This window comes from Saccopteryx bilineata, chromosome 6, assembly GCF_036850765.1.
Source record: "Saccopteryx bilineata isolate mSacBil1 chromosome 6, mSacBil1_pri_phased_curated, whole genome shotgun sequence".
NCBI lineage: Eukaryota > Metazoa > Chordata > Mammalia > Chiroptera > Emballonuridae > Saccopteryx > Saccopteryx bilineata.
In genome coordinates, this window is record NC_089495.1 from 163,064,517 (window position 1) to 163,208,695 (window position 144,179).

The window sequence follows — 144,179 nt, forward strand, 5'->3', positions numbered from 1 at the left end:
TTTCCTTCTGGACCCATTGATCCCGCCTCTGTCTCTGTTCAGTTCCTCAGTTCACACTGTTCATTGGATTCCTCAAATGAGTGAGGTCATATGATATTTTTCTTTCTCTGCCTGGCTTATTTCACTTAACATAATAGTTTCCAGGTCCATCCATGTTGTCGCAAAAAGTAAGATTTCCTTCTTTTTCATGGCCCCATAGTATTCCATTGTGTATATGTACCAGTGCTTTTTAATCCACTTGTCCACTGACAGGCACTTGGGCTGTTTCCAGATCTTCGCTATTGTGAACAATGCTGCCATAAACATGGGGGTGCAGTTCTTCTTTTGAATCATTGATGTGGTGTTCTTGGGATATATTCCTAAAAGCGGGATGGCTGGGTCAAAAGGCAGTTCGATTTTTAATTTTTTGAGGAATCTCCATACTGTTTTCCACAGTGGCTGCACCAGTCTGCATTCCCAGCAGCAATGCAGGAGATTCCCTTTTCTCCACATCCTCGCCAGCACTAATTATGTGTTGTTTTGTTAATGAGCGCCATTCTGACTGGTGTGAGGTGATATCTCATTGTGGTTTTAATTTGCATTTCTCTAATGACTAGTGATGTTGAGCATTTTTTTTATCTGCCTGTTGGCCATCTGTGTGTCTTCTTTGGAGAAGTGTCTATTCATTTCTTTTGCCTAATTTTTTATTAGACAGTTGATATTTGACAAAGGAGATAATAGCATACAATGGAGTGAAGACAGTCTCTTTAACTAATGGTGTTGGGAAAATTGGACAGTGAGGAGCCACTGAGCCATTTCACCCGCAGGTGTTGTAAAGTACCAAAGGCTACAGAATTAATATTAATATTTTAGGAGGCTTGGAGAACATTTTATTAATTTGGGTTAAGAGAAATTGTGAGAATAATCTCTGTGCTGTGTGATTAGCATAACTAGGATGGCTCTTGCCATTATATTGTAAATGAAAAGGGAAGGAAGCATAGATTCCCTGACATTCCACCATACCTGTGGGGAAAGGAGTGAATGGCTAGCCAGGTGCAGGAAGGGAAAAGCCAAAATGAACCTTTTCTTATAGCAATGAGCCATTTGCGGGCATTTGTCCCCACAGAAACTACCTCTCTTATGTAAATGCATGTGGTTAATACATCTGACTCTGGACAGAGAGATGGCGGGTGAACACTAGAAAATATAGGAAGGCCTTTTAATATGTAAAGAGATATCTTTCTACCATTGTGTTGACTTGTAAATTTTGTTTTCTCCAAAATGATGTATGGCTTGCAAACTGAACGTGGTCCTATCATGTTAAAGGACATATGACTATAACCAATAGCGGTAAGGGGCTCCTAATTGCAATTTTTGCTTCTGTACTTCCCACTTACAAAACTATAAAAACCAAGTAGAACAAAGGGCCGGTGCGCTTGGCCAAGCTAGACAATAAAGCTTTAATGTGTAAATGACGGACCTTGCTTCTGTCTTCCATAATTCGGGTCCCTCCGAATTTGGATTAACAGACAGCTACCTGCAAAAAAATGAAACTAGACCACTAACTTAAACCATTCACAAAAATAAACTCAAAATGGATAAAAGACTTAAATGTAAGTTGTGAAACCATAAGCATCTTAGAAGAAAACATAGGCAGTAAGCTCTCCAATATCTCTCGCAGCAATATATTTGCTGATTTATCTTCACAGGCAAGTGAAATAAAAGACAGGATAAACAAATGGGACTATATCAAACTAAAAAGCTTTTGAACAGCAAAAGACAACATGAAAAGAATAAAAAGACAACCCACACAATGGGAGAACATATCTGACAATACATCTGATAAGAGGTTAATAACCAAAATTTATAAAGAACTTGTAAAACTCAACACCAGGAAGAGACCTGCTTTCGATAAACTGCTGTGTGTAGGCCTGATGTGATGAGGAAAGACACTTTTAACTTGGGAGGTAACACGGCACATTGTTTGGGGTTTGAAAGCCACCAGACTTGGGTCTGAGTGAGGCTTCATCTCCTCACTCACTGATGGTTCCTTCAGGCTCAGCTTCTTGGCTGCACAATGGTGATGACTAGGACCTTTCGTTACACAAAAAAGCAGTCAGTTCCATGCCTGACACACATAAGTATGCCACAAACTCAAGCTATTGTCTTATTTCAACTTAAATTGAGGGATATAACATGTTAAGAATGCTTACTGGGCCAGGACTTTTAAGGTAATTATGTAGGCAAATCCAAGGATGTTGAGTATGAAGAGGCCCTGGAAGTGACTGATTCTGACCTCTCACCCTGATGGGGCAGGGATACACCCCACTGAAGAGCCCATTTTCTTTCAGGACTCTTTCCTTGTTAGATAGAAACCTATAAATAGGTTCCCTATCTCTTTTATCTGTATCTGCTGACCTGCCTGCTGGAGCAACAGAGATAGAGCCAGGGTCTGTGTTAAGTTGGCCGGAGACATGGGTTTGTAAAAGAATTTACAGAGGTGAAAGGTTGAAATAGAAAGTTTATTTCCTTTCCAAGAGACGAAAGGGCCAGGCACCAGGAGAATGGTACCGGCCCTGAGTGAGGAAGGGAATTGGTTTCCATTAAGCTTTTTCAAGGGCAATGTGGTTTTGTTGTTAGATAGCTGGACACAGGAGGATGCTTTGTGTTTTTAGTTGTCCAGCTGCAGTAGGTCATAAAAATTACCTCAAGCCTGACCTGTGGTGGTGCAATGGATTAAGCATCCACCTGGAATGCTGAGGTCACAAGTTTGAAACCCCAGGCTTACTCAGTCAAGGCACAAACGAGAAGTAACTACTTTGAGTTGATGTTTCCCAGTGCTCCCCCTACTTTTCTCTCTTCTTTCTCTAAAATCAATAAATAAAATCTTTAAAAAGAAATGATCTCGGATGATGTCAGTATAATGTTGGGATGCGAGATACTCCTGACTTCTCCCCTTGAAATTTCAGCAAAATTATCAACTATAACACAGCAAAGGAACCCCAGCTGGGCTCACAGGCACATCTGAAAGATCCATGCAAAGATCCACAGAATCGACTAATGGTGGGACAGGTTGAAAAGGGGTTCAGAAGATAAACCATTCGTGGTGGGTTCTGGAGAGGAGACAAACTCGGAGTGACTTTTTTTTTTTTTTTCTCTGCCAGACTACAGGGAAGAGGTTAGCTCAGGCTGTCTGGGTTTTGTCTAAGGAGTATAGAGAAGAAAACCCAGAGTGACTGGGTCTCCTTCCGCCAGGATGAGTGGTGAGATAAGAGGGGCAGAGGGGGAGATAAACCAAAGAGATGGCAGAATGAGGAATCACAGCCAGTGTTTCCATGGTCTGCCTGCAGCCCAAACTCAGCAGAAAGAGAAAACTAAAGTGTGGCCCCCAGCCTTCCAGATCCCACCTCTCTCACCTCATGGAACAAAGAGTGGCAGAGACAAACCCCACAACTAGCTCTCCAGAGCCCCTCTCTCCCAAAGAACAGAGGTGCTCCGTGTCTGGTCCCCGGGTCTGTAGAGAAGTTGGGAGGAGCACCAGGAGGCCTGAGATCTGAGATTGCCATTGCTAGAGCTGGAAAGCTGGAAAACCGAACCCATAGAGCCCTCACAACACACCCCACCCACCAACGCAACTGCAGCCCCGCCTGCCTCATTACAACAACATCTCAGCAGAGGAAAGCCCAGGAATCTCACAGAGCTAAAGCTTGTAATACAGTGACACCTACTGAAAGAAAACAGTAACCTCTTAAACCAAAATTAGGTTGTTTTTTTTTCTTATTTTCCTTTATCCTCTTTTTTCTTCTTACTTTTTCTCTTTTGTTCATTTTCTTTAATTTTTATATTTTTTATTCTTATTTTTTCTGGATTTTTGGTTTATTTTTGTTTTTTGATCTTTGTTTTCTATAGTTTTTCTTTTTTACTTATTATTTTTAAATTTTTAATATTTTTATTATATTTTTTATTTTAATTTTTCTAGTTTTTTTTTTTGTTAGGGTTCTTAACAATACCACTCAAATGCCATCAAGGAAGAAATATCGAATACCATGACTACATGACCCAGAGACATAGTTCAGAAAGACAATGAAAAATTTCCAGAAAATAAAATCTCAGTCACATGGAAACCTTGGAGTTAAATAAAAGAGAATTCATCATTGAAGCTCAGAAAATACTCAGCAAGATGCAAGAAAACACCAATAGGACATGACCACCCACCATGAACTGCTTTTAGTTAGAAAGTGTTAACTTCAGATTATCCTATGTGATTACTTTAGGTCTCTGAGTTTTTGCAAGGCCCCCCCTGAGGCTTGTTAGGTTTAGTATGTGCCCCCCCCCATCAAGTTCTGTGAACCTGTCTAGCAAATTATTAAATCTGAGGAAACCTCTGACTTATAGTTGGTTGCTCAGAAGCACAGCTGACAACCTGAACTTGGAATTAGCATCTTAAGTGGGGGCAGTCTTGTGGGACTAAACCTGTGGATATGATGCTTTCTCTGGGTAGAAAGTGCTGGAATTGAGTTAATTGTAGACTACCCAGCTGGTGGCAGAAAATCATGTGGTGTTGGAAACCTCCACACATCTGTTGTCAGAGTGAAGTATTAAAAATAGAGTGCTGAGTAGTGAGTGATAGACAAAATGGCTACTCAGCCACCATCTTTCTTAAGAACAATGCAGAACTGAAGGAGAAAGGACTTGCTTACTCAGTAATCTGGCTCAGACCTCCCGTGCAGTTGGATGCTAGTAAGGGACAACTGGATCAGGGTGCAAACAATTCTGAGGAACTGTCGCGCCACTCCCAATCACAAACAGAAGCAGCGATCTTGCAGCCGCCTTTGCCCGTGGCTCTTTGACCCATAACCCCTGCCCCATCCCTCCCCCGGGGCTTTCACCCTTTGCTGGTCTCAGCCCACCTGCACCCAGGCGCTTTTAAAATAAATGTTCCTTTTGGAACACACTAGCCTTTTGTTTTTGGTTCATTCTGTGGTTTCTGCCGTTCAGTGAGCGGGGGAGTAACAGTGATGGGGGAACTCAACAGTTTAAAGTTTAGCTTGATTAATGGTGGCTTTGGTTATGGTCAGTAGGCATAATGGTTAATGCAAATAAAAGCAGTGTTCCAGGAACTGGGATATCCGAGGCCTACATGATTTAAGGAGATCTGAGAGTGATCCATCTTTGTGCCCCAGGAGACTGCAAGCAAAGTGTTGGGCAGATAAAATGTATTATGCTCACTTTGTTAAAGATGGCGCCACTGCCCACGTGGAGGCCGTTGCCCAGGTGATATTAATGTGTGTCTCTGTGGATTGTTGCAGCCTGGGGCTTGGTTTTGGGATTAAGCCTGTCCCACCCTTTTTGGTGTGAGGTGGTACAATCCTATCATGCCTCAGAGAAGTGACTTTGTATTAGAGACTTCCCTGTTATGTATATTGGATTAAGGGTTTGGATTTCTACACTATAAAATGGGGACGGAACGGGAGTTTGCGCTCTTGGTTCCTGAGATTATCATTAGAAGAGAGAGCAGACTAGAGCAGAGAAAGGCCACGTGGAGGAGGCCAGGAGAAGCAGCCAAGATGGTGGAGTGCTGAGTGAGATGCCAGTTTGTGTAGAGTTTGTATTTGGGATAAGGAAGGAGACGGGGAACAGAGGTGAATAAGTCTGGTGAGCTAGAAACCTTTGATTCTAGGAAACTCGGATAAGTCAGTGGCTTTGTGAGCACTGAATGTGACTGGGTTTTGGAGCCCAGTGTGAATTTTTACTTGCCCGCCGGGTGCAAGCTAAATTAAAGACTATGGCCCACCAGTTTTTGGCTCCGCTGTTTCTTTACCGACTGTCCGAATCCAATGCGAACCTGCATAGGCCAGAAGGCTTCTGTGATAGTTGCCCTGGCCGTAGCTCCTGGCTTTACACAAAGTCTTTGTACTCCAAAGTCAGAACATTTGCTCACTATGATCCAATTAACTTTGAATATGATCTAAAATCCTTTTCTTACCTACCCTCTTCTTTCCCTTATAAAAATGTTGGCTGGGGGTAGGGGGTGGAGATAATTTAAGAATGTAACATCCATCTCCCCAAATTGTTGGCCATAAAGAGTCAATAAAGCACCCATAAAGATTCAATCTCGATTCCAAGATGGAGACAGAGTAGGTGGACGTTCCAACTTTCTCCTCCCAGGCCCAAACTGGATTACAACCTAAGAACAATCACCTTGAAAAACCAACTCTGGACTAAATGAAGAGAAGTCTATAATCAAAGATCACAGAAGAAGCCACAGTGAGACTGTTAGGAAGGGCAGAGAGGCAGAAAGGGCTGCCCCACTCCCAGGAGCGAGTGGGAAGGGAGGGTCTGAAGGGAATCTCACTGCAGGGAAGTTTGCCCTGAGAGGGGACAGTCCTCAGCCCCAGGCCAGGTTCCCCAGCCTAAAGCCTCAGAGCCTAGAAGAGGCACCCACACATTTGGCAGTGAAAAGAGCTGAGGTTTCTGTCTGAGAAACAGGAGCTATCGGAGACGCATGCTCCATCTTAAAGGGCAAGCACAGAAAATCTCATTCACAGCCACTTACCTGGGGCTCTGGCAGAGGGCGGGCTGAGTAAACTGGAGTTGCATGACGAGTGTGAAGTTGGTGGCCCAGGAAAGACACTGTGAAGGACAGCCACTGAAACCCCTGTGCTGAGTCATTCTCCAACACCTCAGTCACCATCTATCTTTCTATTTTTCTTTCTTTTTTTGTGTGTGTGTGTATGACAGGAAGGGGGAGAGATAAGAAGCATCAATTCTTCGTTGTGGCACCTTAGTTGTTTGCTGATTGCTTTCTCATATGTGCCTTGACTGGGGGGTGGGGGGGCTACAGCACACTCAGTGACTTTTTGCTCAAGCCAGCGACCTTGGACTCAAGCTGGTGAGCCTTGCTCAAACCAGATGAGCCTGTGCTCAAGTTGGCAATTCACTCAAACCAGATGAGCCCACGCTCAAGCTGGTGACTTTGGGATTTTGAACCTGAGTCCTCCCTGTCCCAGTTCAACGCTCTATCCACTGTACCACCGCCTGGTCAGGCAGTTGCCATCTTTCTTGAGTGGAGCAGTCCCCTCTGAGAGGCATCAGCCTGGGGAAAAGCAACTGCCCCAACCTCAGGAGTCTCTCCTGTCCCACCCATGGAGACCAGGCCATTCTGAGAAGTCAGCCAGGAAGCAGGGGGTGCCTCAGGGACTCAGTTTTCTGGCATTGAGGCCAGAGCTTTCTCCACACACTCCCAAGTCTGTGACTGGTGCTTCTACCTCTCGGGAGACTCAGAAGCTGTACTAACTGCAGGAAGAACACACCCTGCTGAGGTCTGTGAAAAAAGCCTGGACAGACTTGACACCTGGGGCTTAGCCACACCCACCACCCTTCCTAATCTCTGAATTGCCTCAGGTTCTAGACTCTTCCATAGGTTTTATTCAGTGGCAGAGCCCAACAAGCAGCCAGCAGACAGAGGCAGTAGGAGGCAAGACTCAGGGAACCTTGGCCTTTTAAGCAGATCTTCCCCCAGGTCCATGGTGGGTAAAAGCCAGCCTAGGTGTGGAGCTTGGTATTTCCATGTGCACTTGGGCCCAGCAGAGGCAGCCACAAACTCTGGATTGCTTGTAGCTCCAAGAAGTTGCCAAGGGCCAGTCATGGGCAGTGTCTCCCAATGGTTTGCACTGGGTTCCTACCAGGGCTAGCACAACCAATGGCCAGCTGTGGAGAGTATCAGTTCAAGACCTAAGAACCCTTGGTAGTGGGGTATCCTAAGGAAGGGTTCCTCACACCTGGCCCAGCTGAGGCGAATTCCATTTTCTGTGATCAGCACCAGCACAGCAGCTTATATGCATTGAACAAGGTGAAACTTCACAGCCAGCCGGCCAGGGAGCTGAATATCCTGACCTGTTGGGATAGATTCCACAGGGGGAAAGGAGAGAGTCTTGGAACATGGACATTTAGAGTGTGGGTCACTGCAACCTTATTGTTGGGTCAGGTCGAGGAGCTTAGCCACTTTCTGGGTGGGGTACAGTAAGCCTCGGGAGAAGACTCTGTCTTCCTTTGACACCAGGGTATTACCAACTGTAAGAACTTCTGCAGAGGGGACTGTCATCACCACTTGATCTGAACCTGCTGCTCACCTTGCTGGGAGAAATAAAACTTGAGTATCCAGCAGTGGCAGAGGGATTAAGCTCTGGAGTAGGGGCCACTTTCCCCATAATAAGCCCTTGATGAAGAGACCCCTGAAGAAGGGGACCCCACTAATGTTGTATTCCCAACCTCAGCTGCCTTAATCCACCAAGCTTGCTACCTATAGAGGGGTTGGTGGGGTGAGGCCAGTCTGAGCCCACACATATATAATCTTTCTACAGAAGGCTCTGTGGGAAGACCAGGCAGCTGCAGGGGAGGTGGAGCAGCTGAAAAGTGGAGGCAAATCTTACGAAGCTTGGGGCTTTTACTGGGCTGCTGTCATCTCTACGCAGGAGGAAGCTGATCCTTATACAAAAGTTGGCCCCTCTCACATTACCCAGGCACAGGAAACACAGAACCAAACAGCAAACAGAGCAGTAGCTGCAGACAGAGAGCCCATAGCAGGTTACAAAGAAGGCTGATGCCAAAACAAGAAGACCTAGAAACAACACAACCAGCAGTGGGTGGCAGACAGTACCAACTCTAGACTCAGCTAACTTCACAAGCAGCATGCACAAAGGAGGAGTCCAGCAGGCACCAGACACTGTGGAGACTAAATATGCACAACAGGACAGACAATGCATAGTGTCTAATACACATGATTAAGGTTGACCCTTAAAGCCAGCCAGCCTGAAGGGACCACCGCACCCAAAAAAGGACCAACTGCATTCAATACTCACATATAACAGGAGAGAAAATACTACCCTCAAGGAGCATTCCTAGAGCAAAAAACCCCAGGTGGCCTGGAAATCAGTACTACCAAGCCCATGTTCCTCATAAAGACACCATAACAAATTTCAAAGTCAGACAGCACTACCTAATACACAGACAAAATGGGCAAAGAAATATGACCCAAATGAATCAACAAGAAAAATCCCCAGAAAAAGAACTAGATGAGCCTGACCAGGTGGTGGTGCAGTAGATGGAGCATTGACCTAGGATGCAGAGGACCCAGGTTCAAAACACCAAGGTTGCCGGCTTCAGTGCAGGCTCACCAGCTTGAATGAGGGGTCACTGGATTGAGCATGAGAACATAAATATGACCCCATGGTCATTGGCTTGACACCAAAGATCACTGGCTTGAAGCGTAAGGTCACTGACTTGGGTAAGGGGTCATTCGCTCTACTATAGCCTCTGGATCAAGCCACATGTAAGAAAGCAGTCAATGAACAACTAAGATGCTGCACCAAAGAATTGATGATTCTCATCTCTCTCCCTTTCTGTCTGTCCCCCCCTCTCTCTCTGTCACACACACAAAAAGAAAAAAACTAATTAAAATGGAAGTACTAAACTATCAGCTGGAGATTTTAAAATAATGATTTTTAGGATGTTCAAGGATCTTAGAGCAACAATATATGGTCATAATGAGTACCAAAATACATAGCAAGCATGAAAAAAAACAATGAAATCATAAAATAGAACCAGTCAGAAATGACAAATATAATATCAGACATAAAGACTGCACTGGAAGAAAACAACAGCAGGCTGGATGAAGCAGAGGACCGAATCAGCAATTTAGGGAACAAGATAAACAAAAGGACAGAAGAGCAGCAAAATAAAAAGAGGCTCAAAAAGACTGAGGAAACTCTAAGAGACCTCTGTGATAACATGAAAAGAAATATCATCTGCATCATAGGGTTTCCTGAAGGATAAGAGAACAAACAAGGGTTAGAGAACCTGTTTGAAGAAATCATAGCAGAAAATTTCCCTAAACTGATGAAGGAAAAGGTCACACAAGTTCAAGAAGCACAGAGAGTCCTGTCAAAGAGAAACCCAAGGAAGCCTACACCAAAACACATCATAATTAAAATGCCAAAGTTAAGAGACAAAGAAAGAATACTGAAAGATGCAAGAGAAAGCAGTTAATTACATACAGAGAAGTCCCATTATGGATGACATCTGACTTCTCAACAGGAACAGTTGAGGCCAGTAGGAATTGGCAAGAAATATTCAAAGTGATGCAAAAGAAGAACCTACAACCAAGACAACTTTATCCAGCAAAGCTATCATTTAAAACTGAAGTAGAAATAAAAGGCTTCCCACACAAAAAAAGACTCAAGGAATTCATTACAACAAGACATAGGGTAGCTGCATGGATAAGAAATCATGGCCCATACATATGCTGTCTACAAAGACCCACCTCAGAAAAAAACACACACATAGACTGAAAGTGAATGAAAAAATAGTATTTCATGCAATTGGAAATAAAAGGAAGCTGGGGTAGCAATACTTATATCTGACAAAATAGCCTTTAAAACAAAGGTTATAGTAAGGGATAAAGAAGGTCATTACATAATAATAAAGGAAGCAATCCAACAGAATATAACCACTGTAAATATTTATGCTCCTAATATAGGAGCACCTAAATATATAAAGCAGATTTTGATGGACATAATGGAAGAGATCAATAGCAATACTATAATAGTAGGGGATTTTAATACCCTACTAATATCAATGGATAGATCTTCCAAACAGAAAATTAACAAAGAAACAGCAGCCTTAAAAGACACACTAGATCAAATGAATTTAACAGACATCTTCTGAACCTTTCACCCCAAAGTAGCAGAAGAGACATTCTTTTCAAGTGCTCATGGTACATTCTCTAGGATAGACCACATGTTAGGGCATAAAACAAGTCTCAATAACTTTAAGAAGACTGAAATCATATCAAGTATCTTCTCTGATCACAATGGCATGAAACTAGACATTAACTACAATAGAAAAATGGAAAAACATTCAAACACTTGGAGGCTAAATAGCATGTTATTAAATAATAAATGGGTTAACAATGAGACCAAGGAAGAAATAAAAAATTTCCTTGAAACAAATGAAAATGAACATACACCAACTCTAAAGCTATGGGAGACAGCAAAAGCAGTCCAGAGTGGGAAGTTCATAGCACTACAGGCATACCTTAAGAAGAAAAAGCTCAAATAAAAAAACTTAACCCTACACCTAAAAAAACTAGGAAAAGAACAACAAATAAAGCCCAGAGGAAGTAGGAGGGAGGAAATAATTAAAATCAGAGCGGAAATAAATGACATAGAGACTAAAACACAATACAAAAGATCAATGAAACCAAGAGCTGGTTCTTTGAAAAGGTAAAGAAGATCGATGAACCTTCAACCAGATTAATCAAGAAAAAAAGAGAGAGGACCCAAATTAATAAAATTAGAAATGAAAGTGGAGAACTAACAACTGACACCACAGAAATACAAAAGATTATAAGGAAATACTATGAAGATCTATATGCCAAAAATTGAACAACCTAGGCAAAATGAATAAATTCCTAGAAACATACAATCTTCCAAAACTGAATCAGGAAGAATTAGAAAACCTAAACAGACTGATTACAACAAATGAAATTGAAGCAGTTATCAAAAACCTCCCAGGAAACCAAAGTCCTGGACTGGATGGCTTCACAGGTGAATTTTACCAAACATTCAAAGAAGAACTAACACCTATCCTTCTCAAACTATTTAAAAAAATTCAAGAGGAGGGAAGACTTTGAAGCTCCTTTTATGAGGTAAGCATTGTCTCATTCCAAAACCAGGTAAAGACACTACAAAGAAAGAAAACTATAGGCCAATATCCCTGATGAACATAGATGCTAAAATTCTCAACAAAATGTTAGCAAACCAGATCCAGCAAGCTCCTTTTATGAGGTAAGCATTGTCTCATTCCAAAACCAGGTAAAGACACTACAAAGAAAGAAAACTATAGGCCAATATCCCTGATGAACATAGATGCTAAAATTCTCAACAAAATGTTAGCAAACCAGATCCAGCAATACATCATAAAGATCATACATCATGATCAAGTGGGATTTATTTTGAGGAGGCAAGGCTGGTACAATATTTGCATATTAATAAATGTGATTCATCACATAAACGAAAGGAAGGACAAAAACCACATGATTATATAAATAGATGCAGAAAAAGCATTTGATAAAATCCAGCACCCACTTATAATCAGAACTCTCAGCAAAGTGGGAATACAGGAAACATATCTCTACATAATAAAGGCCATCTATGACAAACCCACAGCCAACATCATACTCAATGGGCAATAATTAAAAGCAATTCTCTTAAGATCAGGAACAAGGCAGGGATGCCCCTTTTTACCACTCTTACTCAACATAGTTCGGGCAGTCCTAGCCACAGCAATCAGACAAGAAGAAGAAATAAAAGGCACCCAAGTTAGAATAGAAGAAGTAAAACTATCATTATTTGCTTGATGACATGATAGTGTACCAAGAAAACCCTAAAGTAGTGGTTCTCAAACTGTGGGTCGCGACCCCAGCGGGGTCGCCTAAAGCCATCGGAAAATACATAATGCATATCAGGTATTTACATTCTGAATCATAACTGTAGCAAAATTACAGTTATGAAGTAGCCACCAAAAATTATTTTTTGGTTTGGGGTCACTGCAACATGAGGAACTGTATTGCAGGGTCACGGCATTAAAAAGGTTGAGAACTACTGCCCTAAAGTCTCAGTGAAAAAACTACTAGACCTGATAAATGAATTTGGCAATATAGCAGGATATAAAGTTAATATTCAGAAATCGGTGATGTTTTTATATACCAACAATAAACTGTCAGAAAGAGAAATTAAGGAAACAATTCCCTTTACTACTGCAACAAAAAAAATCAGGTACCTAAAAATAATTTAAAAAGGAGCTAAAAGACTTGTACTCAGAAAATTTTAACACATTTAAAAAAGAAATCAAGGATGATACAAACAATTGGAAGCATATAGCATGTCTGTCTATGGATAGGAAGAATAAACATTAAAATGTCTATATTACCCAAAGCAATCTATAAATTCAGTGCAATTCCTATTAAAATATTAATGTCATACTTCAAAGATATAGAACAAATATTTCAAAAATTTATATAGAACCAAAAAAGAACCTGTATGGCCTCAGCAATCTTGAAAATGAAGAATAAAGTGGGAGGTATCACACTTTCTGATATCAAGCTATACTGCAAGGCCATTGTAATCAAAACAGCTTGGTACTGGCATAAGAACAGGCATACAGATCAATGAAACAGAACAGAGAACCCAGAAATAAACCCACACTTTTATGGTCAATTGATATTTGACAAAGGAGGTAAGAGCATACAATGGAGTAAAGACAGTCTCTTTAATAAATGGTGTTTGAAAAATTGGACAGGTACACACACAAAAAATGAAACTAGACCACCAACTTACATCATTCACAAAAATAAAACTCAAAATGGATAAAAGACTTATATGTAAGTCACAAAACCATAAACATCTTGGAAGAAAACATAGGCAGTAAACTCTCTGATCTCTTTTAGCAACATTTTTGCCGATATGTTTCCATGGGTAAGTGAAATAAAAGATAAAATAACCAAATGGGACTATATCAAACTAGAAAACTTTTGCACAAAAAAAAGACACCATGAACAAAATAAAAAGACAACTCACACAATGGGGAGAACATACTCACCAACACATCTGATAAGGGGTTAATAACCAAAATTTATAAAGAACTTGTAAAACTCAACACCAGGAAGGGAAATAACCCAATTAATATGGGCAAAGGAACTGAATAGACACTTCTCTAAAGAGGACATGCAGATGGCCAATAGGCATATAAAAAAATGTTTAATGTCACTATTCATCAGAGAAATGCAAATTAAAACCACAATGAGATACCACCTTACACCTATCAGGCGCTCATTAACAAATCAACACACAAGTGCTGGTCAGTGTGTGGAGAAAAGGGAACCTTCCTGCACTGCTGGTAGAAATGCAGACTTGTGCAGCCACTATGGTGTTTCCTCAAAAAATTAAAAATGGGCCCTGGCCAGTTGGCTCAGTAGTAGAGCGTCAGCCTGGTGTGCGGAAGTCCTGGGTACGATTCCCGGCCAGGGCACACAGGAGAAGCGCCATCTGCTTCTCCACCCTTCCCTCTCTCCTTCCTCTCTGCCTCTCTCTTCCCCGCCCGCAGCCAAGGCTCAACTGGAGCAAAGATGGCCTGGGCGCTGGGGATGGCTCTATGGCCCCTGCCTCAGGCGCTAGAACGGCTCTGATTATGGCAGAGCAACGTCCCAGATGGGCAGAGCATCGCCCCCTGGTGGGCATGTCGGGTGGATCCCGGTAGGGTGCATGTGGGAGTCTGTCTGACTGCCTCCCCATTTCCGCTTCAGAAAAATACAAAAAAATAAAATAAAATAAAATAAAAAATGGAACTGCCTTTTGACCCAGCTATCCCACTTTTAGTATATCCTAAAAATACTGATTAAAACATTGATTAAAAAGAAGATATGCACCCCCATGTTTATGGCAGTGTTGTTTACAGTAGCCAAGATCTGGAAACAGCCCAAGTGTCTGTCAGTGGACGAGTGGATTAAAAAGCCATGGTAGGCCCTGGCCAGTTGGCTCAGCGGTAGAGCATCGGCCTGGCGTGCGGGGGACCCGGGTTCGATTCCCGGCTGGGGCACATAGGAGAAGCACCCATTTGCTTCTCCACCCCCCCTTCCTCTCTGTCTCTCTCTTCCCCTCCCGCAGCCAAGGCTCCATTGGAGCAAAGATGGCCCGGGTGCTGGGGATGGCTCCTTGGCCTCTGCCCCGGGCGCTAGAGTGGCTCTGGTCACAACAGAGCGACGCCCCAGAGGGGCAGAGCATACCCCCTGATGGGCAGAGCGTTGCCCCTGGTGGGCGTGCCGGGTGAATCCCAGTCGGGCGCATGCGGGAGTCTATCTGACTGTCTCTCCCTGTTTCTAGCTTCAGAAAAATACAAAAAAAAAAAAGCATGGTACACACACACAATGGGATACTACACGGCTGGGAAAAAGGAAATCTTACTTTTTGTGATGGCATGGATAAACCTGGAGATCATTATGCTAAGTGAAATAAGCCAGGCAGAGAAAGACAAATATCATATGATCTCACTTATATGTGGAATCTAATGAACAAAGTGAACTGAGGAACAGAATAGAGGCAGAGGTGGGGTCACAGGGAGCAGGACAGCTGTCTGAGGGAAGGGGGATGAGGGGATGGAATCAGAGAAGGTGAAGGGATTTGTGAAATTATATATACATAACAGATACAGAAAACAGGACAGAAGGAAGGGGGGAGTGAGCTAATGGGAGGGGGGCAAAGAGTGTGTAATGGGGGGCACATGGCTGGGTGAGGGTGTTATATTGAGTGAGACACTTGAATCCATGTTAACATAACAAAGTAAAGTTAATTTAAAAAAAAGATTTAATGTCTGTCTCTGAATTGGTGACAGGCAGCACAAACTCTGACATGGTTTCTGGTCTCAAAACAGTTTTTCCTCCAAGGATGAACAGCCTCTAATGCAAGAGGTCCAGACCCAAAAAATCGGTCTGGTGTTGTGGGATCCTGAAGAAAGCACAGGAGGACCAAATGGAGCAAACATGGCCTTTAGTTCTTACACACAGGGCAGCACCGAGCTAGACCAGTGAAGGCTTCGTACCCTGTTGAGGCACAGCCACAGTTTTTATAGGTAAGCCCTGTCCAATTGCTCAAGCAAAACTCTTTGTCTATGGGCAAGCAAGCAGGTGAACAGGGCAGCAAGAGGTAGAGGCAAGCTTACGCCATTCTGTGCTGTTTCTCCTTGATAACATCAGGTGCCTCAGTTCCATTGTTCTTAGTAAAAATTTATTTACAGTTTTACTAGCCTCTATCTCCTAGGCCACGGTCAGGATCCACGACTATGGTACTAGGGACTGGGTGTGTGTGTGTGTGTGTGTGTGTGGCCATGTCTAGCATGTCAACCCTACACAGACCGAGTTGCTTCAAAGATTCCTCATGGTCTCCAAAAAGTCATTTTAAAAGAAGGTTAGCACAAATTGCCCAAGAGTGTTTTCCCCAAAGTTTTTACCTTGGGAGACTCTAAAATTAAATTATTGACACTGCTGTAATTGTGCACACTGCAGGAAGTATCTTTGGAATTGTCTCAGTACTTCATGGCCCTCCTTGATTTTATCCAAAAATGGTATTATCTCAGTCTGAATATCACATTTGCCTTCTCATGATTCTGAAATGGTTCTAAAAATCAAATCCATCCTGAAACAATAATTTGTTGTGCTTAAGAGCATTTTAAAGCATATGCTGTGAGTACATAAAATAAAAACTAAAAAAACTATCTTTAACAAAACCATTTGTTAGGTTTTAAAACTGTCTCAATAGAGAAGCCTTTCAAATTATGACACAAAACTGGAAGTCATCAAATAAGATAACTGTATAAGAGTGTCATAAATTAAATTTAAATACATAGATATAGTAACATTACACATTGAGAAAAACATCATAAAGTCAAACATAATAATAAGGTGGGGGACATACTGGAAATACATCCTCTCATTCCCTTAATATATACAAATATTCTGAAATCAAATGACACAATCACAGAAAAACTGGCAAGGGACACAAACAGAAGTTTCACAAGAAAATACTGTCAGACATACATACAAGGTGCATTAGAGAAGTACACAGAGAGTGAAACTGCCAGTTATGACCGTTCCCTGCAGGATGGCGAGCTAACTGGGAGACTGATGTGTTGGTGAGGGTTCGGGGAAGCAGGCACTGAAGCTGCCAGTGGACTTGTAGAGAAATCTGGCCATATGGTCACAATTTGAAATATTCCTGCCATGCATAACAGAGGAAATTAAAAAAAAAGTGAAAAGGCAACATGCCAAATGGAAGACAATATTTGCAAACCATCATTTAATAAATATATAAAGAGCTCATAGAACTCAATAGCAAACAAACAAAACCCAATCAACCAAACCAAACCAAAAAAGAAAACAAACCCAACCCAATTAAAAAATGTGCAGAGGATCTGAACAGACATTTTTTCACAGAAGACTTAAAAATGGCCGAGATATCACTTCACACCGGTTAGAATGACTATTATCAAAGACAAGAAATAGCCCTGGCTGGATAGCGCGGTAGCATCGTCCTGAAGCAAAAGGTTGAGACTTTGATCCCCATTTAGGACACACACAGAATAAATGGATGTTCCTGTCCCTCGCGCTCTTTCCTTTCCTATCTCTTAAATCAAAAACATTCAAAAAATAAATAAATAAAAATTTAAAAAGAAGTAAGTGCTGACAAGGATATTAGGGAACACTCATACACTGCTGAAGGGAACACTCATACACTGCTGGTGAGAACGCAAATGGTGCAGCCACTATAGAAAACAGTATGGAGTTTCCTCAAAAAGTTAAATATAGAACTGCTACGTGACGCAGCTATTCCATTTCTCAGTATGTATCCAAAGAAATGAAAAGACTAACTCAAAAAGATATTGCACCCTATGTTCACTGCAGCGCTTTTTGTAATAGCCAAGATATGGAAACAACCTAAGTGTCCTCTGATGGATGACTGGATAAAGAAAATGTGGTATGCCTGACCTGTGCTGGCACAGTAGATAAAGCATCGACCTGGAGTGCTGAGGTCACTGGTTCAAAACCCTGGGCTTGCCCAGACAAGGCACATAGGAGAAGCAACTACTATGAGTTGATACTTCCTGCTTCTCTCTACACACCCGTTCCTCTCTCTTTCTAAAAATGAATAAAAAATATTTTTTAAAAATGTGGTATATAAACACAATAGAATACTATTCAACCATAAAAAAGAATGAAAATTTGCCATTTGTGATACCATAGGTGGACCTTAAGGGCATTATGCTAAGTCAGACAGAGAAGGACAAATACTGTATGATCTTACTTACATGTGGAATCTAGAAAAAACAAAAACCAAACAAAATGAAGATCAAGAGATACAGAGAATAGACTGCTGGTTGCAAGAACTGGGGGTGGGCAAGGTGTGAAATAGGTAAAAGTGGTCAAAAAGTATAAACTCGCAGTTATAAAATAATTTAAGTCATGGGAATGTGACATACAGACAGCATGACTACTGTAGTTACTATTGTACTGCATATTTGAAAATTGCTGAGATCTTGTGATAGTTTTGCAATATATACACATAGCAAATCATTATGTTGTACATCTGAAATTAATATGTCAGTTATACCTCAAAAAAGTCATTGAGACTTGATGTGATTATATACTGCTCACAAAAATTAGGGAATATTTTATACTCCATATTAATTTTGAAATATCCCCTATTTTTTGTGAGCAGTATATTTTGGCTAGGTAAAGTCATTTCTGTCCTTTGTGATCAGGGTAAGAACTGCAGGTTAAACTTGGGACTGTTTCAAGCAAGTCCTTTCCTTAATCCGTCTAGCAGTCTCACAACTTTGTTTCCTGAAAAAAGTATAGCCTTTAAAGGACTCTACTCCCCAAAGAGCCTCTATCTTCACAGGTTTTTCATTACCTCCACCTGCTAGAACAGCAGTGGGTCTTTGGATAGGCAACACTGCCATTTTGACTTAATTTCATTCTTAAGACTCCCATCCTGCTCTTCATTAGGGCAGAAAAAATATAACCCCTCAACTCCACACAGCTCCTCAGAATCTGACTGCAGGAATCAAGACAGGTCTCCCAGTAGGGTGCCTCAGTGACTCCGCTGAAGACTAAGAGTTCGATGGCACTTTTCTACTTTCTGAAGACACTTAATAATACAACCCTATGAAGATACAGAGGAAGCAAGCTGAACTATTCTGAATATCAGGGGGTACATTTCATGTTAAGGAGTAAGAGTCATTTTAATTACATTATTTTCTAATTTATATCAATCCATTCCTCTCTATCACAGTTCAATTTAATCAGCAGTTTAACATAGATTTTAAATTCCTTATTAAAATATTGTTCTCTTTAATCCCAAGTCAGGGCACACAAGAGAAGTGACCATCTGCTTCTCTTCCTCTCCCTCTTCTTTCTCTCTCTCTTCTTTCACAGCCAGTGGTTTGAGCATCAGCCCCAGGCACTGGGGATAGCTCGGCTGATTCGAGTATTGGCCCAAGACGGGGTTGCTGGGTCCAAGTCAGGGTGCAAGCAAGAGTCTGCCTCACCATCTCCCCTCCTCTCACTTAAAAAACATGCTTCTAAGAAGCACCTAAAATGAAACACACAAAATATGTGCCACCCTTTGACCCGACATTGTCAGGATGACTCATGCACAGAATGTAGTACTGGAAACATGATACTATAAGGTCCCGTCATCCAGATGTGGGGATGCCACCAGCCACTGCAGGACAGAGGCAGTTCACTGTGCACCAACAGGGGTGGCTGCTCTAAGTAGGAATAGAAAGGTTTGAGGCACGTGGACAGAAGGCAGTGTGTGGGGTGTGCAGTGAAGATTAGAGCACACAGAACACATGTCCTCTGCAAGGTGGGACATGGGGGCACCAAAATTCTTACTGTACCCACAATCTGTATTCTTTACAATGTGTTAAGACAGGCACATAGGCAGTTATTCTTTTTTTTAAAAAGTACTTATAAACACAAAAGGCACTCAAAGTGACTTTACCTGTATATTTTGCTGGGCAAAATACTCCATGCTTTATTTGGGAAAGTTCCAGTTGTTTATACTTTTTCAGATGTGAGATTAACCTATAAATGGACCAAATTGCCTGACCTGTGGTGGCGCAGTGGATAAAGTGTTGACCTGGAAACACTGAGGTTGCCAGTTTGAAACCCTGGGCTTGCCTGGTCAAGGCACATAAGGGAGTTGATGCTTCCTGCTCCTCCCCCCTTCTCTTTCTCCTCTCTAAAATGAATAAATAAAAATATCAAATAAATGGACCAAATCAATTTTCACTTTACCTTAATACATCTTTAGTTCCTAGCCCCAGAGCTCTTTCATTTAAATTGTTAGAAGTTGTGGAAGGAAGGGGCTGGGAGACTCTACCAAGGTAGGGGTGGCGAGGTGCTAGGGAGAAGTCATTCCAGTGTTCTTGTCAAGCAGAGGCCTCCAGGCTGTAGTCCCCGTGCGGCTTTTCACTTGGTGGAAGCATCTCTTCTGCCTTGTCTTTACTTGCTGCGTCAGGCATAAACTACAAACCTTTGCCATAGAGGTTCCATTCTGGGGGAACCACTGGGCAGAGGAGAGCAGGCTCACTGTCAGTGGTTTGTGTCCTGGTGGTCTCCCTCCAGGCTTCTGGAGTCAAGGTTGTAATGACCACCCCACTCAGGCCAGATGAGGACGCGGGGAAGAGTGTGAAAGGCTTCCTATGTGAGTGCCCTGCAGGCACAGTGCTTCTCAAATGGCCACGACTTCTGTCTGGATCCCTTGCCCGTCCCTGCCCGCTGGGAAGTTAGGGCTCTGGCAGGTAAGGAGCAAAACGTCCTTACCCTTTTCCTGCAGAGGCCTTTGCTCCCCACAGGCCTCGCCCATGGGCGAGTACTCAGCTGTGCCTGCTTCCGTCTGCTGCGGCCTTGGGAAGTCCAGAGGCTCCTTCTGTGAGCTCCCAAGAGGAGTGGGGGCCATGAGCACCTAGTGATCAGGGCACCCAGTGAGCTTGCCCTGTCTTTGTCTGACATTTGACCCCTTCCTGAGTGACCCACGTTAAAGCCAGGTCCTCACTGAACCAGGACTACCATGCTGCTGGAGGTGATGAGTGTGACACCCTCCCTGGCATGTGCTGTGGGTGACAGTCCTAGGGAGGAGGGCGAGCTCCGCTCTGATAGACCCTGAGAAGAGAGGGCTCTCACAAACAGGAGGCTAGAGGGCCCAGTGGGGCCTCCGTGTGTCCTTCTGCCCTGGCCTTCTCACTAGATATACTGACAGCACTTAGTTGTGCCACCACCTCTTACCCCATTGGGCAGTTTTTGTGTCAACTTTAGTTACCAGGGACTTCGTTCAGGTCCTTCCTGCCAGTGTTGGGTGGATGGCTGTCGCTGGCACTCAATGAGAGGAATCAGAGGAGCAGTACCCTTGGTAACAGGTAAACCTTTATTTTGAGTAGAACACACAAGGTTCAGCTTATCCTGTGTAGTGTACATTCACCAGAGAACAACTGTGAGCCTGGGACCACACTGGTGCACAGCACCTCGATGGACCTTGCAACGCAGACCCCGGAGCTCAAGGAGGAAGGGACTCAAGAGGGAGAATTCGAGGACAGCTCTGGCGACTGTAGCGCCAGCTGAGCCACGGGGCTGTGTCTCCTGACACTGCTGAACTGCACACACAGCGACAATACATTCACTGGGGCTCAGAATGCAGTGGCCACACAACCACTCAGCACTGCACGATGGAGATGTCACTCGTAGCACAGCCATGAACATTTTACAGCAGTTCTTGCTCACTTAGTCTTTCTTGAGGGGCCATGGCACATGATTCCTATTCCTAGTGTCAACTCCATCAGTTAACCCTGAGCCATCCGAGAACTGGAAACAGCCTCTGTATGACATCTCGTGTCCATACTCAAGGAGGAACAAACAAGTGCAAGTCCCGACTCACTTTCCAGAGGGCACAACGGTTCCCACCCAGCTCGCTGAGAGCAGCCAGGACAGCCTGCACACCCTTCCCACGGACTCCGAGGAGAGTCAGGGGTGAGGACACAAAACAAAACCAGTCACAGGGATGAGTGTCACAGCTGTGACACACGGAGCAGAGGCAGACTGAAGGAGATGCTGGGCTGGGCTGAGTTCCTGTCCTCTGCCTGTTCAGGGGCAGGTCTGCAAGGCTGCAGGGAGAAGGAGTCTTGGCCCAAGCTATGGCCATCTGCCAACATGTAATAGATTCCAAATGTTCTTGCAGAGATGGAGCCACTGCTGTGAAGACAGCAGGCAGCCTGGCCACTATGAAGCCCTGCTCTTCTGTCCATTCAGGGAATCGATGTAATGAAAAATGGCCCCCAGAGCCCAGCTGGTTTCCACACTGTTGATTTTCCTAGTTAGCTAGAAAAGACAAAGGGAGGGGCAGAGGGTCCATGCCCAGAGGGAAAGGACGGGCTGGTTGGGAGGGGCAGAGGGTCCATGCACAGAGGGAAAGGACGGGCTGGTTGGGAGGGGCAGAGGGTCCATGCCCAGAGGGAAAGGACAGGCTGGTTGGGAGGGGCAGAGGGTCCATGCCCAGAGGGAAAGGACAGCCTGGTTGGGAGGGGCAGAGGGTCCATGCACAGAGGGAAAGGACGGGCTGGTTGGGAGGGGCAGAGGGTCCATGCACAGAGGGAAAGGACAGCCTGGTTGGGAGGGGCAGAGGGTCCATGCCCAGAGGAAAAGGACAGCCTGGTTGGGAGGGGCAGAGGGTCCATGCACAGAGGGAAAGGACGGGCTGGTTGGGAGGGGCAGAGGGTCCATGCACAGAGGGAAAGAACGGGCTGGTTGGGAGGGGCAGAGGGTCCATGCACAGAGGGAAAGGACGGGCTGGTTGGGAGGGGCAGAGGGTCCATGCACAGAGGGAAAGGACAACCTGGTTGGGAGGGGCAGAGAATCCATGCACAGAGGGAAAGGACGGCTGGTTGGGAGGGGCAGAGGGTCCATGCCCAGAGGGAAAGGACGGGCTGGTTGGGAGGGGCAGAGGGTCCATGCACAGAGGGAAAGGACAACCTGGTTGGGACGGGCAGAGAATCCATGCACAGAGGGAAAGGACAGCCTGGTTGGGAGGGGCAGAGGGTCCATGCCCAGAGGAAAAGGACAGCCTGGTTGGGAGGGGCAGAGGGTCCATGCACAGAGGGAAAGGACAACCTGGTTGGGAGGGGCAGAGGGTCCATGCACAGAGGGAAAGGACAGGCTGGTTGGGAGGGGCAGAGGGTCCATGCCCAGAGGGAAAGGACGGGCTGGTTGGGAGGGGCAGAGGGTCCATGCACAGAGGGAAAGGACAGGCTGGTTGGGAGGGGCAGAGGGTCCATGCACAGAGGGAAAGGACAGGCTGGTTGGGAGGGGCAGAGGGTCCATGCCCAGAGGGAAAGGACGGGCTGGTTGGGAGGGGCAGAGGGTCCATGCACAGAGGGAAAGGACAGGCTGGTTGGGAGGGGCAGAGGGTCCATGCACAGAGGGAAAGGACAGGCTGGTTGGGAGGGGCAGAGGGTCCATGCCCAGAGGGAAAGGACGGGCTGGTTGGGAGGGGCAGAGGGTCCATGCACAGAGGGAAAGGACGGGCTGGTTGGGAGGGGCAGAGGGTCCATACCCAGAGGGAAAGGACGGGCTGGTTGGGAGGGGCAGAGGGTCCATGCCCAGAGGGAAAGGACAGGCTGGTTGGGACGGGCAGAGGGTCCATGCACAGAGGGAAAGGACGGGCTGGTTGGGACGGGCAGAGGGTCTATGCACAGAGGGAAAGTATGGCCAGGTTGGGAGGCAGGAGGCGGCATTCTGGCTCCCTATGCCATACAGGACACAGGAGCACCCAAGAGAGGAGTCCTTACCTTTAGCACTTTGTTTCCTGGGAAACCAAACTCTTGGAGCAGCAAGCTGATGTAGGTGAGATCCATGCACATGAAAGGATTGCTCGGTGGTTTGGTCTCCGCTATCCGGCACACTAGGGATGAGAAGCCACTTCCCGGTCAGGTTCCCAGAGGTTCACTCCCTGGGAAGGGGGGTGGAGGGTGGGGTGCAGGCAGACCCAACTGCACTCACTTCAAGCAGGCTCTGTGCTGGCCCCAAGCCCTCATTGCTGATTTAAATAAGACTGCAGCTGAGAGAAGGACAGTGACCCGCCAAGAGCACAAGAGACAGGGCTTCGTCAGCCCAGTCTCTTTGGTGCTGAACCGTCCATCAGTGTGTCATGGGTGGTAGGCCACATCTCTGCACCGTGACCCTGGATACCTCTCCCAGGTGCCAACCTGGGCTTTCTGAGGAATGAAACCACCACTGAGGCTGGCTTGTGGTGGCGCAGTTGATAAAGGATCAGCCTAGAACACTGAGGTCATTGGTTTGAAACCCTGGGCTTGCTTGGTCAAGGCACATATGTGAAGCAACTACTACAAGTTGATGCTTCCTGCTCCTCTCCCCACCCTTTTTCTCTCTATCCTCTCTCTAAAATCGATAAATAAAATCTTAAAAGGAAAAATGTTTAAAAAAAATCCTTAAAATAAAAAGAAAACACAGACACACAACTGAGCCTGGCCTGTGGTGGCGCAGTGGATAAAGCATCGACTTGGAACACTGAGGTCGCCATTTTGAAACCCTGGGCTTGCCTTGTCAAACAACTAAAGTGAGGCAACTATGAGGTATACTTCTCATTCCTCCTCCCTTCCTCTCCTCTCTAAAATCAATAAAATCTTAAAAGAGGAAAAGAAAAAAACACATGAAAGCTCACTCAGAACAATCTACTTAGTCTCAAGGGGGATGGATAAACCCACTAACAGTCTTCCCAGAATTCTGCTTGGTCCTTTTCCTATTGACGAGTCATGGACACCAGTATACCCGAGACAAACCCAGAAGTGACAAGAAAGCTTAGGAGCCAGTTTTGGGAGTGAGGGAGGAGGACTGACTATGGAGAAACATACAAAGGTTAACTCTTTCGACCTGCAATTGGGAATGGTAAGCAAAGAACAGAAAATTTACTACAAGCCTTCACTTCACACCTAGTTCAGCTGGGGTAAGTGTGAGATGATGAGGAAAGAGGGACAGCTCAGGGCTGAAGGGCCACCACCTGTGACACCCCAGGGGAAGGCTCTTGATCCTTCATATGCCAGGATCTGCTGTGCGGGGTCCCTGGCTTCTCCAGGTTCTCATGACAGTACTGAATTTACCAGAACACTTTCAGAGGAAATCACTCTTAGGGTCAAACTGAGTCACAGTGAAAAGGCATAAGGAAAACTGAAATCAAGGGAGTCCATTTCTCATAATGCAAAGGCTTTCTGCGGCTAGCAGTGGTCGGCAAACAGCGGCTCGTGAGCCACATGCGGCCCCTTGGCCCCTTGAGTGTGGCTCTTCCACAAAGTACCACGTGCGGGCGCTACCCCGATAAGGAATGTACCTACCTATATAGTTTAAGTTTAAAAAATTTGGCTCTCAAAAGAAATTTCGATCGTTGTACTGTTGATATTTGGCTCTGCTGACTAATGAGTTTGCCGACCACTGGTAGGGACATAGATGGCCCCCTTTCCCAACACCTGTGGCCACATATGATGTGGTGAAATTCTGGCCTGGGTCCAGGATGGTGACCCCAAGTACGGTATACTCTCAACTCCATACTCTCACACCTCAGAATGCTCGTCTGGTTGACAGAATCAAGTACCAAATCCAGGACTCGGGGGCCACTGCCCACGTCACAAGCACTGCAGCACATAAATCCTAGCTGGGGGAGTGTCCCTGCCTGAGCTCTGGCCCCGTCCACCCTGGAAGTGCTGTAACCACTCACCGTACTTGGCTGCCATCTCAAAGTCCTCCACAGCTAGGCTGCCCCCCTTCTCTGCATCTGTGGGACAAGACCAGATGTCCAGTCTGTACCGGCAGCCCAGGAGCAAAGCCACTGAGGCCCCGAGGCTGGCACCTGGGAGCCTGAAGAGGCAGGTGCAGGGCTGTGATTAAGGCTGGCTGCAAGCCTGGCTGTGAGCAGGGCGGAGGCCCTACGCACACTGACCATGGTTCTGAGGTGTCTGACGTGGCTTGGGGAGGGCAGGTGTTCCGCCAGGACCACACTGCATATCAGGAATCTTACAGGGGCTGCCAGAGGAAGTTCACCAAGATCTCTGGACCCCAATTTTTTTATTTTTATTTTTTTTTACAGAGACAAAGAGTCAGAGAGAGGGATAAATAGGGACAGACAGGAACGGAGAGAGATGAGAAGCATCAATCATCAGTTTTTTGTTGCGGCACCTTAGTTGTTCATTGATTGCTTTCTCATATGTGCCTTGACTGGGGGGCTACAGCAGACCGAGTAACCCCTTGCTCAAGCCAGCAACCTTGGGTCCAAGCTGGTGAGCTTTGCTCAAACCAGATGAGCCCGCGCTCAAACTGGTGACCTTGGGGTCTCGAACCTGGGTCCTCAGCATCCCAGTCCGACGCTCTATCCACTGCGCCACTGCCTGGTCAGGCCCCAATTTTTAACTTTATGAAAAGTAAACTGAGCCCTGGCCAGTTGGCTCAGTGGTAGAGCATCGGCCTGGTGTGCAGGAGTCCCAGGTTCGATTCCCGGCCAGGGCACACAGGAGAAGCGCCCATCTGCTTCTCCACCCCTCCCTCTCTCCTTCCTCTCTGTCTCTCTCTTCCCCTCCCACAGCCAAGGCTCCATTAGAGCAAAGTTTGCCAGGACGCTGAGGATGGCACTGTGGCCTCTGCCTCAGGTGCTAGAATGGCTCTGATTGCGGTAGAGCGAAGCCCCAAGATGGGCAGAGCATCGCCCCCTGGTGGGTATGCCGGGTGGCTCCCGGTCGGGCGCATGCGGGAGTCTGTCTGACTGCCTCCCCATTTCCAACTTCAGAAAAACACACACAAAAAAAGAAAAAAAAAGTAAACTGGAAATGTTTTCCATAGTTATGGCCCTGAGCTTAGCAATGGTATTCTGGTATCAGTTTCCTGAGTGTGAAAATACAATTTAGAAAAAAAAGAGGGAGGGTGAGGAGTGGTTGGTTAGGTCTTAGAACAAATGGGCAGAGTCTTTATGGGGTTCTCCAGGAGGACAGCAACTGGTTTCTTCAATGCCCTCTGAAACCTCCCATGTTCAATAGAAGGCCTCTAGGAGTCACACACACTTATGTCTGTTAGGAGGCAGCTAGCCAACGTGGTGAAAGAAATCTGACTTCTTGACTTAGGCTTTTGCTAAAGTCAGCAAATGCCATTATCAAGGGTAGACACCATTTCTGAATGCCGACCCAGGGGGTTCTTTCAGAGCCACGTGAGACCACAAGAGGAGTTAGCAGAGCTTTTCTGAATACCCAGCATCTCCTGAGGTCACCTGGGAAGATGTGGGAACCCTAGGGTAAGGACAGCCTGCAGTCAGAGTGAGGGGTCCCAGGCTGTAGGGAGATGCTGGGTGGGCCCCTCCCTAGGCACTGCAATGCCCACAGCTGCAGCACAGTTAGGAAGTGCGTGTTAGTGTGCCCTTGCTGCAGTTTACATGGAGCCTGCAGGGTCCCCTAAAGCTCAGCAGCCATACGGTTGGCTGCAGGGGATAGCCGGGGACCTTGCTTTATGCCAGAGAGGAACCTGGGTCAAAGACAGTGGTGAGAGAGAGGATGGCACCTCCCCCAGCCCCCACCCAGCTGCTGGCTGCCTTCCACACTGGGTCCTGACCGTGGGTGGCTTAGTGAGAGTGGAGACTTGCCTGGAGGCCTCAGGTCCCCGGGAGCCAGAACCTGACATCATCAGTTTATTCTAGGCAGCTTTTTATTTACACTCATGCTCTTATCTTTACACGGGCAATGCAATCTGAATTTCTCAATTATTTCATTAACAAAAGTGAATGAACTTTTAACCCAGTGCACTGACTTCAAACCTTCAAGAGTTTCCACCCTCATTCTAAACACCAGCAGCCTTGGCAAACTCCAAATGTCACCTCCTGCCCAGACTTCACTCTGAGATGTGCAGGAGTCAGTGAGGCCCTAAAAGCACCTAAGTGACCAGAGGAGTCGGCTGACTCCTCCTCACCCCAGCCTGGCTGCCAGCTGGGGACAGGTGGCTGCTTGGCTACATCACAAATGGCTCCATCAGCCAGGGACTCAAGGACCAGAACAGGAGGGGGAGGGTCTGAGTTACACAGGTGAGTTTAGTCCTGTCTCAGGGCAGGAGACTAAATGAACAGTAACTGACTGCTCCTGCAACGACAACATAACTTTACTAAGTGGCTTAAGGAACTGATATTTATTAAAAAGAAGGCTTACTGGCCGGATCAGTGGATAAAATGTCCTGGTGCACTGAGGTCATGGGTTTGAACCCTGATCAGGGCATGTATGAAAAGCAATCAATGAGTGCACAACTAAATGGAACAACAAAGTGGAATAGCAAGTTGATGCTTCTCTCTCTCTTTCTCTCTTCCTTCCCCCTCAAATCAATGGACAAAAAAAAAAAAAAAGTAGGCAGCTTATGAGCTCCTATTTGATGACAAGACACCTATCCTCCTGAGTCAGTCCACTTCTCCTGCCCTGAGGTGACGGATAGCACAGCTGCTCCTTGACACAGGCTCTCTGCCCACGGGTCCACACCTGAGTCCCTGACCCAGCCCACTCTTACCTATGAGGCCAACATTTGCTGCAAGGTCGTAATAGTAGGAAAAAGCATAAAAATCCACATCCTTCACTTCTTGCGTTCTGTGCACCTTCCTTTGGAGGACTTCCGACACTCTGCTGGCACACAGCTGGTACAGGTTCACTGCTGGGCAAAGCAAAAGCAGGGCCAGCAGGCAGTGGGCTCCAAGCATGTTCCTGGTGACTTGAGACCCTGACCTGGAGGGTGAGGTGGGACCAGAAGCCTACACAGACCCCTCCCCAAGTCAGAGCTCACTAGCATCATACATGTCAACAGCACCTCTCAGGAGCACTGGTCAAGGGAAAGAATCCCTAAGAACACAGGTGGCTGAACATGGCCCCGACTCTGAGGGACAACTGCCTCTGGCTGAGGCCCATGCAGCCATCCTCACACAGCCCCAAGGCTCAGGTGTGCACTGTTTACCCTACAGTGGCCCTCTGCTAGCTCAGTGCTGAGCTCTGAACATGCAGCATCTTACTCCATCCTTATCAGCCACCCAGGAGGTAAGGCATGCACTCTCCTTATGTCACAGATGAGGAAACTCAGGACTAGTAGGCATCTTGCCAAGCTCACAGGGCTGGCCATGAACTCCTTGTTTGGAAGGAGAACACAGGTCCCAGAGTTAAGGGATTAGATGTCCTACAGTATTCCATCTTCTTTCCCCCAAACCTGTTCCACCATCTAAGGGAAGCTCCATCCAGTTCTCTCCAAGGCCCACAGAGCCACTCCTTGCCCATCAGACCTCATTTCCATCCACTCTCCTTTGTCTGACCAGTCACACTACCTCCTCATTCCTTAAACATAGCAGCTGCCTCAGGACCTTTGCACATGCTGCTCCCTCAGCTTTAGATCTGTGTGGCTCATTCTGAATCTCTTCATATCTGATCTTAAATACTCCCTGGTTATCTTATCTAAAACTACAATCTTTTCCTTGGCACCACCTTTCCGATTTTATTTTTATTCAAAATAAAATTTCTCTTGTGTTTTACTGTCTGACTCCTCCCACTCCACCTAGGCAGAGATCTTGCCTGCACAGTGCCCTGCTGCTGTGTGCCCAGTGGCTGCAGCAGGGCCTGACAAATAGCATGTGCACCAGTGGCTGAGTTAGAGTGACCTGCATGGTCACTGGATAATGAGAAACACATTTGGTCTTTGTACCTGGTTTCTGATACAGAACTCCTAAATCCCTTGAAAGATCCTGAGTGATAGGAGTGAGAGGGGCATCTTCTGCTATTCATGACATGATAAACCCCTATAAAGCACACCTGAGTTTATGCTGATGAAGCGACTCTTTATGGCTCCCTAGATGGCTTACAGGGTGAGGGATGGTTGTCAGAGGAACCCAACTACATGATATGAGGGTTGGAACTTCCCAGCCCCACCCAACATCTGGGGAGCGGTGAGGGACTAGGGATTGATTTAATCACTAATGGCCAATGATATAATCAACTGCTCGGAGAACTGGTTGGCATAGAAAACCCACACATTTGGTGTCAGAATAACAGAAGACAAACCACATGTCCAGTCCAGGTACTATTTCAACCAGGGGTCGTCAAACTTTTTATAAAAACCGCCCACTTTTGCAGTGCTGGTAGCCCTGGTCCCTACCGCCCACTAGTGGGCGCCAGCTTTCATGATGGGCCAATCGCGGCACTGTTTGGTTGCACGGTAGGGACCAGGTTGACCAGCACTGCAAAAGTGGGCGGTTTTTATAAAAAGTTGGACGACCCCTGTACAGTGCACAGAGCAACAAAGACCACATGGGGTGAGAGGCGCCAGGCTGGAGAAACCCGTCACAGGGCTTACAGGGCTCTGAAGCCTGAAGCAGCCTCTCCCGTCCTGGAGGAAAGGAGAAAGAAAAGCCATCTCTCTCTCTGTGTAGAATGGGCTTGCTGACTCACAGCCTTGCGACGTTTAGGCCGTCCTTACTGCGGGCTTGTTGGGGAATCAGCCCTTTGGAAGAAAGTATTTGGCAACAACAAGGAAGCCTTATGTAGAGACCTCACAGGAGCTGGAGGACTCCAGTGGCTGGCAAGGGCCTCCCAGGATCCTGGTGAGGATCAGAGGATCCCATTTCATGGACAAGTACAAGGAGGTTTGGTGACAGTTTCCTGCTTCTCAAAGGTCCTTGGAAGGGGTTGGCTGCCATTGTTAACCCTATAAACCACTGATGAAGGATATATCCACAGTACCTGCCTTCTGCCCTGAGAGTCGGTATGTTACTTCAGCATGCTCCCACTCTCCTTTGAAACTGGAAGACAAACAAGGGCTGATCAACTCTTTTCCATCCTCCACTGAAATAAAAACATAAGAAAAGCACATTGTCACTGGATCATCGGGACACTGCATGAAGCTGAGACACGACTGCTCTGAGGGAGCCTATAGGACAGAGTGCTCCAGGCTAGTGCTAAAGGCCGGAGGGTTAAAAGTGAGCCCCAGCTCATTGAAGTGTTCCAGGTCACCTTTATCACCAAGGCTGCCACAGACTCTCATCTGTCCTGGAAGCATGGACACGCCTAGCTCTCACTCACTGAGGGGCTTTGGGGTTTCAGGCAACAGGTCTAGTGCTGTTCAGTGAATTGTCACAAGGATCCTACTAGAAGGGAGCCATCATTGCCCAATAATATAGAGGACTGAGGCAGGGCCAGGATGATGACACCAAGTGCTACCATGCAACACATCTGTGCTGCTCCACAAAGCTGAGGCCCCATAATTAGCAAAGGAAATGTGGTGGTTATTCTTCAAGGCTGGTCCCACAATACCATCCCCTGGAGACATGTGTGCTGGTTTCCAACCTAGAAGTGGGCCCCTGTTCCTGCCCCTGGCCTGCTTCTAGCAATGGAAGGTGCAGGACACGATGCCCTGTGACTCAGGCAGGGCACTCCTGGCTGGAGGAGAGGCCACGTGGAGGAGCACAGGGTGCAGACGTGTAGCCCAGCCACCTTAAATGCCGCCACATGGGACCCCAGGGATTCCAGTAGAGGTGTCACCCAGCTGAAGCCTATGGAACCATGAGATACAATAATAAAATGACTGCCGCTTACAACCATTCAGTTTGGTGAGTGATCTGTTTTGCAACAACAGGTAACACAAGAGGAGACTTGTCTTCTGCGATACTCCCCTCTTGGTCAGTGTCACGACCCCCATATCCTAGGTGGGCACTTGTGCGGCCTGTCAAGAAAACCAGCAGCTTCCCAGCTGCTATGCCAAGAGGGGAGGATGCAGGAGCTGATGGGACTGCGATGCCAGTCATGGACAGGCAAACTGGTGCTTGCCTTCTTCTCGCTGGATAAATAGGTGTTTTCTGGCCCCTGTGTGAATGTCAAAGTGTTTCTGAGATGTAGACATATTTTTGGTTTGCAACAAAGCGGCTATCATTATGAGGTTAAACACCAGAATTTGAAAGAAATGAATGGAAATAGGATATACACAGAAAAATAAAATTTTCAGTTGAACATTCCCACTGTATCAGAACAGCCAGGCCCTGGGAAGAGGTGAGAGACATGCTGGGGGGGCGGAAGGTGGGAGAGAGGACCACCAAGAGGCCGGGCTGAGGAAAGGGGGTGTGGCTGGAGAACACAGGTCGGCTCACACGCACATTTCTGGGGCAGAGGCATGGGGCAAGGCCTTTGGGGTTCTGGCCAATGTCATCAGGATAGACAGGGAGATGCCAGTCTCAGAGCCATGTCCCCCCATTCCTGAATTGGGACACAGTGACCCCTAAGATCTCTTAAGAATTTCAATGCACTGCCTGACCAAGTGGTGGTACAGTGGATAGTGTTGGCCTGGGATGCAGAGGACCCAGGTTCAAAACTGCGAGATTGCCTGACCAGGCGGTGGCGCAGTGGATAGAGCATTGGACTGGGATGCAGAAGACCCGGGTTCAAGACCCCGAGGTCGCCAGCTTGAGTGCGGGCTCATCTGGTTTGAGGAAAAGCCCACCAGCTTGAACCCAAGGTCGCTGGCTCCAGCAAGGGGTTACTCAGTCTGCTGAAGGCCCGCGGACAAGGCACATATGAGAAAGCAATCAATGAACAACTAAGGTGTTGCAACGCGCAATGAAAAACTAATGATTGATGCTTCTCATCTCTCTCCGTTCCTGTCTGTCTCCGTCTATGCCTCTCTCTGACTCACTCTCTGTCTTTGTAAAAAAAATAAAACTGCGAGATCACCAGCTTGAGCGTAGGCTCACCAGCTTGAGCACGGGTCACCACCTTGAGCATGGGATCATAGACATAACCCCATGATCGCTTGCTTGAGTGAGCCCAGAGGTTGCTGGCTTGAAGCCCATGGTTGCTGGCTTGAGCCCAAGGTCGCTGGCTTAAGCAAGAAGTCACTGACTCAGCTGGGGCCCCCCAGCTCAAGGCACATATGAGAAAGCAATCAAAGAACAACTAAGGTGCTACAATGAAGAATTGATGCTTCTCAACTTTCACCCTTTCTGCCTGTCTGTCCGTATCTGTCTCTCTCTCTCTCTCACTTGGAAAAAAAAAAAAGAATTTAAGTGCTCTGCCAGCCAGTGCCAGCCTTTTCAGCCAGAGCCATCAGGCAGGAGCAGACGAGCTAGAAGTAAACGTGGCTTTAATAACCCGACCAAACACAGGCTTCGTCTCCAGTCCAATACCAGGTCTGCAGGAAGGGCCAAGCCCGTGTTTTATGATAAGGCAAGAGAAGAGAGAGGGATGTTCTCACAAGGCTAGAATCACTGTGAATGGAACAAGTCCCCTAGACCCATGACAACAGCTCAAATCACACCTCCATGTGGCCCCTCCTGTACTGTTCTGAATAAAGTTCTCTCTTCAAATCCTTAAAAACAAGCAGGCTCCAAATATAGGTGATGACAGTTTCTTGGGATCCGAAAATCCCCCAGCTCAGGATTTCAGAAATGACTTTGCCAGCACTTCTTTCTTTTAAAAAATAACCTGGAATGTATGCAGGTAAAGCGCATTAGCCTGTGTGCCCGTGGGTGTCACTGACAAGATCCTTCCACATGTGCCTCCTGGGCTCCCCGAGTCCTGCTGGTAAGGACAGCAAACCCGGGGTCAGCGAGTCGCTGTGACAGTGGAGGGGCGGGGTGGGGAAGGGGCACCTCTCCTGAAGGAGCCCTCCCTCTCATGCCTACCAAGCAAGGAGGGCTCTCAACACTGCACTCTACTCACCAGGTTTCCCCTCGGCACCTCCCAGGATTGCCAGCCGTGCCGACATCAATCCGAGCCCCAGGTAGCTGTGAAAGAAAATGCTGGGTGAGAGCTGGTCTGCCACTGGACGTGCTGGCTGCCAGCCTCGCTGATTCCAACACATTCACCAGGCCTGGGTCCAAAACGAGCCAGGAAGGGAGAACTTGTCTCAAGGCAGCAGACTTTCCTGCTTCTTCTAGAAGCCTCCCTTGTGGAGTGGAGGGCATTTAGCTACTTAGTTCAACAATGAAGGCCCGTCACTTGACAGGAGCCTGTCTCGGAGCTGTGGCCCCTGGTGACCACACAGACACAACCCTGGTCTTTGTGGTGCGTCTGTGCTCTACAGAAGGAGCCTCCTGTTTGAAGGGGCCATGTGGCAACAGATGGCCCATAAAATTCCTGCAGTCCTTGGGCTCTTGTCTACTTCAAAGACATCCTCCAAAACAGAACAGAATGAGAACAAAAGAAGACATGTAATTTTACTGTAAAAAAATGAAAAATGGAGGGAGAGGGAGGAGGAGGAAGTGGCTCCAGGTGCATCCACAGCCGGGGTATCTGGGACCGGGCACACTGGCTGAGCTATATGCCTGGATGGTCAACCTCTCCACCCTCACTCCCGCAGACAAACCTGTAGGAATAGAGCTTGTAGGTCCTATTAAAAATCTGCAGTGACGTCAGGTAGCCTGGTGGGGAGGTCTGAAGGGTGTCCTGGGGAAGAACAGGAGGGTTACTAACTCTCCTGCTGGCCTTTCTAGAGAACTGTCCCCCACTCCCTCAATTCACTTGAAAGAACAGAGATATTCACAGATGTATTCAATGAAAATACTTTTCAAGGCAAAGTAAGATTTTTATTGGAGCAGGAATGAAAAATAAGACATCCAAAATGAAAAACTAGGTTTTTCTTTCTTGTAACATTTAACTGTTCTGACAAATGTGGCCCAACCAAATAATTATGACTAAATTTCATAAGTGCTCCTCTGTTTAAAACCAGAAATAATAATATAATAAAACAGTGGGTGAGGAAGGCAAGGAGAGGGCCCACTTCACGTTCTCTGGCCCAACGGGCTCCAGGTAGTATGTCATTTATCACCCCACTGAAAACCACATTTCTATTTTCTTTTTTTTTTTTTTCTTTTTTTATTTATTCATTTTTAGAGAGGAGAGAGAGAGACCGAGAGAGAGGAAAGACAGAGAGAGAGAAGGGGGGGAGGAGCCGGAAGCATCAACTCCCATATGTGCCTTGACCAGGCAAGCCCAGGGTTTCAAACCGACGACCTCAGCATTTCCAGGTCGACGCTTTATCCACTGCGCCACCACAGGTCAGGCCACATTTCTATTTTCCAGGCAGAGTTAAAATCAACTGGACAGATTTGGCCCTTAGGGGAGGCAGGGACAACAGGGGTTCACAGCCATCACGTCTACTGGCCTCCCCCTGGGCCGCAGCCATGGAGGGCGGGGCCACAGCAGGGGCTGGTTACCTCGACTCTTGGAAGAAAGGTGATCTGAGTGGACCCTCCGCCCAAGTCCAGCATGCCCACACTGCTGCTTCCGGGGGATTTCAAACTGCCTGGAGCACAGGGAGTAAAAGGCAACTCAGCACTGCCATTTAGTCAACAGATCAGTACAATTCAGTACAGTAGAACAAGTAAGGAGATCAAAGCCAGGTCCTGAGTGGAAACAAAAACAAGACAGGAAGCAGCAGTAGCTATCTGAAACTCTCCCATAAAGATGCACCCTCTGTGTAAGGACAGGAACAATACAGCTCCACTGGCTGTGGCTTCAATTCAGTTGAAAGCGAGAGTGAGCAGACAACACTGCCACCTGCTGCAGCCAGGCCTGCCACCTGCTGCTCACTGCCCAGAGCACTGGCTTGTCCTGACTCCGACCGGCCCCAGGCATGCCTCCCGCCTCAGCTCTGAGGCTCACTTGATATGCTTCTCCATTCTCCAAGGCACCAGAAAACTTTCTTTTTTATTCATGTGTCAGCCACAATGATCTTCTCTTTCCTCTTTCCTAATATATATGTTTTATTTTTTCATTGAAATTATCGGGGACATTGGTTAATAAAATTATATAGGTTTTACATATACAATTCTATAATACATTATCTGTACATTGTATTGCATGTTCGCCACCCCATGACAAGTTTCCCTCCATCATCACTTATCAGCCCTTCACCCTCTCCTACCTCCCCCAGCCCCCTTCTCTCTTGCAATCACACAGACACTGCTGTCTGTGTCTATGAGTCCCTTTTCTCCTTTGTTTAATCCCTTCACCTTTTTACCCAGTCCAAATCCCCTCCCCTTGTCAGCAGTCAGTTCATACTGGTCTTTTCTAGCATTACGTTAATGGGATAAAATTTAAGTACTGAGTTAATCTAAGAAAACTCCTTGCTATTTTCAAGAAGAGACGTTTCTGTTTCTGGTTCTGCCTACAGCAGAGAAATTCAATTATAAGATGACTAGCATTTACATCATGATTAAATACTCGAAGACATGACTAGTTTTATTCCTGACCTCTTAGAAACGAGAGGACAGGGCCCCTGCTGGTGGGAACCTGCAGACCGCACAGGGGCACCCCTGGCGGGAACCTGCAGACCGCACAGGGGCACCCCTTCCCCAGCACTAGCACTGGGAGCTCAGTGCACGCCCTGACAAGCCAGGGGGACACCCCCACCCATCCCAACAACCTTCACAGGGGCCAGAACACTGTGAAACCCTGAGGGGGTATTTTAAAGAGTAGAAATGAGGCCCCTGATAATCAAGAATGGGGTCTGAACTTTTAGCCTTCACAATGAAGTGAACATACCTGTTAGGAAGTTAACAGTGATCCAGGCTGAAATACCTACAAGAGAGTCACATAACAGCATCTCAACCACCTGCGGTGTTGTCAACAACATGTGGGACACAGAACATTACTTTTGGCTTCAGGAGCACAAACTGACCACTTCCTCAATACTAAGCCTTCAGATCAGCTAGAGAGAAAATTTATTCATAACATCCTCCAGCAGTTTCTGGCAGTTTTAGAAGATACCACACTAAAAAACTAGAATACTCTGCCCCATGTCTTTATCAACATTCCCCTCCCCTCCTCCAACACCAACTCTTAAAGTCATATTTAAAATCAGGGGCTGGTAAGGAACCTCATTAAGTGTCTCTTAGGATTTAAAATACAACAATACTCTAACACGGTAGCAATTGAGCATCCTCTTTAAATGCTCTTAAAACTGAAAGGATTTTCAGAAACTTCATCTGTGCCAGTTGTGGAGCCAGTCAAGATGAAAATCTAAAACTGGCTCCAAGGCCTTGAGACAGTTAAACTGTGAACTGGAATGGGACGATCGTCGCTCAGTCCTGAACAGGAGAAACCTCAGTGTTCCCAGCAGCCCTGAGATAGCCCTTCTCACTGGGAGAGCCTCCTTGCACAGAGGATTCGGCAACTCTACCTTCATCCGTCCCGTTCATGATGGATACACAGTCTTCCCCTACAAGGAAAGGCGATGCCTTAAACACTTCTTTCACCTGAATGTAAGGAGAGACATTTCTTTATCCTTTAGAATCCAAACTCACAGTTCCCAATCACATATGCTTTCAGCAGGTGGTTGCAAAACACCAGAGGTGTTAGTGGTGCTGCAGAGTAACAAAGCTCAGGTTTTGTTTCAGCTTCTGATACTCTGCAAGCACTCTCCTTGTTAACCCACTCCCTAGGCTGGCCGAGGCTGCCGCTGTTCTGTAGCCGTGCTAAGGCACTCTGGATTAGAAGAGCTCTGGGGTGCACTGACTCTGCTGGGCTCAAAAAGGCTGCCCTGCTTTAAGACAGGGGATGAATGGACAGGAAGCCCTATAAAGCAGAGCTCAGACATGGGACCCCTGCATGGCCTGGTGGGTACTGCGCCTGGCAGAGGGAAGGCAAAGGCAGTGAGTGGCTCCATTTGAATGTATTTTCTTCTCCGTTTTTTAGCAAGCATTGATACACAGGAACTTTATAGTACATCTGAACACCCCAAGGATCCCTTGATCCTACCTGAGTATGTAGCTCTTATAAGGGACCTGACAGGAGCAGAATCCATCACTTAGTAGCTAGTTTAGAAAGAGTGTAGAGGATTAGGAGTACCACTTTGCTTAGAACAGCTGCCCTGACGTGCCTGATGAAAATGAACCCCTGTGCAGGGGTGGTGCAGGGCTTGGGGGCACGTCCTGGCCATGCGAAAGCCAGGGAGAGGCTGCCGGGCCTCCGTAGTGGTTACACCTGAGTATCAGACTGAGAGAGAACTAGCAATTTCCACGAGAACAAGCAGGCTTGAGCTGAAACATCAGGAGCCCCATTCCCACGGCCTCTGACATGGAGAAAATCCTTGGATGGCAGAAAGCCTTTCAAAAGCACAATTTTTAAAACAAAGTTGTTTTTATTATAAAAACAGATTTATTCTAGAAAACACCAATAGCTTTGAATGTCATGAGAAAGAAAATATCATTTACTCACCACTAACAAGTCAGTGTTTTCCTCTTCGGGAAGCGTCTGACTGCCTGACTTCTTGGACACTTATTTATTTAGTGCTTTCAGTTACTGTAAGCCACCCCCAAGCAGGAAATGTGTAAGATCACCTTTTGTAGTAAATTCTGAGCCTTTTCTCCTGGTAGAAGACGTAAACCAGCTGTGGCCTTGAGGACCAAGGGGGTGGCCTTCCAGAAGTCAAAAGGAATTTCTTGTTTAGCAACATCCAGTAACTCCTGAATGCCGGGAGCGCTCTGTGAACACGGTAAAATAGGCCTGTCGAAGTGCGGCACAGAGAGAGAGGCACGATGATCCCCTCACCCTTTCGCTTTTATTAACTTATGAACGCATTTTTTTAATTTCCAAACCAGCATAAAACAACTCAAGTGGTGCTGGCGGGTGTGTGGGGCACAGGGACCAGGTAAGCACAGAGAAATATCCGTGGTGTCAAAGGGTGAGGCACACAAAAGGGGATCCTGTTCTACACACCTGGCCACTAAGACCCTCACCCTGTACCTCAGATGAGTTGTGATTCCCCTGGACACCATGAGTGAACTCCATAGCCCTTCACAGGTGCTACTGAGGAATCACTTTTACCTGAGGGAATACTTGATCAAAATATTGGATATGGCCCTGGGTCTGCAGGGAGGGGCAGGGAAAGACTGGTAAAAAAAATTACTGGGCACATCAGTAGGTACAATGCCATGAGGGCAATTTGGCAATGTCTGTGCAAAAGAAAAACATACATTCCTTTTACCAAGAAATCCTACTCTAAGAACTCACTGGAGAGATCTCTGCACGTGTGGGTGATGAAATGCATATACTGTGACAAACTGCCGTCTTCCTTATACTGTTAAGGGCAAAAGACTGGCCATTATCTAATGTCCTTCAGGAGGGGCTGGTTCTGCAGATTCAATGTGCACACATAACTGCAATACCATCTACTCAGGAGTGTCAAAGCTCTTCACACATAGTGATGAATGATCTCCAAGTGACTGTTTAGTGACAAAAGCAGAGCGCACAACAGTGTGAGTGCCACTCCCTTGTGCATGTAAGACGAAACAGAGGGGTAAAGAACACAGATGTGTGTCTCATATCCACTTAAATTCGTTCTTGAAGGATAAGTAAGAAAACAAGAACACTGCAAAATTTATACCACTGGAATCTGTGTTGCCTATTGAAACAAGTAAGATTTAAAAAGAGCTTATTCTAAAGATACCTAATTAAATCAGGTTTAACTTATGGTCACGCAAGAATCACTAATTTTTATTTTTTATTTTTGTGACAGAGATAGAGAGAGGCAGAGAGAGGGATAGACAGGGACAGAAAGACAGGAAGGGAGAGAGATGAGAAGCATCAATTTGTTGCGGCACCTATAGTTGTTCATTGATTACTTTCCCATACATGCCTCAACTAGGGGGCTACAGCAGACCGAGTGACCCCTGCTCAAGCCAGCGACCTTGAGTTCAAACTGGTGAGCCTTGCTCAAACCAGATGAGCCCGCGCTCAGGCCAGCGACCTTGGGTTTCGAACCTGGGTCCTTCCGCATCCCAGTCCAATGCTTTATCCACTGCGCCAACTGCCTGGTCAGGCAAGAATCACTAATTTTGATTTTGTGTTTTAACCAAACTACAGGAAAGCAAAGCTGTCTGAGCTCAGGATACATCTAGGGACAAAAATGGCATATGAGCTTTAAGACATGCTTGAACCAAAAAACAAACTTACAGCCATATTATGACTGGTTTCATGAGAGTTTTAGTGGAAATACAGGTATCCTGCATTACTCTGGTTGTAAGTTTTAAGTTCTTTAGAAATATAAATGCTACAAACTCTCAAAAATGATCATTTGACAAGTTTAATACATTTTTTTTAAGCGAGAGAGAGAGACAGGAAGGGGGAGAGATGAGAAGCATCAAATCATAGTTGCGGTACCTTAGTTCATTTATCGCTTCTCATATGTGCCTTGACTAGGGGGCTCTAGCCAAGCCAATGACCCCTTGCTCAAGCCAGCGACCTTGGGCTCAAGCCAGCAACCTTTGGGCTCATGCCAGCAACCATGGGGTCATGTCTATGATCCCACACTCAAGCCAGCGACCTCAGGGTTTCAAACCTGGGTCCTCAGTGTCCTAGTTAGTGCTCTATCTACTGTGCCACCATCTGGTCAGGTTAATTAAATTTCTTTTATACTTATTTGGTCTTGTGGACTTCGCATAATATATTTTTAACTAATTTTTTTGGTTTAGTCAATGTTTGTCATCTTCAATCAGAAGAACTCAATAAAAAAAATGAAGTTTTCAAATGTTTTCTGTAAGTTTGCAGCACTTGTGCTTTCTCAGCGCATCAGGACTGTGGTGGCGTGCGTGCTGGCTGCGGGAGTGCTCGACGGCTAGCGGGGTGCAGAGTGGGAGGTGGGGCGCTGGGTGCTGTGCCAGCTCCCTCTCCTTTCTGACCATGCTAAATACCCGACACGTCCCAGGTCAGCACCGTCAGAGGACCCCTTAGTGAAAATGGCCTACTGTGCTCAAGAGAAAGCAAGCTGGTTTTTTTTTTTTTTTTTTTTAACGGTAATGGTATTTTTTTTTTTTTATTCATTTTAGAGAGGAGAGGGAGAGACAGAGAGAGAGAGAGAGAGAGAGGAGAGACAGAGAGAGAGAAGGGGGGGAGGAGCTGGAAGCATCAACTCCCATATGTGCCTTGACCAGGCAAGCCCAGGGTTTCGAACCGGCGACCTCAGCATTTCCAGGTCGACGCTTTATCCACTGCGCCACCACAGGTCAGGCGCAAGCTGGTTTTAACAAATCGCACAGAAGACAAGTGTGATGGGCAGACAGACATGAGGGAAAGCTGCTACCTTTTCAACGTCATCAGCGTAAGCAGAGAGACCTGGCTGCAGCGCTTTGAAGGTTTCATGCGTCAAGGTGGGAGTTTCTAAGGGAAAAGGATATTTTAAGTAAGGTAAAACTATGACTCTATACACAAATACAAAAGTCTACACAACTAGGATTAACCACATTTTTTAAAGGCAATCTGAAAACAGATCGATCCCAGGGTGACAGGAGCCCTTCAATGATTCTCACCTAAATTCTGACACTAGCTTGGCTAAATAAGACGATTATACCTAATATTTTGGCCAGAACGTTACCTTTTTTAAGAAAATTAACTTTATTCAGGTATAATTTGCATACAAAAACTCCACTTAAAGTTAATTCTTGCTAATTCAATAAATAGAAGAGCAGGGCAGCTGCAAACTGCAAGTGTTTCCTCAGAGCTATAATGGATGCATGGCAGGGCTCTAAACAATATCAGTTTTCTTCTTTTTAACAATCGAGTGGTTTTTTAAATTGAATGGTTGTGAGGAGTCTGGAGTCATGTGAAGACAGCATGGTGAGTGCTCGGAGCACACAGTGGTCAAGGGACACTGGTCCAGATTCACACAGGAAGACCCAGGAAGCAAAACCAGAAGCAAACCATAAGGACTTCTCTCCAGAGATAAAACAATGGAATACAGCTATTAAAGGGTTACACACAGACATGTGTTGTCTTAAACTCAGCTTTGATACCATTTTTGAAGGTAGATAGGTCCAGCACATGAATATTTAATATGCAGTAACTTTAAAAACAAAGCAGGTGAAAAGTAAATAAAATATGCATAATGGTTTTGGAGAGAGCTACTCAAGGTGTCTGCATCACCAGCTAAGTGCACAGAATGGAGTCAACTCAAAAGGCATTAAAGGTCAGCAAAGGACCAGAGCAGAGAGGAGGGGACCCCAGCTTGACCAGGGGGCCTGCTGAGTCGTGAGTGAAAAGACAACCCGTTGAAGTGATGGACACAAAGAAGATCAAAGGGAGGAGGGACCGGGTGGAGCTGGACTGGGATGGGGTCTCCTTATAGAACCAGCCAGCTAGTGAAGATGCCCAAACTCCCACCATCCCTTCTACCTGAGCCCCAGCAGGAAGCAAGCTGCCGAGGCTCTGGCTCCAGCTGAGCTCACTGCCCAGGCCCCGCTTGTCATCCCCCCACTGCCTGGCCCCTGGCAGTTCTGTTTGGGCCTGGGTTCTGGGTCTCTGCATTATCTGACTTTCCCTGACTCCCAGCTCCATTAGCCTGAATCTGGAGTTACTTCCTGCCTTAAATTCACCAATTCAACCTCTAACTTAAGTCATGCCCCCAGCCACTTAACCTACCTTTGCATGCTGGGAGGGGACAGGGCACCAAACACCCTCTGAAATCCCAGCTGCCCTAGCTGGTAATCAGGTGCTAGTACAAGTGAGAACTGGGACTCCTGGGAAATTTAGATTCCTGGGCTCTACCCCATAATCTGAGTCAGCGTTACCGGGGTACTGCATTTTTGACAAGCCCCCAGGTGAGTGTAAGGCAGGGAGGCTAGCCCACACCCTGAGAAACCGCTGCTGTCTTTAAGGGGAGGCGATCCCAAGAGCTCTGCTGTAGAAGAGAAAAAGCAGAGCAGGGCCAGGCTCTTTGCCCCGGGCAGGATACCTCCAGGCTGCCGGGTGAACTGAAAGATATGCACTCGGGTGCCAGTGCTTCCTGCATCAAACATGATGCCATAGAACACCTTGTGACCATATTCAGTCGTCTCCAGGGCATCTTGGGTCTGCTGGCCCCTGTGGGCCCCGGAGGCTGCGTCAGTGATGCTGAAGAAGGCCTGGGTGGCAGAGACCCAGTGCCACTTGATGTAGACAATATAGATGAGCAGGCATGCGAACAGTCCCACAGGGTACGCCACCTTCATCTTCTTCAAGTTCCCATTATTTGTTATTTTTCTCATTTCTTTGTCTGCTGAGAACTGTGCCACAGCTGCTGGCAGAAAGGGAGAGGCAGTAAAAGCAGGTTAGGCCGCGCAGTTTCAGGGCAAGTCGGAAATTCCTGTGCTCAGGTATGAAGCATTGAACCAAAAACTGGTCTGCATTTTCTCCTGTGAACCGGAAGCTTTACCTGATCCTCAAAATCATTCTGGACAGTGTGATCCCTATTCTATAGAAATGGAACCGAGTTCTCGATGACTGGATGAGTTGTGCAAAGCTGTAGGTCCTGCAGATGACTACCTGGGTGTAGGGTTAATGCAGGACATGGTCTTTCCACTGCTCTTGAATATGTGTCAAGAGCCAAGGGACAAACAGACCCTGAAGAAGGCCTCCGTTCCCGCACTTCCAGAATGGGTGCTTCCTGCGCTTGGCTTTGTGCCGCTATTGTCTAACTGCTTTATAAGCCACACTGCCTGCGTGGCTGGTGTGCACCTTGCTTGCTGACTGGCTGCCACCGGGCCTTCCTGTGTGTAAGTAATAAAGGCTATGTCTGCTCCGTCTGGTGCTCCTTATGGTTTCTTTGGAATATCTGCTAGACAGGTGGGAATAACCTGGTCTCAAACTCCTGCGTTACACTTGGAGCACAGGCCCATGCCTGAGCACAGCTCCCGAAAACCTTTCAAGGTAACAGGAACATATGTCCGATCATTCTCACTTTTTCTCTCATGTAGTAATTTACTTTTCAAATGGGTTAAAACCCTGTCCTTTGAGAATTGAGAACCCCAGGCAAATCTGAGAAACACTGCTCATTCCCCTGGACACTTCAAAACAAAACAGATACCTCTTTTTATTTATGTCACATATCCCTGCCAAGGAGGGAGTGATGCCCATGTGCTAGCTTTTCTTTTTTTAGATTTTTAAAAATTGATTTTTAGAGAGCGGGGAGAGAGAGGGGGGAGAAGCAGGAAGCATCAACTTGTAGTAGCTGCTTCCTGTATGTGCCTTGACCAGGCAAGCCCAGGGAGTTGAACCGACGCCCTCAGCATTCCAGGTCAACACTCCATCCGCTGTGCTACCAGAGGTCAGGCCTATGTGCTTTCAAAGGCTATAAAATATAAAAGTTCTACCTCAGTAGCAGAATAAACTAATTCAGCACCATTAACTTTGGTTTAATGTACCCCCAAATGGAAGCACATGTTCAAAAAAAATTTTTTTGAGAGAGAGACAGGAACATCAAGCTGCTCCTGTTTATGTGCCCTGACCAGGAAATAGAACTGGCACCCCTCACTCTGGGATGACAGTCCAATCAACTGAGCTATCCAGGCAGAGCTTAATTTTTATTGGCTTTTAGAAAGACAGAGAGAGGAAGGAAGAGAGATGGGAGGAGGAAAGGAAGCCTTCATTTGCTGTCCCACTCAGTCACTGCATTCTTTGGTTGCTTCCAGTGTGTCCCTGACTGGGGATGGGACCCACACGGTTGTTTAGGTATGACGCTCTTTTTTTTTTTTTTTTGTATTTTTCTGAAGCTGGAAATGGGGAGAGACAGTCAGACAGACTCCCGCATGCGCCCGACCGGGATCCACCCGGCATGCCCACCAGGGGCGACGCTCTGCCCACCAGGGGGCGATGCTCTGCCCCTCCGGGGGGTCGCTGTGTCGCGACCAGAGCCACTCTAGCGCCTGGGGCAGAGGCCAAGGAGCCATCCCCAGCGCCCGGGCCATCTTTGCTCCAATGGAGCCTTGGCTGCGGGAGGGGAAGAGAGAGACAGAGAGGAAGGAGGGGGATGGGGTGGAGAAGCAAATGGGCGCTTCTCCTGTGTGCCCTGGCCGGGAATCGAACCCGGGTCCCCCACACGCCAGGCCGACGCTCTACCGCTGAGCCAACCGGCCAGGGCCAGGTATGACGCTCTTAACTGACTAAGCTAACTGTCCAGGGCACATGTTCAAATTTTATTAGCAGCTCGTAGTGCAAGGCTTCATGTGTAAATGCGGACAGGCAGTGAGGGGCCTCATTCTCAAGGCTCCCCTACCCTCGGGGAACATCCACCGTCTGTTCATCCTTCCCTGTCAGTTATGGGAAGGGGAGTGAAGATTCCTAGGGAGAAGGGAGAAGGAACTGCGGGGCTGAAAGCAGGACGTGGGTTTACGCTCTGCTGGCTGCAGTGTACGACCACGGGCAGTTACCCTACCCCCTTGCATGGGGCTGGCCTCATTCGTAAGGGGGGGCTGCTCACAGGAAAGCCGCCTCATGCCGCTGTCTCAGGATGCAAAGAGATGTGAGACGTACAGAGAACACAGATACTGGGTGCTGGCTTTACAGAAGGGCAGCAAAGGTAATGACCCATTGGGACCAAGGACAGTGATGAGCAAAAGTGCCAGAGGATGGTGTGACTTCACTGCCTGGGAAGAGTGGGGCCCAGGGCTGCCAGGGCAGGGGCCAGCCTGCAGTGGGCTTCCCGCCAACCTCGAGGCTGTGTGGGTGAGGAAACGGAACAAAAGTGGTCCTAGGCAGGGGGTACACAGTCCAGGCCTTCCACTGCCCTTCCTTTCTGGGACTGAACCCTGTAGCCACACCTGGATGCCCTCAGGTTCCTGGGGCTCAGGCAGCACCACTTAATCCTGTGATGGCCTCTGTGCCCCCAGCTAGGGGAGAGGCATTCCCAGCAGCCCACAACCCGAGCTCAGGTAGGGGCAGGACAAATCACGCCTCCTGAGCGGGGCTGCAGGAAAGGCTCTCTTGACAGGTGCCCAGGAGCAAACCTCCCCTCCTAAAACTCCACCTCCCCAAGACTCTCCCTCCCCATCAAAGAATTTCATTTACAATAACTTAAAAAGAATAAAATATTTAGGAATAAACTTAACTAGGGACATGAAATACTTGTACCCTGAACACTACAATATGTTGTTGAAAGAAATTAAATGAGTCCAATAAATAAAAAGATAACCCATGTTCATGGATTGAAAGACAACATTGTTAAGATGTCAAATCTATCCGAAGTGATCCACAGTTCGAATGCAATCTTATCAAAATCCCAAGAACTTTTTTTTTTTTTTTTGCAGAAATAGAAAATGCCACCATAAAAATCAATTGGAATATCCAGGGACCTCAAATCATCAAAACTATCATGAAAAAAAAACAAACAAACCAAAGTTGGAGGTCTCACACTCCTGATTTCAAAACACACTACAAAACTACAGTAATTAACATATTGTAGTACTGGTATAAAGACAACACATAGACCAATAGAATACAGTAAGAGGCCAGAAATAAACTCTCATGTATATGGTCAAATGAACTTTGACAAGAGTATCAAGACCACTGATTGGGCAAAACATAGTCTCTTTAATAAATGATAATGGCAAAGTGGATATCCACATAGAAAAGAGCAAAGTTGAATCTCTACCTTACGTCATATACATAAATTAACTTAAAATGGATTAAAGACTTAAATGTAAAACCTGAAACTATAAAACCCCTAGAAAAAATCATAGAAAAGTTTCATGATATTAAATTTGGTAGAGACAGAGACAGATAGAAACAGAAAGTGAGAGAGATGAGAAGCATCAATTCATGGTTGCGGCACCTTAGTTGTTCATTGATTGTTTTTTCATTTGTGCCTTGACTGGGGGTGGGCCTCCAGCTGAGCCAGTGACCCCTTGCTCAAGCCAGAGATCTTGGGGTCAAGCCAGCGACCATGGGGCCATGTCTATGATTCCACACTCAAGTTGGCGACCGTGATCAAGCTGGTGAGCCCATGCTCAAGCCGGCGACCTTGAGGTTTTGAACCTGGGTCCCCAGCATCCCAGACTAACGCTCTATCCATTGTGCCACCATCTGGTCAGGTAGTAATGATTTCTTAGATAAGACACCAAAGCACAGGCAACAAAAGTAAAAATAGATAAGAGGGACTACATCAAATTAAAAACTTTGTGCATCAAAGGACACTAACAACAGGGAAAGAAAAGGCAACCTACAGAATGGGAGAAAATAATTGCAAATCATGTATCTGACAAGGGATTAAAACTTGGAATATATTGCAAACTCCTAAAACTTAACAACATAAAACAAATAACCCAATTCAAAAAAGGACCTAAATAGACATCTCTCTGAAGAAGATATACGAATAGCCAACAAGCATATGAAAAGATGCTCAATATCACTAATCATGAGAGATACATGAAACCACAATGACTTATCACCTCACACAAATCAGAATAGCTACTATAAAAAAAAACACCCAGAAAATAACAAGTGTTGGGAAGGATGTGGAGAAATTAGAAAACTTGGGGGATTGTAAATGTTGCAACCACTATGGAAAGTAGGGAAATTCCTTAAAAAACTGAATATAGAATTACTATATGACCCAATAATCTTATTTCTGGGCTATCACTGAAGGAACGGAAAGCTGGGTCTTGAGATTATTGCACACCTGTGTTTACTGCAGCCTTGTTCACAAAAGCCAAGAGGTAGAAACAATCCAAATGTCCATCCATAGAGGAATGGATAAAGTACACGTGGTATATTCATATAATAAAAGAGTATTTAGCCTTAAAAAGAAAGAAAACTCGGACATATGCTACAACATGGTGAACCTTGAAGACAGTATGCTAAGTGAAATAAACCAGTCACACAAGCATAAATATTCCGCTTACATGAGGTTCCTAGAGTATTCAAATTCAGACAGAAAGAAGAGTAATGGGTCCAGGGGCGAGGGGAAAGCAGGAGATGAATTTTTGTTTAATGGATATAGAGATGCAATTTGGGAAGATGAAAACATTCTGGGGATGGGTGGTGGTGATGAACACAACAATATGAATGTACTTAATGCCACTGAACTATATACTTACAAATGGTAATTATGTATATTTTATCACAAAAAATCCTTTAACAGCTCTGAGGCAAGGCAGATAACGAATGAGTTCTGTGTATGCGGGACTAAAGGCAGTGGTGGAGGAGGAAAATGAAGAAGGCCAGGCTGTCTATTACATCAAATTCGATCTGTTTTACAGTTATTAGTCATACCACACTCTGAAGAGCGGCAGGTCATGTCTTACTGAGAGTCTTCCCGCTTTAAATATTCTGTTCCTTTTTAGCAGCCTTTTCCTTTGGTCCTTTCTCCACACCTCTGCAAAACCTTCTCGATTCTTACTGCCACTCTGGACTCTGGCAGCTAGAGGCTCCCCCCTTGGTGCTCTAAAACTCCCTGAGAGAGTTTTCCAAATTGTAGGGGGGGTGTCTCTCTTTCTTCTGGTTAGACAGCACCTCTCTGGCAGCAGAGATCAGGCCAGAGCCCAGCAGCTGCATAGCCACCACTTGCTGGTGAAGGAGGCTAGCTGACAACTTAGCAATTCACCAATCCACCAAAGCAGCACAGGCAGGCAGAGAAAGATGGAGGCATAGGAAATACTCCAGTACCTGTGTGATGGTCACCAACATAAGTAAGACATTTGGGAGGGAGCTGTTTGCCAGGAGACAGAAGCGACCAGGTTTTCTGATGGTAGGACATTAGTCAGAAATGGAACAGCCCTGTGAGAGATGATGGGTTTGAGTCTGGGCCTGGGGAATTATCTGCATTAAGGGGATGTTAATTGCCTGACCTGTGGTGGCGCAGTGGATAAAGTGTTGACCTGGAATACTGAGGTTGCCGGTTCAAAACCCCGGGCTTACCTGGTAAAGGCACATATGGGAGTTGATGTTTCCTGCTCATCACCCCCCTTCTCTCTCTCCCCTCTTTATTTTATTTTATTTATTCATTTTTAGAGAGGACAGAGGGAGAGAGAGAGACAGAGAGGGAGAGAGAGGAGAGACAGAGAGAGAGAGAGAGAGAGAAGGGGGGAGGAGCTGGAAGCATCAACTCCCATATGTGCCTTGACCAGGCAAGCCCAGGGTTTCGAACCGGCGACCTCAGCATTTCCAGGTCGACGCTTTATCCACTGCGCCACCACAGGTCAGGATCTCCCCTCTTTAAAATGAATAAAGAACAACCAAAAAGGGGGATGTTAACTAAGATTAGGAGTGAAGAAATCAGTAACAGAGAGAAAAGCCAGGAATAAGTAGAGGCCAAGATACAACCGGGAAATGCCCACTTACCCACAACTGGCCCTCTCAAAGGCCTCCTTTTCTTAGGTTACTATAACCCAAAGTTCCCATTGCTAAGTGGTCATTAAAAAAGTATTTATATGCCCTGGTCAGATGGCTCAGTTGGTTAGAACATTGTTCCGAAGCACAGAAGTTGCCAGTTCAATCCCTAGTCAGGGCACATAGAGGAACAGATCAATGTTTCTGTCTCTCTCTCTCTCTCTCTCTCTCCCTTCTTTCTAAAATCGATAAAATAAACATTTAAAAAAGAAGCATTTCTAGAAAATGTTCTAAAGCAGCTATTTCCAGGGATGAATAGTGAGGACACAAAAGCAATACTTTACAAATGTGTGTGTTTTACAAAAACTGTTTAGCCTACCAGGCGGTGGTACAGTGGATAGAGCGTCGGACTAGGATGCTGAGGACCCAGGTTTGAGACCCCGAAGTTGGCAGCTTGAGCGCAGGCTCATCTGGTTTGAGCAAAAGCTCACCAGCTTCGACCCAAGGTTGCTGGCTCGAGCAAGGGGTTACTCAGTCTGCTGAAGGCCCGTGGTCAAGGCACATTTGAGAAAGCAATCTATGAACAACTAAGGTGTCGCAATGTGCAAGGAAAAACTAATGATTGATGCTTCTCATCTCTCCGTTCCTATCTGTCTGTCCCTATCTATCCCTCTCTCTGACTCTCTGTCTCTGTAAAAATAAAAAATAAAATAAAATAAAATAAAAAACCGTTTACATAATCAAGCTTTATCATGTTTTACATGATCAGATTCACAAGTGATATATTACATTTCGAGGCAAAGGCTGCTCTTTACCAAATTTGTCTACCTATTAAAAAACACCTTTACATATGCTATATCCTATTACCAGAGGTCCACAAAGCTGGCACTTACATTATGCAACATTACACAAACTTATTTCTATATAACCACACCAAGGCCCGGAAAATGTTTATAAATGGACATGCCGGAACTCTCACAGCTAGTATGCGGAGAGGTACAAAATTTTCTGGCTTCCAGCAAAATGTGCTTTATTACTTCCCTTTCCCTATTATAATACTTTACTTTACTAGTGGTCAGCAAACTCATTAGTCAACAGAGCCAAATATCAACAGTACAACGACTGAAATTTCTTTTGAGAGCCAAATATTTTTTTTTTTTAATTTATTCATTATAGAGAGGGGAGAGAGAGAGAGAGAGAGAGAGAGGGAGAGAGGGAGGGAGGGAGAAGGGGGGGAGGAGCAGGAAGCATCAACTCCCATATGTGCCTTGACCAGGCAAGCCCAGGGTTTTGAACTGGCAACCTCAGCGTTTCCAGGTTGACACTTTATCCACTGCACCACCACAGGTCAGGCAAGAGAGCCAAATATTTTAAACTTAAACTATATATATAGGTAGGTACATTCCTTATCGAGGTAGCGTCCACACGTCGTATTTTGTAAAAGAGTCGTATTTTGTGGAAGAGTCGCACTCAAGGGGCCAAAAAGCCGCAAGTTAGACAACCAAAACACACATGAGATTATATACACATAATCATTTAAGTTATACACCACAAGTACAGGGTGACATAAAGTCCAAAGAGAACAGAACACTTTGGGAGCATAGTGCCAGGAAGAGCCTGGCCCACGGGCACCTCCAAGCCCCTGATGCCAAGCCTGAAAGCCCATTTCATTCCACTGGGTTAAGGTATTTGTCCAGAGCTAAGACACCTGCTGGAAAGACAAATCCCATTCCCATGGGCACCGCTAACACTGTAGTGTAAATTATGTGTTGATGAGGCCTCCCCAGAGGTTCACCAAAAAATAAAAAAAAAAAAATAACTCAACTTTAGTTTTGCTTTGTTCTTTAAAGGAGTCTAGAACAAAGTTGTAGGAACATGGAGTGGGCTGGTGGGTGGGGCAAGGTGCAGAGGGCACAAAGGCAAACAAAGCTTTGGCTGAGCCAACCTTGCTCCCAGCCAGCTCCTCTGGGCACCACCATCTGTCAGGGCCAGGCAGAGGTCAGAGAGGAGAATCTGGGTGTGGAACAGTGGTGTCAGAGGTAGGTGCCTGCCCCATACCTGGCTAGGTTTCTAGGAGCTGGGGATGGCAGGTGGGCTCTCAAAAATACAAGGTCTGTCTGACTTGGATGTTGGCCACCTAATCTGTTGGCCAGCTCCTTCAAGGTTTTCAGTGAAAAACAGCCACGTGCACAAACGATTCTCACATAAACTGAAAACCTATCCACAATCCAAGCATGTTAGTAAACCACTACTTATTCTCCTGGTAGGTTTAAATGGATTTTTCTCCCCTTTTCTGCAAAAAAGACAAAAACAAACCCAACTATACATGAATCAGCCCTGTCAATACCACCTGCTGTTTCCTTTCTGTAGGACACAGTGAGAGGGAGGCGCTTCCAGACCTCTTTACTTGGTTGTCCATTCCTCTGGTTCTTCACATAAGGTTCAAAAGGGGAAATGGACACACATCATATTAGCCAAATTATGTTTCTGAGGGCGTAGTGGGGGTGGGGGACATTATGCTTGCTAGACTTTCCATGAACCTTGTTTATGCCATACTAACACCAATGGGAAAAGCTCCTCAGACTTAATGGTTCTTGCACAGGGGGTCAGAGAGCCCTTTGTAATCACAATCAGCACCCACCTTGCTCAAGAAATCTCCTTCTGGAAAGTTTCAGATTCCCTCTCTGGAGGCTAATAGCTAGGACCACCTCTGCAGCCCATAGGATGAAGGGTGTGTGGCTCATTCACATAATCCTAGAATACAATTGCCTGGAGGATACCTGGAACTGCCTAGGTTACTTCCAGGTGACTGACTCCTCTGGGTGGACACCCAGAATGGGGGAGGGGGCTGTATGCACAATAATCTACAAAGCTAGGCAGGCTTTTCTACAACCCTGAAAACCTTTCTATGGCTTCTAGCTGCACTTAAAATAAAAACTACCCTTCCTCCATGGTCCCCTGTCCATCTCTCCCTCCTCCACAATCTCCTGGCTACTCACTGATTTCCATTGAACAGAGTCCAGCCTAGTGTCTAGCTCGGTCCACCTCAGGGCCCCTTCCTCCACAGCCTGGAGCACTACTGATTCACAGGTCAGCTCAGGAGCTGTTCTGGTCATCCCTCCAACATCAGAGTTGATTGTCCTCACATCCTCAGTACTGTCTGAATGGCATAATCTTACCTGTTCCCTGGGTTTCCCAACTGGGCTGTGAGGGCCAGGACGGAAGGCGCCTGCCTATACTTCCCCTATTTTAATTTGTCTACTCACTAAACAAAAACCTTTAGATACGCTGTATCCTCTTACCAGAGGCCCACGAGGCTGCTGCACCGGGTACAGAGCTGGGAAGAGGAACAGCAAGCGCTGGCTTAATGAATCAACGCAGCCGGGTAGAGAGAACACCGAGTGAGCCCGTCACGGGTCAGCGAAGTTCAGAGCCGAGGGAGCACGAAGGCGGCAGGAGGGAAGCCCAGTGCGCGAGGACTCGGAAGCCCCCTCCAGGCGCTACCACTGGAGACCCGAGTTGCCGGGCGCGTGGCTCTGCCCCCCAGGGGCCCCCACTCAGACCGCAGCGCCGAGACGCGCTGGGAGGCCCACGTGCGGTCAGTCATTCCAGAACCGCAGACCCCGCCGGCCCCACACCTGCCCCAGGTCCGCCGCTTACCCTGCAGCGGCCCCTCTAACGGAGGGCGCGCCGGGTTGACAGAGGCTACCTCCCAGCCCTCCTACCCGGGTCTACGTCACCTCGACCTTCCGTCACAAGCTGTAGCGAGCCCCGAGCCCCGGAACCGGTCTCCGCCCACCTTTACACTCGGTTCCCGCCGGGGGGCGGGGCGTCATGGGACCAGTGCGCAGGCGCAACCTAGAGGCGGGGCGTCGTGGGACCAGTACGCAGGTGCGGTGTGGGTAAGCCCACGTGGGTTGGTGTGGTCGTTCCTTGCAGCCCGGTACCTGGGCTGGTGTCGCCACAAAGCTGGGCTCACGCACCTTTGGGTACTCAGAGCAGGAATGCTGCTGTCCTAGCCAGATTCAGCTTCTATCCCAGTTTATAGGGTTTCCTCACGGTGGGACCAGGTCTTCATCGTGCCTGGCCAGGGGTTTTAACCACCACAACCTAACAATCTTGACCAGTGTGGAATATTTGAGATTTCTTTGGGTTCACATACAAAGATACTTGGTAGAAAATGCAACCATAGCAAAACAGGCGGTGCGATGAAATATCTCCTATTCTTGATTTTCATTTTCTTTATCTTCCACGAAATGGTCAAGCTTGCCAGCTCCGAACGTGTGTTAGTTGTAGATACAGGGCTCTAGTTTACTGAATGATCCTGTGGCAAGGGCTGCCCAGATGTCCCCTCCATAAGTCTCCTTGCCACTAGAGCTAGAGCCCCCTTCCCAGCTTCCCTTGAGATGGGGCTGCCCAATAAGGTGTGGGTGCCCCCTTCCCAGAAACCTGTCCCATTTCAAGGGAGGCCCTGTGTAATGTCGGTGGCCGAGGCAGGCAGGTTCACATTGGATTTGGGCGGACCATAGACGTAGAGAAACTGGAGCAGGAGAGTGTTGGGCCATACCCGTTTATTGGAGGCTCGGAAAGACAGGCAAGCAAATAAAAAGGAAAAAGATAATAAACAAAGGAAAACCTGCTATTCCCAGTAAGGGCAAGGGAGCAAGGGAAACCACAGCTCACGGTGGTAGGAGAGCGATCTGGGAGAATCGCAGCCCTGGGGAAGCACCCATAGCCCGAGGCAGATTTAACAGCGGGTGCACCAGGCAGGCAGGCAACTCGGTCCTCGACTTCTGAAGGGCCCGCAAAACCCCAACTTTACACTTTTTTCTAATGCAAGGGGCCCAATAATTTCTTCTGTGCCCGAGGCCTCAACTGACCTTAATCCACCTCTGCCCATTGCCTTCTATAGACTATGCACACGTGCCTCTGCCATGTGCTCATGCACTAATCAAGCAAAGTGCTTGCAGCTGGTAAACCCACAAACCAGTCTAACACAGCTGCCCCACATTCCACCCCTTTAGGGTTGCTCACCTCACAATCTACGTGACAGGTTTCTTCTGTGATGGTTTCTGTGGGAGGAGTGAGGTACATTACAAAAACCAAAATAGTACAGTCTACATCAACAGAATTACAAAACACAGCTATGGGCAAAATGATAGAGTGGTCAGTGGTACCAAGAGAGGCAAATCTTTCCCTCTGGCAGAATCCAGGCCAGAGTTCTGTCTGTAGATAGCACAGTAGCTGGTACCAGAGGCCCCCCTGGGCGGGCAAACCAAACCTTATTGGCCGGCATACCAGGATCTGCTGGTTCTGTGTGCAGCAAAATGGGAAAACTCATTATGGGCCATAAAGAAATTACAAAGGTGTCCTTAAAAATGCTGTCCCCCTGAGCACTCAAGGGATAACACACTTCTACCTTAGGCGGCCAGGTGCTGGTTGCTCATGGAGTTAACTGGAGGTCCACCTCTAGCCCCCTAACCCACAGTGCTAACAAGGCCACCCATCGTAAATGGGGGGGCCTGTACAGTTCAGGGCCTTGTCCATTGAAGCTGTTGGCCTTTAAGGAGGGCTGTTGGGGCAGGCAAAAGCACATTGCCCTGTGTCCAAAGCCCGGCTTGAGCAAAGTGTCCTTGGTGCATATCTGCAACTGGATGGGAGCAGCTTCCTGGTACAGGAGGACCTCCACCGGAGCTGGGCACCCCCGTCCAGGTCTCTTATTCAAAATCTGGAGTACCATCCACAAGCAACGTGTCCATCCAGTAAGGGAGCTAGTGCCCCCTCCCTGCTTTAAGAGTTCATTATACTGCTCAGTGATATCAGCAACCTGTGGGTGGTAGAAGACATGGTACTTCCAGTCCACCCCTAGGCCTTGATCCCATTGCCTCACCATAGAACCTGTGGAGTGTGTACCATTGTCACTTTCAAGGACCAGCAGCTGCCTGTACACAGCACTCAGGTGGCCCAGAGCCTGTATGACTGCCCTTTGGTCTGGATTATGGGCAGGGTAAGCAGTAAGCAGACCAGTGGCAGTATCTATACATGTGACTGCATACTGGTACCCATCTGACTTTGGCAAGGATCCAATGATGTCTATTTGCCACTGTGTCAGTCACCTGCAGGTGCAATCTCTAACCATAGCACCCTCACCAAACTGTCTGCCTCATCATTCCCAGAATGGGCTAGAGGGACATGCCCCGTGACATGATATACTGTCACCTGCTTCTGATGTCCTGTTTCCCATAAGTCCTGCCACATGGCCTGACCCCATAGTGGATGGTGCCTTACCATCCACTGGTTAACGTGCCAAGTAGCAATCCAAAGGGTCAGTCCACAATAACAACCCAGCTGTCAGTGCAAATCACCAGAAGTGAAGGTTTGTTATAGGCAACTAGCCATACGGCTCTTAATTCTGCCCAATGTCTGCTCTGGCCTGTACCTGTGTCCATCCAAATAGTTTCAGTGGCTGAATAGAAAGCTATGGCCGTTCACTTGGCCTATTGGCCCCTGCTGGAACCATAAATATACAAGGCATCCTCAGGGATGGACATTCGCCTCTCCTGGTAGGGACTGACTTCAGGTTCTGCCTCCTGAGACCCAGCTGGACCAGACTCTAAAGTTGCATAAGTGACTGGACCCAAGACTTCCTGTGCTTCTGCTCTCAATGGGCTGGTGCTAAGAGCACAGCGTTGTTGCAAGTATGTACCCCACTTGGCCAGTCTGGAGGTTTGGGCCATACCAGTATGAGGTTTGGTTGCCCAATCTCTCACTCATCCTGCAATAGGTTATGTGGTCTTGACCGTAACTGGAGTTGTCATAATACTCTCAGTGGCTAGGAGGGCAGTATACACAGCTGCCAACTGTTTCTCCACTAATCAGTAACGGACTTCAGCACCTTTCCATAATCGGGACCAAAACCCAATAGGTTGCTGTAGGCGCTCTGTCCATTACCACAAGCTCCATCCAAACCCCTCCAAGGTTACATGAACATCCAGCTCACAGGGCCTGGCAGGATCAAAGACATTCAAGGCCTGTGCCACCTTGACAGCTCTCTTAGCTGCTGCAAATGAACCTTACGCTTGCTCAGTCCAATCCCAGTGAACCCCCTTCCAAATAAGGTGATATAAGGGATGCAGTAACTGAGCCAAATGGGGTATGAATGCTCTTCAATACCCCAACAGACCAAGTACTTCCTGTAACTGCTTTACTGTAGTGGGCACAGGGTATGATGGATCTTATCTATAACTGCATTAGGGATAACCTTTGTCTTACCCGACCAGACAACTCCCAAGAACTTAACAGATAACCCAGGTCCTTATAATTTGCCCTCGTTGACTGCCCAGTCACATGCTTTTATATGGGATAGCAGGGTAGGGGATGCTTGCTCCAGTTCTGGAAAAGAGTCACTAGTTAGCATAATGTCATCAATATAATGATACATATGAACTGCCTCTGGCTGTTTCCATTTAGCCAGGTCAGCAGTCATCAGCCCATAACACAAGGTAGAGCTATGCAAGTAGCCCTGTAATAATACTGTAAAGGTCCATTGCCACCCTTCCCAAGTGAAGGCAAATTGGTTTTGACTCTCTGCAGCTATATAAATAGAGAAAAAGGTGTTAGCCAAATCTGCCACAAAGTGGTATGTCCCCAGCTCATGGCTTAACCCAGAGGTTAGGAACCTTTTTGGCTAAGAGAGCCATGAACGCCACATATTTTAAAATGTAATTCCATGAGAGCCATACAATGACCCGTGTATGTTACACATTATCCAAATAAAATTTGATGTTGACTAGGAGGACAGCTGTGATTGGCTCCAGCCACCCGCAACCATGAACATGAGTGGTAGGAAATGAATGGATTGTAATACATGAGAATGTTTTATATTTTAAATTTTTTTTTAATTAAAGATTTGTCTAGGAGCCAGGTGCAGCCATCAAAAGAGCCACATCTGGCTTGCAAGCCATAGGTTCCTGACCCCTGGCTTAACCGATCCATCAGGTTAGCTATTGAGGGTACAGCAGCGTGCAAAGGGGGAACAACTCTATTAAGTTCCCTGTAATCCACTATCATTCACCAGGTTCCATCTGGTTTCTGCATGACCACAATGGGGAATTGTAAGGGCTGTGTGCCGTCTGGATGATCCCCATCTTTTCTAGTTCAAGGACTGTCCCAGTGATTTCTTCATAGCTGCCTGGCAGGCAATACTGCTTCGTGCTAGTCACATGCCGAGGAACCGGTAATTGCAAGGGGGAATGTGCTGCATGTCCTCACAACACTGCCTTCACAATCTGGACTCACAGGCGGAACGCCCTGGCTATAGTTTCCAACCACAGTCCTTGTAAGATATCTATTCCCAAAATATATTCAGAAATAAAGGATACATATACTTTATATGGTTTAGGAGGCAGTCTTTCTAGCCCCAATGGAATAGTTTTTGGCTTCACTTGAACAGTTTGGCCCCCATAATGGTCAGTGGCCACTGGGGTTCCAGCAAGCCATTCTGGGTTTCCATAAAGAAGGAAACATTCTGCACCTATATCCACCAAGGCCAACACCCGTTGTACATTAGAAGGGGACCAGTGGATAGCCAGTTCCACATGTGGCCTCCAGTCCCCGCCTGTCCCTGTTAGATGAGTCCCTTGGCCTTCCCCCTATACAAATTGGAACAGCAGGTCTTAGGGGTCCTCCTCTCCTTCAGTGGTCTCCATCGTATTATCTTGTAACCATGTCACCTGTGCACCAACTGTTTTATTGGTAGTTGCTGGGGCCATTCATCTCAGCGGCTGGAATCTCTGTCCTGGTTTAAGCTGCTGCCAAAGTTCCAAAAGAACCTTATCAGGCTTACCATACTGTCACGAACCAGTGCGACAAGTATTTCCAGGTCCTGAATGGGAACAGTGCGAAATTAATAAAATAGACTTAAAGAATGGGTTCGGGAGGGCTCTGCAAAGTTGATAGCTGAAACAGAGAGACCTCGCAAAGCTACATCTTCCTTTATTTATAGGGCTAAGTGGGTCATTAGCAAATCAATGAGATCTTTGATTATGTTTCCAAGACAATCCAAGAATTTTATTAAGTACAGAAAACCCTCGTCATACATTAACATCCTAACTTTACACAAAGAAGAAACTTGCCTCCAGTCTTTCTGGGGAACATGGTGGGGGGGGGGCAGGACAAGCATCACAGCTAACATGGAAGTGTGGGGAAGGACTTAGCCTTTTGCACCTTCACAGAACAAGTGAGGTGGGGGGTTGGGCTGACTGTCAGCTTACAGCCAATTTCCCAAACCTCTGTCCCCCCCAAAACTGCAAAAACCCTGTTGGCTTTTTGGTCCCCAACACCATACAATTTCTCCCTATCTGCCCCAGCCACAATTAAATCTACCCACATCTGTGTTTGGGTAACTTTCACAGGCCCATTCCTCTTGCTAGTTGGAGGGGCAGCACAGGCAGCAGCCCTCACTGCTTTATGATCCAAAGAGGCCTCCAGCTCCCCCAAATCTTCTACCATTTATGTAACTACATTGATAGGCTGTCCCACATAGGGGTCCAGGATAGCCACAAGTGACCCAAAAAGGGCTGATGGGGCACTGCAGAAGATAAGATTTCACATCCCAGCCATAAACACTTCCTTGGCTGGTCCACGGGACCCCAGGTGGAAAGCAGCATTCTTCATACCTAGTTCCTGAAGGACCTTTACTAGCTCACTATAGCACTGCCACCAACTCACTTCCCCCAGCAAGTCCCCAGCATTTTGACAGACTGTACGAATGGCAGCCATCACCCATTCTAATAGGGTACGGTTTCCTGGGTTGTCATGGCAGTTCTGAAGATGCTGCCTCAAGGAGAAGTTTGGGGCAGCTCTGTTAGGCTTGCTTGTGGGGTTACCAGCTGCAAGCACTTTGCTTGATTATTAGTGCTTAGCATGTGGCAGAGGCACGTGTGCACAGCCTATATAAGGCTATGGGTGCTTATGCTTGAGAGATGAGAGATGGGGGATTGTGGATAGCGAATTGCCTGCCCACCACTTTGAGGGGCCATTTTGCTGTTCGTTTGCCTGAGAGGCAGTTTCTCATGCCTCGGTGTAGGGTCAGACCACAGAGTGCTCCACTATCTGTGGAGGAGCCTGTGGTTGCTCCTGAAGGACTCTTTGCTGCTGGGATTTTACCTTCTTGGTGACCACCAGCTGGCATCTGAGTCTGTGGATGGCAGTTGCAGCCCAAGCCTCCCCCTCAGAAGAGGAGGAATTGGAAACACCAGCTCCTGCCAACTCAGAGCCACTCTGCCCACAGCAATGCAGCTCTTTCTTCTGCTCCTTTGGCTCCTGCAGCTGCCGGTTCTTGGCCTGAAGCTGACACTTGAACTCCTGAACCCAACTCTTGAGCTCCCGAACCCGCAGTTGTTTCTCCAACAGCCGTTGCTGCCACCCTTCAGCTTCCAGGGCAAATTGCAACTCATGAATCTGCAATTCCTTCTCCAGAGACTGCTCCAGTTCCAGTTTCATTGAGGTTCAGCCTGCACCTCACAATGCAACTCTTGGACCCAGTTGGCTTTCCTCTCCAGTGCTGGCTCTAGTTCACACTGTCACTGGTTTTCTGCCTTCAGTCTGACTTGCAATTCTCAAATCTGCAGCTTTTTCTCCAGTAACTGTTCCCAGCTCATGCTGTTGTTGCCACTTGGTCCACAGCTCACCCTGGAGTTTTCAACCTTGGGCTGCCTCTCGCACAGAGCTCTCAGTTTCCTCTTGCAGGGCTGTAAAAAACACCCAGCCTATGGCCTCCATAAGGAAAGCCACAGGGGACCATACACTGGAGAACAGCAACCACTCCTCTACCCCACCCTTCAAGGGTGTCAGCCGCTTCATACCAATCTGCTCTGAACCCTGACCACTACATCAGATATAATGCCAGTGGCCAAGGCCAGGCAGGTTCACATTGGATTTGGGCAGACCATAGAGAAATTGTGGAGCTGGAAATTGTAGGGCCATACCCATTTATTGGAGGTTCACAAAGACAGGCAAGCAAATACACAACTAAAGGGAAAGAACTAATAAATAAAGGAAAATCTGCTATTCTCAGTAAGGGTAAAGAAGCAAGAAAAACTGCACCTCACAGTGGCAGGAGAGTGATCTGTAAGAATCACTGCCCAGCGGAAGCACCCATGGCCTTAGATAGGCTCTGCACACGTGTCTCTGCCACGTTTACATGCACTAATCAAGAAAAGTGCTTGCAGCTGGTAGACCTGAAAGTAAGCCTAACATAGTTGCCCCACGCCCTGTGCAGCATTAGTGGGTTCCTCAACCACACTGGCCTTAAATTTATTGTCAATATAGTGACACTTTTGACCCTGGCTAGGTAGCTTAGTGGATAAAGCATTATTCTGACCTACAGAGGTCAAGGGGTGTGAGTGTGGTGGGAAAGCAGCTGTGTTAGGCTTGCTTGCAGTTTCACCAGATGCAAGCACTTTGCCTGATTAGTATGTGAGCATGTGTCAGTGCCATGTGTGTAAAGTCTGTGTCAGTCTATACTTTTGCTTTCTCTCTGGGGTGATTCTCTGAGATTACTCACCTGCTACTGCGGGATGTGGTTTTCCTGATCCCTTGACCTTCACTGTGAAAAGCAGATTTTCCTTTGTATTCTTTGCAAGCCTCCAATAAATGGGAATGGCTGAATGCTTTCCACTCTGCAGTTCCTCTACTGTCTGCCCAAATTCAATGCAAACCTGTCTGGCCTCAACCACTCACATCACAGGTCAAACTCCAGTAAGTGCACGTATGAGAAGCAATCAATGAGTAGACAACTAAATGGAACAACTAATTGGAAAAGGAGTTTATGCTTCTCTTGCTACCTTTCCCCTTCCTTTCTTTCTCTCTCTCTCCCTTCCTCTCTCAATAAATAGGGGCGGCGGGGGGGGGGGGAGATTTGACACTTTTGAAAGCGAGTGGGAGCCAAGCAGATGGGATGTAGGGACAGCACAGCAGACCAGGACTGGGCAGCTGGGACAAGTCAAGCACCATGTTGGATATTGCCCTTTGTCCAAATTGTTCCTTGTTCTAGATGTTTGCTACTATGAATAATGCTACAGAATCTCAGGGGACTAACTTTGTGCACATGTGTCAGTATGTCTACAGGAAAAATTCTTAGAACAAAAACTGCTATGGTAAAGAGTGTATTCTCCCTACCCCCCCCCTTTTTTTGAAACATTGGATACATATGGTTAAATAGCTCTTTATATATTGTATTAATTGGTGCTCCCACAGTAGTGTATAGAAGTGTGAGTTTCCCCACAATTTTTACCAGTAGTCTTTCTGAGCCTTTGGCTCTTTGCCAATACATTTGTTATAAAATTCTATCTCACATAGTTTTAATTTACATTTATTAATATTTTGAAATGTCTTTTCATAGAATTGTGATGGCCCTGCTTCTGTCTACTTCACTTACATCTCTGACCATCCTTTACTGTTAGAGTTTCTAGAATTTGTCACTTTTGCTGATGTGAGCTTTTGAAGACCGTACAATGGAGTAAAGACAGTATCTTTAATAAATGGTGTTGGGAAAATTGGACAGGTACATGCAATAAAAATGAAACTAGACCACCAACTTACACCATTCACAAAAATAAACTCAAAATGGATAAAAGACTTAAATGTAAGTCATGAAACCATAAACATCTTGGAAGAAAACAGGTAGTAAACTCTGATATCTCTTGTAGCAATATTTTTGCTGATGTTTCTCCACGGACAAGTAAAATACATGACAGGATGAACAAATGGAATTATATCAAACTGAAAAGCTTTTGCACAGAAAAAGACAGCATGAACAAAATAAAAAGACAACCCACACAATGAGAGAACATTCACCAATGTATCTGATAAGAGGTTAATAACCAAATTTATAAAGAACTTCTACAACTCAACACCAGGAAGGTAAACAATCCAATTAAAAAATGGGCAGAAAAATTGAATAGACACTTCTCCAAAGAGGACATACACATGGCCAATAGGCATGTGAAAAAATGTTCAATGTCACTAATCATCAGAGAAATGTAATTAAAACCACCTCACACATGTCAGAATGGCGTTCATGAACAAAACAACACACAGTAAGTGCTGGCAAGGGTGTGGAGAAAAGGGAACTCTCCTGCAGTGCTGGTGGGAATGCAGACTGTGCAGCCACTGTGGAGAACTGTATGGGGTTTCCTCAAAAAATTATAAATGGAGCTGCCTTTTAACCTAGCTATCCCACTTTTAGGAATATATCCTAAGAACACCAAATCACTGATTCAAAAGAAGATATGCACCCCCATGTTTATTGCAGCATTGTTTATAATAGTCAAGATCTGGAAACAGCCCAAGTGTCCATCACTGGACAAGTGGATTAAAAAGCAGTGGTAGGACGTCAGAGTAATGGCGGGGTAGGAAGCGATACCGATAAATCTCCCCCAAAACTCAACAAGATCTTCAACGAGAAACAGAAAAACCTATACTTGGAGCTTCCAGATGCTTCGCAATACACCCAAAGGTATGATTGAGTGAAAAATTGGCTAAATATATAACCAAACCCCGAAGGAAATAGGGAGTAAGAAATGCTCCGCCTTCCTCACTAACCTAAACAGGACGGCTTTCTCTGGTAACTGTGAATATAGAAACTGAGGCAGGCAAAAGGGGTGAATAGATCCAGGCCGCCGCGGCACAAACGGCCAAACCAGGCTGTGGCACGGAGATCCCAGCCGAGGAAAATGTGATCCTGTGGCAACCTGGGCAATACAAGCTAACACTCGCGCCAAACCCAAACAAAGAAAGACAAGCGGAGGGGCCATTTAACCCGGTCTCCTGGTCGATGCGCAGTTAGTGGGCGAGAATTTCTTCCTAGGCCCCGAGAGTGGGTGCCCGTGTTGCCCCACGGAGAGGCAGGCTCAGAGGCCTTTCTGTGGGCCAAGGGCAGAGTCTCTGGGCAGCCCCAGCGCCCTGGGAAAGCCACGCACGGGAGGGAGTGAGAACTAATTCCAATGGTGGACATTTTCCGTGCTGGAGGGTATTTCACTCAGAGGGAAACGCGGCCGGCCTCATATCCTGGTTTGCGCGCGCAGATAAGGAGTGAGCAATTCCTCCGAGTGCCTCGGCAGTGCGCGCCCGTGTTATTGCACAGAGGGGCAGAGTCAGGGGCCTTTGTGTGGGCCAAAGCGGAATCTCGAGCCGCCCCAGCGCCTTGCAAAAGCCGTGCACGGGGATGGAGCGAGACTCAATTCCAACGCTGCAACTTTTCCCTGCGGTTGGGGGTTTCACTCAGAGCGTGAGACTGCTGGCCGGATATCCTGGTCGCAGACAGTGAGTGAGAGTTTCCTCCAAGCGCCCCAGAAGTGGGCGCCCGCTTGTGTTACCGGACAGAGTGGCAGAGCCAGAAGTCTTTGAGTGGGTGGAAAGCCCGCCTGATTATGCTAGCAGCTCTGACTGACTGAGCCTTACCCAGAGCCCTGTGCTGAGTGGAAATAGAGTGGGGAGTTGCCAGCTCTTTGAGCCTCTTACTATCCAGGCAGAGGCAGCAGCAACCCCATAGCTGGATTATCAGGCTACTAATTGAGGAAGGAAAGACTAGGAGAAAGGCTCCAGGAACACGGACTCTCTCACTGTCGGAGCCTATAAATGCTAATGAGCTTCGACTGCCAACGAGACTAAAGCACAATACATGACATTGCCATAGAGACTTATCAACTGCAAACCTCTACCTGAGCATGCCAAAGGGGCAGAACCCGGGGTACAGAGTCACCGACCAGGAAGAGGGAGAGAAAAGAAAAAGCAAGAAGATAACCTCTCAAAATCAAGAATAATCTGCAGACTTTATAACCTATCCCATTTTATTATATTTGTTCGTTTGTTTCTCTTATCTTCATTCTTGATACTTTTTTCTCCTCCTCCAATTTGGCCGATTAACTCTCTACCGGTCTTACTCTCTCCTCTCCTTGAACTACACTACCCATAAGTGTTACATCTCCCATTATCTTTTCTCTTCTCTTCCTTTCTCTCTATGAGGGTTGCACTCCAAAACCCTTAACTCTCTCTCTCTCTCTCCTTTCTTTTTTCTTCTTTTAGTGGTTCCCTCTTTTTTTCTCTCTCTCTCTTTCTTTTCTCCCTCTATATTAGTTTCTTCCTTTCTCCTTTACATCTCCTCTCATTCAAACCTCAATAACAAACAAATTATCTTATCTGGGACTCAAACCTATGTTTGTGGCATTTTGGGGGGTTTTTACTTCACCTTTTTAACTCACTAGCAGTGCTCCCATCCCTGGCTCTCCATATTATCTAGTTCTTGTTCCACTAAATACAATAGTAATTTTTTAATTTGTCCTCCCATTTTTCCATTTTCCTCTTATTCCTCTCATCATAATTCTTAGACAACCAACACCTAAAAGCAAATCATTTTATTCTTGACTCAAATTTTTTCCTTATTTGCTTTTTGTGGGTTCATATGCTCTTTTTTTTTCTTTTTTCTTTTTTTTTTCCTTTTTTTTTCCTTTTTGCCCCTTTATTACTTTTCCCCAATTCAGGCCCTCCATCACAGGCATTGTTTGTTATAATTCACAGTCCACCACAAGATTTTCTCAAGAAAGAGGGGAGAGGAGAGGAGAGGAAAAAAGGAGGGGGGGAATAATTTCCTTTTTTTTTAAAATTTTTATTTTATTTTATTTTTCTTTATTTCATTATTAATTTTTATTTTAAAAAACAACTCTTTTCGATTTTTTATTTATTTTTTTTAACTTTTTATTCTTTATTAAATCTCATTAATACTATCAACAAAACCATCCTCAGATACCATTAAGGAAGAGAAAATCGAATATCATGGATACAAAAGAAAGAGAGGTAACACAGCTAGATGAGGAAAAATCTATGGAGAAAAAATTTAATATATTGGAAACCTTGGAGCTAAATGACAGAGAATTCAAGATAGAAATCCTAAAAATCCTCCGAGATATACAAGAAAACACAGAAAGGCAATATAGGGAAATCAGAAAACAACTCCATGAACACAAAGAATATATGTCCAAGGAAATTGAAACTATAAAAACAAATCAAACAGAGATGAAAAACTCAATTCACGAGCTGAAAAACGAAGTAACAAGCTTAGCTAATAGAACAGGTCAGATAGAAGAGAGGATTAGTGAAATAGAAGACAAGCAACTTGAGGCACAACAGAGAGAAGAAGAAAGAGAATCAAAAATTTAAAAAAATGAGATAGCGCTACAAGAATTATCTGACTCCATCAAAAAGAATAACATAAGAATAATAGGTATATCAGAGGGAGAAGAGAGAGAAAATGGAATGGAGAACATACTCAAACAAATAATAGATGAGAACTTCCCAAGCCTGTGGAAAGAACTAAAGCCTCAAGTTCAAGAAGCAAACAGAACTCCGAGTTTTCTTAACCCCAACAAACCTACTCCAAGGCATATCATAATGAAATTGACACAAACCAACAGCAAAGAAAAAATTCTCAAGGCAGCCAGGGAAAAGAAGAATACAACATATAAAGGAAGGCCCATTAGATTATCATCAGATTTCTCAGCAGAAACTCTACAAGCTAGAAGAGAGTGGACCCCAATATTTAAAGTCCAGAAAGAGAGGAACTTTCAGCCACGAATACTATACCCATCAAAGCTGTCCTTCAAATATGAAGGAGAAATAAAAACATTCACAGATACAGAAAAGATGAGGAAATTTATCATCAGAAAACCCCCACTTCAGGAATTACTAAAGGGGGTTCTCCAATCAGATACAAAGAACAAAAAAAAAAACAGAGCCACAAGTAAAAGCTCCAAGAATAACACAATAAAAACAAATTTAAACTGTGACAACAACAAAAAGAAAGGGGGGGGAAGAAGATGGAGATTAACAGTAGCAAAGGACGATGGAGTGCAAAAGTACTCACAAAATAGTTCGCTACAATGAACAGGGTAGGGACCCTTTTCATTACTCAAAGGTAGCCACCATTGAAAAAACCACCACAGAAGCACATGAGATAAAAAAGATAGCAACAGAGGAAAGATGTATGGAATACAACCAAATAAAAACAAAAGATAGAAAAACGAAAGAGAAGGATCAAACAAGACACAAAACTAACAGAAAGCAAGATATAAAATGGCAATAGGGAACTCACAAGTGTCAATAATTACACTAAATGTAAACGGATTAAACTCACCAATAAAAAGGCACAGAGTAGCAGAATGGATTAAAAAAGAAAATCCAACTGTATGCTGCCTACAGGAAACTCATCTAAGTAACAAGGATAAACACAAATTCAAAGTGAAAGGCTGGAAAACAATACTCCAAGCAAATAACATCCAAAAAAAAGCAGGTGTAGCAATACTCATATCGGATAATGCTGACTACAAGACAGGAAAAGTACTCAGAGACAAAAATGGCCATTTCATAATGGCTAAGGGGACACTGAATCAAGAAGACATAACAATTCTTAATATATATGCACCAAACCAAGGAGCACCAAAATATATAAGACAGCTACTTATTGACCTTAAAACAAAAACTGACAAAAATACAATCATACTTGGAGACCTCAATACACCACTGACGGCTCTAGATCGGTCATCCAAACAGAGAATCAACAAAGACATAGTGGCCTTAAACAAAACACTAGAGCACCTGGATATGATAGACATCTACAGGACATTTCATCCCAAAGTGACTGAGTATACATTTTTCTCCAGTGTACATGGATCATCCTCAAGAATTGACCATATGTTGGGCCACAAAAACAACATCAGCAAATTCAGAAAAATCGAAGTTGTACCAAGCATATTTTCTGATCATAAAGCCTTGAAACTAGAACTCAACTGCAAAAAAGAGGAAAAAAATTCCACAAAAATGTGGAAACTAAACAACATACTTTTAAAAAATGAATGGGTCAAAGAAGAAATAAGTGCAGAGATCAAAAGATATATACAGACTAATGAAAATGACAATACGACATATCAGAATCTATGGGATGCAGCAAAAGCAGTGATAAGAGGGAAGTTCATATCGCTTCAGGCATATATGAACAAACAAGAGAGAGCCCAAGTGAACCACTTAACTTCCCACCTTAAGGAACTAGAAAAAGAAGAACAAAGACAACCCAAAACCAGCCGAAGAAAGGAGATACTAAAAATCAGAGCAGAAATAAATGAATTAGAGAACAGAAAAACTATAGAAAAAATTAATAGAACAAGGAGCTGGTTCTTTGAAAAGATCAACAAAATTGACAAGCCCTTGGCAAGACTTACCAAGGAAAAAAGAGAAAGAACTCATATAAACAAAATCCAAAATGAAAGAGGAGAAATCACCACGGACACCGTAGATATACAAAGAATTATTGTAGAATACTATGAAAAACTTTATGCCACTAAATTCAACAACCTAAAAGAAATGGATAAATTCCTAGAACAATACAACCTTCCTAGACTGAGTCAAGAAGAAGCAGAAAGCCTAAACAGACCTATCAGTAGAGAAGAAATAGAAAAAACCATTAAAAACCTCCCCAAAAATAAAAGTCCAGGCCCTGACGGCTATACCAGCGAATTTTATCAAACATTCAAAGAAGACTTGGTTCCTATTCTACTCAAAGTCTTCCAAAAAATTGAAGAAGCAATACTTCCAAACACATTTTATGAGGCCAACATAACCCTCATACCAAAACCAGGCAAGGATGGCACAAAAAAAGAAAACTACAGACCAATATCTCTAATGAATACAGATGCTAAAATACTAAACAAAATACTAGCAAATCGAATACAACAACATATTAAAAAAATAATACATCATGATCAAGTGAGATTCATCCCAGAATCTCAAGGATGGTTCAACATACGTAAAATGGTTAACGTAATACACCATATCAACAAAACAAAAAACATAAACCACATGATCTTATCAATAGACGCAGAAAAGGCTTTCGATAAAATACAACACAATTTTATGTTTAAGACTCTCAACAAAATGGGTATAGAAGGAAAATATCTCAACATGATAAAGGCCATATATGATAAACCATCAGCTAACATCATATTAAATGGCACTAAACTGAAGGCTTTCCCCCTTAAATCAGGAACAAGACAGGGTTGTCCACTCTCTCCACTCTTATTTAATGTGGTACTAGAGGTTCTAGCCAGAGCAATCAGACAAGACAAAGAAATAAAAGGCATCCATATCAGGAAAGAAGAAGTAAAGGTATCACTTTTTGCAGATGATATGATCCTATACATCGAAAACCCCAAAGAATCCACAAAAAGACTACTAGAAACAATAAGCCAATACAGTAAGGTCGCAGGATACAAAATTAACATACAGAAGTCAATAGCCTTTCTATATGCCAACAATGAAACAACTGAGAAGGAACTCAAAAGAATAATCCCCTTCACGATTGCAACAAAAAAAATAAAATACTTAGGAATAAACATAACAAAGAATGTAAAGGACTTATATAATGAAAACTATAAACCATTGTTAAGGGAAATCGAAAAAGATATAATGAGATGGAAGAATATACCTTGTTCTTGGCTAGGAAGAATAAATATAATCAAGATGGCTATATTACCCAAAGCAGTATACAAATTTAATGCAATTCCCATCAAACTTCCAATGACATTTTTTAAAGAAATAGAGCAAAAAATCATCAGATTTATATGGAACTATAAAAAACCCCGAATAGCCAAAGCAATCCTAAAGAAAAAGAATGAAGCTGGGGGCATAACAATACCTGACTTCAAACTCTATTATAGGGCCACGACAATCAAAACAGCATGGTATTGGCAGAAAAATAGACGCTCAGACCAATGGAACAGAATAGAAAGTCCAAAAATAAAACCACATATATATAGTCAAATAATTTTTGATAAAGGGGCCAACAACACACAATGGAGAAAAGAAAACCTCTTCAATAAACGGTGCTGGGAAAACTGGAAAGCCACATGCAAAAGAATGAAACTGGACTACAGTTTGTCCCCCTGTACAAAAATTAACTCAAAATGGATCAAAGATCTAAACATAAGACCTGAAACAATTAAGTACATAGAAGAAGACATAGGTACTCAACTCATGGACCTGGGTTTTAAAGAGCATTTTATGAATTTGACTCCAATGGCAAGAGAAGTGAAGGCAAAAATTAATGAATGGGACTACATCAGTCTAAGAAGTTTTTGCTCAGCAAGAGAAACTGATAACAAAATAAACAGAAAGCCAACTAAATGGGAAATGATATTTTCAAACAACAGCTCAGATAAGGGCCTAATATCCAAAATATACAAAGAACTCATAAAACTCAACAACAAACAAACAAACAAACAATCCAATAAAAAAATGGGAAGAGGATATGAATAGACACTTCTCCCAGGAAGAAATACAAATGGCCAACAGATATATGAAAAAATGCTCATCTTCTTTAGCTATTAGAGAAATGCAAATCAAAACGGCAATGAGATACCACCTCACACCTGTTCGATTAGCTGTTATTAGCAAGTCAGGTAATAGCAAATGTTGGAGAGGCTGTGGAGAAAAAGGAACCCTCATCCACTGTTGGTGGGAATGTAAAGTAGTACAACCATTATGGCAGAAAGTATGGTGGTTCCTCAAAAAACTGAAAATAGAACTACCTTATGACCCAGCAATCCCTCTACTGGGTATATATCCCCAAAACTCAGAAACATTGATATGTAAAGACACATGCAGCCCCATGTTTATTGCAGCATTGTTCACAGTGGCCAGGACATGGAAACAACCAAAAAGCCCATCAATAAATGACTGGATAAAGAAGATGTGGCACATATACACTATGGAATACTACTCAGCCATAAGAAATGATGACATCGGAACATTTACAGCAAAATGGTGGGATCTTGATAACATGATACGAAGCGAAATAAGTAAATCAGAAAAAAACAGGAACTGTATTATTCCATACGTAGGTGGGACATAATAGTGAAACTAAGAGACATTGATAAGAGTGTGGTGGTTACGGGGGGTAGGGTGGAATGGGAGAGGGATAGGGGGTGGGGAGGGGCACAAAGAAAACAAGATAGAAGGTGACAGAGGACAATCTGACTTTGGGTGGTGGGTATGCAACATAATTGAATGACAAGATAACCTGGACTTGTTATCTTTGAATATATGTATCCTGATTTATTGATGTCACCCCATTAAAAAATAAAATTATAAAAAAAAAAACCAGCAAAAAAAAAAAAAAAAAAGCAGTGGTACATATACAGAATGGAATACTATGCAGCTGTGAAAAGAAGGAAACCTTACCTTTTGCGACAGCATAGATGGACCTGGAGATAATTATGCTAAGTGAAATAAGCCAGACAGAGAAAGAAAAATATCATATGACCTCACATATATGTGGAATCTAATCAACAAAGTGAACTGAGAGGCAGAGACTTGGTCACAGGGACCAGAGGGACAGTAATCAGAGGGAAGGGGATGAGGGGATGTGATCAGAGAAAATAAAAGAATTAGTGAAACTATATATACATAACACAGAGGTATAGATAAACAGGACAGCAAATCCTAGAGGGAATGGGGGAAGAGTTAGGGGGATGGGGGCAAAGGGGATATAAAAAGGGACACAGAGGTGGGAGGGGTGAGTGAGTTATATTCAGTGGGACACTTGAATCCATATAAACACAATAAATTAAAAACTAAAACAAAAAGAGTGGTAAATGGGGTTGCCCCTGCCTTATTCCTGATCTCAAGGGTATTGCTTTTAATTTTTGCCCATTGAATATAATGTTGGCTGTAGGTTTGTCATAAATGGCCTTTATTGTGTTGAGGTATGTTCCCTGTATTTCCACTTTGCTGAGAGTTTGGATCATAAATGAGTGCTGGATTTTATCAAATGCTTTTTCTGCATCTATTGAAATAATCATGTGATTTTTATCTTTCCTTTTGTTTATGTGATGAATCACATTGATTTGCGAGTATTGTACCAGCCTTGCCTCCCCAGAATAAATCCTACTTGGTCATGATCTATGAATTTTTTAATGTATTGCTGGATCTGGTTTGCTAATATTTTGTTAAAAATTTTAGTATCTGTGTTTATCGAGTTTATTGGTCTATAGTATTCTCTCTTTACCTGGTTCTGGTATGAGGATAATACTTGCCTCATAAAAGAAGTTTGGGAGTCTTTCCTCTTGAATTTTTTGAAATAGCTGGAGAAGGATAGGTGTTAGTTCTTTTTTGAATATTTGGTAAAATTTGCCTGTGAATCCATCTGGTCTAGGACTTTTGTTTGTTGGGAGCTTTTTTATAACTGTTTCAATTTCATTTGTTATAATTGGTCTGTTTGGGTTTTGTGATTCTTCCAGATTGAGTCTTTTTTTTTTTTTTTTCAGAGACAGAGAGTCAGAGAGAGGGATAGATAGGGATAGACAGACAGGAACGGAGAGAGATGAGAAGCATCAATCATCAGTTTTTCGTTGTGGCACTTCAGTTGTTCATTGATTGCTTTCTCATATGTGCTTTGACTGGGGGGCTACAGCAGACCAAGAAACCCCTTGCTCAAGCCAGTGACCTTGGGTGCAAGCTGGTGAGCTTTGCTCAAACCAGATGAGCCCGTGCTCATGCTGATGACCTCGGGGTCTTGAACCTGGGTCCTCTGCATCCCAGTTCAATGCTCTATCCACTGCACCACCAACTGGTCAGGCCAGATTGTCTTGGAAGATTGTATGTTTCTAAAAATTTAGCCATTTCACCTAGGTTGTCCAATTTTTTGGCATATAGGTCTTTATAGTACTGTCTTCCAATCCTTTGTATTGCTGCGGTGTCAGTTGTTACTTGTCCTTTTTCATTTTTAATTTTATTTATTTGAGTCTTCTCTTTTTTTTTTTCTTGATAAGTCTGGTTAAAATTTGTCAATCTTGTTATTTTTTCAAAGAATTGGCTGTTGGTATCATTGATATTTTGTATTTTTTTATCCCCTATGTTATTTATTTCTGCTCTTTATTATTTCTTTCCTTCTACTTCCTCTGGGCTTTATTTGTTGTTTTTTTCAAGTTCTTTTAGATTCAGGGTTAAGGTGTTTATCTGAGTTTTTTCTTGCTTCTTAAAATATACCTATAATGCTATAAACTTTCCTCTCAGGACTGCTTTTGCTGTATCTTATAGATTTTGAGTTGTATATTCATTTTCATTTGTTTCAAGAAAATATTTTATTTCTTTCTTTTTTTAAATTTATTTTTAATTTATTTTTTATTTTTTACAGAGACAGTGAGTCAGAGAAAGGGATAGAGAGGGACAGACAGACAGGAACGGAGAGAGATGAGAAGCATCAATCATTAGTTTTTCGTTGAGCATTGCAACACCTTAGTTGTTCATTGATTGCTTTCTCATATGTGCCTTGACCACGGGCCTTCAGCAGACCAAGTAACCCCTTGCTGGGGCCAGTGTCCTTGGGTTCAAGTTGGTGGGCTTTTGCTCAAACCAGATGAGCCCACGCTCAAGCTGGGGACCTTGGGGTCTCGAACCTGGGTCTTCCGCATCCCAGTCCGACGCTCTATCCACTGCGCCACTGCCTGGTCAGGCTTTTATTTCTTTCTTGATCTCATTGTTAACTTATTCATTATTTAGTAACATGCTATTTAACCTCCAAGTGTTTGAATATTTTTCACTTTTTCTATTGCAGTTATTTTTTATTTTATGCCATTTTAATCAGAAAAAATGCTTGATATGATTTCAATCTTCTTAAATTTATTGAGGCTAGTTTTGTGTCCTAACATGTGGTCTATCTTACAGAATGTACCACGAACACTTGAAAATAATGTATATTCTGCTGCTTTGGGGTGAAAGGTTCTGAAGATATCTATCAAATCCAGTTGATTTAGTGTGTCATTTAAGGCTGTTGTTTCTTTGTTAATTTTCTGTCTGGAGGATCTATTTATTTATATTTGTGGGGTATTAAAATCCCCTACTATTATATATAGTATTGCTGTTGACCTCTCCCATTATGTCTATCAAAATCTGCTTTATATATTTAGGTGCTCCTATATTAGGTGCATAGATATTTACAATAGTTATATCCTCCTGTAGGATTGCTCCTTTTATTATTATGTAGTGACCTTATTTATCCCATACTATAGCATTTGTTTTAAAGTTTATTTTGGCCCTGGCCACTTGGTCAGCAGTAGAGTGTCAGTCCAGCATGTGGAAGTCCCAGTTTTGATTCCTGGCCAGGGCACACAGGAAAAGTGCCCATCTGCTTCTCCACCCTTCCCCCTCTTCTATCTCTCTATCTCTCTCTTCCCCTCCCACAGCCAAGGCTCCATTGGAGAAAAGTTGACCTGGGCACTGAGGATGGCTCCATGGCCTCCACCTCAGGCACTAGAATGGCTCTGGTTGCAATGGAGCAATGCTCCAGATGGGCAGAGCATTACCTCCTAGTGGGCATGCTGGGTGGATCTCGGGCTGGCGCATGTGGGAGTCTGTCTGTCTGCCTTCCCTCTTCTCATTTCAGAAAAAAAATAAAGTCTATTTTGTCAGATATAAGTATTGCTACTGTAGCTTCTTTTTCATTTTTATTTGCATGAAATACTTTTTTCCATCCCTTCACTATCAGTTTATCTGTATCATTTTTTCTGAGCTGGGTCTCTTGTAGACAGCATATGTATGGGTCCTGTTTTTTTATCCATACAGCTACCCTATGTCTTTTGATTGGAGCATTTAATCCATTTACATTTAAGATTATTATTGACATGGACTTATTTATTTTCATTTTATTCTTTAAATCTACAATCCTCTTTTTCTAGTTTTTTTTTCTTTTTGCTCTTTTTACAGCAGGCCCTTTAACATTTCTTGTAGTACTTACTGGTTTGGTTGTAATGAATTCCTTGAGGATTTTTTTTTTTTTTGTCTGAGAAGCTTTTTATTTCTCCTTCTATTTTAAACAATAGCCTTGCTGGATAATGTATTGGTCTTGGTTGTAGGTTCTTGTTTTGCATCACTTTGAATATTTATTGCCAATCCTTTCTGGCCTCAAGTGTTTCTGTTGAGAAGTTAGATATCATCCTTATAGGGGCCCCTCTCTAGGTAATTAACTACTTTTTTCTTGGAGCTTTCAGTATTCTTTCTTTGTCTCTTAACTTTGACTCTTGAATTATGATGTGTCTCGGTGTAGGCCTCCTTGGGTTCCTCTTTAATGGAAAGCTCTGTGCTTCTTGAACTTGTGTGACTTTTTCCTTCATCAACTTAAGAAAGTTTTCAGCTATGATTTCTTCAAACAGGTTCTCTATTCCTTGTTTGTTCTTTTCTCCTTTGGGAACCCTTATGATGCAGATGTTGTTTCTCTTCATGTTGTCACTGATGTTTCTTAGATTTTCCTGAGTTGTTTTATGCCCCCCCCTTTTTTTGCTGCTTTGCTTCTGTGCTTTTGTTTATCTTGTCCTCAAAATTGCTGTTTCGATTCTCTGCTTCATCCAGCCTGCTATTGACACTTTCTAGTGGAGTCTTCATTTCTGATATTGTATTTGTCGTTTCTGACTGGTTCTTTTTTATGACTTCATAAAAAGCATCCTTTTTATGAAGTCTTTTTTGATGCTTGCTATCTCTTTGTTTAGGTGCTCATTATGTCCATCCATTGTTGCTCTAAGATCCTTGAGCATCCTAAAAATTCTTATTTTAAACTCTGCATATGATAGTTTGTTTACTTTCATCTCATTCAGTTCTTTTCTGGGGATTTCTCTTGTTGATTCATTTGGGTCACATTTCTCTGTCTGCCCATTTTGTCTGTGCATTAGGTAGTGCTGTTTAACTTTGAAATTTTTGTGATGTCTTTACAAAGAAGATGGGCTTGTTGATACTGACCTCCAGGCCACCTGTTTTCTATTTTCTAGGAATGCTTCTTGAGGGTACTATTTTCCCTCTTATTGTATGTATTAAATACAGTTGGTCCTTTCGTGGGTATGTTTATCCCTTCAGACTGGCTGGCTCTAAGGGTCAACCTTGATCATGTGTATTACATACTATGCAATGTCTGTCCTGTTGGGCGTATTTATTTTCCACAGTGTCTGGTGTCTGCTAGACTCCACCTTTGGGTGTGTTGCTTGCGTAGGTAGCTGAGTGTAGGGTTGGTGCTGCCTGCCGCCCACTACCAGTGTGTTGGCTCTATATCTTCTTGAGTTGGCATCAGCTGTTGTTTGTAGCCTGCTGTGGGCTACCTGTCTGCAGCTGCTATACTTTTTGCTGTTTGTGTCTGCATTTTCTGTGCCTGGGCAGAGTGGGAGGGGCCAACCTTTATATAAGGATCAACATTTTCCTGCTTAGAGATGACAGCAGCTCTGTATAAGCTCCAACTCTGTAAGATTTGTCTCCACTTTTCAGCTGCTTCTTTTCCTTTTGCAGCTGCCTGGTCTTCCCCCAGAGTCTTCTGTAGTAAGAATGTAACGTGGGCTTAGACTGGCCTCACTCAACCAAAACTTCAACAGGTTGCACGCTTGGTGGGTTAGGGCAGCTGAGGTAAATACAACATTAATGGGACCTTCTACATCAGGGGTCTCTTGGTCAGGAGCTCAGTAAAGTGAATATGGCCCCTACTCCAGAGCTTAATCCCTCAGTCACTTCTGGATACTCAAATTTTATGTCTCCTCAACAAGGTAAGCAGCAGGTTCAGACTGAGTGTGGCCAACAGTCCCCTCTGCAGTTCTTTCAGCCGGTGAGACCCTGGTCTCATGGAGGAAGACTGAGAGAGTCTTCCCCTGGGGCTGACTGTGCCCCTCCCAAAGGTGGCTAATCCCCTAGACCAGATCCAACAATAGACTCATAGGGACCCACATGTTAAATGTCCATGCTCCAAGCATCTCTCCTTTCCCCCTGTGGAATCTAGTCTCACAGGGCAGGAAATCCAGCACCCAGGCTGGCTGACTGTGAAGCTCTATTCTATCCAATGCACATGAGTCACTGTGCTGGTGCTGATCACAGAGAGTGGAACTCACCTCAGATGGGCCAGGTGTGAGGAACCTTTTCTTAGGTACCACTCTAGCAGGGGTATTAGGTCCTGAATTTATGCTTTCTGTAGCTGACCCCTGGATGTGCCAGTCCTGGGCCTCCCTGGCAAGAACCTGGTGCAGACCAGTGGGAGACACTACCTGTGACTAGCCCTCAGCAATCTTCTTGGAGCTACAAGAGTTTGTGGCTGCTTCTCCTGGGCTCAGGTGTACACGAAATACCAAGCTGCATTCCTAGGCTGGACACACACTGGACCTGGGGGAAGTTCCACTTAAAAGGCCAAGTTTCTCTGAGTTCCGCCTCCTGCATCCTCTATGTGCTGGCTGCTTTTTGGGCTCAGCCACTGAAAAAACCTCTGCCAGAGTGTAGCACCTGCAGCAATTCAGGAATTTGGAAGGGTGGTGGATGTGGCTGGCTCTGCCCTTCAGTCCCAGGTGTCAGTCTGTTCAGACTTTTTTTTTATAGACCTCAGTGGCATGTGGCCTCTGAGAGGTATGGTCTGCCGGCACTCTGGACAGTTTCTACTGAGTCTCCCATGAGGTGGAAGCAGAGGTCCTAGAGTTGGGAGCATGTGAGGGAACTCTCTGGTCTCATCATCTAGGCTCTGGGGCTCTAGGCTGGGACTGAACATCCACACCTCTCAGGGTGACTCTACACACAGTGAGAGTCCCTCCCTCAGCCACCCCTTGCTCCTGGGAGTGGGGCAGCCCTTTCTGCATCTCTGCCCTTTCTACCAGTCTTGGTGTGTCTTCTTCTGTGATCCTTGGTTATGGAGTCCTCTTCCTTTAGTCCAAAGTTAGTTTTTCAAGATGATTGTTCTAAAATTAAGTTCTAATCCAATTTGATCCTGGGAAGTGGCAGTTGGAATGTTTGCCTACTCCATCACCATCTTGGAATTCATTCCCCATGTATTTTATTTTTTCTTGAATTTTTGGAATAGCTTGAGAAGGATAGGTATTAATTCTTCTCTGAATGTTTGGTAGAATTCGCCTGTGAAACCATCCAGTCCAGGACTATTATTTGCTGGAAATTTTTGATAACTCTTTCAATTTAATTTGTTGTAAGTTGTATATTTAGGTTTTCTGATTCTTCCAGATTGAGTTTTGGAAGATTGTATGTTTCTAGGAATTTATTCATTTTGCTTCAGTTGTCCTATTTGTTGTCATATAGTTCTTCATAGTATTTTCTTACAATGCTTTGTATTTCTGTGATGTAAGTTGTTACTTCTCCTCCTTCTCTTTCATTTCGAATTTTATTTGGGTCCTCTCTCTCTCTCTTTTTTTTTTTATAAGTCTGTTTAAATGTTCATCAATCTTGTTTACCTTTCCAAAGAGCTAGCTCTTGGTTTCATTGATCTTTTGTATTTTTTTAAACTTCTATGTCATTTATTTCTGCTCTGATTTTTTATTATTTTCTTCCTTCTACTTCCTCTGGCCTTTGTTTGTTGTTCCTTTTCTAGTTCTTTGAGGTGCATGGTTAGATTTTTTATTTGAGATTTTTCTTGTTTCTTAAAGTATGCCTGTAATGCTGTGAACTTCCATCTCAGGACTGTGTCCCATAGATTTTTGGGACGTTCACTTTCACTTGTTTTAAGGAAATTTTTGATTTCTTCCTCAATCTCATTGTTAACCCATTCATTATTTAATAACATGCTAGTTAGCCTCAAAATGTTGGTGTTTTTCAGTTTTTTTATTGTTGTTAATTTTTTGTTTTATGCTATTGTGGTCAGATTTCAATCTTCTTAAATTTATTAAGACCTGTTTTGTGTCTTAACATGTAGTCTATCCTAGAGAATGTATCATGAGCACTTGAAAAGATGTATATTCTGCTGCTTTGGGGTGAAATATTCTGAAGATATCAATTAAATCCAGCTGATCTTTTGTATCATTTTAGGCTGCTATTTCCTTGTTGATTATTTGTCAGAGGATCTATCCATTGATACTAGTGAGGTGTTAAAGTCCCCAACTATTATGGTATTGCTATTGATCACTCCCTTTCTGTCCATCAAAATTTGCTTTATATATTTAGGTGCTCCTATATTGGGTGTATAAATATTTACAATGGTTATATTTTCTTGTTGTATTGTTCTCTTTATTATTATGTAGTGACCCTCTTTGTCCTTTACTATAGCCTTTGTTTTTATTTATTTATTTATTATTTATTTTTGTATTTTTCTGAAGCTGGAAATGGGGAGAGACAGTCAGACAGAATCCCGCATGCGCCCGACCGGGATCCACCTGGCACGCCCACCAAGGGGCGACGCTCTGCTCACCAGGGGGCGATGCTCTGCTCCTCTGGGGCGTCACTCTGCTGCGACCAGAGCCACTCCAGTGCCTGGGGCAGAGGCCAAGGAGCCATCCCCAGTGCCCAGGCCATCTTTGCTCCAATAGAGCCTCGGCTGCAGGAGGGGAAGAGAGAGACAGAGAGGAAGGAGAGGGGGAGGGGTGGAGAAGCAGATGGGTGCCTCTCCTGTGTGCCCTGGCCGGGAATCAAACTTGGGACTTCTGCACGCCAGGCTGATGCTCTACCACTGAGCCAACCGGCCAGGGCCTATAGCCTTTGTTTTAAAGGCTATTTTGTTAGATATAAGTATTGCTATCCCAGCTTTTTTTCCCATTTCCATTTGCATGGAATATTTATTTCCATCTCTTCACTTTTAGTTTATGTGTATCTTTTATTCTGAGATGGGTCTCTTGTTGAGCATATATGGGTCATATTTTATTATTTTGTCTACCCAATGCCTTTTGGTTGGAACATTCAGCACATTTAGATTTAAGACTTATTGATATGTACTTATTTATTGCCATTTTATTCTTCAAATTTATAATTAGTGGTGAGATTCAATCGGTTTTCACTGGTTTGGCAGAACTGATACCTAATTTTTTGTTGAGTTCAGCAAACTGGTTGTTAAATGGTGCTTGTAATCAGGGTTCTCTCTAAGGTGGGCACCTGGACAGCCGTCCAATGTGGAAATCACAGATTTACATTTCTTATGCTTTTTTAATATTCATCTGTACAACAGCCTATTCTAAGCACCCATAATAATATTCATTCATCCATAGGTGAAAAAAAATTTGACAGAATTATACTTGTAATATTTATTTATTTACTTCATAAAACTCATTATACTTTTGATAAAATACTGCATTTTAATTCCTTCACATTTTTTATTTCAGTAAACAAACATAACATAAAGAGAAAAAGTGCCGAACAACCTGGTGGTGACAATTTGTATTTTTTTTGTCAGGTATGATTTAACATTTTTCATTAATACTTTAAAATTCTTTCTTATAACTGATAGGGTTGCAGGCTGTAGCCATGACCCCCTCCTCCCTTAAGTATACAATAGATGAAGAGACATTAAAAAAAATTGGGCCTGACCAGGCGGTGGTGCAGTGGATAGAGCATCGGACTGGGATGCAGAGGACCCAAGTTTGAGACCCTGAGGTCGCCAGCTTGAGCGTGGGCTCATCTGGTTTGAGCAAAGCTCACCAGCTTGGACCCAAGGTCTCTGGCTCGAGCAAGGGGTTACTCACTGTGCTGTAGCCCCATGGTCAAGGCACATATGAGAAAGCAATCAATGAATAACTAAGGTGTTGCAACGAAAAAGTAATGATTGATGTTTCTCATCTCTCTCCATTCCTGTCTGTCTGTCCCTATCTATCCCTCTTTCTGACTCTCTCTGTCTCTGTAAAAAAAAAAAAGGACATTCCAGATAACCTCCCTGCAGGCATCTGGATTGATTCACCTGGGTGTGAAGGTCCCCTAGTTTACTTAGAGTTAATCCTCCCCCCCCGTAATGAATCCCCACCCTTGAATCCCCTATTTAACCCTACCTGTTAGAGAACTGGTTGCTGACCTCTGCCTTAGGAGTCAGCCCCAGTTGCTGACCTCTGCCTTAAGAGTCAGCCCAGCAGATGACCCCATAATAAACTTTTTTTGCCTGAACTCGGGTGTCCTCCTTTGGCCGACCTTACATTTTGGTGCCGAAACCCAGGTTGGGCGCTTGTCAGGACCTGCTGAATCACCCTTCTCTCTTGCTTCTCTTCCCCAGGGCTTGATTCGCCTCCTGGCCACCCCTGCTGAACCTGCCAAGAGGATGCTTTTTTCTGGGGCTTCCCACCCTTGCCTTGCTGACCCTGTGAATATCACCAGCCTGATTTCTTCTCTCATGGGTGAGTAACGAGTTCTCCTAGCTTTTAGGTCTCCTGCCTCTCTTTCTCGGCTTTTGGCCTCTCAAAAGTCCTAGTGCTAGGTCAGAAAGACTATCTCAGCCTCTGGGCCTGATCCTCACAGATCTGGGGACGCTCAATCTGTGAGTGATCCTCGCTCTCGCTCTTGGAGACTGGCCAGGAAACAGAGACACCTCTTCCCTTGGCCCTTCCTCTTTCTAGGGTTTCTCGCACTCACCCTTCATTGCCTCTAACTTCATATCATAGGAGCCTCACAACTGTAGTACTGCATGGCCTCTGCCCCACCTGAAACTCTATCAATAACATAATCTAATTTTGTGTACCTCTTTTATTCTTCTTTAAGTATTAAGTGCATGAAATAATAAACTACCTTTTGGTATATATATATATATATATATATATATATATATATATATATATATTACTTGAAATGGTTACTAGGTCAGAAAACCAGTTGTTAAATTATTTGTATCACACCACTGCTTATAATCCTCTTTCTCTTGATTTATTTTTTCTTTTCTTCTTATAACAGGCCCTTTGCCATTTCTTGCAATACTGGTTTGGTGGTAATGAACTCCATTAGCCATATTTGTCTGGGAAGCTCTTTATTTATCCTTGATTTTAAAATAATAGCTTTGCTGGCTAGAGTAGTCTTGGTTGTAGGTTCTTGTTTTATATCACTTTGAATATTTTCTACCATTCTTTCTTTCTTGGAGTGTTTCTGTTGAGAAGTCAGATGTCAGCCATATGGGGGCTCCTTTGTAGGTATCTAACTGCTTTTCTTTGATGCTTTTAGTATTCTTTCTTTGTCTCTTATCTTTGGCATTTTAATTGTAATGTGTCTTGGTGTGGGCCTTTTTGCTTCATCTTTAATAGGACTCTGTTCTTCTTGAACTTGTGTTACCTTTTCCTTCCTCAATTTAGGAAAGTTTTCAGCTATGATTTCTTCAAACATGTTCTCTACCCCTTGTTCATTCTCTTCTTTCAGGAATATCTGTGATGTGAATATTGTTTCTTTTCATGTTGTCACATAGGTCTCTTAGAGTTTCCTCAGTCTTTTAGAGCTTCTTTTTCTTTCTTTTTGCTACTTTGCTTCTGTGCTTACATTTATCTTGTCCTGTAAATTGCTGATTCAATCCTGTTTTTCAACTTGCTTTAAAAAAAAATTTAAGTGAAAGGCGGGGAGGCAGAGTCAGACTCCTGTATGTGCCCCAACTGGGATCCACCCTGCAAGCCCACTAGGGAGTGATGGTCTGCCTGTCTGGGCTGCTGCTCTGTTGCTCAGCAACCAAGCTATTTTAGTGACTGAGACAGGGCCATGAAGCCATACTCAGCACCCAGGGCCAACTTTGCTTGAACCATTCAAGCCATGGCTGTTGGAGGAGAAGAGAGATAGAGAGAGAAGGGGGGAGGAGCAGAGAAGCAGATGGTCACTTCTCCTGTGCCCTCACCAGGATTGGAATCCTTGACTTCCACATGCCAGGCCAATGTTCTACTGCTGAGCCAACCGGCCAGGGTTCAACCTACTTTTGATTCCTTCTAGTGCAATCTGCATTTTAGATGTTGTATTTGCCATATCTGACTGGTTCGTTTTTTATGGTTTTAATGGCCTTTTTAATGCTTACTAAGTTCTCACTGATATCATGCATTCTTACTATAAGATCCTTGAGCATCTTAATAACCATTATTTTAAACTCTGTATCTGGTAGTTTGGTTTCTTCCATTTTATTTATTTCTTTTTCTGAGAATTTCTCTTGTTGATTCATTTGGGTCATATTTCTTTGTTTCCCCATTTGTTTCTGTGTATTAGGTAGCTCTTCTATGACTCCCAAATTTGTTGTGACATATTTTTGAGGAAGAGGGACTCAGTGGTACTAACTTCCAGGCCGCTTGAGCTTCTTGCTTTAGGAGTATTTCTTGAGGGTTATAATTACATTCTTGTTGTATGTGTGTCTTGAATGCTTTTGGCCCTATTGTGGGTGGAGTTTACTCTTCAGACAGGCTGGCTATAAGGATCAACCTTGATCATCTGCATTAGACACTGTGCAGTATCTGTTCTATGGGGTGTGGTTATCTCAGCCAGGTCTTTTTTTTTTTTTTTTTTTTGACAGAGACAGAGAGTGAGTCAGAGAGAGGGATAGACAGACAGGAACGGAGAGAGATGAGAAGCATCAATCATTAGTTTTTCATTGCGCATTGCTACACCTTAGTTGTTCATTGATTGCCCTCTCATATGTGCCTTGACCGTGGGCCTTCAGCAGACCGAGTAGCCCCTTGCTGGAGCCAGTGACTTTGGGTTCAAGCTGGTGGGCTTTTTGCTCAAACCAGATGAGCCCGTGCTCAAGCTGGCGACCTTGGAGTCTCGAACCTGGGTTCTCTGCATCCCTGTCTGACGCTCTATCCACTGCACCACTGCCTGGTCAGGCTTAGCCAGGTCTTTTGACCTGTTGGGCTCCTCCTTTTGGGCATGCCACTTTATATAGTATTACAGGCTAGTTGAATCTAGCATTAGTGCGGTCTGCAACCCAGTACTGTTTGTTTTGGTTCTGTGTCCTCTTGGGCTGGATTTGTGTATAGATTGATGTCCATTGTTTGTAACCCACCATGAACTGCAAGTCTGGATCTAAAGTTATTTTTGCTGTTTGTATCTGCATTTTCTGTGCCTGGGTATATGTGTGAGGAGCCAACCTGTTATAAGGATCAGTTTCCTTCAGCTTAGAGCTGATAGCACCTCCATAAAAGGACTAAATTTCTTAGAATTTTTATCCACTTTTCAGCTGCTTCACCTCCTATTGCAGCTGCCTGGTCTTTCCACAGTCTTCCATAGAAAGACTATAGAGTGGGCTTAGGTTGGCCTCACCCCACCAACCACTTCACAGGTTGTAAACCTGGTGGGTTAAGGCAACTGAATTGGGAGGAAAATGTTAGTGAGACCCCTTACTTTGGGGGTCTGTGGGTCCGGAGCTCAGTATGGGGAAAATGGCTCCTATTTCAGAGCCTAATCCCTCAGCCACAATAGATACTTCAATTCTATTTCTCCCCAGTGAGGTGAACAGCAGGTTCAGATTGGGTGGGCTGACAATCCCCTCTGCAGAAATTTTTTCAGCTGAGGTGCCCAAGTTCTCAGAAAGAAAGAGTGTGAGTTTTCCACTGGGGCTGACTGTGCCCCTCCAAGAAGGTGGCTAAGTCCCTTGATTGGTTCCAACAGTCGGCTCCAAGGAACTCACATTTTGAATGTCTGTGCTCTATGTCTCTTTCCCTCCCCTCTGTGGAACTTAGCCCAGTGAAGCAGGGTATCTAGGAATTGGGTTGGCTGACTGTGAAGCTCTACCTCATTCAATGTGTGCCAGGTGCTGTGAAGGTGCTGACCACAGAAAGTGGAAGTCACCTCAGCTGAGTTTAGTGCCTGACAAGCTCTCACTTTGTACACACTGCTAGAAAAGCTAGTTGGGTTTTGCTCCTATGTAGACAGCTGCTGGCCACTGGATATGTTGGTTCTGAGTCTCTTAGGAGCAAACCTGGTGCAGACCAGTAAAAGACAATGCCTGGACTGGCCCTCAGCAACCTTTTTGGAGCCATAAAAAAATCTCGAGTTTGTGGCTGCCTCTGCTGGGCTTAGGTGCACATGGAAGGACCAAGCTGCACACCTAGACTGGCTTTACCAACAGTGGTCCTAGCAGCAAGCCAGTAAATGGCCCAAGGTTCCCTGACATCTGCCTTCTGCTGCCTGTCTCCGGGCTGCTTGTTGGGCTTTGCCTTGAAAAATCCTCTGGTAGAGTCTAGGCAGGGGTCCCCAAACTTTTTACACAGGAGGCCAGTTCACTGTCCCTCAGACCATTGGAGGGCCGCCACATACAGCACCCCCATACACTGACTACCAATGAAAGAGATGCCCCTTCCAGAAGTGCGGTGGGGGCCGGATAAATGGCCTCAGGGGCCACATGTGGCCCATGGGCCATAGTTTGGGGATGCCTGGCTAGAGCCTGGGGCAATTCAGAAATTAGGAAGGGTGGTGAATGTGACTCCCACCCCTGGCCCTAGGTGTCAGTCTGTGCTGAATTTTTTTCTCAGACCTTAGTAGGGTGTGGTCACTAGGAATCCAGTGGTTTTGGCCTCTGAAACTGGAGATTTGGTCTTCCCAGAGTCTGGATAATTTCTACTGAATCTTCCATGAAGTGGAAACATCAGTCATATTCTCAGGAAAGTGCGGGGGGGGGGGCGGTTCTGGCCTCTATACCAGACAACTAAGTCACTGTCTTGCCTCTGCTTCCTAGCCAATGCTGATTACTTCTCAGCAGGGCCCAATTTCCATAGGGTGGGGCAAAAGAGATTCCCGAGGGTGGGGCAATTGCTTTCTCCCAGGCTAATGCCACATGAAGGGGACTGCTGCTCCACCCCAGCAATATGGTGACTGCACTATTGGAGAATGACTCAGCACTGGGGATTCCAGTGGCTGTCCCCTACTGCATCTCTCCTCAAGATTGCCAATTTCACATTCGCCTCTTGTGACTTGTCCTCTCAACCCTCTTTCTGCCAGAGCCCAGGGGAAGTGGCTGTGAATGAGATTTTTTAGGTCAGTCCTTTAAGAGGGTGCCTGTGTCTCTGAGTTCTCCTGTCTCTTTCCCACAGATAGAAACCTTGCCTCTTTTTACTACCAAATTCTATGTGGGCACTGTAAGGTATTTTTCCCTGCCAAGAAGGAAGGAAGAGACTAGAGCCACAAAGTGTAGAATAGCAAACGGCTTTATTGGGTACAGAGCACTCATCTCGCCCGGCAAGGTTCCCTGGCCCCGAGGAAAGAAAGATGGAAGAAAAGATGGAGGTCAGGGAAGTTGCAAAGATTAAACCGCGTGGGAGATATTTAAAGGGTCCCTCTAGAAAAGTGGAGCTAACATGACATGGTGAAATTTCACTGGCTGGCAGATGATCGCTTCTTTCCAAAGGGTTCCTGGGAAGCTTCCTTTGGCGGGCTTGATTGTGGGTGATCCTAGCCAAAGTGGGTAGGTCTGAGTTACCCACGTGACCATCCCTAAAATGTAAGGTATTTTTCCCCGCCGAGAAGGAAGGAAGAGGGCCAGAGTCGCAAAGTGTGGAATAAGTAAACGGCTTTATTGAGTACAGAGCGCACATCCCGGTCGGCAAGGTTCCCTGGCCCAGAGGAAAGAAAGATGGAGGAGAGATGGAGGTCAGGGAAGTTGCAAAGATTAAACCGCGTGGGAGATATTTAAAGGGTCCCTCTAGGGAAGTGGAGCTATTATGACGTGGTGAAATTTCACTGGCTGACAGATGATCGCTTCTTTCCAAATAGTTCCTGGGAAACCAATTTCACTGGCTGACTTACCCACTTGTTGCAAAACCCTGGGTTCTCCGAGTCTAGGCTGTGTCCTAGGAGTTCGAGTGATGCACCCACCTGGCTGGATTGGCCTCCCCATTTGGGCGGCTTGTCCTCCACGTAGAAGCACTGAGGAAAAAACCTGTTGCCCATGGGGGCAATCACTCCGCCAGTGACTGGGCTGCTTGCAGTCAGGGCAGGGCTCAGTGGGCAGCCATGGGCAGGGGCCCTGCTGGGACCAGTGGTCCTGCTTGCCACACTTAAAGCAAGCTGCTGGTGGCTCTGCTGGTCTCAGGGTTGCCACAAGAATCGGGGTTTGGAGCGTTACCATCTGCTGCACGTGGGCCTTGCAAACAGCTTTGGCCTGTTTCTACTAGTTGGGACCATTAAAAACTTTAAATGCCGTGTTCACAGGTTCTGGATAGGGGTTTGGGGGATTGGGAATAAGAGGAGGGGGGCTCATGCAGAGCCCGGCACCCAGATCCCACAGGAAACGCTAGAGCCAAAGGCAGGACAGGGCAGGAACTTCCTGTAAGAAAATTGGGGTTGGACGTCCTGAAAACCAATGTAAGAGCCAATGCCAGGCTGAGAAAGGCCTGACGGAGGCAGGACTAGAGAACATAGTGAAGAGAGGGGCCCCTGGCCAGCAGGGGAGGAGAAAGAGAGATGGTAGTAGATGGCGAATAAGAAACAGGTTTTTATGAAGGGAGGGGAGAGAGAGTTGGGAGTCCGCGAAGAAAGAAAGATTAGGAGTGGAGGTTTTAGGTGAGGTTTCTCTGGCTAGAAAAAGGCCTGCGCGGTGGAACAGGTGGCACAGAGATTAAGGACAGGTGCGCAAATAATTAGAAGCAGTGTATGTAAGAGATTTCCAATCAGTTCCCAGCTTTCTTGGCGATAGTTAAATTGGTGAGGGTGTTAAAACCGAAAGTCCCTTCAGGAGGCTAATTGAGTGGGTTCTGTGGCCTGGCCACAGCGGAGAAGAAGAACAGTTTCTTCTTCCTTAGGGAGGGAGATTCCTGTGCCCCAACAGCCGCACTCAGTTCTCAGAGTAGTCAGACTTGAGCATTAGCGTCCTAAAAACTCAGCCACGGATGAAAGTGGATGTGCTTGGGGACAAGGACACACACTTGGACGGAAAAGACTTCCCTGATGTAGCTACGGTTTCGGACAGGGAGTCTCGAAGGAAAGAACTGAGACGAATGCTGGAGGCAGGGGACTTACCGCACCGTGCACCAAAGTGGGTGCAAGTCGGAGATCCTGGTTCTTTCTAGGAGGGGAGGGGAAAGGAGCAGTCCTTGCGGACTTCTAACTCCTTCCCGGGTTTCAGCACCAAAATGTAAGGTATTTTTCCTCGCCGAGAAGGAAGGAAGAGGGCTGGAGCCACAAAGTGTGGAATAAGTAAACGGCTTTATTGAGTACAGAGCGCACATCTCGCCCGGCAAGGTTCCCGGCCCCAAGGAAAGAAAGATGGAAGAAAAGATGGAGCTCAGGGAAGTTGCAAAGATTAAACCGCGTGGGAGATATTTAAAGGGTCCCTCTAGGGAAGTGGAGCTACTATGATGTGGTGAAATTTCACTGGCTGGCAGACGATCGCTTCTTTCCAAATGGTTCCTGGGAAGCTTCCTTTGGCGGGCTTGATTATGAGCGGTCCTAGCCAAAGTGGGCGGGTCTGAGTTACCCACGTGACCATCCCTAAAATGTAAGGTATTTTTCCCCGCCGAGAAGGAAGGAAGAGGGCCGGAGCCGCAAAGTGTGGAATAAGTAAACTGCTTTATTGAGTACAGAGCACACATCCCGGCCGGCAAGTTTCCCTGGCCCCGAGGAAAGAAAGATGGAGGAGAGATGGAGGTCAGGGAAGTTGCAAAGATTAAACCGCGTGGGAGATATTTAAAGGGTCCCTCTAGGGAAGTGGAGCCACTATGACGTGGTGAAATTTCACTGGCTGGCAGATGATCGCTTCTTTCCAAATGGTTCCTGGGAAGCTTCCTTTGGCAGGCTTGATTGTGGGCGGTCCTAGACAAAGTGGGCAGGTCTGAGTTACCCACGTGAACATCCCTCTATCCACTGACCTTACAGGCACCTGTTCTAGATTCTGGTGTTCTAGGCTGGACATCTGGCCTGATTTTTCGGCCCCTCACCTCTCAGGGAGAATCTCTCCCACAGCTGAAATGTTCCTCCGGCCACTCAGCCACCACTCGCTCCTGGGTGTGGGGGCAGCCCTCTTCACGTCTCCATTCTTCTACTAGTCTCGATGTGGCTTCTTCTGTGACTCCTTTGTTATAGACTCCTCTTCATTTAGGTAAGCTAGTTTTTCAGGATGATTTAGTTATAACTCCAGTTTGGGAGGTAGCAATTGGAATATCTGCCTATTCTGTCACCATCTTGAAATCATTCTATATTTTAGTTGTAATTCCAATTTGGTTCTAGGAGGAAGTGAATGTAGCATCCAGCTATGCCACTGCCATCTTGGTTCTCTCCAAAACCTTTCTCTTTAACTTTACAGAAAAGTTAATTTTTTCAAATTTCATGAGTACACACATGAAAGAATGTGAAAGAAAACTTATGCTTACAAAGGGGAAGTTGGCTTTTACTATTTTCCTGCTTTCCCATTTGGCCATCACTTGGTCTCTTTTTGCCTTCATGATGGACAGTCAACAGTGGGCACCTGCAGCATAGGTAAATTCTAGTTAAGATAACAAGTGTGTATAACTATAACAAGGGTAAGTAATATTCGGAATGAATGCTTAGCTCTCAGAATAGAGAAGGACTTGTGTTCAGTTTAATTCCTTGAGCAGCTGTTTATTTGTTGTCCTGCCCTCCATGGAGTATCTTACATTTTAGCATAAAATAGAAATGAGCCCTTTATCAGATTAAGAAAATTTCTTCTATTTCTAGTGTAAGAATTAAAAAAAATCATTAATGGATCTAGAAATGTATGTTGTGCATTTTCTTCATCTACTGAGATGATAATATGACTTTTCTACATTGATTCGTTAATGTAGTGAATAAAATTCTAATGTTGAATCATTCCTGATTCCTAATAGAAAATGTGTTTTATACATTGCTATATTTGATTCTTATCATTGTGTTTAAGCTGTTTCTTTTTTATTATAATTTTTGTTTATATATTTTGTTTTGAGAGAGAGAGAGGATGGAGGGGAGTAGGAGAGAGATGAGAAGCATCAACTCATAGTTGCTTCGCTTTAGTTGTTTTTTAAAAATTGATTGCTTCTTATATGTGCCTTGACTGGGGGAGGGTGGGGCTCAAGCCAAGGCAGTGATCCCTTACTAATGCCAGTGACCTTGGGCTCGAGCCAGCGACCTTTAGGCTTCTAGCCAGTGACCTTTGATCTCTAGCCAGTGATCTTGGGATCATGTCGATTATCTTGCACTTAAGCTGACAACCCCACTCTCAAGCTGGCAAGCCCACTCAAGTGTAGGAGCCCACATTCTAGCCAGCAACCTTGGTGTCCCAAACAAGGGTACCCAGTTTCTAGGGCCGACACTCAATCCACTGTGCCATCACCAGTCAGGCAAAGCTATGTGTCTATGTTCATGAGAGATACTATCTTTTAATTTTCCTTCTTATACTTGTTTACATACACTGTCAAGGCTATCGTAGTCTTACAAAGGAATGGGAGGTTTTCTGTTTTTAAATCTAAAAGTATTTGTATAAGGTTTGAATGTTCTATTCCCTGTATATTGATAGAACATATTTTGTATGGAAGATATTTTAAACTGCTGATTTCATTTCAATATATCAAGTTTTCTATTTCCTTTTAAGGCAGTTTGGTATCTTTCTAGGAATTTGACCATTTTACTTAAGTTTTCAACTTTATTGACATAACATTGTTCACATCTTCCCTTTTTAGCACTTGTAGTTATGCTTCTGTCAACTGATGTTCATCAAACTTTGTGTGCATGAGCAGTGCAGTACGGAATAACTAGGAAACTACACTAAGGCATGGATTGGGAGACAGCTGATCACAGGAGCAGAATCTTGGGAACACAAGTGACAAGGAAAAATTTTGAGATGCTCTAAATTAAACTATAGCAAGCTGAGAGATGGAAGGATGAGACAAGAGAGGTTAATCAGCCACACCTGTGGTGGCGCAGTGGATGAAGCGTTGGCCTGGAACACTGAGGTGGCTGGTTTGAGGCCCTGAGCTTGCCCAGTCAAGGCACACACAGGCAACAACTACTTCCTGTCCCCCAATCAATAAATAAAATCTTTTTTTTTAAAAAAAGAGAGGTTAATCCATTAACAACTGCAGGCCAAAACCCAAAATGACTGCCTACTTTCCTGAGTATATGTTGAAATTTTGAGTTAACTTTCCGGTGGCTATTTCCATTGTTACCTAGAGGGAGCACCACGTCTACCACGCCCTGCCTGCGTGTGAACTTTCCAGACTACCTACGCATCCATCCCAGAACTATCTTCACCCCCCCAACCCAATCGACAACCAGTGTAAATTCTTACAACTTTTTTTCTCCAAAAAACACCCCTGTATGCCCCAGGACAACAGGTAACTTTGTCTTTCCCATCCTGCCTTTTTTTTTTTTAATAAATAAATTTTTATTTAAATGGGGTGACATCAATAAATCAGGGTACATATATTCAAAGAAAACATTTCCAGGTTATTTTGTCATTTAGTTCTGTTGCATACCCATCACCCAAAGAGAGATCATCCTCCATCACCCTCTACCCAGTTCTCTTTGTACCCCTCCCCCTCCCCTCTCCCTCCATCCCTCCCCCCACCCCCCGTAACCACCACACTCCTGTCCATGTCTCTTAGTCTCACTTTTATGTCCCACCAATGTATGGAATCCTGCAGTTCTTGTTTTTTTCTGATTTGCTTATTTCACTCCGCATAATGTTATCAAGATTCCACCAATCTGCTGTAAGTGATCCAATGTCATCGTTTCTTCTAGCTGACTAGTATACCATGGTGTATATGTGCCCCATCTTCTTCATCCAGTCCTCTATTTTTTTTTACAGTGATTAAAAGCCTTTAAGCAAACTCTTGGCCCATATAGCAAGAATCCATAAAAGAGTAGTGTCCTTAACATGTTCACCAAGTCCAAGTTGGCCCCATCACCATGCCAAATCCCTGAAAAATGCAACCCAACCACAGTTCAGTCTGTTAGGAGCTGTCACAGGGAGCAGGAGTCCAGGAAAAGTCCACATCCAGGAAAAGTCCTCATGGCACTGGAATTGTTGTCACCATTCTATACTTTGCAGCTCATGTCCAAGTCCCAGTGACCGCTGCTTCTAGCTGGTAATGATTCAGGTAGACTGGAGCCCATCCTGCCTTATTGCTGGTGGTTGGACTGCACGCCCCAGCAACAGGTTTATTGAGTATACATATTAATAAAATGATATTTTTTCCCACAAAAACTTTAGGCCTGGGATGATTTTATTTAATATAAGGCATCTGCCTATTTCCAAGCCAACAGGGTGCATATCCCCTGCAGGCTGAGCTGGAAGCTGCACACCTGACTTACCAGTGCAGGGCCTGGCTGGCCAGCTGCCTGGGGAATCATCTAAAGAGACAATGAGGACCCCTGTTTGCTGGTGAAGCCCAGGACCCCTCAGGTCACTAGTTCACATGGGGACTGATTTGTACTGATTTGTCGCTGCCACCCCAGGGTGGTTTTCAAGGGGTGGTCCACCTCTTCAGGCCTACATACCTGGAGGGCCCTGTTGCCCAAAGCCCACCAAAATAGTGGAAACCACGCGTGGCAGAGCAGTTTGGGACAGGTGTTGTAGCCTATGCAGGGTGAATAAGCTGGACAAAAGGATAATTCACCCCCTGGATGAGACAGAGTAGGATGGTGTGAGATTTACTACTCACAACAGCAAACAATTTAAATTTATGAATGGTTTATATTTGGAATTTTCTATTTAATATCATTGTACCTTGATTGACTGGGTAACTGAAACTGCCCAAGGTGAAGCTCAGATTGTGGGGGACTACCATACCTGGATAGTCTTTTCAGTCTCAGAGTTCCCATTTCTGTAGGCAACTACTGTTCACAGCTAGTTTGCATTTTTCAGAGGTATTTTGATATACATAAACATGTATGCATATTTATAGACTTGTTTCTAATAAATTTTCAATCATTATAAAATGGCTCAACTTCAACCATATCTTTTCACATTTCTGAGAATGTGTTTGGTGTCAGTTTGTGGAAAGGACACTAGGTGGCAATATACTACCAAAAATGGAGACTAGGAGGGTCTTTTCAAAAGTTCAAGAGCGACTTGGTTTTCCTACGCATAAGGGATTTCTTGAGCTCTTGTGGCCATGTGTAGGTACATGCCTACTCAATTTTAATAAATTAATGAGAAATTGGTTAAGTTTAAGACCTGTTATAAATTTGAACTATAGAATCTGACATGAGACTCAGTTGTATTTAGTTATTTGAGAAAACCACAATTTTAACCACTCCCAATCCAGGCTCCCTGACTAACCTACTTAGATTATACATTTGCATATGCTTTATTCCTCAAATCTGCTAGCTTATTTTTGCCCTTGCTGAACTTTTTTTTTTTAATTTAGAAATTAAATTTGGCCTTCGCTGGTTGGCACAGTGGATAGAGCTTTGGCCTGGCGTGCAGATGTCGCAGGTTCGATTCCTGGTCAGGGGGCACATGAGAAGTGACCATCTACTTCTCTTCCTCTCCTTCTCCTCTTCAGTCTCTCTTTCCCTCTCGCAGCCAGTGGCTCGATTAGTTCAAATGTTAGCCTCAGGCACTGAGAATAGCTTAGTTGATTTGAGCATTGGCCCTATGCGCTGAGGATAGTTTGGTTGGTCCGAGAGTTGGACCTGGGCACTCAGGATAGCTCAGTTGGTCCTAGCATCTGCCTCAGATGCTAAAAATAGCTTGATTGACTTGGCATCTGCCCCAGACAGGAGTTGCTGGGTAGATCCCATTTGGTGCACATGCAGGAGTCTTTCTCTCTATCTCCATTTCTCTCATTTAAAAAAAAAAAAGAAAGAAAGAGAAATTTAATTTAATGGAGTGACATTGATCAACAAGAGACCACAGGTTTTATGTAAACATTTCTATAGCATTTGAACTGTTGATTGTGTTGTGTACCCATCACCCAAAGTCAAATAATTTTTATCACCATATATTTATTCCCTCCCAACTCCTCTCTTCCTGGTAACCATTGTACTCTTATCTATGTCCATGAGTCTCAGTTTTATATCTCAGCTATGTGTGAAATCATACAATTCTTAGCTTTTTCTGATTTACGTATTTCACTCAGTATAATGTTATCAAGGTCCAAGCATGTTGTTGGAAATGGCACTATGCCATCATTTCTTATGGCTGAGTAGTACTCCATAGTATATATGCATCACGTCTTTTTAATTCAATCCTCTATTGAGGGGCACTTTGGTTGTTTCTATGTCTTGGCCACTATGAATAATGCTGTGATGAACATGGGATTGCATATGTCTTTTCTTTTACTCGTTTTTAAATCAAAATTTTTAATTTATTGTATTAACATGGATTCAAGTGTCCCACTCAATTTAACACCCTCACCTCCAACAATGTGACCCCTATTTTACCTCCTTTGCCACTCCCCCCTTCCATCTGAGATTTTCTGTCCTGTTATCTGCATCTATGTGTTATGTATATATACTTTCACTAATCTCTTTGCCTTTCTGATCTCATTCCCTCATCTCCATTCTCTCTGACAGCTGTCCCTCTGCTCCCTGAGATCCCGCCTCTGCCTCTATTTCATTCCTCAGTTTACCATGTTCATTAGATTCCACATTTAAGTGAGATCATATAATATTTATCTTTCTCTGCCTGGCTTATTACACTTAGCATCATAATCTCCAGATCCATCCATGCCATCACAAAGGTAAGATTTCCTTTTTTCATGATTGCATAGTATTCCATTGCATATATGTACCACAGCTTTATAATCCACTCATTCACTGATGGATACTTGGGCTGTTTCCAGTTCTTGACTATTGCAAACAATGCTGCCATGAACATGGGGGTGAATATATTCTTTTGAATTAGTGTTTTGAGATTCTTAGGATATATTCCTAGAAGTGGGATAGCTGAATCAAAGGCAGTTCATTTTTAATTTTTTGAGGAAACACCATATTGCACAACTCTGCATTCCCACCAGCAGTGCAGGAGAGTTCCCTTTTCACCACACTCTAGCAAGTACTTGTGTGTTGATTTCTTAATGAGAGCCATTCTAACAGGTGTGAAGTGGTATCTCATTGTGGTTTTAATTTGCATTTCTGTGATGATTAGTGATGTTAAACATTTTTTTATATGTCTATTGATCATCTATGTGTCCTTTTTGGAGAAGTGTCTATTCAATTGCTTTGCCATTTTTAAATTTGATTGTTTACTTTCCAGGTGTTGAGTTTCACAAGTTCTTTATAAAGTTTGGTTATTAACTTCTTATCAGATGTGCTGGCTAATATTTTCTCCCATTATGTGGGTTGTCTTTTTATTTTGTTAATGGTTTCTTTTTTTTTTTTTTTTTTTTGTATTTTTCTGAAGCTAGAAACCGGGAGAGGCAGTCAGACAGACTCCCGCATGCGCCCGACCGGGATCCACCCGACACGCCCACCAGGGGGCGACGCTCTGCCCACCAGGGGCGTCACTCTGCTGCGACCAGAGCCACCCCAGCGCCTGGGGCAGAGGCCAAGGAGCCATCCCCAGTGCCCAGGCCATCTTTGCTCCAATGGAGCCTCGGCTGCAGGAGGGAAAGAGAGAGACAGAGAGGAAGGAGAGGGGGAGGGGTGGAGAAGCAGATGGGCGCTTCTCCTGTGTGCCCTGGCTGGGAATCGAACCCGGGACTTCTGCACACCAGGCTGATGCTCTACCACTGAGCCAACCGGCCAGGGCATTAATGGTTTCTTTTGCTGTACTACAAAAGCTTTTTAATTTGATATAGTCTCATCTGGTTATTTTGTCCTTTATTTCACTTGCCCATGGAGATATATCAGCAAAAATGTTGCTACGAGAGATATCAGGGACTTTACTGCCTATGTTTTCTTCCAAGATTTTCATGGTTTCGTCACTTACATTTATGCCTTTTATTCATTTTGAGTTTATTTTTTGTGAATGGTATAAATTGGTGGTCTAGTTTCTTTCTTTCTTTCTTTCTTTTTTTGCATGTACCTGTTCGATTTTCCCAAAACAATTTATTAAACAGCCTCTCTTTACTCCATTGTATACTCCTGCCTCCTCTGTCAAATATCAATTGACTATAAAGATGCAAGTTTATTTCTGGGTTCTCTGTTTTGTTCCATTGATCTGTATGCCTGTTCTTATGCCAATACCACGCTGTTTTTATTACAATTGCTTTTCAGTATAAGATGATACAGGAAGTGTGATACCTCCCACTGTGTTCTTCATTTTCAAGATTGCTGAGTCTCTTTGGGTTCTTTTTTGGTTCCATTTAAATTTTTGGAGTATTTGTTTTACATCTATGAAGTATGTCATTAGTATTTTAATAGGAATTGCATTGAATCTATAGATTGCTTTGAATAGCATTGACATTTTAATGATGTTAATTATTCCTATTCATGAATATGGTATATACTTCCACTTGTTTGTATCTTTCATAATTTATTATTTTTTTAATGTCTTAAAATTTTTCTGAGTAAAAGTCTTTTACCTCCTTGGTTAAGTTTATTCCTCAATACTTTATTTTTTGTTGTTGTTGCAATAGTGAAGGGGATTGTTTCCTTATTTTCTCTTTCTGATAGTTTATTGTTGGTGTATAAAAATGCCACTGATTTCTAAATATTAACTTTATATCCTGCCACATTGCCAAATTCATTGATCAGGTCTACTAGTTTTTTCACTGAGACTTTAGGGTTTTCTATGTACAGTATCATATCATCAGCAAATAATGACAGTTTTACTTCTTTTCCAATTTGGAAGCCTTTTATTATTTTCTTCTTGTCTGATTGCTGTGGCTAGAACTTCCAAAACTATGTTGAATTAAAGTGGTGAAAGGGGGCGCCCCTGTCTTGTTCCTTATCTTAAAGGAATTGCTTTTAATTTTTGCCCATTGAGTATGATGTTGGCTGTCAGTTTGACATAGATGGCCTTTATTATGCTGAGATATGTTCCCTGTTTTTTCACTTTGCTCAGAGTTGTGATTATAAATGGGTGCTGTATTTTATCAAATGCTTTTTCTGCATCTATTGATATAACCATATGATTTTTATCCTTCATTTTGTTTATGTGATGAATCACATTTTTTGATTTGCAAATATTGTACCAGCCTTGCCTACCTGGAATAAATCTCACTTGATCATAATGTATGCTCCTTTTAATGTATTGCTGGAGCCGGTTTGCTAATATTTTGTTGAGAATTGTAGCATCCATGTTCATCAGGAACATTGACCTATAGTTTCCTTTCTTTGTAGTGTCTTTATCTGGTTTTGGAATGAGGGTAATGTTTGCCTCATAAAATGAGCTTGGAAGTCTTCCCTCTTCACCTTTTCGGATAACTTGAGAAAGATAGGTATTAGTTCTTTGAATATTTGGTAAACTTCGCCTGTAAAGCCATCTGGTCAAAGGCTTTTGTTTGCTGGGAGTTTTTTGACAACTATTTCAATTTCATTTGTTGTAATCAATCTGTTTATGTTTTCTGATTCTTCCGGATTTAGTTTTGAAAGATTTTATGTTTCTAGGAATTTATCCATTTTTCCTAGGTTGTCCAATTTTTTGGCATATCGATCTTCATAGTATTTTCTTACAATTTTTTTGTATTTTTGTGGTGTCTGTTTTATTTTTCTTCTTTCATCTCAAATTTTATTTATTTGGGACCTCTCTCTTTTTTTCTTGATGAGTCTAGTTAAAGGTTTGTCAATCTTGTTTACCTTTTCAAAGAACCAGCTCTTGGTTTTATTGATATTTTGTATTATTTTTTTTAGCTGCCATGCCATTTATTTCACTCTGATCTTTATTATTTCCTTTCTTTTACTTTCTCTGAGATTTATTTATTGCTCTTTTCCTAGTTCTTTTACTTGCAGGGTTATGTTGTTTACTTGATTTTTTTTTATTGTTTCTTAAGGTATGCCTGTAATGCTGCTATGAATTTTCCTCTCAGGATTGCTTTTGCTGTATCCTACAATATAGGATAGTATAGATTTTGAGTTTCTGTATGTTCATTTTCATTTGTTTCAAGGAAATTTTTTATTTCTTTCTTCATCTCATTTTTAACTCATTCATTGTTCAATAACATGCCATTTTACCTCTAAGTGTTTGAATATTTTTGTTTGTCTATTGTAGTTATTTTTGGTTTCATGCCATTGTGATCAGAGAAGATGCTTGATATGATTTCAGTCTTCTTAAATTTATTGAGACTTGTTTTGTGTCCTAACATGTAGTCTATATTATAGAATGTACCATAAACACTTAAAAAATGTATATTCTGGGGTGAAAGGTTCTGAAGATACCAATTAAATCCAGTTGATCTAGTGTGTCATTTAAGGCTGCTGTTTCTTTGTTAATTTTCTGTCAAGAGGATCTATCCATTGATGTTTGGAGGGTATTAAAATCCCTTACTATTATAGTATTGCTGTTGATCTAACCCTTTATGTCCATCTAAATCAGTTTTATATTTTTAGGTGCTCCTATGTTAGGTGCATAAATTTTTACAATGGTTATATCCTCCTGTTGGATTGCTCCCTTTATCCTTATGTACTGACTTTCTTTATTTCTTACTATAGCCTTTGTTTTAAAGTCTATTTTGTCAGATATAAGTAATTTTACCCAAGCTTTTATTTTTTCATTTTCATTTGCATAAAGTACTTTTCCCCATCCCTTCACTTTCAGTCTGTGTGTATCTTTTGTTCTGAGGTGGGTCTCTTCTGGACAGCATATGTATGGGTCCTATTTTCTTATACATGCAGCTACCCTATGTCTTTTAATTGGAGCATTTAACCCATTTACATTTAAGCTTATTATTGATATGTAGTTGTTTATTGCCATTTTATTCTTTAAACCTACAATACTCTTTTCCTGATTCGTTTTTTTCTTTGCTCTTTTTATAGCAGGCCTCTTAACATTTTTTGCAGTATTGGTTTTGTTGTAATGAATCCTTGAGGTTTTTTTTTTGTCTGAGAAGCTTTTTATTTCTTCTTTAATTTTAAATGATAGCCTTGCTGGATAAAATAGTCTTGGTTGTAGGTTCTTGTTTTGCATCACTTTGAATTTTTCTTGCCTACCCCTTCTGGCCTGAAGTGTTTCTGTTGAAAGGTTAGATGACAGCCTTATAAGGGCTCCTCTGTAGGTAATTAATTGCTTTTCTCTTGCAGCTTTTATTCTTTCTTTTTCTCTTAACTTTGGCATTTTAATTATGCTGTGTCTTGGTGTAGATCTCCTTGGATTTATCTTTAATGGGACTCTGTGCTGCTTTTTTTTTTAATAATTTTATTTTTTTTTAATGGGGTGACATCAATAAATCAGGATACATATATTCAAAGATAACAAGTCCAGGTTATCTTGTCGTTCAATTATGTTGCATACCCATCACCCAAAGTCAGATTGTCCTCTGTCACCTTCTATCTTGTTTTCTTTGTGCCCCTCCCCCTCCCCCATTCCCTCTCCCTTTTCCCCTTCCCCCCCGTAACCACCACACTCTTATCAATGTCTCTTAGTTTCACTTTTATGTCCCACCTACGTATGGAATAATGCAGTTCCTGGTTTTTTCTGATTTACTCATTTCACTTCGTATCATGTTATCAAGATCCCACCATTTTGCTGTAAATGTTCCGATGTCACCATTTCTTATGGCTGAGTAGTGTATATGTGCCACATCTTCTTTATCCAGTCATCTATTGATGGGCTTTTTGGTTGTTTCCATGTCCTGGCCACTGTGAACAATGCTGCAATAAACATGGGGCTGCATGTGTCTTTACATATCAATGTTTCTGAGTTTTGGGGGTATATATCCAGTAGAGGGATTGCTGGGTCATAAGGTAGTTCTATTTTCAGTTTTTTGAGGAACCACCATACTTTCTTCCATAATGGTTGTACTACTTTACATTCCCACCAACAGTGGATGAGGGTTCCTTTTTCTCCACAGCCTCTCCAACATTTGCTATTACCTGTCTTGTTAATAATAGCTAATCGAACAGGTGTGAGGTGGTATCTCATTGCCGTTTTGATTTGCATTTCTCTAATAGCTAAAGAAGATGAGCATCTTTTCATATATCTGTTGGCCATTTGTATTTCTTCCTGGGAGAAGTGTCTGTTCATGTCCTCTTCCCATTTTTTTATTAGATTGTTTGTTTGTTTGTTGTTGAGTTTTATGAGTTCTTTATATATTTTGGATATTAGGCCCTTATCTGAGCTGTTGTTTGAAAATATCATTTCCCATTTAGTTAGCTTTCTGTTTATTTTGTTATCAGTTTCTCTTGCTGAGCAAAAACTTCTTAGTCTGATGTAGTCCCATTCATTAATTTTTGCCTTCACTTCTCTTGCCTGTGGAGTCAAATTCATAAAATGCTCTTTAAAACCCAGGTCCATGAGTTGAGTACCTATGTCTTCTTCTATGTACTTAATTGTTTCAGGTCTTATGTTTAGATCTTTGATCCATTTTGAGTTAATTTTTGTACAGGGGGACAAACTGTAGTCCAGTTTCATTCTTTTGCATGTGGCTTTCCAGTTTTCCCAGCACCATTTATTGAAGAGGCTTTCTTTTCTCCATTGTGTGTTGTTGGCCCCTTTATCAAAAATTATTTGACTATATATATGTGGTTTTATTTTTGGACTTTCTATTCTGTTCCATTGGTCTGAGCGTCTATTTTTCTGCCAATACCATGCTGTTTTGATTGTCATGGCCCTATAATAGAGTTTGAAGTCAGTATTGTAATGCCCCCAGCTTCATTCTTTTTCTTTAGGATTGCTTTGGCTATTCGGGGTTTTTTATAGTTCCATATAAATCTGATGATTTTTTGCTCTATTTCTTTAAAAAATGTCATTGGAAGTTTGATGGGAATTGCATTAAATTTGTATATTGCTTTGGGTAATATAGCCATCTTGATTATATTTATTCTTCCTAGCCAAGAACAAGGTATATTCTTCCATCTCATTATATCTTTTTTGATTTCCCTTAACAATGGTTTATAGTTTTCATTATATAAGTCCTTTACATTCTTTGTTATGTTTATTCCTAAATATTTTATTTTTTTTTGTTGCAATCGTGAAGGGGATTATTCTTTTGAGTTCCTTCTCAATTGTTTCATAGTTGGCATATAGAAAGGCTATTGACTTCTGTATGTTAATTTTGTATCCTGCGACCTTACTGTATTGGCTTATTGTTTCTAGTAGTCTTTTTGTGGATTCTTTGGGGTTTTCGATGTATAGGATCATATCATCTGCAAAAAGTGATACCTTTACTTCTTCTTTCCCGATATGGATGCCTTTTATTTCTTTGTCTTGTCTGATTGCTCTGGCTAGAACCTCTAGTACCACATTAAATAAGAGTGGAGAGAGTGAACAACCCTGTCTTGTTCCTGATTTAAGGGGGAAAGCCTTCAGTTTAGTGCCATTTAATATGATGTTAGCTGATGGTTTATTATATATGGCCTTTATCATGTTGACATATTTTCCTTCTATACCCATTTTGTTGAGAGTCTTAAACATAAAATTGTGTTGTATTTTATCAAAAGCCTTTTCTGCATCTATTGATAAGATCATGTGGTTTTTGTTCTTTGTTTTGTTGATATGGTGTATTACGTTAACCGTTTTACGTATGTTGAACCATCCTTGAGATTCTGGGATGAATCCCACTTGATCATGATGTATTATTTTTTTAATATGTTGTTGTATTCAATTTGCTAGTATTTTGTTTAGTATTTTAGCATCTGTATTCATTAGAGATATTGGTCTGTAGTTTTCTTTTTTTGTGCCATCCTTGCCTGGTTTTGGGATGAGGGTTATGTTGGCCTCATAAAATGTGTTTGGAAGTATTGCTTCTTCTTCAATTTTTTGGAAGACTTTGAGTAGAATAGGAACCAAGTCTTCTTTGAATGTTTGATAAAATTCGCTGGTATACCTGTCAGGGCCTGGACTTTTATTTTTGGGGAGGTTTTTAATGGTTTTTTCTATTTCTTCTCTACTAATAGGTCTTTTTAGGCTTTCTGCTTCTTCTTGACTCAGTCTAGGAAGGTTGTATTTTTCTAGAAATTTATCCATTTCTTCTAGGTTGTTGAATTTAGTGGCATAAAGTTTTTCATAGTATTCTACAATAATTCTTTGTATATCTACGGTGTCCGTGGTGATTTCTCCTCTTTCATTTTGGATTTTGTTTATATGAGTTCTTTCTCTTTTTTCCTTGGTAAGTCTTGCCAAGGGCTTGTCAATTTTGTTGATCTTTTCAAAGAACCAGCTCCTTGTTCTATTAATTTTTTCTATAGTTTTTCTGTTCTCTAATTCATTTATTTCTGCTCTGATTTTTATTATCTCCTTTCTTCGGCTGGTTTTGGGTTGTCTTTGTTCTTCTTTTTCTAGTTCCTTAAGGTGGGAAGTTAAGTGGTTCACTTGGGCTCTCTCTTGTTTGTTCATATATGCCTGAAGCGATATGAACTTCCCTCTTATCACTGCTTTTGCTGCATCCCATAGATTCTGATATCTCGTATTGTCATTTTCATTAGTCTGTATACATCTTTTGATCTCTGCACTTATTTCTTCTTTGACCCATTCATTTTTTAAAAGTATGTTGTTTAGTTTCCACATTTTTGTGGGATTTTTTTCCTCTTTTTTGCAGTTGAGTTCTAATTTCAAGGCTTTATGATCAGAAAATATGCTTGGTACAACTTCGATTTTTCTGAATTTGCTGATGTTGTTTTTGTGGCCCAACATATGGTCAATTCTTGAGGATGATCCATGTACACTGGAGAAAAATGTATACTCAGTCACTTTGGGATGAAATGTCCTGTAGATGTCTATCATATCCAGGTGCTCTAGTGTTTTGTTTAAGGCCACTATGTCTTTGTTGATTCTCTGTTTGGATGACCGATCTAGAGCCGTCAGCGGTGTATTGAGGTCTCCAAGTATGATTGTATTTTTGTCAGTTTTTGTTTTAAGGTCAATAAGTAGCTGTCTTATATATTTTGGTGCTCCTTGGTTTGGTGCATATATATTAAGAATTGTTATGTCTTCTTGATTCAGTGTCCCCTTAGCCATTATGAAATGGCCATTTTTGTCTCTGAGTACTTTTCCTGTCTTGTAGTCAGCATTATCCAATATGAGTATTGCTACACCTGCTTTTTTTTGGATGTTATTTGCTTGGAGTATTGTTTTCCAGCCTTTCACTTTGAATTTGTTTTTATCCTTGTTACTTAGATGAGTTTCCTGTAGGCAGCATACAGTTGGATTTTCTTTTTTAATCCATTCTGCTACTCTGTGCCTTTTTATTGGTGAGTTTAATCCGTTTACATTTAGTGTAATTATTGACACTTGTGAGTTCCCTATTGCCATTTTATATCTTGCTTTCTGTTAGTTTTGTGTCTTGTTTGATCCTTCTCTTTCGTTTTTCTATCTTTTGTTTTTATTTGGTTGTATTCCATACATCTTTCCTCTGTTGCTATCTTTTTTATCTCATGTGCTTCTGTGGTGGTTTTTTCAATGGTGGTTACCTTTGAGTAATGAAAAGGGTCTCTACCCTGTTCATTATACCGAACTATTTTGTGAGTACTTTTGCACTCCATCGTCCTTTGCTACTGTTAATCTCCATCTTCTCCCCCCCCCCTTTCTTTTTGTTTTTGTCACAGTTTAAATTTGTTTTTATTGTGTTCTTCTTGGAGCTTTTACTTGTGGCTCTGTTTTTTTTTTTGTTCTTTGTATCTGATTGGAGAACCCCCTTTAGTAATTCCTGAAGTGGGGGTTTTCTGATGATAAATTCCCTCATCTTTTCTGTATCTGTGAATGTTTTTATTTCTCCTTCGTATTTGAAGGACAGCTTTGATGGGTATAGTATTCGTGGCTGAAAGTTCCTCTCTTTCAGGACTTTAAATATTGGGGTTCACTCTCTTCTACCTTATAGAGTTTCTGCTTAGAAATCTGATGATAATCTAATGGGCCTTCCTTTATATGTTGTATTCTTCTTTTCCCTGGCTGCCTTGAGAATTTTTTCTTTGCTGTTGGTTTGTGTCAATTTCATTATGATATGCCTTGGAGTAGGTTTGTTGGGGTTAAGAAAACTCGGAGTTCTGTTTGCTTCTTGAACTTGAGGCTTTAGTTCTTTCCACAGGCTTGGGAAGTTCTCATCTATTATTTGTTTGAGTATGTTCTCCATTCCATTTTCTCTCTCTTTTCCCTCTGATATACCTATTATTCTTATGTTATTCTTTTTGATGGAGTCAGATAATTCTTGTAGGGGTATCTCATTTTTTTAATTTTTGAGTCTCTTTCTTCTTCTCTCTGTTGTGCCTCAAGTTGCTTGTCTTCTATTTCACTAATCCTCTCTTCTCTCTGACCTGTTCTATTAGCTAAGCTTGTTACTTCATTTTTCAGCTCGTGAATTGAGTTTTTCATCTCTGTTTGATTTGTTTTTATAGTTTCAATTTCCTTGGACATATATTCTTTGTGTTCATGGAGTTGTTTTCTGAGCTCCCTAAATTGCCTTTCTGTGTTTTCTTGTATATCTCGGAGGATTTTTAGGATTTCTATCTTGAATTCTCTGTCATTTAGCTCCAAGGTTTCCAATATATTAAATTTTTTCTCCATAGATTTTTCCTCGTCTAGCTGTGTTGCCTCTCTTTCTTTTGTATCCATGATACTCGATTTTCTCTTCCTTAATGGCATCTGAGGGTGGTTTTATTGTTTATATTAATGAGATTTAATAAAGAATAAAAAGTTAAAAAAATAAAAATCGAAGAGTTGTTTTCTTTTAAAAAATTAATAATGAAATAAAGAAAAATAAAATAAAATAAAAATTTTAAAAAAAGGAAATTATCCCCCCCCTCCTTTTTTCCTTTACTCTCCTCTCCCCTCTTTCTTGAGAAAATCTTGTGGTGAACTGTGAATTATAACAAACAATGCCTGTACTGGAGGGCCTGAATTGGGGAAAAGTAATAAAGTGGCAAAAAAAAAGAAAAAAAAAAGAAAAAAGAAGGGGGTATGGACCCACAAAAAGCAAATAAGGAAAAAATTTGGGTCAAGAATAAAATGATTTGCTTTTAGGTGTTGGTTGACTAAGAGTTATGATGACAGGAATAAGAGGAAAACAGAAAAATGGGGGGACAAATTAAAAAATTACTATTGTATTTAGTCAAACAAGAACTAGATAAAATGGAGAGCCAAGGATGGGAGCACTGCTAGTGAGTTAAAAAGGTGAAGTAAAAACCCCCCAAAATGCCACAAACAGAAGTTTGAGTCCCAGATAAGATAATTTGTTTGTTATTGAGGTCTGAATGAGAGGAGATGTAAAGGAGAAAGGAAGAAACTAATATAGAGGGAGAAAAGAAAGAGAGAGAGAGAGAAAAAAAGGGGAAACCACTAAAAGAAGAAAAAAGAAAAAAGAGGAGAGAGAGAGAGAGACAGAGAGAGAGTTAAGGGTTTTAGAGTGCAACTCTCATAGAGAGAAAGGAAGAGGAGAGAAAAGATAATGGGAGATGTAACACTTATGGGTAGTGTAGTTCAAGGAGAGGAGAGAGTAAGACCGGCAGAGAGTTAATTGGCCAAATTGGAGGAGGAAAAAAAATATCAAGAATGAAGATAAGAGAAACAAACGAACAAATATAATAAAATGGGATAAGTTATAAAGTCTGCAGATTATTCTTGATTTTGAGATGTTATCTTCTTGCTTTTTCTTTTCTCTCCCTCTTCCTGGTCGGTGACTCTGTACCCCGGGTTCTGCCCCTTTGGTACGCTCAGGTAGAGGCTTGCAGTTGATAAGTCTCTATGGCAATGTCATGTATTGTGCTTTAGTCTCGTTGGCAGTTGAGGCTCATTAGCATTTATAGGGTCCGACAGTGAGAGAGTCTGTGTTCCTGGAGCCTTTCTCCTAGTCTTTCCTTCCTCAGTTAGTAGCCTGATAATCCAGCTATGGGGTTGCTGCTGCCTCTGCCTGGATAGTAAGAGGCTCAAAGAGCTGGCAACTCCCCACTCTATTTCCACTCAGCACAGGGCTCTGGGTAAGGCTCAATCAGTCAGAGCTGCTAGCATAATCAGGCGAGGTTTCCGCCCACTCAAAGACCTCTGGCTCTGCCACTCTGTCCGGTAACACAGGTGGGCGCCCACTTCCGGGGTGCTTGGAGGAAACTCTCGCTCACTGCGTGCGCAGACCAGGATATCCAGCCAGCAGTCTCACGCTCTGAGTGAAACCCCCAACCGCATGGAAAAGTTCCTGCGTTGGAATTGGCTCTCGCTCCGTCCCCGTGCGCGGCTTTTGCAAGGTGCTGGGGCGGCCTGAGATTCCGCTTTGGCCCACACAAAGGCCCCTGACTCTGCTCCTCTGTGCGATAACACGGGCGTGCACTGCCGAGACACACGGAGGAATTTCTCGCTCACTATCTGCGCGCGCAGGCCGGCCGCGTTTCCCTCTGAGTGAATCCCCTACCAGCACGGAAAAGTTCCACCATTGGAATTAGTTCTCACTCCCTCCCATGCGTGGCTTTCCCAGGGCGCTGGGGCTGCCCAGAGATTCTGCTTTCAGCCCACACAAAGGCCTCTGACTCTGCCTCTCTGTGGGGTAACACGGGCACCCACTCCCGGGGCTTAGGAAGAAATCTTTCACCCACTATCTGCACGCGCCGACCAGGAGATCAGGTAAAATGGCTGCCCTGCTTGTCTTTCTTTCTTTGGGTTTGGCGCGAGTGTTAACTTGTATTGCCTGGGTTGCCACAGGATCAGTTTTTCCTCGGCTTGGATCTCCGTGCCACAGCCTGGTTCGGCCGTTTGTGCCGCGGCCTGGATCTATTCACCCCCTTTGCCCGCCTCAGTTTCTATATTCACGGATCCCACAGAAAGCCGCCCTGTTTAGGTTAGTGAGGAAGGTGGAGCATTTCTTACTCCCTATTTCCTTCGGGGTTTGGTTATATATTTAGCCAATTTTTCGCTCGACCATACCTTCGGGTGTATTGCGAAACATCTGAAGGCTCCAAGGATAGGTTTTTCTGTTTCTGGTTGAAGATCTTGTTGAGTTTTGGGGGAGATTTATCGGTATCGCTTCCTACCCCGCCATTACTCTGATGTCATCCTCCGACTCTGTGCTTCTTGAACTTGTATAATCTTTTTCATCAATTTAAGGACTATGCTCCTCCCCAGAGGGTGGTGAAGCCTCTTGAGTGGTCCCAGAAATTGGCTCCAGGGGAACCACACCTTGAATGTTCATGCTCCAAACTTCTCTTTATTTCTCTGTGGAACGTAGCTTAGTGGGGTTGGAGATCTAGAACCCAGGCTAGCTAACTATAAATGTGCTAGCTGCTGTGCAAGTGCTGACCACAGAAAGTGGAACTTTCCTCAGCTGGGCCCAGTGTCCAACAAGCCCTCTTTCAGGACTCACTTCCAGCAAGGGTCATTAGGTCCTGAACTGATGCTCTCTGCTGCTGACCACTGGATGTGCCAGCCCTAGGCATCCCTAGCAGGAACCCAGTACATACCAGTGCAGGACACTGCCCATCACTGACCTTCTGCAATCTTCTTGGAGCTGCAAGCAATCCAGAGTTTGTGGATGCCTTTGCTGGGCCAGGTGCACATGGAAATAAGCTGCACATCAAGGCTGGCTTTTACCCACATTGGGCCTGGAGGAAGGTCTGCAAAAGGCCAAAGTTCTTAGAACTCCACCTCCTGCAGCCTCTGTCTGCTGTCTGCTTGTTGGGCTCAGCCACTGAAAAAAACTCTGGTGGAGTCTAGAGCCTGGAGCAATTCAGGGATTAGGAAGGGTGGTGGGTGTAGCTCCTATCCCTCAGCCTCAGGTGTCAGTCTGTCCAGACTTTTTTCACAGACCTTAGTAGGATGTAACCCCAGGAGTCCAGTGGGTGTGGCCTCTGAGACCCAGAGATGTGGTCTGCCTACAGTCTGGACAGTTTCTACTGAGTCTCCTGTGAGGTGGAAGCACAAGTCATAGACTTGAGAGAGTGTGGGGAAAGCTCAGGTCTCATTGCCAGGAAAATGAATCACTGACAAGCTCCCTCCTTCCTGGCTCACTTCTAAGAATTGGGGCAAGAGAGATTCAAGATGGTGGGGCAGTTACTTTCCCCAGGCTGTTGCCACATGAAGGGGACTGTTCCACCCAAGAAAGCTGGCAACTGCAGTATTGGAAAATGACTCAGCACAGGGGTTCTGGTGGCCATTCTCCACAATGTCTCTCCCTGGGCCACCAACTTGACACTCTTTTCAAACAACTATAATCCTCTCAGTCCTGCCTCCACCAGAGCCCAGGTAAGTGGCTATGAATGAGATTTTCTATGCCGGCCCTTTAAGACAGAGCCTGTGTCTTTGAGAGCTTTTACAGACAGAAACCTCGGCTCTTTCCATCGCCAAATGCTGTGTGGACACCTCTTCTAGGCTCTGAGGCTCTAGGCTGGGCCTGTGGCTTAGGACTTACACCTCTCAGGCAACCATCCCTACAGTGAGAATCCCTCTGGACTCTCAACCACCACTACCTACTGGGAGCAGGGCACCCTTTCCACATCTCCTCCCTTCCTACTAGTCTCAGTGTGGCTTCTGTGATCCTGGGCTATAAACCCCTCATCATTTAGTCCAAAGTTGATTTTTTTAAGGTGATTGTTCTTGAGTTAAATTGTAACACAATTTGGTCCTGGGTGGTGGCAGTTGTAATATCTGCCTACTCTGTTGCTATCTTGGAATCGGGGTGCATGTGTCCTTACATACCAATGTTTTTGAGATTTTGGGGTAGATACCCAGTAGAGGGATTGCTGAGTCATATGGTAGTTCTATTCTTAATTTTTAGAACAACCACCATACTTTCTTCCATAAAAGTTGTACCAGTCTATATTACCACCAGCAGTGAATAAGGGTTACCTTTTTTCCAGTCTCTCCAACATTTATTACCTGTCTTGCTGATAATAGCTAATTGAATAGGTTTGAGGTGGTATCTCGTTGAAGTTTTGATTTGCATTTCTCTAATAGCTAGTGAAGATGGACATCTTTTCATATATCTGTTGGCCATTTATATGTCTTCTTGGGAGAAATGTTTGTTCAAGTTCTCTCCTCATTTTTTTTGTGTGTGGCAGAGACAGAGAGAGACAGAGAGAGGGACAGATAGGGACAGACAGGAAGGGAGAGAGATGAGAAGCATCAGTTCTTTGTTGTGGTACCTTAGTTGTTCATTGATTGCATTCTCATATGTGCCTTGACTGGGGGGCTACAGCAGACCGAGTGACCCCTTGCTCAAGCCAGCGACCTTAGGCTCAAGCCAGTGACTTTGGGCCAGTGACCTTTAGGCTCAAGTCAGTGACCATGGGGTCATGTCTATGATCCCACACTCACACCAGTGACACCATGCTCAAGCAGGTGAGCCCACACTCAAGCCAGTTGAGCCCGTGCTCAAGCCAGCTACCTCATGGTTTCAAACCTGGGTCCTGTGCATCCCAGTCCAATGCTTTCTTCACTGCACCACCACCTGATCATTTTTAATTGGATTGTTTTCTTTTTTGTTGCTTTGTGAGTTCTTCATATATTTTAAAATATAAACCCCTTATCGGAGCTGTTGTTTGCAAATATCTCCCATTTGGTTGGCTGCCTATTTGTTTTATTGTCAGTTTCTTTTGCTGTACAGAAGCTTTTTAGTTTGATATAATCCCATTCATTTATTTTTGTCTTACTTCCCTTGTTTTAGGGCCAAATTAATAAATTATTCTCCATCACCAAGGCTCGTAAGTTTAGTACATATGTTTTCTTCTATATGATTTACTGTTTCACATCTTATATTTAGGCCTTTGATCCATTTTGACTACAGAGGGACAAACTGTAGTCAACTTTCATCATTTTGCATCTGGCTTTCCAATTTTCCCAGCACCATTTATTGAAAAGGCTTTCTTTTCTCCATTGTGTGTTTTTAGTCCTCTGTTGAGATTATTTGTCCATATAAATGTGCTTTTATTTCTGGGCTCTCAATTCTGTTCCATTGGACTGTGTGTCTGTTTTTCTGACAATACCATGCTGTTTTGATTAACGTGGCTCTGTAGTATAATTTGAAGTCAGATACTGTGATTCCTCTGGCTTTATTACTTTTCCTCAAAATTGCTTTTTCTGTTTAGAGTTTTTATGATTCCATACAAATCTGATGATTTTTTGTTGTTTTTTTAAAATGACATTGGGATTTTGATGGGAATTGCATTAAATTCATATATAATTCTTTGGGTAATATGGTCATTTTAACTATGTTGATTCCTCCAATCCATGAAAATGAATTTTTTTTATTTCATTGTATCTTTTCCAATTTATTTCAATAACCCTTTGTAGTTTTCAGTACATAGGTCCTTCACATTCTTTGTTAAACTTATTCCTAGGTACTTTATATTTTTTGTTGCAACTGTAAAAGAAATTATATATTTTTTTCAGTTTATTTTTCAAAGTTTCATTATTGGCATATAAAAAAGCAGTTAACTTTATATGTTGATTTTTTATTCTGTGACTTTACTGTATTGGTTTACTGTTTCTAATCATTCTTTTTGGTAGAGTCTTTGGGGTTTTCTATATACAGAATCATGTCTTCTGCAAAAAGTGATATCTTTATTTCTTTCCTGATATGGATGCCTTTTATTTCTTTCTCTTGCCTAATTTCTTTAGCTAAGACTTTCAGAACTATGTTGAGTAAGAGTAGAAAGAGTAGGTAGCCTTGTCTTGTTCCTGATTTTAGAGAAATAGCATTTATTTTTTCACTATGTGTTATGATATTAGCTGATGGTTTGTCAAATGGCCTTTATTATGTTGAAGTACTTTCCTTCTATACCCATTTCACTGATTTTTTAAACATAAAGGGATGTTATAGCTTTTCAAATGCCTTTCTACATCTATTGATAGGATCATATGATTTTTGTTCTTTGTTTTGTTGATGTGGTGTATTATGTTGATCCATTAGGTATGGTGAACCATTGTTGTGCTTCTGGACAAGAGGATTTATTCCACTTGATCATGATGTGTTATTTTTTAAATGTGTTGTTGTATTTGATTTGCTAGTGTTTTGTTTAGGATTATGCATTTGTATTCATTAGAGATACTGATCTGTAATGTGTGTGTGTGTGTGTGTGTGTGTGTGTTGTGTCCATGCAAGGTTTTAGAATGAGGGTTATGTTGGGCTCATAAAATTTCTTAGACAGTATTGTTTCTTCTATTTTATGGAAGACTTTGGGTAGAATAAGTACCAAATCTTTGAATGTTTGGTAGAATTTACCAGTTTAGTTATTTGGTCCTAGACTTTTATTTTTAGCAAGGTTTTTAATAGTTGTTTCTATTACCTTTTTGCTTATGGGTCTACTTAGGTTTTCCAGCTCTTTGTGACTCAGTCTAGGAAGATTGTATAGTTCTAGGAATTTATCCATTTTCTCTAGGTTGTTGAATTTGGTAGCATATTGTCTTTCACAGTATTCTAGTATGATCCTTTGTATACCTATGATGACTATAGCAATTTCTTCTCTTTCATTTTGGATTTTGTTTATATGAGTTTTTTCTCTTTTTTACTTGGTGAGTCTAGCCAGGGGTTTGTCAATTTTATTGATCTTTTCAAAGAACAAGCTCTTTGTTGTATTAATTTTTCTATAGTATTTTTGTTCTCTATTTCATTGAGTTTTGCTCTAATTTTTACTATTTTCTTTCTTCTGCTGACTTTGAGTTGCCTTTGTTCTTATTCTTCTGGTTCCTTAAAATGTGGTGTTTACTTGGGATCTCTCTTGTTTCTTTTTTCTTTTTTTTTTTTTCTGAAGCTGGAAACAGGGAGAGACAGTCAGACAGACTCCCGCATGCGCCTGACCGGGATCCACCCGGCACGCCCACCAGGGGCGACACTCTGCCCACCAGGGGGCGATGCTCTGCCCCTCCGGGGCATCACTCTGCCGCTACCAGAGCCACTCTAGTGCCTGAGGCAGAGGCCAAGGAGCCATCCCCAGCGCCCGGGCCATCTTTGCTCCAATGGAGCCTTGGCTGCGGGAGGGGAAGAGAGAGACAGAGAGGAAGGAGGGGGAGGTGGAGAAGCAAATGGGCGCTTCTCCTATGTGCCCTGGCCGGGAATCGAACCCGGGTCCCCTGCACATCAGGCCGACGCTCTACCGCTGAGCCAACCGGCCAGGGCCTCTTGTTTCTTGATATAAGCCTGTAATGATAGAAAATTTCCTTTTATTACTGCTTTTGCTGCATCCCAGAGATTTTGATATGTTGTATTGTCATTTTCATTTGTCCGCATATATCTTTTGATATCTGCTTTTATTTCTTATTTGACCTAGTCATTATTTAGAAGTATGTTGTTTAATTTCCACATTTTGGTTACTTTACTTCCTTTTTGCAGTTGAATTCTAATTTTAAAGTCATATCAGAAAATATGCTTATGCTTAATATAATTTCAATCTTCCTGAATTTGTTGATGTTAGTTTTGTGGCCCAAATTATGGTCTTTTTTTGAGAATGTTCTATACACACTGAAGAAGTATGTATAATCCGATGTTTTTGGATGTAATATCCTGTAAATGTCTATTATGTGCATTTGGTCTAGTGTGTTGTTGAAGGCAGATTTTTTTTTTATTGATTTTCTGTTTGGATGATTTATTTAAAGCCATCAAAGTATGTTGAAATCTCCAAGTATTATTGTGTTTTTGTCTACTTTTAGTTTTAGAACAGTTGGTAGATGTTTTATATATTTTGGTGTTCTCTGGTTGGGTGCATATGTATTAAGAAGTTTTATGTCTCTTGATATAATGTCCTTTTTATCATTATGAAATATTTATTTTTGTCTTTGGTTACCTTTATTGTCTTGAAGTCAGCATTGTCAGATATGAATATGGCCACACCTGTTTTTTATTTGCTTAGAGAATCATCTTCCAACATTTCTCTTTGAGTCTACTTTTGTCATTGCTGTTTAAATGAGTCTCTTAAAGGCAACATACATTTGGGTTTTGCTGTTTGATCCAACTGCTACTCTGTGCCTCTTTATTGGTGAATTCAATTTATTTACTTTTAGGGTAATTATTGATGCTTGAGGATTTCCTATAGCCATTTTATGTTTTGTTTTTTGGTAGCTCTGTACCTCATTTGGTTCTTTTTGTGTGAGTGTTTCTGTCAATTATTTTTGTTTGTTGGTATTCCATATATCTTTCCCCTGTTTCTTCTTTCTAAAAGCTGTGTGTTTCAGTAGTGGCTTTTTCATGGGTGGTTACTACTAGATTATTAAGAAAAAATTTTTCATATGTACATGTGTCCTTTGTCTTATGAGTGCTTATGCTCTCCGTCCTCCTTTGCTAGTGCAAATCTTTATCCTCTCCTTTTTCATGTTATTGTTATCATAGATTATCTTTGTTTTTATTGTGACCTTGTTGGAGCTTTTACTTTTAGTTTGGTGTTTTGTCCTTTTTATATGGCCAAATAATCCTGTTGCATATTTCCTGTAGTGCAGGGTTTCTTGTGATAAATTCTCTCAGCTTCTGCATGTTTGCAAAAGTTTTAATTTCTCCTTCATATTTGAAGAATAACATTAATGGATATAATATTATTGGCTGGTAATTTCTCTCTTACAGTATGCTGAATGCTTGGGTCCACTCTCCTCTGGCTTGTAGAGTTTCTGCTGAGAAGTCTGATGATAACCTGATGGGCCTTCCTTTATATGTTATATTCTTCTTTTTCCTAGCTGCCTTGATAATTTTTGTCATTGATTATTGACAATTTTATTACAATGTTCTTTGGAGAAATTCTGTTTGGGTTGAGGTTATGCGGTATTCTGTTTGCTTCTTTGATTTGAGGATATAACTCTTTTTATAGGCTTGGGAAGTTCTCATCAATTATTTGTTTGAATAGGTTCTCCTTTCCTTACCTCTTCTTGTGTTCTTCTGATATAACCATTATTCTTATATTGCTCTTTCTGATGGATTTAGACAATTTTTGTAGAGCTCTCTGATTGTTTTAAAATTCATGAGTCTCTCTCTTCTTCTCTCTATAGCATCTCTAATTGCCTGTCTTCAATGTCACTGACTCTGTCCTCTATTTGGCCTGTTCTATTAGCTAAACTTACTACCCCATTTATCAAGTTATGTATTGAGTTCTTTCCCTCTGTTTTTTTTTTAAGTTTTAATCTCCTTGGTAAAGTACTTATTTTGTTCATTAATTTGTTTTTTGAGCTCATAAAATTGCCTGTCAGTGTTTTCTTGCATCTCATTGAGTATTTTTAGAACTTCAATTTTGAATTCTCTATCATTTGATTCAAAGGTTTTCATATGATTGAGATTGCTTTCTGGAGATTTTTCATTTTCCTTCTGAATTACTTGTCTGCCTTGTGTAGTCTTGGTATTCAATTTCTTCTTCCTTGATGGTATTTAAAAATGGTATTGTTAGGAATTTTAACAGAAAGCAACTTAAAAAATAAAAATAAAAAATACAATGAAAATTATAAGTTTTTAAAATAATGACAAGTAAAAAAGAAAAACCACAGAAAACAAAGATCAAAAACAACCCCTAAAAACCAAACAAAACACCCACAAAAAATAAGAATAAAAATTTAAATTTAAAGAAAATTACATTCAAGAGTGAAAAGGGAAAAAAAGAATAAGGAGAGAGAAAAGGAAAAAATAAAAATAAAAAGGAAAAATAAATTTTGCTTTTGAGAGGTTAATGTTTTCTTCTAGTAGGTGTTTCTGTATTACCAGTTTTAGCTCTGTGAGATTCCTGGGCTGTCCCTTGCTGATATGTTGCTGTCATAATGATGTAGGTGGGGCTGCATCATGTTGGTGGGTGGGGCGTATTATGATGGCTTACAGCTTCAGCAGTGGTGGCATTCAAATAATTTAACAACTGGTTCTCTGCCCTAATGTCCATTTTAAGTATAAAAAATGATATACAAAAAAGTAGTTTATTATTCCATGCATTTAGTAAATAAGAACAACAAAAGAGGCACACAAAACTAGATTGTGTTATAAGAAAGAATTTTAAATATTAATGAAAAAATATTAAATAATACCTGACCAAAAACAATAAAACTATTATTTAAGATATTTCCATATTGCTTCTTGATTGACATCCTCACTTGCAATTTTTTTCACCTATGGATGGAATGAACATTACTATGGGTGCTTAGAATATGCTGTTGCACAGATGAACATTAAAAAAGAGTAAAGAATGTAAATTTGTGATTTCCACACTGGGCAGCTTCCCAGAGGCCCACCTTAGAGAGAACCCTGATTACAAGTGCCATTTTAACAACCAGTTTGCAGAACTCAACAAAAAATTAGATATTGGTTCTGCTGAACCTGATTGGTGCAAACCAGCTGAATCCCACCACTGGCTTCAGCTTTTAAGGCTTCAGCTTTATGACTTTATGGTTTCAGCTTTACAACTTTATGGCCTTAGCTTTACAGCTTTCTAGCTCTAGCAATGGAGATCTCAGGTCTCTGGGCACTTCTTCCCACATCTCAACAGACCAGGGGACCAGATGTGGAGCACTTCTGTTTTTCAGGGGCGAGAGTGGCTCTGGAGAGGTAGCTGTTGGGTTTGTCTCTGCCACTCTTCATACCGGCTGGGGGTTGCACTTTACTTTGCCATGTGCAGGCTGCAGGCAGACTGTGGGAACACTGACTGTGATCCTGTGCTCTGGTTGCTTTGGTTCTGTATATACCCCTCTGCTCCTCTATCTCACCCTTCCTCTCATCAGAAAGAGACCCTGTCACTTTGAGTTTTCCTTTCTGTATACCTCAGACAAAATCCGGACAGCCTGAACTTCCCTTCTTTCCATAGTCTGGTAGAGAAAAAAAACCCAGTCACTCCGGGTTTGTCTCCTTTCCTGAGTTAACCATGAATACATTTTATCTTCTCTCCACCCCCCCCCCTTTTAACCTGTCCCACCTTTAGTCCTTTTGGTGCACAGATCTTTCAGGTACACCTGTCAGTCCAGCTCAGGTTCCTTTAATGCATTATAGTTGTTCAATTTGTTGAAATTTCAAAGGGAGAGATCAGGAGTATCTCTCATGCCACCTTTACTCTGATGTCATTCTCCCCTGTAGGGAACTCACACTTTGAATGTCTGAGCCCTAAGCCTCTTGCCTTTTCCTCTGTGGAAATAAACCCAGTGGGATGGCATATCTGGGACTTGGGCTGGCTGACTATGAAGCTCTACCTCATCCAGTGCATGAGAGTCACTGGGCAAGTGCTGGCCATAGGAAGTGGAAATTGCCTCAGCTGAGTTTGGTGCCTAATGAGTTCTCCCTTCTGGATATGTTATTAATAATGCTAGTTGGCACTGCTATGATGTTGTCTGTGGCTGGACACTGGATTTGGGGGCTATGGTCCTCTTGGGAGGGAACCTGGTACAAACCAGTGAAAGACACTGCCAATAACTGGCCCTCATCAACCTGTTTGGAGTTACAAGCAATCTACAGTTTATGGCTGCCTCTGTTCTGCTTAAATGCATGCCAGAAGAACTCAACTGCACACCAATGTTGGCTTTTTACCAGCGCTGGGCCTAGGGGCATGTCAACAAAAGTCCCAAGGCACCTTGAGATCCACCTCTGGCTGCCTTCATCTGCTGGCTGCCTGTTAGGTTCAGTCACTGAAGCAGCTGCCTGTGGATTCAGGAAGATGAAGCAGTGGATTTCCCCTGAGGAATAAGTGTGTTTCAGGCTTCAGGGAAGGTGGTGTGTCCGCCCCCCCTCACCCTGAGCTACAGGTCTCAATCTGTTCTGGATTTTGTTCTGCCTCAGCGGGGTGGAGTTACTAAAAGTCACAAGGTGGGGCTTCTGGAGCCTGGAGAGTTAGTCTTCTGGCAACCAGGAGAGTGGTTCTACCTAATCTCTCATGAGAAAAAGTGCCAGTCAGATTCAGGAAAACATGGTGGGGATGGTTTACACCTCAAAGCTAGAGAACTGAGTCACTGTCACCCCTTGAGTCTGTCCAGGCCTCTGCTCCTTGGCCAAGGCTCTGACTCCTCAGCAGGGTTTAATATCTGCAGAAGGGGAAAGGGGGGAGTCCAGAGGGTTGGGCTGTTGTCTTTCCCCAGGCTAATGCAGTACAGAAGGGAGTGCTCCATCCAAGAACTATTGTAACTGCAGTATTAGAGAATTACTCAGTACAGGGATCTTCATGGCTGTCTTTCCTGTGTCTCTCCCCAGAGCTGCAAGCCCCCAAGTCTCTTCATGTGACTCTTGTTTTCTCAGCCCTTCCTTGCTGGAGTAAAAGGTAAGTGTCTGAGTGAGATTTTGGGCATTAGCCGTTTAACAGGGAGCCCGTGTTTTTGTTGACTCCTGTCTCTTTCTGGCGACAGAAACCTCACTGCTTTCACAGTCAAATGCTAGGCAGGTATCTCTTCCCGGCTATAGTGCTGTGGGCTAAGAAGAGCAGCTTAGGGTTTAGGCTCCACACTTTTCAGGGGATATCCCCTGCACCTGAGTTAGGTATTTCTCTGGGATCTCAGCCACCATTTGTGGTAGTGGGGCCTGCTTTTTCATGTCTCTACTCTTCCTACCAGTCTCAATGTGGCTTCTTCTGTGAATCCTTGGTTAGAAGATTCTTTTTACTTTAGTCTTGAGTTGGTTATTCAAGATGCTTGTTCCTAAATTTAGTTGTAACTCCAATTTAGTCCTGGGAAGAGGTGAGTATAACATCCACCTACTCTGCCACCATCTTGGGTCTTTTCCCAAGAAAACCTATAGTTTATATATTTTAATTGGATGTTGCCATATGTTCCAACAATGTCTCTTACAGAAAATTCAGTGTCAGTACTGGGTCTGAGGCCACTCAGCAGAAGTCCCAGAATAGTAAGGTGGGGTCTCAGGCAGGTAGTTGTAGGGTGAGGCCAGCAGAGTTTATCAGGCTGAAACAGATCATGATTTGTCTATGTCAATGGACGACTCTGTTTAACAATGGTCTCCCCATTTAGGCATGCAAGGGAAAAATATCCCCTTAAAAAACAACTCAGTCTGCCTCTGATTCTGGTGGGACCTCCTCAACAGACCTATCTCATCAGAGCTGGGTCACAGGGAGTCAAGGGGAGCCACATGAAGTGCTCAACCCAAGAAAGATGGTATCTGTGGGCAGCATGGGATAGGTATTCAGAGGATCCCTTCAAGTCTTTCTCCAGAGCCACTAACCCAGTTTCTCCTCACACAACTCTAATCTGCTGAGCCCAGGGTGAGTGTCTGTGAGCAAGATTTTATGCACTTGCTCTTTTTTTTTTTTTTTCACTTGCTCTTTAAGATAGCACCTAGGTTTCTAGCAGACTCGCATCTATCCCTGGTAGACAGAATACTCATTGATTTTCATGAGTGATGTTATTTGGACTTCTCTTCCTGGCTTTGGGTTTCCTGCTTTGGGCTGTAGAAACCACTGTGGAGTTGAGACCTTTGCAATTGGGATATCCCTCAAAATCTCAATTGTATCATGTTGGTGTGGGGCTGTGGGGCCAGCCCATTTTGCATCTCTGCCCTTCCCACCAGTCTAGATATGGCTTCTTCTGTAAATCCTTGGTTATAAGACTTCGGTTCTACTATCCTTCCATTGGTTATTTAAGTTAATTGTTCTATATTTTAGTTGCAATTCCAGTTTGGTTCTTGGAGAAGGATCTTCCATCCACTCTGTACCATCTTGGATGTTGCAGAGTGTTCTAAGAGTAAGTTATTTTATAAAATTCCTCTCAGTTTGGTTCTTTTTGATATTTTCTTTTAAAATTTTATTTATTTATTTATTTACTGAGAAAGGAAGGGGAAGAGAGAGAAACAGTAACATTGAGCTGTTCCTGTATGTGTCCTGACCACGGATCAAGTCAGCAACCTCTGTGCTTTGGGACAATGCTCTAACCAACTGAGCAATCTGGCCAGAGCTCTTCTGATATTTTCTTATAATTAGATTCAAATTGTGAATTTTGGTAACACATTGCACATATCTAGTGATGTGCCCTTTCTGTGCATCCTCTCAGAAGGCTCTTTGTGTGAGTTTGTCCAATCATTGGAGATGTTAATTTTCATCATTGGTTAAGGTGATGTCTGCCTGTTTTCTCCGTTGCCAAGTTACTATATTTGCTTGTGAAATTAATAAGTATCTTGTGGGGAAACATTTTGATTCTATGTAAATATTGTCACATTCTTTAAAATTCTACCTATTTTACTATGCATTGATAATTTTTGCCTGAAAAATTAGAACTCTTATCAATGCCTAATTTTCTTTTCTGGAGGGTTGAATTCCTTTTTTAAAAGATTCAAAGAATCATATGTTCTCTACAGAAGCATATGGTCAATCATTGGTCTGTTCTGAAGTGGCCCATAAAAACAGCCACATCAAGCCCTGCCCAGTAGCTCAGTTGTTTGAAGCATTATCTCAACACGCTGAAGTTGTGGGTTTGATTCCCAGTCAGGGCACAAATAAGAATCAACCATGACAGTATGAATAATTAGAACAACAAGCTGATATTTCTTTCTTTCTCTCTCTGTCTCTTTCCTTTCCTCTCTCTCTCCCTAAAAAAAGCAATAAACAAACAAACAAAACTGAGTCACATCAGCAGGCTTAATTTCTCCTGTTTTCAGAAAGAAAAATGACATCTTGTATCCAGGGGCTTAAACTAGCTAATTACTTGGAATCTTTACTCTACTTTCTTAGAATCAGAGGGTCATATTGATGATTTGGTAATTTTTAAAAAGGAATAATGGCTGTGGCCAGTTAGTTCAGTGGTAGAGTGTCAGTGCGGCATGTGTATATGTTCTGGATTTGATTCCTGGTCAGGGCACACAAGAGAGCGACCATCTGCTTCTCCACCCCTCACTCTCCCCATTATCTCTCACTTTCTCTCTCTTCCCCTCCCACAGCCATGGCTCAGTTAGTTCCAGCACTTCAATCCTGGGTGCTGAGGATGGCTCCATGGATCCTCCTCCTCAAGCACTAAAAACAGTTCGATTGCAGGCTTGGCCCCAGATGGGAAGAGCATTGGCCCCAGACAGGGGTTGCCGATGATCCTGTTCAGGGCGCATGCAGTAGTCTGTCTCTCCATCTCCCCTCCTCTTACTTGAAAAAAGAAGGAAAAAAAAAAAAGAAAAGGAAAATAGGAATCGTAAGGTAGTTTTCTGTACCTCACAGGAGTTGAGAGAATACTAGACCACTTTTACTTGTCAAGGTTCAGGAAATATTAAGATAGAAATAGCAAAGATGGTTTATGACTATGGTAGAAAAACATCAATAGTTGTTTCTTATGGCGTGGATGAGGGGGTGAGCTAGGGGTGGGTCTAGATTGACTGGAAGGGAACAAAGAACTTTTTAAGGTGATAAAATGTTGTGTATCTTGAGAGAGGTTTGGCTATAGGTGCATGTTTGTTCAAACTCATAGAATGATGTACTTCATAGTAAAGCTGAAATTATGTATGTTTTGCCTAATAATCCCCGTAAACATATTGATCTCTGGTTACTGATGTGCATGCTGATGTGTGTAGGGGAAGGAAAGTTGTTTATCTTTGAGTTAGATGCCAACTCAAATGGACTGATAGGTAGACAGAGGGATTGACTTGTGATGAGGCAGCTAGAGCAAAATTGAACAATTGTAGGGTGTACGTAGTAGCTGAATGGGGTTCACTTTCACCTTTTCTGTATATTTGAAATTTTTTATAATAAAATGTTGGGGGAAAATGGGTTATCAAAGAGTTCTGTGTTTGCATCTAACACATAATGCCTTTAATGTACCAAAATACAGTGCAACAAGGTTGTCTTTTCACAAGGTAACTGTTGAATTTATTAAAAATATTAGTTTATAAGTGTCAAAGGTATGGTCTTGTAATGGGATACAAGTTAAAAGCTCTATGAAGGAATTTAAAAATTTTAAATTATGACAGTATAAATCAGAATTACACTATATTTTGTACAGAGTTCTATCCAAACCAAGCTCTGATGGTCTCTCTAAAATCTGATTTTATTAAAGCCTGAGAAAACATGACCCTTGTCTCCACCTCACTCCACCCCCACCCCAACCTTGTCTGATGTCAGCAGTTCACTGTAAACAGCCTCTTTACCATGTTTTAAAGAGGGAAAGCAACAACATGACAGTTTGTACACAGGGATATCCCTGACTTTCTCCCCACCACAGGCCCCTCTACTGTGCCTGCGAATAACAAAGCTTTAACATTTACTAACTGGGAGGTGACAGGTCCTTCCCATCTCTTTCTATTTTTGGCTTCAATTGATAATTAGTCACCTGAAAAAAGACCCAATCTGTTTCATGAAGGAGAAGAAGCTTGAGCCAAGCCAATTAACATCTTGGTCTTTTGCCTTGGGAATTTAATTCTATCACATGGCACATTTAATGTCTCCAAATATTGTTGTCTCCCAAAGAGGGAAGTCATGATTGTTAAATGAGGAAAGGCCCTGGGGACCCATATGGTGAAGATGCCCTGTGTGGTGGGTTGGCTAGGGGCCCAAAGGCTGGTGGTTTTTGTCCAGCAGACATGCCTGCTTCATTCTTCTCTTAGGACTCAGCAGCTGGTTCCTGGCAGTGCAGATTCAAACCACCTGGCGAGGGAGTGGTGGATGCCCCCAGACTAGTCACACACTTGAGTGGGCCTTTTGTCTGCTTGGAAGACACTCCAACTGTCGGTCACCAGTTGGCTTTCTCACAAAGGGAGTGGTCCTGGAGCTGGGCAGCCTGTCTGTGCAGCATATTGTCGAGGGTTAAACAGGCTGTCATAAGTTGTCCCCTGCAGGGAATGTGTGCATGGAATGACTGCAAGGCCCAGGAAGAAGTGAGGCCAGGGAAGAGCTCTTGGAGAAGGGATTAACCAGACAATTTAATTATGAAGATTTGAGGAATCATAAAATCTAGGGAAAAGTTAAAAAATCAAGATCTTTTCTTTCTCAGGAACCATCCAAGCTCAGTGATATGAAATCCTCTTTTAAAAGAAAATCCAAGGCCTCCTGTGTTTAACAACTGTTTCTGGGAGAAAAAATTTTGAATCATGCTTATTTAAAATATGCTTTTGTTTCTCAAGCAGCCATCAATAATAGCTGGTTTTCTATTTTAAGAGACTCTGAAGTGAAAAATGGTCATTAATGAAGACAACAATAGCATTAATTATAAACACTGATCACAGGACTGTCTTTATGTTGAGAGCTTGTACTTATTTCATCCCCACAGCAGCCCTGTGAAGTTGATGTTATTATCCACATTTCAGAGGTGCAGAACCTGAGGTGTTAGGTTTAGGATTAACTGACACAGGGACTCAAACCCAGGGTGGCTCATTCCCAGGCCTCTGCTCATACCCTACTCTCTCCTTGTCCCCTGGCTGCAGCTTTTCTCCATTCTCTGCCAGATTTGGCTTTCCCTCATCTGTCCTTCTTTCTCCCCTTCCACCCTGTATCCTCAGAACTGCAGTCTCAGAACTGCAGTCAAGAGCACTGTCTTGAGCCTCCTCTGTTGGATTAGGCTCAGGTCAAGGGAAGGTGGGGCAGTGTTGATGTTGACCACAGGCATTGATTCAGTTTACTCATGTCACCCAAATCTGATGTACAATGACAGAGTGCCCTAAGCAGAGAGCCAGTAAAGGCCAGGAAGTATTCTCCAAGTTCCACGTGACCTTGCTGCAGAGGGAATATCATAGAACAATTCTGAGAGCCAAACAGAGGTGGTGGAGGAAGCTGTTTCACATGATTTGGCCTCAGCAGTCTTTGTCAAGCAGAGTGAGATTAAATAAGAGAGGTTGGGATACTGGAGCTGGGAAAAGATGGCATGGGTCAAAGCTTAGGAGACAAGGTAGAGGTTGGAACAGAGGCTTAAGAGAGCAGGTACTTACACAGTTCTGCTTGGACATGGAGGTGGGGAACATGATGATGGGTGGAAGTACTGGTGGGATCATGCCCCCAAAAGAGGGGCTGGTTGCTGAGGATCAGATGGTATATCATCTGTGATATTCTGGAAATATTCCCATCCCTAGATAGTTGTGAGAAGAAAGCTGAATGTGGTACTTAGACTCATAGACCAGTGCTCACAGCCCTGCCTTGGAAGACCACAAACACTAGGCTTCTCAATAGCTGAGGCAACCCAGGTCAGCACCTCAGATTTAGGATGTATAGTGGCAATTTTCAAGCACTGGAAATCACAAAATGACCTTTGTTTTTAGCTTTCATAGAACAATGTCAGTATTCTTAGCTCCTTGTCAAATACATAATTCACTCAGATCACTTGACAAAAAACAAAATTATCCATCACTACAACTACTGCATCACTTTTCCTGTTGTCTAAGTACATATATTTTTGTGGTGAATTAGGGAGAGTTTGAAATGGGACAATGAAGAAGATGAGGACCGAGTCCCACCAATGTGGCCCAAGGACAAAGATATGTGGAAACCACTCCAACAGAAAGATTGGAAAATGATTCTCCAAGCAAGTAATATCCAAAGAAAATCAAGTGCAGCCATACTCATATAGACAATGCTCATTTCAAGATAATAAAGGTAACCAGAGAAAAAGATGGACATTTCATAATGGTAAAGTGGACATTGTATCAAGAAGACATAACACTTCTTAATATATATGCACCAAACCAGGGAACACCAAAATATATAAAACATCTACAAAATGATCTAAAAATAGAAGCAGACTAAAGCACAATCATACTCGGAGATTTCAACACACCATTGATGACTTTAGATAGGCATTCAAACGGAAGATCAATAAAGAATTATCAGCCTTAAATGACACACTGGACCAAACAGATACAATAGACATTTACAGGACATTTCATCCCAAAACGTCAGATTATACATTCTTCTCCAGTGTACATGGAACATTCTCAAGGGTAGACCATATGTTGGGCCACAAAACTAACATCAACAAATTCAGAAAGATTGAAATTATATCAAGCATATTTTCTGACCATAAGTTTTTGAAATTAGAATTCGACTTCAAAAAGGAAGTAAAGAAACCCCAAACTGTGGAAATTGAACAACATACTTCTAAAAAATGACTGGGTCAAAGAAGAAATAAAAGCAATGATCAAAAGATATATACAGGCCCTGGCTGGTTGGCTCAGTGGTAGAGTGTCAGCCTGGTGTGCAGGAGTCCCGGGTTCGATTCCGGCCAGGGCACACAGGAGAAGCACCCATCTGCTTCTCCACCCCTCCTGCAGCCAAGGCTCCACTAGAGCAAAGTTTGCCCGGGCACTGAGGATAGCTCTGTGGCCTCTACCTCAGGCACTAGAATGGCTCTGATTGCAGCAGAGCGATGCCCCAAGATGGGCAGAGCAACGCCCCCTGGTGGGCATGCCAGGTGGATCCCGGTCGGGCGCATGCGGAGTCTGTCTGACTGCCTCCCCGTTTCCAGCTTTGGAAAAATACAAAAAAGAAAAAAAAAGATATATACAGACAAATGAAAATGACAACAAAAATAAAAATAAAAATTTCTGGGATACAGCAAAAGCAGTAATAAGAAACAAGTTTATATTGTTATAGGCTTATATCAAGGAATAAGCCAGATCCAAAGTAAACAACCTAACAGTGCATTTTAAGGAGTTAGAAAAAAAGAATAAGGTTAGCAGAAAGAAAATAAAAAAAATTAGAGCAGAATTAGATGAAACAGAGAACAAAAAAACTATAGAAGAAATTAATACAACAAAGAGCTGGTTATTTGAAAATATAAATAAAATTTAAAAATCCATGGCTAGGCTCAGCAAGGGAAAATGAGAAAAAACTCATAAACAAAATCTGAAATGAAAGAGAAGAAATTACCACAGATATCATCAATATACAAAAAATCATAGAATACTATGAAAGATTATATGCCACCAAATCCAACAACCTAGAGGAAATGGATATATTCCTGAAACTATACAACCTTCCTAGACTGAGTCACAAAAAAATGGAAAACCTAAATAGACCCATAAGCAGGAAGGAAATAGAAACAACTATCAAAAACTTTCCCCAAAATAAAAGTCCAGGACCAGATGACTAAACTAGTGAATTCTGCCAAACATTTAAAAAAGATTTGGAACAGACCCCTCTCAAAGTCTTCTAAAATATAGATGAAGAAGCAATAATCCCTAACATATTTTATGAGGCTGACAAAAGCTGGCAAGGACAACACAAAAAAAGAAAACTACAAACCAATATCTCTAATAAATACCAATACAGTAATCCTAAACAAAATACTATCAAATCAAATATAACAACATATTAAAAAAATAATACATCATGACCAAGTGGAATTCATTCCAGAAGCACAAGCATGGTTCAACATACAAAAATAGATCAACATAATACACATCAACAAAATAAAGAGCTAAAATCATATGATTTTATCAATAGATGCAGAAAAGGCATTCGATAAGATACAAGATGCCTTTATGTTTTAAACACTCAAAGAATTAGAATAGGAGGAAAGTGCCTCAACATAATAAAGGCCATATATGACAAACCATCAGCTAATATACTAACTGGTAAAAACATGAAGGCTTTTCCTTTAAAATCAGGAACAAGACAAGGCTTCCCACTCTCTCTACTCTTTTTTTTTTTTTTAATTTTTCTGAAGTGAGAAGCAGGGAGGCAGAGAGACAGACTCCTGCATGTGCCCCACCGGGATCCACCCGGCATGCCCACCAGGGGGCGATGCTCTGCCCAACTGGGGCATTGCTCCATTGCAACTGGAGCCAGTCTAGTGCCTGAGGCAGAGGCCATGGAGCCATCCTCAGTGCTGGGGCCAGCTTTGCTCCAATGGAGTTTTGGCTGCAGGAGGGGAAGAGAGAGACAGAAAGGAGAGGGGGAAGGGTGGAGAAGCAGATGGGCACTTCTGTGTGCTCTGGCGAGGAATCAAACCTGGGACTTCCACAGCCTGGGCCAACACTCTACCACTGAACCAACTGGTCAGGGCCTCTCTCTACTCTTATTCAACATAGTCCTGGAAGTCTTAGCCAGAGCAATCAGGCAAGAGAAAAGATAAAAAGCATCCATATTGGGAAAGAAGAAGTACCGTAAAGGTATCACTTTTTAAAGATGACATGAGCCCTGGCCGGTTGGCTCAGCGGTAGAGCGTCGGCCTAGCATGCGGAGGACCCGGGTTCGATTCCCGGCCAGGGCACACAGGAGAAGCGCCCATTTGCTTCTCCACCCCTCCGCCGCGCTTTCCCTCTCTGTCTCTCTCTTCCCCTCCCGCAGCCAAGGCTCCATTGGAGCAAAGATGGCCCGGGTGCTGGGGATGGCTCTGTGGCCTCTGCCCCAGGCGCTAGAGTGGCTCTGGTCGCAACATGGTGACGCCCAGGATGGGCAAAGCAACGCCCCCTGGTGGGCAGAGCGTCGCCCCTGGTGGGCGTGCCGGGTGGATCCCCGTCGGGCGCATGTGGGAGTCTGTCTGACTGTCTCTCCCTGTTTCCAGCTTCAGAAAAATGAAAAAAAATAAAAAAATAAATAAAAATAAAGATGACATGATCCTGTATATAGAAAACCCCAAAGAGTCCATCAAAAAACTATTAGAAACAATAAAACAGTATGGTAAAGTTGCAGAATAGAAAATCAATATACAAAAGTCTATTGCTTTTCTATACGCCAATGATGAAACTTTGGAAAATGAACTCAAAAGACAATACCTTTATAATTGCAACAAAAAATAATATACCAAGGAATAAACTTAACAAAGGATGTGATGGACCTATATTCTGAAAATTACAAAGCATTATTGAAAAAATGGAAAAAGACACAATGAAATGGAAAAATATTCCATGTTCATGGGTTGGAAGAACCAACATAGTTAAAATGGCCATTTACCCAAAGCAATATACAAATTTAATGCAATCCCCACCAAAATTCCAATGTCAGTTTTTTAAAGAAACAGAACAAAAAAATCACCAGGTTTGTATGGAACCATAAAAAACCCTTAATAGCCAAAGTAATTCTGAGGAAAAAGAATGAAGCCCAAGGTATCAATCACACTAACTGACTTCCAATTATACTATAGATCCATGATAATCAAAACAGCATGGTTTTGGCAAAAAAACAACAACCCCACACACACACATACCAATGGAACAGAATTGAAAGCCCAGAAATAAAAGCATATATATATGGACAAATCATCTTCGATAAAGAAACCAAAACACACAATGGAGAAAAGAAAGCCTCTTTAATAAATGATGCTGGCAAAATTGGAAAGCCACATGGAAAAGAATGAAAGTAGACTACAGTTTGTCCTCCTGAACAAAAATGTATTCAAAATGGATCAAAGACCTAAATATAATATCTGAAACAATAAATTATATAGAAGAGAACATTGATGCTAAACTCATGGAACTTGGCTGTAGAGAACAATTTTTGAATTTGACCCCAAAGTTAAGGGAAGTAAAAGCAACAATAAATAAATGGGATATATCAAACTAAAAACTTCTGCACAGCAAAACAAACTGACAACAAAACAAATAGACTGCCAACAAAATGGGAGATGATATTTGGAAACAGTTGTGATAAGGGATCAATATCCAAAATATATAAAAAAACTCACAGAGCTCAGCAACAAACAAGCAAACAATCCAGTTAAAAAATGTGGAGAGGATCTAAACAAGACAGTTCACTCAAGAGGACATACAAATGGCCAACAGGCATATGGAAAGATGCTCATCTTCACTAGCTATTTGAGAAATGCAAATGAAAACTACAATGAGATAATACTTCACACCTGTTAGATTGGCTATTATCAACAAGACAGGTAATAAATGTTGGAGAGGCCATGGAGAAAAAGGAACCCCTCATTCACTGCTGATGGGAATGCAAATTAGTACATCCATTATGGAATAAAGTATGGTGGTTGCTCTAAAAATTAAGAATAGAACTACTATATGACCCAGCAATCCCTCTATTGGGTATCTCCCCAAAGAACTAAAAAACATTGGAATGTGAAGACACATGCACCCCCATGTTCATCACATTATTCACAATGGCCAAGACATGGAAACAACCAAAGTGCCCCCCAATAGAGGACTAGATAAAGAAAATGTGGTACATATATACAATGGAATCCTCCCCATCATAAGAAATGATGACCTATTGCCATTTTCAATGACATGGATGGACCTTGAGAACATTATACTGAGTGAAATAAGTAAATCAGAAGAAGCTAAGAACTGTATGATTTTAAACATAGGAGGGCTATGAAACTGAGGTAGCCATAGATAAAAGTGAAGTGGTTATCAGGGGATGGGGATGTGGGTGAGGGGATGTGGGGAATGCAGTAAAGAGGGACTAATATAAAGTGACGGAAAATGATTTGACTTTGGTGGATGAGTATACAACAGAATTAACAGTTCAAATGCTATAGAAATGTTTACCTGAAACCTATGTACTCTTATTGATCAATGTCACCTTGTCAAATTTAATTTTGTAAAAATAAATAATTTTATTTACTTTTAAGATTTTATTTATTCATTTTAGAGAGGAGAGAGAGAGAGAAGGGGAGGAGGAACAGGCAACATCAACTCCCATATGTGCCTTGACCAGAGAAACCAGGGTTTTGAACCTGTGACCTCAGAGTTCTAGGTTGACGCTTTATCCACTGTACCACCACAGGTCAGGCTTGTAAATAAAATTTAATAAAAAATAAATATAGGCCCTGGCCGGTTGGCTCAGTGGTAGAGCGTTGGCCTGGCGTGTGGGAGTCCCGGGTTCAATTCCCGGCCAGGGCACACAGGAGAAGCGCCCATCTGCTTCTCCACCACCCCCTCCTTCCTCTCTGTCTCTCTCTTCCCCTCCTGCAGCCAAGGCTCTATTGGAGCAAAAAGATGGCCCGGGCGCTGGGGATGGCTCCTTGGCCTCTGCCCCAGGTGCTAGACTGGCTCTGGTCGTGACAGAGCGACGCCCCCTGGTGGGCGTGCCGGGTGGATCCCAGTCGGGCGCATGCAGGAGTCTGTCTGACTGCCTCCCCATTTCCAGCTTCGGAAAAGTAAAAAAAAAAAAAAAAAAGATATCTGGAAACCCTCTCTCTGATGGTCTCAGGGTAGGCTAAGGCTTCACCACACTGCCCTGAGATACTTATGGGGCTTAAGGGGGCTTAAGTATACTTGAGTATACTTAAGGGGGCTTAAGCTGAAACCCTACCGGAGGATGAGGTGCAGGGGCCACTGCCATGGTGAGAAGGTTTAGCACAAAAGATGCATCCATCACAGATTTTGGATTTCAGGCATCATTTTTGATGTTGCACACCCTCTGTGCCCTCAGATTGTGACACTGTATCCAAGTGCATGTGAATGGAACAACTCCACAAATAATTTTTCTTTGGAAGAAATAAAGCAAGGAAGGGCCATGGGTAGTGTGGGGCCACCAGGATGGTGTGACATGGAAGGACAGCAGGTCTGTGGGTGAACTGCAAGGTGCAGGACAAAGATGAGAATAGACAGTTTTCCTCCTGTGTGGCTGTCTGGATCTGAAAAAGCAAAAAAGATGACCAGGATTTCTGGTGCTTGCTTTGCCCCTGCTGGCCATATGTCATTTGGACAAGGGATAGAAAGATGGCATTCGGTGGCTGGAAGCAGAAGGGATCTAACATTCCAAGTGGGACCCGGCAATAACTAATTCTCCTAAAAGCTTTGTGTAGCATAGTGGTTAAGCATTTGGGCCCTGAATTAGACAGTGCTGGGTTCAAACAATGGATCAGTCAATGAAGACCTGAGACAAGGATTTGGTGTACAAAGGCCCTGGCTGGTTAGTTCACTCTGTTAGAGCATTGTCCCAAAACACCATGGTTGCAGGTTCAATCCCTGGTCAGGGAACATACAGGAAGCAACCAATGAATGTAAAACTTAAGTGGAACAACAAATGAATGTCTCTCTCTCTCTTCTTTTCTCTAAAATCAATCAATTAAAAAAAACCCCCACAAAATGCACTTACATGATGTAAGTGAAAAAACAGTACAAATTGTATCTACAATGATATTGAGATGTAAAGTTATGTATACATTAAAATAAAATATACCAAAAGTGTTAACAGGGCTTATTTGTGGATGAAAGGATTAGGATGATTTATTTTCTTATTTTCTATATTTCTTACAAGAGACATGCAGACTTTTATAATCAGAAAAATGAATCATAGTTATTTCAAAAGTGAGATGTGATTGTGAGTGTATGTGAAATCAAATAAATATCTTATTTCGTGTACTAATGATTATGTGGCTACATTATATTGCTTTGGGTTTTTGTCCCTCAGATATAATAAAATCAGATTGTGATATTGTTTCCTGACATTAACACGTGGGCATTACTGGAGCATGTGTGTCACATGGTCAATTCATTGGCAGGAGGATTATATCGTCAGGCGAATAAATTAAAAATTTTCAAGTACTTTGCTCCAGTAATCAGGACTTTATTTCTAAGCTAAGAGAGGGGATTGAGTTCTTTAACAATGATCAGACAATGCTTTTAGGAGGATTCCTTTCCTATAGAAATTTTTCATAAATTTGCAGTAAACACTGTAAGCTGCCCATGTAGGTGGTTCCTATAGAGGGCTTCATAGGACAGTTACCTTCAAAAGTCACAGAAAGTATGTCACAAGATGAAAAATGGAAGAAAAATAGTGGGAAGAAGAAAAGGTTGAGCAAGGGACAGTCAACATTACTGATGATATACATTGGCAAGGTTTCCTGGTCCATTCACTTTTTTTTTTTTTTTTTTTGTATTTTTCTGAAGTTGGAAACGGGGAGGGAGTCAGACAGACTCCTGCATGCGCCTGACCAAGATCCACCCGGCATGCTCACCAGGGGGCGATGTTCTGCCCATCTGGGGCATTGCTCTGTTGCAACCAGAGCCATTCTAGTGCCTGAGGCAGAGGCCATGGAGCCATCCTCAGCACCCGGGCCAACTTTTGCTTCAATGGAGCCTTGGCTGTGGGAGGGGAAGAGAAAGATAGAGAGAAAGTAGAGGAGGAAGGGTGGTGAAGCAGATGGGTACTTCTCCTGTGTGCCTTGGCTGGGAATTGAACCCAACACTTTCACACGCCAGGCTGATGCTCTACTACTGAGCCAACTGGCCAGGGCCTACATTAATCAAGTTTTATATCATATATTGAATCATTCTTGTGCTCCTAGAATAAATCCTACTTGATTGTGATGTATTATTTTTTAAATGTGTTCTATTGGATTTGCTAGTATTTTGTTTAGTATTTTTGCATCTGTATTCATTAGAGATATTGGTCTGTAGTTCTCTTTTTTGTGTATTGTCATTGCCAGGTTTTGGTATAAGGGTTATACTGGCCTCATAAAATGTGTTAGGGAGTATTACTTTCTCTTCTATTTTTTGGAAGACTTTGAAACAGATAGGTATAAAATCTTTGAATGTTTGATAGAATTCACTAGTGTAGTCATGTGGTCCTGGACTTTTGTTTTTTGAGAGGTTTTTCATAATTTTCTATTTTCTTCCTGTTTATAGGTCTATTTAGGCTTTTCACTTCTTCATGACTCAGTCTAGGAAGATTGTATAGTTTCAGGAATTTATTCATTTCCTCTAGGTTGTTGAATTTGGTGGCATATAATCTTTCATAATATTTTCTATGATCCTTTGCATATCTATGAGGTCTGTGGTAATTTCTCCTCCTTTACTTCAAATTTAGTTTATATGAGTCCTTCCTCTTTTTTCCTTAGTTTGTCTAGACAGTAGTTTGTTGATCTTAATGATCTTTTCAAAGAACTAGCTCTTTGTTGTATTATTTTTTCTATAGTTGTTTTGTTCTCTATTTCATTTAGTTCTGCTTTAATATTTCTATTTCCTTTCTTCTGCTAACTTTGGGTTGCCTTTGTTCTTATTTTTTTAGTTCCTTAAGATGTGCCCTTAGGTTGTTTACCTAGGATCTCTTTTGTTTCTTGATATAAGCCTGTCATGATACAAGCTTCCCTCTTATTACTGCTTTCACTGAATCCCAGAAATATTTATTATTATTTTTTAAATTTTTTATTAATTTTTCATTTATTGTATTTACATGGATTCTAGTGTCCCACTGAATATAACTCCCTCACCTCCCACCCCTGTGTCCCTTTTAATACCCTCATTGCCCCCCTATCCCTAACTCCCTCCCTCATTCACCCTAGGATTTGCTGTCCTGTTATCTATATTTTGGTGTTATGTATATATAGTTTCACTAATCCCTATACCCTCTCTGATCCCATCCCCTCATCCCCCTTTTCTCTGACTGCTGTCCCTCTGGTCACCGTGACCTTGCCTCTGCCTCTATTCTGTTTCTCATTCACTTTGTTCATTAGATTCCACATATATGTGAAATCATATAATATTTTTCTCTCTCTGCCAGGTTTATTTCACTTAGCATAGTAATCTCCAGGTCCATCCATGCTGTCACAAAAATTAAGATTACCTTCTTTTTCACAGCTGCATAGTATTCCATTGTATATATATGTACCAAAGCTTTTTAATCCACTCATCTACTGACAGAAATGCACATCTTCTTTTGAATCAGTGATTTTGTATTCTTAGGATACATTCCTAAAAGTGGGATAGCTGGGTTGAAAGGCAGTTCCATTTTTAATTTTTTGAAGACACAGTGTCAAATATCATACAGTTTTCCACAGGGGTTGTACAAATCTGCATTCCCACCAGCAGTACAGGAGGGTTCCCTTTTCTCCACACCATTGCCAGCACTTATTGTGTGTTGTTTTGTTAATGAGTGCCACTCTGACAAGTTTGAGGTGGTATCTCATTGTGGTTTTAATTTGCATTTCTCTGATGATTAGTGATGTTGAGCATTTTTCCATATGCCTATTGGCCATTTGTGTGTCCTCTGTGGAGAAGGGTCTATTCAGTTCTATTGCCCATTTTTAATTTGGATTGTTTACCTTCCTGGTGTTGAGTTTTAGAAGTTCTTTATACATTTTTGTTATTAACCCTTTATCAGACATATTGGCCAATATGCTCTCCCATTGTGTGGGTTGTCTTTTTATTTTGTTCATGATGTCTTTGCAGTGCAAAAGCTTTTTAGTTTGATATAGCCCCGTTTGTTCATCTTGTTCTTATTTCACTTCCCTGTGGAGATAAATCAGCAAAAAAATTGCTACTTGAGACATTGAAGAGTTTACTACCTGTGTTTTCTTCCAAGATGTTTATGATTTCATGACTTACATTTAAGTCTTATCCATTTTGAATTTATTTTTGTGAATGGTGGAAGTTGGTGATCTAGTTTCATTATTTTGCATGTACCTGTCCAATTTTCCCGACAGCATTAAAGAGACTGTCTTTACTCCATTGTATGTTATTACCTCCTTTGTCAAATATCAATTGACCATAAAGGCGTGGGTTTATTTCTGGGTTCTCTGTTCTGTTCCATTGGTCTGTATGCCTGTTCTTATGCCAGTACCAAGCTGTTTTGAGTACAATGGTCTTGTAGTGTAACTTGATTTCAGGAAGTGTAATATCCCCCACTTTATTCTTCTTTTTCAGGATTGCTGAGGCTACTCATGTTCTTTTTTGGTTCCATATAAATTTTTGGAATATTTGTTCCCTATCTTTGAAATATGCCATTGGTATTTTAATAGTAATTGCATTGAATTTATAGATTGCTTTGGAAAATATAGACATTTTAATGATGTATATTCTTCCTATCCATGAACATGGTATATGCTTCCACTTGTTTGTATCTTCCTTGATTGCTTTTATCAGTGTTTTATAATTTTCTGAGTACAATTCCTTTACCTCCTTGGTTAAATTTACTCCTAGGTACTTTATTTTTTGTTGCAATAGTGAAGGGGATTGTTTCCTTAATTTCTTTTTCAGATAGTTTATTGTTGGTGTATAAAAATGCCACTGATTTCTGAATATTAATTTTATATTTTTCCACCATGCCAAACTTATTTATAATGTCTAGTATTTTTTTTACTGAGACTTTAGGATTTTCTATGTACAGTATCATGTCATCAGCAAATAATGATAGTTTTACTTCTTATTTTCCAGTTTGGACACCTTCTATTTCTTCTTGTTGTTGATTGCTGTGGCTAGGACTTGCAGAACTATGTTGAATAAGAGTGTTGAAAGGGGGCACCCCTGCCTTGTTCCTAATCTTAAGAGAATTGCTTTTAATTTTTGCCCATTGAGTATGATGTTGGCCATGGGTTTGTCATAGATGGCCTTTATCATGTTGAAGTATGTTCCCTGTATTGCCACTTTGCTGAGATTTTGATGATAAATGGGTGCTGGATTTTATTAAATGCTATTTCTGCATCTATTGATATTATCATGTGATTTTTATCTTTCCTTTTGTTTATGTGATGAATTACATTTATTGATTTTTGTATATTTTATCAGCTTTGCCTCCCTAGAATAAATTCGACTTGGTCATGATATATGATTTTTTACATGTATTGCTGGATCCACTTTGCTAATATTTTGTTGAGAAGGTTAGCATCTAAGTTCATCAGGGATATTGGCCTATAGTTTTCTTTCTTTGTAGTGTCTTTATCTGGTTTTGGAATGAGAATTATGCTTGCCTCATAAAAGAAGCTTAGAAGTTTTCCCTCTTCTTGAATTTTTTAAAATAGCTTGAGAAGGATAGGTGTTAGTTCTTTGATACTTGGTAAAATTCACCCATGAAGCCATCTGGTCCAGGACTTTTGTTTGCTGGGAGTTTTTTGATAACTGTTTCAATTTCATTTGTTGTAATCTGTCTGTTTAGGTTTTCTGATTCTTCCAGATCGAGTTTTGGAAGATTATATGTTTCTAGGAATTGATCCATTTCACCTAGGTAGTCCAATTTTTTGGCATACATATCTTTATAGTATTTTTTTTATAATCTTTTGTATTTCTGTGGTGTCAGTTGTTACTTGTCCTTTTTAATTTCTAATTTTATTTATTTGAGTCCTCTCTCTTTTTTCTTGATGAGTCCAGTTAAAGGTTCATCTATCTTGTTTACATTTTTAAAAAACTAGCTCTTGGTTTCATTGATCTTCTGTATTGTTTTTTCAGCCTCTTTGTCATTTATTTCCACTGTGATCTTTATTATTTCCTTCCTTCTACTTCCTCTGGGCTTTTTTTTTTTAAGTTCTTTTAGATGCAGGATTAAGTTGTTTATTTGAGCTTTTTCTTGTTTCTTAAGGTATACCTGTAATGCTATGTACTTCCCTCTTAGGACTGCTTTTGCTGTGTCCCATAAATTTTGAGTTGTTGTATGTTCATTTTCATTTGTTTCAAGGAAATTTTTTATTTCTTCTTTGATCTCATTGTTAACCCATTCATTATTTAATAACATGCTATTTAGCCTCCAAATGTCTGAATGTTTTTCAATTTTTTTTTATTGTAGTTGATTCCTAGTTTCATGCCATTGTGATCAGAGAAGATGCTAAATTTAAGATTTCAATCTTCTTAAATTTTCTGAGGCTAGTTTTGTTTCCTAACATGTAGTCTATCCTAGAGAATGTACCATGATCACTTAAAAAGAATGTATATTCTGCTGCTTTGAGGTGAAAGTTCTGAAGATATCTGTTAAGTCCAGTTGACCTAGTGTGTCATTTAAGGCTGCTGTTTCTTTGTTAATTTTCTGTCTGGAAGATCTATCCATTGATTTTTTGGGGTATTAAAATTCCCTACTATTATAGTATTGCTGTTGACCTCTCCCATTATGTCCATCAAAATCTGCTTTATATATTTAGGTGTTCCTATATTAGGTGCATAGATATTTATAATGGTTATATCCTCCTGTTTGATAGTTCACTTTATCATTATGTAGTGACCTTCTTTATCCTTTAGCCTTTGTTTTAAAGTCTATTTTATCAGATGTAATTATTGCAACCACTGCTTTTTTTTCACTTCCATTTGTGTGAAATACTTTTTTCCATTTCTTCACTTTTGGTTTATGTGTATTTTGTGTTCTGAGGTGGGTGTCTTGTAGAGAGCATATTAACGGGTCCTGTTTTTTAATCCATGCAGCTACCCTATGTCTTTTGATTGGAACATTGAATCCATTTACATTTAAGGTTATTATTTATATGTATTAGTTTATTGCCATTTTATTCTTTAAATTTACAATTTTATTTTTCTCAGTTTTTTTCCCCTTTGCACTCTTTTTACAGCAGGCCCCTTCACATTTCTTATACTACTGGTTTGCTTGTAATAAATTCTTTGAGTATTTTTTTCTGGGAAGTTTCTTATTTCTCCTTCAATTTTATTTATTTTTTATTATTTTTTGTTTGTTTTTTGTTTTTTAAAATTTTTTATTTTTATTTATTTATTTATTTATTTATTTATTTATTCATTTTAGAGGGGAGAGAGAGAGAAAGAAAGGGGGGAGGAGCAGGAAGCATCAACTCCCATATGTGCCTTGACCAGGCAAGCCTGGGGTTTTGAACCGGTGACTTCAGCATTCCAGGTTGACACTTTATCCACTGCACCACCACAGGTCAGGCTCTCCTTCAATTTTAAATGATAATGTTTCTGGATAAAAAAGTCTTGGTTGCAGGTTCTTGCTTTGCATCACTTTGAATATTTCTTGACAATCCTTTCTCACTTCAAGTGTTTCTGTTGAGAAGTCAGATGTCATCTTTATGGGGGGCCCTCTGTTGGTAATTAACTGCTTTTCTCTTGCAGCTTTTAGTGTTCTTTCTTTGTCTTTCAAATTTGACACTTTAATTATAATGTGTCTTGCTGTAGGCCTCCTTGGGTTCCTCTTTAATGGATCTCTCTGTGCCTCTTGAACTTGTGTGGCTTTTTCCTTTATCAAGTTAGGGAAACTTTAAGCTATGATTTCTTCAAACAGGTTCACTATTCCTTATTCGTTCTCTTCTCCTTCAGGAACCCTTATGATGTGGATGTTTTTCTCTTCATGTTGTCACAGAGCTCTCTTAAAGTTTCCTCAGACTTTTTGAGCCTCTTTTCCTTTTGCTGCTCTGCTTCCATTTTTTCATTTATCTTGTCCTCTAAATTGTTGCTTCTATCCTCTGCATCATCCAGCCTGCTGTTAATTCCTTCTAGTACAGTCTTCATTTCTGATATTGTATTTGTAATTTATGACTGGTTCTTTTTTTCTGATTTCAATGTCCTTTTTGATGCTTGCTATCTCTTTATTTAGGTGCTCATTATGCCCATCCGTTGTTGCTCTAAGATCCTTGAACATCCTAAAAATCATTGTTTTAAACTCTGCATCCAGTAATTTGGTTATTTTCATCTCATTTAGTTTTTTTTTCTGGGGATTTCTCTCATTAATTTATTTATCATTCTGTTTGTGTATTAGATAGCACTGTCTGACTTTGAAATTTTTGATGGTTTTGGTGGTACTGTCCTCCAGGCTACTTGTTTTCCTTGTTCTAGGAATGTTTTGAAGGTACTATTTTTCCTCTTGTTGTATGTGAGTATTAGATGCAGTTGGTCTTTTTGTGGGTACGTTTATCCCTTCAGGCTGGCTGGCTCTAAGGGTCAACCTTGATTATATGTATTACACACTGTGCAATGTCTGTCCTGTTGGGCGTATTTATTCTCCACAGTATCTGGTGCCTGCTAGACTCCACCTTTGGGTATACTGCTTGTGTAGGTAGCTAAGTGTAGGGTTGGTGCTGTCTGCCACTCACTACCAGTAGTGTTGGCTCTGGTACATCTTAGGCTGGTGTCAACTGTTGTTTGTAACCCACTGTGAGCTGCCAGTCTATAGCTACTGCACTTTTTGCTATTTTTGTCTGCATTTTCTGTGTCTGGGTACTGTGGGTGGGGCCAACCCTTCTATAATATCTGCTTCCTCTTGCTTAGAGATGACAAGAGCTCTATAAAATCCCCAATATCTGTAAGATTTATCTCCACTTTTCAGCTTCTCCTCCTCCTCTTGCAGCTGCCTGGTCTTCCCACAAAGCCTTCTGTAGTAAAACTGTTGTTTGGCCTCAGATTGGCCTCACCTGACCAACCCCTCTACAGGTTGCACACTTGGTGATTTAGGGCAGCTGAGGTAATGAATACAAGATTTGTGGGGCCCCCAGTTCAGGAGTCTCTTGATCAGGAGCTTAGTACAGGGAATGTGACCCCTACTCCAAAGTTTTATCCCTCAGCACTGCTGGATACTCAAATTTTATTTCTCTTCAACAAGGTGAGCAGCAGGTTCTGACCAAATGTGGCCAACAGTCCCCTCTGCAGAAGTTCTCTCAGCTGTTGAGACCCCAGTCTCAGGGAGGAAGACTGAGAGAGTCCTCTCCTGGGGCTGCCTGTGCCCATCCCAAAGGTGGCTAAGCCCCTCAACCAGATCCAACAATAGACTCACAGGGACCCACACTTTAAATATCCATGCTTCAAGCCTCTCTTTCTTCCCTCTGTGGAATCTAGCCTAGCAGGACAGAATATCCAGTACCCAGGCCAGCTAACTGTGAAGTTCCACCCTATCCAATGCACATGAGCTGCTGTGCTGGTGCTGATTATAGACAGTGGAACTCACCTCAGCTGGGCCCAGTGTGAGGAACTTTTCCTTAGGATACCACTCTAGTAAGGGTTATTAGGTCCTGAACCAGTGCTTTCTGCAGCTGGCCCCTGTATGTGCCAGCCCTGGGCCTCCCACGCAGGTGCCCAGTGCAGACCAGTGGGAAACACTGCCCGTGACTGAACCTCAGGAACCTTCTTGGAGCTACAAGCAATTTAGAGTTTTTGGCTGCCTTTGTTGTGCCCAGATGTACATGGAAATACCAGCTGAATACCTAGGCTGGCTTTTACCATTTCTGGGCCTGGGGGAAAGTCTGTTCAAGCAACCAAGTTTCCCTGAGTCTCACCTCCTGCAGCCTATTTGCTGGCTGCTTGTTGGGCTCAGCTGCTGAAAAAAACCTCTGCTAAAGTCTAGAGCCTATGGCAATTCAGCCATAGGTGGTGTATGGCTCCACCCCTTGGCCCCAGATGTCAGTCTGGCCAGACTTTTTTCACAGACCTTAGTAGGGTGTGACCCCAGGATTTTAGTGGGTGTGGCCTCTGAGTCCCAAAGTTGTGGTATGCTCACTCTCCAGACAGTTTCAGCTGATTCTCTTGTGAGGTGGAAGCACCAGTCATAGACTCGGAAGCATGTGTGTGTGCAGGGGGGGGGGAGCTCTGGTCTCAACACCAGAAAACTGAGTCACTGACATGCCCCCTGCTTTCTGGCTTCTCAGAACGACCTGTCTCCATTCTGGGGTAGGAGTGACTCCTGAAGGTGGAGCAGTTGCTTTTCCTCAGGCTGATGCCACTCAGAGAGGATTGCTCCACCCAAAAAAGATGGCGATAGCAGTACTGCAGAGTGATTTAGCACAGAAGTTCCAGTTTCTGTCCCCCATAGTGTCTCCCCATGGGCCTTTAACTTGACACTCTTCTCCTGCAACTCCTGTCCTCTCAGCTCTCCCCTGCCAGAGCCCTGGGTAAGTGGCTGTGAACAAGGTTTCCTGTGTGGGCTCTTTAAAACAGAGTCTTCATTGGAGAGGTCTCTTTCTTGTGGACAGAAACCTGGCTCTTTTCACAGGTAAATGCTGTCTGGGCACCTCTTCTAGACTCTGGGCTCTAGGCTGTTGCTCCAGGCCTGGGGCTGAGGACCTACACCTCTCAGGGCAACCCACCCCACTGTGAAAGTGAGTCCCTCTAGGCCACAGCTCGCTGCTGGGAGCAGGGCAGCCCTTTTGCATCTCCGCCCTTCCTACCAGTCTCGGTGTGGCTTCTTCAGTGATGCTTGGTTATAGACTCCTTTTGATTTCATCCAAAGTTGGTTTTTCAAGATGATTGTTCTTAAATTAAGTTGTAATCCAATTTGGTCCTGGCAGGTGGCAGTTGGAACGTCTACCTACTCCTTCATGATTTTTCTTCACCCTTGATTTTTTTAGTTGTCATTTTTGTTTGTCTGTATATATCTTTGGATCTCTGCTTTTGTTTCTTCTTTGACCCAGTCATTTTTTAGAAGTATGTTGTTTAACTTCCACATTTTTGTAGGTTTCTTTACTTCCTTTTTATAACTGAATTCTTATTTCAAAATCTGATGGTGAAAAAATATGCTTGGGGCCCTGGCTGGTTGGCTCCGCGGTAGAGCATTGACAGGGCATGTAAAAGTCCTGGGTTCGATTCTCAGCCAGGGCACATAGGAGAGGCACTTATCTGCTTCTCCACCCTTCCCCCTCTTTTCTCCCTATTTCTTTCTTCCCCTCCCACAGCCAAGGCTCCACTGGAGCAAAGTTGTCCTGGGCGCTGAGGATGGCCCCAATGTCTCCACCTCAGATGCTAGAATGGCTTTGATTGCAGGGAGCAACACCCCATAGGGGCTATGCATCACCCCCAGGTGGGCATGCTGGGTGGATCTCAGTTAGGCACATGTGGGAATCTGTCTGTCTGCCTCCCCCTGCTTCTCACTCTGGAAAAATACAAAAAAAATATAGGCTTGGCATAATTTCAATCTTCCTGAATTTGTTGCTGTCAGTTTTGTGACCCAACATATGGTCTATCCTTGAGAATGTTCCATGCACACTGGAGAAGAATGTATAATCTGACATTTTGCAATAGAATATCTTTTATGTGTCTATTATGTCCATTTTGTCCAGTGTGTCATTTAAGGACGGCATTTCTTTATTGATTTTCCGTTTGAATAATCTATCGAAAGCCATCAATGTTGTGTTGAAATCTCCAAGTATGATTGTGTTTTAGTCTGCTTTTACTATTTTTAGATCAGTTAGTAGATGTCTTATATATTTTGGTGTTCCCTGGTTCAGTGCATAAGAAGTGTTGTGTCTACTTGATACACTGTCCTTTTTATTATTATGAAATGTCTACCTTTGTCTTGAAGTCAGCATTGTCAGAGATATGTATGACTACACCTGCTTTTCTTTGGGTATTAATTGCTTTGAGAATCATTTTCCAACTTCTACTTTGAGCCTACTTTTGTCCTTGCATTTTAGATGTGTTTCTTGAAGATTGCATGTGGTTGATTTTTTGTTTGTTTGTTTGTTTGATGCAGTCTGCTACTCTGTGCCTCTTTACTGGTGAGTTCAGTCCATTTACATTTAGAGTATTTATTGACATTGAGGATTTCATTTCATATAGCCATTTTCTCATAGCTCTGACCCTAGTTTTATTCTCCTCTCTTTTGCTTCTGTCAGTTTTTTTTTCTTTTCTGGTAGTGTTCCATGCTTCTTTCTTCTGTTTCTTCTTTTTTTAATCTTTGTGTTTCAGTAATGGCTCTTTCATGGGTGGCTACTATGTTATTAAGAGAAAAATGTTCATGTGTTAAAGAATCTTTTATCTTATGAGTGCTTCTGTACTCCATCTTTCTTTGCTACTGCAGATCTTTATCTTCTCCCTTTTTATGTTATGGCTGTCGCAGATTATCTTTGTTTTTATTGTGACCTTGTTGAAGCTTTTACTTGTGGTTTTGATTTGTTTTGTTCTTTTTGTCTGGTTGAATAACCCCCTTGAGTATTCCTTGCAGTGGGGCTTTTCTGGTGATAAATTCCTTCAGCTTCATAAGTCTGCAAAAGTTTTTATTTCTCCGTCATATTTGAAGGATAACTTTGATGGATATAGTATTCTTAACTGGTAATTCCTCTCTTTCAGTACTTGGAATATTTGGGTCCACTCTTTTCAGGCTTGTAGAGTTTCTGTTGAGAAGTCTGATGATAACCTAATGAACTTTCTTTCATATGTTATATTCTTTTCCTTAGCTGATGTGAGGATTTTTTGTCATTAATTTTTGACAATTTTATTATGATGTGCCTTGGAGTAGGTCTGTTGGGTTGAGGTAACTCAGTGTTCTGTTTGCTTCTTGGATTAGAGGCTCTCACTCTTTCCTTAGATATGGGAGATTTCATCAATTATTTGTTTGAATAGGCTCTCCGTTCCCTTCTTTCTCTCTTCTTCTTCTGGTATACCCATTATTCTTATATTGTTTTTCCTGATGGAGTCAGAAAATTCTTGTAGAGTTCTCTCAGTTTTTTTAATTTGTAAGTCTCTCTCCTCTTCTTTCTGTAGCATCTCTGGTTGCCTGTCTTCAAGGTCACTGATTCCTTTTTCTATCTGACTTGTTCTATTAGCTAAAGTTGCTACCTCAGTTTTCAATTCATGTATTCAGTTCTTCATCTCTGTTTTTAAAGTTTCAATCTTTAAATAAAAATAAAAAAAAATAAAGTTTCAATCTTTTAGGTGAGGTGTTCATTTTGTTTTCTGAGTTTATTAAGGTGCCTTTAATGTCTTCTCACTCATTGAGTATTTTAAAACTTCAATTTTGAATTCTCTATCACTTAACTCCAAAGTTTCCATGTGATTGAGATTTTTTTATCTGGTGATTTAAAATTTTTTTTCTGAACTACATCTCTCTCTTGTATTCAATTTCTTCTTCCTTGATGACATTTAAGAGTGGTGTTGTTAGAAACCCTAACAAAAAAACCACTAAGAAAATTAAAAAATTATAAGAAAATACTATAGAAAATAGAGAAATTTTAAAAATTATGCCTCATATAGAAGAAAAATCACAGAAAAAAGATCAAAAACCAAAATAAAAAGTACCAAAAACAAAAACCCCAGAAACAAATAAAAATAAAATATATGAAATTAAAGAAAATGAAATTCAAAAGAGAGAAAAAGAATAAGAAGAAAAAAAGGAAAAAATAAAGAAAAAAATTGGTTTTAAGAAGTTTCTTTCAGTAGATGTCACTGTACTACAAGTTTTAGCTCTGTGAAGTTCCTGGGAGTCCTCCACTGAGATGTTGCTGTCACAATGATGTAGGTGGGGCCACAGTCATGTTAGTGGGAGTGTTGTGAGGACTTTACGGCTTCAATTTTCTGGCTTCTGCTTTCTAGCTCTAGCAGTTCTGATCTCAGGTTTCTGGTCACTCATTCTCACATCTGAACAGACCTGGGAACAAAACTCAGAGCACCTTTACTCTTCAGGGAGAGAGTAGCTCTGGAGAACTGGCTGTGAGGTTTGTGTTGTCTACTGTCTGTACTGTGAGGGAGAGAGGCTGGTTCTGAGAGGCTGGTTCTGAGAGGCTGGAAGGGCTGCATTTTATTTTTTTCTGTCTTTGCAGAATGCAGACTGCATGCAGACCATGGGAACACTGACTGTGACCCCATGCTCTGGCCACTTTGGTTTATTCCCCTCCCCCCACCCCTGTATCTCACCATTCCTCCCAGCAGAATGAGACCCAGTCACTCCAGTTTTGTCTCCTCTCCAGAGCCAACCATGAATCCATTTTATCTTCTGCCCCACTTTTCAACACATCCCACCTTCAATCAATTCAGTGCACAGATTTTTCAGGTATGCCTGGGAGCCCAGCTGTAATTCCTTTGCTGCATTATAGTTGTTCAATTTGTTGCAATTTCAAGGGGAGAGATCAGGAGTATCTTTAATGGTGCCATTACTCTAGCCCATTATTTTCTTTTAACTGTGTTACTCTGTTTTGTTTTTCTCCTCTTCCTCCTCCTCCTCCTCTTCATTCGTTCTTTCTTCTTCTATTTCTTCTTCTTCTTCTTCTTCTTCTTCTTCTTCTTCTTCTTCTTCTTCTTCTCCTTCTTTGCTCCAATTCTTCTTTTAATTCTTCTTATTCTCTTATATAAGGCTCTTTAACATTTCTTGTAATGTTGATTTGGTGATAATGAACTCCTTCAGTTTTTTTTGTATTTGTATGGAAAGCTCTTTGTTTCTCCTTCAATTCTAAAGGATAACCTTGCTGGGTAAAGTATTCTTGGTTGTAAGTTCTTCTTTTTCTCATTTTGAATATTTCATGCCAATTCCTTCTGACCTCAAAGGTTTCTATTGAGAAATCAACTGATAGTCTAATGGGAGCTTCCTTGTAAGTAGTTAATTGCTTTTCATTTGCTGCTTTTAAAATTGTCTTTTTGGCTTTAACCTTTGCCATTTTAATTAATTATGATGCATCTTGGTTAATGCATCATAACTACTTTTGGTCAATCTGATTTGGGGCTCTCTGGACACCCTTGACTTGAGTGTCTTTTCTTTCATTAGGTAAGAAAGTTTTTCAGTCATTTTTTCAGATAGCTTCTTGATCCTTTGCTCTTTCTATTTTCCATTTTGTAGCCCTATGATACAGATGTTGTTGCAGTTCTTATTGTCCCAAAGGTCCCTTAAGTTCTCCTCATTCTTTTCAATGCTTTTGTTTGTTTGTTTTTACTGCTCTATTTGGGCATTTGTTTTCTTCCTTATCTTTCAAATCACTGATTCAGTCTGAGACTTCAGCCAACCTACTCCTCCTTCTTTTTTTTAAATAAGTGCACATGTGAGAGAGAGACAGATAGGAAGAGAAAGAGATAAAAAACATTAACTCACCCTGGCTGGTTGGCTCAGTGGTAGAGCATCGGCCTGGAGTGCGGGAGTCCCGGGTTCAATTCCTGGCCAGGACACACAGGAGAAGCACCCATCTGCTTCTCTACCCCTCCCCCTCTCCTTCCTCTTTGTCTCTCTCTTCCCCTACTGCAGCCAAGGCTCTATTGGAGCAGTTTGCCTGGGCGCTGAGGAAGGCTCTGTGGCCTCTGCCTCAGGCACTAGAATGGCTCTGATTGCAGCAGAGTGATGCCCCAAGATGGGCAGAGCATCACCCCCTGGTGGGCATGCTGGGTGGATCCCGGTTGGACGCATGCGGGAGTCTGTCTGACTGCCTCCCCTTTTCCAACTTCAGAAAAAGGAACCCCCCCCCACACACACACACACAAAAAAACATTAACTCATAGTCGTGTCACTTTTGTTGTTCATTGATTGCTTCTCATACATGCCTTGACTGAGAGACTCCTGCTGAGCCAGTGACCCCTTGAACAAGGTGACGACCATGGGATCATATCTAAGATCCTACTCTCAAGCTGGTGACCCTGTGCTTAGGCTGGTGAACTCATGCTCAAGCCAGATGAGCCTGCACTCAAGCCAGAGACCTCAGGGTTTTGAACTTGGGTCCTCAGTGTCTCAGATTGATGCTCTATCTACTGTGCCACCACCTGGTCAGGCCTATTACAGTGTATTCTTGATGTCAAATGTTATATTCTTCTTGTCTGACCAGGCAGTGGTGCAGTGAATAGAGCATTGGACTGGGACACAGAGGGCCCAGGTTCAAAACCCCGAGGTTGCCAACTTGAGTGTGGGCTCATCCGGCTTGAGTGCAGGGTCGATGGCTTAGGCATAGAGTTACTTGCTCTGCTGTAGCCCCCCCCCTTAAGGCATATTTGAGAAAGCAATCAATGAACAACTAAAGAACCACAACAAAGAATTGATGCTTCTCATCTCTCTCCCTTCCTGTCTGTCTGTCCCTATCTGTCCCTCTCTCTGTCTCACTAAAAAAATATATATATATTCTTTATTTGTGACTTTTTTTGTGTGTGTGTTTTTGAAGTTAGAAGCGGGGAGGCAGTCAGACAGACTCCTGCATATGCCCAACCGGGATCCACCTGGCATGTCTACCAGGAGGCGATGCTCTGCCCATCTGAGGCATTGCTCCATTGCAGCCAGAGCCATTCTAGCACCTGAGGTGGAGGCCATGGAGTCATCCTCAGCGCCCAGGCCAACTTTGCTCCAATGGAGCCTTGGCTGCAGGAGGAGAAGAGAGAGAGAGAGAGAGAGAGAGAGATAGAAGAGGAGGAAGGGTAGAGAGCAGATGGGCATTTCTCTTGTGTGCCTTGACTTGGAATCAAAATTGGGACTTCCACACGCTGGGCTGATGCTCTACCGCTGAGCCAACAGACCGGGGTCTATTTATGACTTTTTTTTTTATGGCTGCTATGTTCTTTTTTATGCTTGCTATCTCTTTGTTGAAGTTCTTACTTTGTTCTTTGAGCATCTATATAATCATTATTTTAAATCCTACATCTTATAAATTGCTTACCTCTATTTTAGTTAATTTTTTTTCTAGAGATTTCTCTGGTCCTGTCATTTGGGGCCTGTTTATTTTTCTCCCCAGTTTGGCT

General features: G+C 42.9%; 1 protein-coding gene and 1 non-coding gene across 11 annotated transcripts; both read right to left on the minus strand.

The window, feature by feature from the left end:
• Positions 1-21,000: 21,000 nt before the first annotated feature.
• ENTPD6 (ectonucleoside triphosphate diphosphohydrolase 6) lies at positions 21,001-52,536 on the minus strand. 10 transcript variants are annotated; one of them, XM_066235890.1, is made up of 15 exons: positions 52,375-52,525; positions 52,017-52,051; positions 42,368-42,688; positions 40,721-40,797; positions 37,980-38,123; positions 36,821-36,896; positions 36,184-36,219; positions 34,854-34,942; positions 34,004-34,083; positions 33,358-33,422; positions 30,391-30,492; positions 28,184-28,324; positions 25,374-25,430; positions 23,434-23,546; positions 21,001-21,967 (listed from the first exon to the last, which is right to left on the minus strand). In XM_066235890.1, the coding sequence occupies exons 3-15, from the start codon at positions 42,657-42,659 to the stop codon at positions 21,869-21,871; spliced, it is 1,371 nt and encodes a 456-aa protein (XP_066091987.1). In that variant the 5' UTR covers positions 42,660-42,688; positions 52,017-52,051; positions 52,375-52,525; the 3' UTR covers positions 21,001-21,868. The 10 variants fall into 10 exon arrangements, with proteins under 10 accessions (XP_066091987.1, XP_066091990.1, XP_066091991.1 ...); XM_066235893.1 differs by having other exon boundaries at positions 42,368-42,691; XM_066235894.1 differs by having other exon boundaries at positions 52,455-52,471.
• A 57,868-nt stretch (positions 52,537-110,404) lies between these two features.
• TRNAI-GAU (transfer RNA isoleucine (anticodon GAU)) lies at positions 110,405-110,480 on the minus strand. Its single transcript has one exon. It is a non-coding gene; the product is annotated as a tRNA-Ile (tRNA).
• Positions 110,481-144,179: the final 33,699 nt, after the last annotated feature.

Coding starts and splice junctions, on each gene's coding strand:
- ENTPD6 (XM_066235895.1), bottom strand. CDS start 42,659: ATGAGAAAAATAACAAATAATGGGAACTTGAAGAAGATGAAGGTGGCG. Junction 34,943..36,183: donor CACTGTTAACTTCCTAACAG/GTATGTTCACTT, acceptor CCTGTGCTCCAG/GCAGTTTGAAATCCCCCGGA. Junction 30,493..33,357: donor AGGTGCCGAGGGGAAACCTG/GTGAGTAGAGTG, acceptor TTTTTATTTCAG/TGGAGGATGGAAAAGAGTTG.